This window comes from Martes martes (assembly GCF_963455335.1).
Source record: "Martes martes genome assembly, chromosome: 13".
Taxonomy (NCBI): Eukaryota; Metazoa; Chordata; class Mammalia; order Carnivora; family Mustelidae; genus Martes; species Martes martes.
In genome coordinates, this window is record NC_137901.1 from 20,727,145 (window position 1) to 20,871,323 (window position 144,179).

Genomic DNA, 144,179 nt, shown 5'->3' on the forward strand with positions numbered 1-144,179 from the left:
TGTTTTAAGATGCAAAACTTGTGGTAATTTGTTATCCCACAATAGAAAACAAATGCAGATGCTTTAATCCCAGGCAAATAAATACTATGAATATTTCAGAGCTATCATTTGGTATAAACATTCTTCAAGCTCCGAAGTATAGTTGAGAGTAATCTCTGTCAGCTCGGAAAACTCAGATCAACTAAAAAAAAAAATCAATATGAAGAGGCATTCAAAATTGTATGGTAGGAACCTGAGGGAACTAGTAAGCAATGTTCTGAGCTCTGTGCAAAATAAGCTAAGCCACCAAGTTGAAATGGCCTCCAATGAATTAAAAGTTGTTTTGAAACATATTCAAATGTATTTTTTTTTAGTTTTTTAATTTTTTATTAACATATAATGTATTATTAGCCCCAGGGGTACAGGTCTGTGATTCGCCAGGTTTACACATTTCACAGCACTCACCATAGCACATACCCTCCCCAATGTCCATAACCCAACCACTCTCTCCCTAACTACCCTCCCCCCCCTCCCCCCCCCCCCCCCCCGCCCCCTGCAACCCTCAGTTTGTTTTGTGAGATTAAGAATCTCTTTTGGTTTGTCTCTCTACTGTCAAATGTGTTTTATTATCATTTTTAAAAGTTTAATTTACATACTTAAATATGTATAAATTACAGGGGCGCCTGGGTGGCTCAGTGGGTTAAGCCTCTGCCTTCGGCTCAGGTCATGATCTCAGGGGCCTGGGATCGAGCCCCACATCAGGTTCTCTGCTCAACAGGGAGCCTGCTTCCCCCCCACCCCCGCCACCTGCCTCTCTGCCTACTTGTGATCTCTCTCTCTCTCTCTCTGTCAAATAAATAAATAAAATCTTTAAAAAAAAATGTATAAATTACAAAGGTTGAAAAATGTAACTTCATGGTGAAGGAGATTTCCAGATGCCACCTTAGTCAAGTGATCAAAGTGAATATCCACCAGTAATGGGACAAAAAGAAATCCTGTGTCAGCTGATAAGTTGTAAGGAGAAGAAAGAACACAGTGTCATTTCTGTGACGCTCCTACCAAAGATGCACATTCCCTGAGTTTAATCATGAAGAAACATCAGACAAACCCAAACTGAAGGACATTCTACAAAATAACCAACCTGAAATCTTCAAATGCTTCAAGATCAAGAAAGTCGATTAAAGACTGGAGAATTGTTGCACAGTTGAAGGAAACCAAAAAGACTTGACAACCAAATGTGCTGTATGACTCTGGACTAGATCCTTCTGCTGTAGAGGACATTATTGGAACAGGTGGCAGAACTTGAATGCTGTCTGAGGATCGTGGTTGTCTGTTAATGTTAATTTCTTGATTTGATGGTTTTATTGTGGTTATCATAAAGGAGAATGTCCTTGTTTATTAGAATTACACATTAAAATATTTGGGGTTATAGAACATTATGTTAGCAATTTATTTCCAAATCGTGAGGAAACAAATGTTCTTACAATTTTTCTGGTCATTTGAGATTGTTTTAAAATAAAAGGTACACAGACAACTATATACTTGGACCTTTAAGAAAGTATGCATTTGGGGAATCCTTGTGCTTCTCATGGAGTTCTGATTTTAAAAATCTGTCATTTTTTTTGTCCAAAATGGATGCAATATTAACTAAAACTATCACTAAACTACGTGGCAACCATACATTTTTTCCTATTTATTATAAAAAGTGAAAAATTTGTCAATTTTCTCTTCTGTTGTTTTGCTAATTGCTTAATATTTCCCCCCTTTTTTAATAGATCATGATTTGTATCATCATAAGCTTTGAAAAATTTGCAGGAGGTCTTTGCTGGAATGAAAACAAATTTCTCTTGGGGCACTTGGGTGGCTCTGTCAGTTAAGTGCCCGACTCCTGATTTTGGCTCAGGTCATGATCTCAGCATTGTGAGATTGAGGCCCGAGTTGGGCTCCGCACTCAGCATGGAGTCTGCCTAAAATTCTCTCTCTCCCTCTTCCTTTGCCCCCTCCCTTTCTTTTTCTTTCTACAATAAATAAATCTTAAAAAAAAAAAAATTCTTATTATGTTTCCATGCACTAGTTCTCCACTTCTCTGTAAAATGTAATGTAGTTTGGGATTTTTTCCTTATGTATCTTCCAGCACTATTTATTATTCAGGGCCAGTTATTTATAGAATTCTGCAAGTTGTGGCTAATAGCAACTCTATTGTACATATTCCAATGTTATTTTAGTGTAAACCACAAAAAATATACAGTTGGAAAACCGTTTCCTTCTGACATAGGTGTAGATGCAAAAAAATCAATACATAATTCCTTTTATTCTTAATTAGATTCCAAGAAATACCTTTTTCATATATAATTACTAGAGACAAGTTACATGTGCAGAAAAGCTTATAAACATTTTCATGTTTATACATCTTTCAGAGAAAAATATTTCCCATTAATTTTTTAACATTTCTTTAATACTTTCATGCATTTTTACTCTAATGATACCCTCCACGCTGGAATAATTATTCCCTGATTAAGAGATAGAGATGACTAAGGGAAAGAAATGACATCAAGAGAGCAAGCTTTACTCTTTCTCCTAAGGCTGCCACTATAATATTTGATCCATTTGACAGGGAGCCTACAGAAACTCTGATTTTCAAGACACACCTCACCTTCAACTAATGCTTTACCAAGCAGTTATATTGGAAAACTGACACTGAGCAGTTTGGGACTATCATTCTGTCCTAAAAATGTTTTTAAGCTCAGAGTTAGAGCTGAGAGTAATCTCTGAAACTCAGGTCAGCTAACAAAGAAACATATGAAGAGTTATTCAAAATTATACAATAGGAGCATAAGGAAGGTAAGTAAGCTACATGCTGAACATGTCAACTTAAAGAGTGACAGTATAATGGACAACACTGACCCGCACATGCATAAAGCCCTCACCAGGAATCATTAATCACCATGCGAAAAACTTAAAATTATATGTTCACAAAGGTGAAGCTGTAGTTCACCACAATGTGTAACCGAAAGAGTCCAGGTTTTAAAACTGCTCTATTATTTACCTGTTAGGTAAACTCTGATGGGTAATTTATCCTTTCAGTGGCTTAGTTTCTTCATCTATAAATGCAGGGAAAAATGGTAAATTATCCAGGAAAAAAATGGTCATAATCCTTAATATCAATGAGGTTATGAGTGAGGTACTAAAAAGCAGCCACAATATGATTTTTAAAAATGGTTATATTTTTACAAAATCATATAAGCACATGGCTCAAAAAATTAAATACTAAGAAGTATGAAAAGAAAATATGCACGACTACTCTCATCTCTCTCTGTTCCTCAGTCCCACTCCTCAGAGGCAACAATTTTCTGCTTTCTTAGCTGCTTCCTCTTATACAGTTCATCTCCCCAATTGGTGGTTAAATCAACAAAAAAAGTTGCTATAACTTACATAGTATCATAATATTATAGCGATGATTCTATTCCTTTTCTTCTCTGTATTCTGTGTAATTTCCAGTGAATTTCCCCCCAGTCTCCAAGAGATTTTTAATATAATTTCTGCCTAGGCAACAGCATAACCAATCCTCTCTCCGTGCCCTCTCCCCCCCCACCCCAACCAGAGATGTGCCTCCTTATAACCTCTGTCTTCTTCCTCCAACCTGGGATATTGCTCTCTGGGAACTTGCACAGTTCTTAGGAGCTCCTTTCCCAACATCCTGGAGATTCTTTGGCTTCTCTCCTGTTTCACTGAAATCCTTCCCTGGATCATCTTTCTCAGTCTTGTTTTTCTTTCTTATTCTGGTAGAGTGCATCCTTCAGTGGCTTCCTGGGAAAGACCCCTTAGGAAATTCATGTTTTGATACCCATATTGCAGTTCTTAAAAATGGTTTTTGACTGGATATAGAATTCTAGTTTGAATTTTTTTTAATTTAAATTCAATTTGCCAATGTATAGTCCACCATTAGTTGCAGATGTAGAGTTCAGTAATTCATTAGTTGCGTATAACACCCAGTGCTCATCACATTCCTTGCCCTCCCTAATGCCTATCAGCCAATTACCCCATCCCTCCACCCACCTCCCCTCCAGGAACCCTCAGTTAGTTTCCTATAGCTGAATCTCTCATGGTTTGTCTCCCTCTCTGATTACTTCCCATTCATTACTTCCCTTCCCCACTGATCCTCTGTACTGTTTCTTATATTCCACATATGAATGAAACCATATGATAACTGTCTTTCTTTGCTTGACTGTTTCATTAGGCATAATACCCTCCAGTTCTATCCACATCGATGTAAATGATAAGTATCCATCCTTTCTGATACTGAGTCATATTCCATTGTGTGTATGTATGTATGTGTGTGTATATATATGTGTATATGTATATACACATATATATGTGTATAGGTGCATGTGCATATATATACATATGTGTATATATGTATATATATACACACATACATGTATATATATATAAAGAAGATGTGATTACAATCACATCTTCTTTATCCATTCATCTGTTGATGGACATCTTGACTCTCTCCACATTTGAAAATAATTTTAAAAAAATTTAAGGCCTTTTTTTTCCTTGTAGCTTTCAGTGTTATTGAGAATTTCAATGGTATTCTTATTCTCAGTGCTTTGTATGTGAATTTGCTATTCTCTGGAAGTTTTTAGGACCTCTCTTTTACCTATGGTGTTCTGAAATTTCATGATGCTCTATGTAGAGATGAATTTATGTTTTTCTTTATTGTACTGGGGCCTATCAGTCTGGAGACTCACAACCAAGGAATGTTCTTAAATGTATATATTTTGATTATTTGCACCTCTTTGCTTTTCTTAAATCTTCATTTCTAAAATTCTTATTGGTCAGATGTTGGACCTCCTAGTTTGATTTTTTTCAATATTTTTCTGGAAGAGTTTCTTAACTTAATTTTTCAGAACTTCTATTGAGTTTTTAAAACATTCTGCAATCACAGTCACATTCTTAAGAGCTCATTCTTGTTCTCTGATTTTTTCTCCTTAATATCATCTTGTTTATCCTCAAACATCTGAGTACATTAATTAGATTTTTTTTAAAAAAAAAGTTTTTTCAATTCATTTCATTGCCTGTTTCTTCCAAAATTACTTTTCTCTACTTTTTTTTTCTCTGTTTTTCTATGTTAAGGGCTTTCTTCAAGTGTCTAGAGATTCTAGGCTGCCCGTATTAAAGAGTAAAACATAAGAAGGCTATTCGGAAGTTCTGTGCTCGTGGACAGGAAAGATTTTAAGACTGTCCTGATAGAATAGAGAAATAGTATAATACACAGAAAGCAGGACATTTACATACCTGGAAGAAGACTTGGGAATACGCGCTGAACAGTTAAAGAATATCTTTTGAGAAGAAATAGGATAGGCAGAAAACAGGTTGGGGCTTAGAGCCACCTCACAGAACAGTTGAAATGTAATCAGTTGAAGGGTTTTACCTGATTAGATGCAGTGAGAAAGAACCATAAGAACCTAAGAATGGGGTGGTCTGGTGGAAATGATACTGAGAGAAAAAACATTTGGAAGTGAGTTAAGGATATGTTGTTATGCTGAAGAATCCAGTGATAATATTATAACCTTAGTGCAAGAAAGAAAAGTTAGTAGTCTGGTCGTTGTACTGCTTCTACAGGGGTGGAAATGACATATGACATGGTCTGCCTCTGGTTAGGAAGACAAGACTAACACCAAAGTGGGAATAGAGTGAAAGGAATATTAACATTTGGTATTCTGATTATATCTCTATATTCAGTAATCCGATTATTTCAACAAGGGACGTGCAAAAATTCTACCCGCAACTCCTCCTATTCCCCACCCCCATTCATGCACACCTTTGAATGATTAAATAGCATATACTCCAAAATGATATTTCTCTGGCAAAGAAAATTCACATTCTCATGCTGGCCACGAGAGGCTTACATTTCAAAGTATGTTCAGAGATTATTACCCTATCTCATCCATTCCACGATAAAGCAAGACTAGGCAAAAACGAGACCTGAATAAAATTACATTTCTTTCCTTGCATTCCCCCTACCCCTGCAATACATACCCCAGCGAAATACCACAACTTGCTTCCCTTTACAGAAATATTACGGCAGTATTTTGTCCTTCTATCTTATTAGACCATTCAGACGTTGTAATGTAGCTATGCTAAGTTTAGGGTTAACTCATTTGAATATTTTCCAAACTTCTCAGAAAAAAAAAGTATGATTTTGACGTGTAACACTGAAAGGGACAATTTTCAGCATTTACAAATGATACTACTGTTAGAAGGAAATGCCTCTTTAGTTTTTAAACAGAGAGATGTTTTTGTTTTGTTTTTCCTAAGCACTCTGGTCTCTTGCTTTAATTCTCTGAAGAGACAGAATGAATGAGGAATGTGGGAAGGAATCGAATCTTTGCAGCTCGGCTCCTTCTCTCTCTTCCTCTCTGGCATTTTGTTGTCTGCCCAGCCCATTTGTTCTTGATTATTCCTGGTCACGTTATAAAGATGAACAGTAAAGCCTGGACCCCTAGAGAGTAGATGGAGAGACCACATAGTCTGGTCCTAAGCTCACAGGTTAGTCTACTGAATTTTGGGTTCAGTAACAAGCCCATTCACTTCTCAGACGATGATGTGTCCGCGAACCTAACCTTTCTCAGTGAGAAAGGAGTTTTTTTGGAGGGGGTGCATCGCCTTTCTTATTCCCTTCTTTCTTTTTTTTTTTTTTTTTTAAGATTTTATTTATTTATCTGACAGACAGAGATCACAAGCAGGCAGAGAGGCGGGCAGAGAGAGAGGAGGAAGCAGGCCCCCTGCTGAGCAGAGAGCCTGATGCCGGGCTCAATCCCAGGACCCTGGTTATTCCCTTATTTCTTGATTAGATTCTCTACTTACGAATGATTGATGGGGTGCCAAGTTTGGATCCTTTCAGACCTCAAAGGTAGCCAATAAGTGTGATTCTCTTTTTCATCTCAAGAACTACATAGTGGGATGATCTTGCCGGTGCTGCCTAAGCCATGCTAGGCATCAAGCGTAGGGCTCAATTCCTGTGGCTAAATCTGTCGAGTAGATGCCATTGCCAGGGGAGAGCATGTTGAATGAGAAGACAAGAAAAATTAGAGCTGAGGTGGAGGTGGTCCCTTAGAATGCTTTTCCTTCCAGCAGGGTATGAAAGAGAGATTGTTCTTGATTTGCTACTGCCAGGGGCCCGACTGACCAATTCTTCTCCTTTGTGCTTTTGCTCTCTTCCCTTCTCTCTGACTCTCTCCTTCACTCTTTGCAATCTCTTACCCAGGGGTTTTAAGCTTGGGAGCTGCCTGATTTTTCAGCAAGATATACCCATTGAGGGGAGGAATTCTTTACTGTATCTCAGTAAAGAATGTTTTCTGCTGCAGTTATCTAAGAACCCAACAGGGGCTTAATCCAAAAATGGTCTAGTTTCTCATGTAATACAGTAGCTTGGAGATAAATAGTTGCAAGACTTGGTTCAGCTGCTCGGGAAGTTTCTTCAAGTTCTCTATCCTTTGGCTATCCTATTCTCATGGTGCTTTTCTTTTATCTTTGTGTTCCTTGCTTTTTTTTTTTTTTTTTAGAGATTCTAGGCTGCCTGTATTAAAGAGTAAAACATGATAATTTTGGAAATTAATGGAAAATTTTGATTTTCCATTAGTCAAAAGTTGTAGTTGTAGGATGGCTGTCATGGCTCAAGAAATCAAGTCCATATTTAAGGCAGGAACAAAGGAAAGAGGATAGGGCCAACTCTATCAACCCTATCTCCTATTTTGTCTTGTTTTAATAGAGAAATAAAAACTTTCTTCAGAATCACTCCCCACTCGCCCCTATTCTCACCTAAGACAGCCTGGGAGGGTGAGTATTTAGATCTCCCTATAGTGAGGTTGGTAGTGGGTGCTGGACTAGACTAAGCAATATGTCTCTCCCAGATGGTGACAGAGAAAGTTGCCTGCTCACTGCTCTTCCCATCTTCCACCTCAGCAGAGGGACTTCCAAGCTATGAAGATGAATACGTGACATAAATAATAATAGATGCCTGGAAATAAGCAATATGATATATTATATAATATATATCATGTATATTATATAATAACTGTACAATTGTGATGAACTTGTTAGGAAGTCTTGAGGTAGATGAAGGGTTGGGATGTAAAGTCTGAAAGTAATTCAGAATGAGATCGTTAGGCCAAATCATGGGTTATCTATTAGTTTTTTTTTTTTTTAAGCTATGCTAAAAACATAGACTAGGGGTAAATTAGAAATTAGCAAAGCCAAAATGAAAATACTCAGAGGAAAACTTTGTAAAAGATTCTACAATAAACAAAAGACATCGAAATAGATGTGTGTGTACATTATTTTAGAGAATATTAAGAATCAACTTATTCGTAGTCAAAGAGCAGAAACATAAATGTAGAGAAATACACAAATTCAGAAATGGTTGTTTAGAAGTAAATTCTCATTTTGTGATTAAATCTTTTATGGTACACATCCCACAAACTTTTTGAGGAACTGATGAATAAAATTACTTTCAATTCATGTAGAAGAGACTACTGTAAAGAAAATGATATAACTATCTTCTCATCAAACATGTTTGTAAAGTGAATTTAACCTTCACCTTTAATTAAGTCAAATTTATTGTTAAATATCTCTTGGGACGTGGAAACCCAATCGTATTTTCTGACTAGAAGAGCTGTTATTACTCTGCACGGGGATGCCACGGTGAACATGAGGAACAGCTTTCTAGGTTGGCAAGGGGAAAGACAATGAAACTACTAATTATAATAAATGGATGGGGGATATACCTAATGGGAGTACACAGCCCAGAGGTGCAGGAGTGGAGGTCCTATGGAAAGGCTCTCTGGATGAAGTGATGTCTCGGGTGAAACCTCAGGGATAAGTCGGAGTCAGCAAAAGAAAGGCACTGAGGTGTATGTGCGTGTGCGTGTGCGTGTGCATGTGTGTGTGTGTGTGTGTGTGTGTGTGTATGGTGGAAACAAAGGAGCGAATTCCAGGGTGAAGAAGCCAGAGATAATATGGCTGTTTGAAAGCAGCTAAGCACACAAGACTGAACTTGAGGTCAAGAGACTTGGGTTCTAGTCCTAGCTCTGCTACTTCCAGAGACACAGGTGAACGCCACTTACAGCATGAAATCTACTGGCAAGATGCATTTATGTATTTACTGGGTTGCTGCCCCTCTCCCTCTCCTGAATACCAGCCGCATTCAGCCCTCATTTTTCATGGATCATGTGTCCTAGCATTCCGGTGTTTTGCAGCCAGAATTAAGGATAAAAACCACTGTTTATCACTTTAAGTGGTACCATGGGGCTCTGAAACCTAAAGAGCATTTTCTTTTTACTGGTAGTACTGTGTTTTCTATTTTTAGGAAGTTAAATCAAATAAGCATCTCTCCATCCCTTAATCCTGAACACTTAATACCAGCCACTTACCTATAGTTAACGTAATAGCGAGCAGGACAATTTTAAAGTACTGGACGCCGTCTTCTGAAATAAATTTCCTTGGTTTAAAATTTACCTCTCCTTGTTTTCTCTTGCCTTTCAAATAATTAACTCTTCTCTTTTTAGTTGGAACTCTGCAGGGTAAGATTCCTCTGTAGTCATTCCAAGTGGAAAGCAATTAAAAAAATCTTTATTTATCCTGTATGTACTTGAAAGTGTCAGTCGGCTTCCTGACATGCCAGGCCAGCAACATTTCATTTTGCTTGGGAATTAGGTGAACAGTAGTTGGGCCAACTCGGTGAATCATAAAACCTGCTAATTGGAGCTGGAGAATGTTTTTTTGGCCATGCCCTCGCTTGTATTTAATATCTTGATAAATTCTGACCATGCTTCTTGAACTCTGTAAAAGAGGAAAGTGACACCCCTGCTGTCACTTGATCCAAATATGCTCCTGGAAAAAAAGTAGGGTTTTTCATTGCTTAAATCTGTCTTTTACTGAGCATCTTATTACACTCATACATTTAAATGTAGGTTATATATTTATCAATAAAATACACAGATCTCAAAACAAGCACCACCTTCCAACAGGCCTTTTTAGTTTCATTCACTGAATTTGTTCTATTTTTCTTAATAAAAACACAAACTAACATGTATGGCGTTTTTCTTGGGAACTGCTTTTTCTTTAAGGGCTTAACCTCAGTTTTTTGAGGTAAACAATAAAGGAGAAAACACGTTAAAGAATGGATAGTTTTCCAGAGGTGACAGCTGGTGTTTCAGCACCTGCTTTTACACCTGGGAAGCAGAGATCAGAGGTGGTTAAATCTCTATTGTTTGTTTAATGGACCAGATTTCATAATTCTCCCTAGTTGTTGTTTTTCACTTTTGCCATAAAATAAGGCTAGCAAGACCCTTTGCACTGTAAGAGAGATAAAACTGAAAAATTTGGTCACAACTCTACTGCTTGAGAAAAACAACATTCCTGTTTGTCAAGGAGTGATATAAAGTGCATTTTTCCATAACTGTTAAGTGGTATATTATTTGTCCAATTTTTAAGAAAAACAAAATGATCTATCTTTTAAGTATTTAGCACCTTTTCTCAATATTTTCAGGATCTCAATCCAGACTCTGTAAGAATTTAATGTTTCCTTAATTAGATTTCTTTCTTCTTTTAGTGGGAGAATAAAAAACAAACAAACAAAATTTATACTTTGCATTATGGTATCACAGCGGAAAAATTCAAATTGTGACCCAAAAAAGCTTCTGAAAAACCTATTTGAGATTTTTCTTAACTGAGGGAACATTAAACTATGATTTAGTAAATGGAATCTGGTAGTAGAAGTCAAAGTAATTACTTTGAACTCATATTAATTTATTCCTTTAAACATGCCTTTTATATCCATTATGTCACTTGATCTCTTTATCCTTTCCATGACAAAGCATGGAATAATAAAAACTTCCAAAAGTATATCTTTTCCCATGCATTGTCTCAACTACCATTTTTACTAAGATTTTTGCTTTGTTCATCCTTTAAGTTTAATTAGGTGTGAAAATCAAAATCCTTTTTTACAGAGTGTTTGTCATCCAGACTTTGATCTCATTTTTCTCTGACTTTAACTCCTTCACCTGAGCCAAACTGTAGGTGTTCCTTAAGATTTAATTCTTGGTCCACTTTTAATTTTTATTATTTTAAAATTACTATTACTACTATTTTAACCATGTATGTTCTTCCTCGGAGATCTTATTTGCTTGCAGAGTTACCTTCATTTACCACTTTCACAAGATGACTTCTAAAAGCACATCAGAACTGACCACTCTCCTGAGAATTTGACTTGAATTTCCAACTCTTTGCTAGACACATTTTTAGAATGTCTTCCGGGAGGAAGCTGTAACTTGGTGTTTCTCAAATCAAAGACATCAAAAGAGATCTAAGGTTAAGTTCAGATTCAGATTTGTGTGTATGATTTAGTGTTTGCATATATTGCAAATGTGTCAAATAAATTTTGATTTTCCATTAATCAATTTTTTCTTTTTTTTTTAAGATTTTATTTATTTATTTGACAGAGAGATCATAAGTAGTCAGAGAGGCAGGCAGAGAAAGAGGCGGGGTGGGGGGGGGGGAAGCAGGCTCCCAGCTGAGCAGGGAGCCCAACACGGGGCTCTTACCCCGGGACCCTGAGACCATGACCCAAGCTGAAGGCAGAGGCTTAACCCACAGAACCATCCAGGCGCCCCTAATCAATTTTTTTCTATACAATAAACTCAGCCCTCAACTCTTAAGTCCTATGTGTACAAAAACTGAAATTTATCATCAATCTGATAAAATGTGCATTACATTTTTCAGTCTTCCAAACAGTTCTTCACATATCATCTTGAATTTTGATAGTACATTTCTGTAAGTATTAAGCATCACATAGAAAACGTGCTTCTCTGGAATTTAAATCAGTTTTCTTAATCACTTTGGCACTGTTCTTTAAACTCAATTCTGAAAGATGAGTTGTCAGATCCAAATGAATTCCACCCAGATTCCTAAAGGGTTGTCATAATGGGTTAAGTTAGTCTTTCAACACAAGGGAGTATTTACCGAGCCAAAGGCCACTGATAATTGTCAAATGCCTTTATACAATGAAGTCTAAACTAAGAAAAAATCCTCCAAAATATGATAAATTCTAGGTGGATTCAGGGGTTCTGGTCATTTTAAGAATTTAAGGGTAAACCCCGTAGAAGTGGTGGGAATGTTCCAAGTTGCCATTTTTCTCGTTATAGCTTTACAAAGTTTCTGGACGATAATCAATCCAGGGATCTAAATCCAGAATCCAGACTTTGGAGCATAGTGATATTCATCTAATGGGACACTTTGACCCACTTCTTTAATCTGAGCTCCTTGGCAAATTTTGGTAGAGGCGGGAAAGGGAGTATAGGGTTATCTATCACCTCCTTAAATGAACTGTCGAGTTAATGAATATAAAATGAGATATTTTGTTACGCATTAATTGGGAAGCAAACGTAGGTAAAATCATATAGAGAGGGAAGTTAACCCTACAGGAAATAAAGTAACCGCAGTCTTCTGACATTCCTCCACAAATGACTCCAGGGCCCGACCCGCCTTCCGGGCTCTGCGCACGCCGTGGCGGTGGGGGCCGGGGGCCGGAAGGGCGCGGCCGGGGACGGAGCGGGTGGGGCCGGGGGCGTGTCCTCGAGGAGGCGGAGACAATATGGCCGCCCAGAGCGCTTGGAGGACCTAAGAGGCGGTGGCCGGGGCCACGCCCCGAGCGGGAGGGCCGCTCTGTGCGCGTCCGCTCTATGATGCTTGCGCGCGTCCCCCGCGCGCCGCGCTGCGGGCGGGGCGGGTCTCCGGGATTCCAAGGGCTCGGTTACGGAAGAAGCGCAGCGCCGGCTGGGGAGGGGGCTGGATGCGCGCGCACCCGGGGGGAGGCCGCTGCTGCCCGGAGCAGGAGGAGGGGGAGAGCGCGGCGGGCGGCAGCGGCGCTGGCGGCGACTCCGCCATAGAGCAGGGGGGCCAGGGCAGCGCGCTCGCCCCGTCCCCGGTGAGCGGCGTGCGCAGGGAAGGCGCTCGGGGCGGCGGCCGTGGCCGGGGGCGGTGGAAGCAGGCGGGCCGGGGCGGCGGCGTCTGTGGCCGTGGCCGGGGCCGGGGCCGTGGCCGGGGACGGGGCCGGGGCCGGGGCCGGGGCCGCGGCCGTCCCCCGAGTGGCGGCGGCGGCCTTGGCGGCGACGGCGGCGGCTGCGGCGGCAGCAGCGGTGGCGGCGGCGCCCCCCGGCGGGAGCCGGTCCCTTTCCCGTCGGGGAGCGCGGGGCCGGGGCCCAGGGGACCCCGGGCCACGGAGAGCGGGAAGAGGATGGACTGCCCGGCCCTCCCCCCCGGATGGAAGAAGGAGGAAGTGATCCGAAAATCTGGGCTCAGTGCCGGCAAGAGCGATGTCTACTACTTCAGGTACCGCCCTGGGGGCGGGGAGGGGTCAGCGGGGTCAGGTCGGGGTCAAGGGTCAGCAGCTGACCTGGGCAGGGGATGTCTTGATGAGAGCGGGGCCCGAGGGAAGTGGCAGAGACAGGCTGGCCTGGTAGTTGAAGGTCCCTGAGCTCTTGGGTGAGAGTTGACCCCAGTACAGTGACAGGACAGGCACGGTGTCTGAATGGTGAGAACCCGGAGGGCGTCTTAATGTTGGCGGTGCTGGGGAAAATGTTTGCTGGAAAAAAGGGTACTCTCTCGCAAGTCCATGGAAGGGTTAAAAGAAGGTGTAATTCATCGAAACTATAAAACCCAGTCACTGTTGGCTCCTGTCCCAGCCTTTCCCAGATTCATCATCACAAGAGTGTTTAATCATGCACATGTGGAAGAATTCGCTATCTGCAGTAATAAGGTTTCAGTTACTTTGTGAGATCCAGGAAAGTTTGGTATAAAGTAGCTACTTGGAATGCCTGAAGTTTCCTGGAACTGTCTTGGTGTCGCAGAACTTACTCACTTTTGAAAACTGAAACACTGTAATATGTTGCTAGACTCCTAGACCAAAATTTGTCCCCCAGGGGATGTTTGGCAATGTCTGGGGACATTTTTGGTTCTCATACCTTGGGAGGGTATGATCCCGGCATCTAGCGGTTAGAGGCCAGGGATGTTGTGAGATGTTCTATAACACACATGATGGTCCCCACACAAAGAATTATCTGGCCCAATGTCACCAGTTTGAGAAATCTTGGTCTGCATGATTCAGGTTTTCACCCTGATGTGATCTTGCAGTCCTGTGGTCATGCTGTTCATATCATTGGATGATCCACTAAGCTGGGAAAAGTGCCTGTGGCTATTGATACCAGTGGAATTTTCTTATCAAAAATTTTACTAACTTTTAAAAACAAACCATCCTATTTATAGAAGAGAGTACAGACATGTTATATGCAGTGGTGTGGAGGGCAGTTTTTTTGGGCTGATTGAATCATTTTTCAGGGAATAAATTAGCGTGTTGGAACCCGTTATTGCCAGCCATTTAGCCATTGGAATAATGTTTTAAAGGATTTACTTCATCAAGTAGGTTAATACATTGGCCCTGAGGGGGGAGAGGGGAATACACATACATAGGCTCTACGATGTTTATGAATTGAGAGTACTTTTAAATAGACTTGAAAGGTTAAAAAAATAATACAAACGTTTGTGTGTATGTGTTTATACACACAAGAATGTGATCACCAGGGCACCTGGGTGACTCAGTGGATTAAGCCTCTGCCTTCAGCTCAGGTCATGATCTCCGGCTCCTGGGATCAAGCCCCGCATCAGGCTGTCTGCTCAGAAGGGAGCCTGCTTCCCCACCTCCCCAACCTCCCCCACCTCCGCTTGCCTCTACCTACTCGTGATCTCTCTCTGTCAAAAAAAAAAAAAAATGTGATCACCACTGGAAAATATGTAAATATGAACATATTCCTGATGGTTGTTCAAATATATGGAAGAATAGTTTCTGTAAATTTATTTCACCTTTTCAAGAAAAAGAAATGAAAGTGGTGTTGCGTTAGAACTTATTTTGTCACTTGATCAGAGACCACTTGTTTTGAAATCTTAAATGATAAAATGGCAAACTTATTCTAAACATTCAGAAGTGATTATCTTATATTTCCCCATTATTAAATACTAAATTTACTTCAGTAATACTGAAAAGGTTATTGTGGAACAATTGTTACTCCTCTCAAGTTCACTTGTTTCATTTAGTGCTATTCACAATTGCTCACTTTTGCACATTCTTTCATTAACAACTTATGTTTTCTTTCTAAGGGGATAATATGCTACTTTCTTTCTGTGAACTATGTATTGACTTGTAGCCAATTATATTTTACAAGAATATTCTGTGTCTGGGATTGAACTCCTTGAGGAATAGGTGACTAGTCTATTCTCAGTAGAGCGTCTTAGACTTTGAATTTCACTCTCTATGGCATTTCTCCTGGGATATAGTTTGTTTGGTTTGGGATGACGTATTTGTTCAGACTAACTTTGGGTTATTGCAAAGTGTTTTTTGTTGTTTTCCTTGCAGTAGCTGGAAAAGTTATTTAAAAAGGCGTCTTGCTGTAGTGCTAATTTTGATTTGTGGTCACTTAATATTTTTTTAAATGTGTTGTAAATTTTTACAACTGTATTTAATACAAATGTATTTAACTTTTTAAATACAAACTCAATAAATATTTTATGGTAGAAAAGCTGATATAATTAATTTAAAAAGAACTTTCCAAACAAATTCATCTTACAGTAAATGAGAAACCAGTATAGTGATACTTTCAGAATTAAAATCTTTTTATTAGACAGTGCAGCATGATTTGCTTTTTAGTTATTTATACAAAATGAAGAGACACTTTGAATAGAGTTGTGCTGCATGTGTTTAGTTCAGGGTTGGAAGGAATGTTGTCTAATTGTTTACTGACTACCTGCAACATGTTAGTTACTTTTCAGGATTGTAGCACTCACTCTTGATAACCTTCTGAGAGGTTATATTCAGAGGTAGTGTGACCCAGGGTAGCATGATGTGGTATTTGTAATACAGCAGTTTTTCTGACTTTGTCTTCCTTTTGCTGTGATGAATGGTGGAGGGCACCTACTCATAGTGAAGGTGAATACATTCTTTTCCAACCAAACTGTCACACTTTGCATATCAGCATCCCCATATATGCCTCACTCTTTAAAAAACCAGTAGCTTGGGGCGTCTGGGTGGCTCATTCGTTAAGTTTCTGTCTTCCGCTAAGGTCATGATCCCAGGGTCCTGGGATTGAACTCCCTGCTCCTTGGGGAGCCTGCTTCTCCCTCTCCCACTCCCGCTGCTTGTGTTCCCTCTATCGCTGATTCTCTCTCTGTCAAATAAATAAATAAAATATTAAAAAAAAAAAAAACACCCAAAACCAGTAGCTGACAAACACCAGGCATCTCTGTTAATAGGTGGGTTAAGAGTTAACGCTCCCATTGGTAATGTGAACACCTGCACCCATTTGTTCACACAGATTCTAATAATGCTAACTCCTGAATTAGCCTGCCCCTGGGGAGATTAATTTAAACAAATCTGTGCCTGTTAACGTAGGGTGTGGCTTACACTTATTAATTGGTCTGAAATTAAGCTCAGTCGTGAAAGCCTCAAATTTTGGTAAAATGGTGTTTTGGCTGTTTCCTGAGACTGCTCGGTTCTAATAGGAAGGCGTGCCTTGAGTTGCCAGTTAAGCAGTATAATTATGCTTCCTGTCAGGATTACTGATAGTGTGTGGCAGTTCATACATTATCATATAAAGTTGTGTTTTTAAAAAAAGGTGTGGTTAGATAAAGTGCTGGATCCATTGGTAATAGTTTCTGAAAGTTTGTTGCCGTCACATAAACCCATTATGTGAACAATAATATTCTAATTGGTCTACTTGACTCCTGTCATTTCTAATTTTTGGTTCCCTGCAGTTGCTGACTGGTATTTTTGAAATTATTTTCCTCTGCATAGGACCCTATAGGAGCCAACTCATGCCTGATAAAAGACTTGTTGGTTTCTAGACTTTTAGTTATCATTAGGGTTTAAGATCTGGGAATCATGGCAAACTGTTAAGCTGCTGTCATAAAATATGTGATTGGATTTTGGAAACAATAGTAAACATTTGTGTTTCTTGTGTCAAAATTATGATGCATTTGTACCTGATCTCTTCCCTGAAAAAAGGATACAGGGGAACCAGAGAACAATTAAAATTATCATAGGGTACAGGTGCATGAAGAGAGACTAAAGTTATTTCACTTTGATCTGGAAAGAAGAGGACTCAGAGGCAGTAAAGCCGAGGTCTATAAAATCATGAATGAATGATAAAAGTAGAAGTCTCTAGGGAAGGCAGCAGCACACAGGGATGAAGAGGTCAGGAGTTGGTCTTCTAACTCTGCACAAAACCATTTGGTGCAACCTTGAGCTTGTCACTTACACTTCCTGGTCCTGTGGTTTGTCAGTTTGTAAAGTGCACATGATTTTTACCTGTACCTCATTGTGTTACAAGGATTCAATTTCAGATCACTGAAATAAATATGTAGATCTCTTAAAGCTTCAGATATGTTTAAGGACTAATTAAGGAAAACAATTCATTAACTAAAGTTGTATGGGCTGAACATAGACATAGGTTTAAAAAAATGTATAGGTATATCTGACTTGATACCAGAGATTGGTATGCTGCTTTGAGGGCATGAATTCTGAGTCACTAAGCATGTCAGAGTTCAACCAGGCCTTTCCCTCTTTTTTTTTTGGTCTTTTATCTTAAAACAAACAAACAAAAAAACCCCCAACAACAACAAAAACCTCTGCCTTACAGTCTTTGTTGGGAAAAACTAGCTGAATGGACCAGGGGAGAAATTCATCATCACAGTTCTTAAATATTAAAGTCTCTTTGACTTTCAGTAAATTGTCTTTTCCCCTAATAATCGGGTTTCTGGTCATCACTATGTAGGTTAGCCTAGTGCCCCATCTATTACTGTACTTTTTATTTACGAAGAACCTATGGCTCTCTCACATAACTGTCTTTCCTCCTAGTACAGTGCTGAACACATAGATGCTAAATAAGTGTTTACCAATTGACATGACTCTTAAAAATTTATGAAACAAGTCTTAAATGACCTGTTAGCCTTTGCTTTATATTTTCTGGTGGTGTGCTGGAGTGAAATTGGTTGAGATAGGAAGTCCAAACATTTTCTAGTTCCTTATTTTCATCATTAATATTGAGGATACTATGGAAGGCCAGAAAGCATTTTAGAGATATAGGTACAATGGTAAGTAAAATGCTCATAGTGCAAAGATACAAGTGAGAAATCAACATTTGAATTTCATTGAGTCTAAGTTTTTTTTTAAGCATAGGATCTTATGGCCTTAATTCTTTGTGTGTTTTGTGTCACAGCTCTCATAGTTTTGGCAGCCATTAGTATTATTTTTTTTAAATATTTTACATATATTATCTTACTGGGTTCTTATAAACTGTTATCTATAGGTACAATTCTCTATTTTACTGATGAGGATTTAGGACAGGGAAGTTAAGTAATATGCTTGAGGTTGTACTGTTGATAAGGGCAGAGTTAGATTCATGATGCAGGGGATTTAACCCCAGAACTTTTAACCACCCTGTTTCCCTGCCTCCCATAGAGATCCCTATGTGTAATCCTCAAATATTGCGACATTTCATGCCTAATTTACTTTATTGAGCTTGGCAAGCTACTAAAACCATGCAATTAGTTACTATTATATTTGTACCTTAAGTTGACAAAGGGTAAATTTTAAATCCTCTTTGGTACTGAAGCTGTTGTACCGAAAGATGATCTTCCAGCTCTGTGTAATATTGGAGAGGAAAAAAAAAAGGAAAAATTGTAAATTAACATAATTTAAAGCAGTTTTATTCTGGATAATAGAAGTGGTCATTTTGTTCAGAAATGTTTCCCACCTTATTTCTTACTCTCTCTCTCCATATATATTTAATTTAGGATTGACCCTATTATTTCTCAGCATGTTCCCTAAGGAGCAAGCTATAGGTCATCTTCATTTTTAAAAGTTTTCACTTAGGGGTGCCTGGGTGGCTCAGTGGGTTAAGCCTCTTCCTTCAGCTCGGGTCGTGATCTCAGGGTCCTGGGATTGAGCCCCGCATCGGGCTCTCTGCTCGGCGGGGGGCCTGCTTCCCCCTCTCTCTCTGCCTACCTCTGCCTACTTGTGATCTCTCTCTCTGTCAAATAAATAAATAAAATCTTTAAAAACAAAAAAAAATGAAGGAAGAATAAAATCAACATTTAAAAAAAAAAAAGTTTTCACTTAAATTAGGAGGAATCACGTTGTAACTTGAGGGTTGAATGTAGTTTATGAGATAGTTTTGTATGTTTCCTGCAAAAAGCTCCTGTGCTTCTTTCAGAGTTGAGGTACAATTGAAATGTGCCCTACAGACCAATTAAAAAAAAAAATCTTTAGTTGGAGGGAGGAACTAAGTGTAATGTTTATTATTAAGTGCTTACTGCATAATTGCAAGTTTGACTTGCTTTTAGTCTTTTTTCTTCCTTTTTTTTTTAAGACTTTATTTATTTGAGAGAGAGAGAGAGAAAGAAAGAACAAGCACACACACAAGTAGGGGGAGGGGCAGAGGGAGAAGGAAACTCCCCGCTAAGCTTGGAGCTGAACAATGGGCTTGATCCAGGGACCTTGGGATCACGACTTGAACTGAAGGCAGATGCTTAACTGACTGAGTCACCCAGGAGCGCTTTTAGGTTTTTTTCCTTGATATTGCCTGATTGAACCCTGGATCTGGAAATAAAAGATAAACAGCTATGGTGAAAATTGTGCTCTGGTAATTCTTTCTCAGCTGTACCATCACAGCTGTTTGTGTTGTGCTAGAGGAAATTTTGTTAGGGTGCAACATTGCCATCTGTCCTACATTTGATTTTTAAAAGCTGACATGCAAAGTCTCACCTGCCAGAACCCCCACAATACCTGTAAGAGAGGAAATACATAGCTCAAAAGGAACCGATACACATACATTCTAAAAATAATCTCAAACAAATTGATGATTTTTTTCAAATTGCTTTTAAAAAGTTTCATTTGTGAGATATAAACTCAAAATTTAATTTTTCATAATTTTAATTAATGGGATAGAAGCTGGTCATTTGCAAAGGCGGTGATACTTTGTTGATATTTTGACATACTGCCTTCCATTCTGTGCATATATGTGTTTCCGCTCTTTTATTGTTCTTTTTATACTGGAAGAATCCATAGATAAGATCAAGGATGAGTGTCCTTAAAATGATTTCTAGCATGTATGCATGTCTTTAAAAGGCCTTTTTCAGAGGCCCCTAGCTCTTTTTTCAAAATACAGTCTTTGGATATACTTACCTGCCTATTTTTTATTGTGGAAAAATTCAAATACCTGCAAAAGCAGAAGTAGTTAGACAAGTATGCTGAATCTCCCATGAGCTCATCAATCAGTTTGAACAGTTATCAACTCCTGGCCAAGCTTGTTTCATCAATATTCAGCCCCCTTTTCCCCATTATAGTTTGAAATAACTCCCAGATGTTTTTAATTTCTGACATTTCCACAAGTGTCCAGTCCCCAATTCAACCAGAATAACCAGTGTTTTTCCTTTTTCCTTTCTCAAAAAGTGAGCACCTTAAGGCAGTGGGCTGAGATTAGGTATAATTCTACATTCAGTCATTTTTTATTTTTTAGTGGATCACCCTGGCTTTCATTTTTTCTCAACTATGATAATAGAGGTAATAGAATTTGCTATCAGTAGTATACTGTTTGCATGTAATATTTGTTACATAAGCTAGTTTATGGAATGAGAATGATTGGCACATAATTTGGATTATATTTAAGGTCTTTTATACCATTTAAATTGTGTTGGTGATGCCTTAAACATATATGCTAAGGAAAAAGGTGGAATGCTGTCACATTTTACCAGCAGTCAAATTGTATATAATTTTTTTCTTTAATGATGCTTTAAAAATATTCTCTACTCCAGCCCCAACTGCTAAGGAAATTCTTTAATGCGCAGTTTTGCCCAAACTTCATATTAAAAAAACAAACAAACTACTTTCCACTTTTCAGGGAATATATTCAGTTTGTATATTTTAATGTTTATGTTCTAAACATTTCAGTATAGAAATTTTCAAATGGATGTATAAAAGTAGAGAAAATCATATAAGAAATTACCAAGTACCCAGTTCAGCAGTTGTTAATCTTATTTCTTCCATATCCCAATCCACTACCCCTGACTCAAACTTCATTATTTTGAAGCAAATCTGACATCAAATAATTTCATTCATAAATGACTACTTCAGTATGCTCTTTGTGAAGATAAAACTTAAACTTGTAGAAGTTTTATAACCATGCAGAATTCAGTATTTCAAAACTAGAATACAAGAGATGCCAATAAGCAGTTCATGATTATTTACCTGTTACTGGCAGCAATTGCTAACATTCCACTACTTCATTCTGGGAAAGTTTTATGGAAGAAGCATAGTGTGAGTTGGTATTTCTGGGCTCTTGGGGATCAGGGTTGGAGTCATGCATTATAGATCAGGTAAAGGGTAAAAGATATTCAGCAAAGGACTGGAGGGAAACCGTTTGGCCTGTTCAGAATAAATAAACCAATATAGTTGGAGCAAAGGTCACTGGGTTAAGAAGAGTGGAAAGTAGGTTTTAAAGGTTCTAAGGAGGTAGAGGAAAAAGAATGTTACATGCAGGGCTAAGATGTTTGGCTTCCATTTGCTAATGGGTTAAAGTCATTGAAGGCTTTTAAATTGGAACTCTGGTCAGAGTGGTGTTTTAGGAAGAGTAGTTTGGATAGTTGAGAATGCAGAGACAAGCAAATAGAGCCACTTATCTTGTCCTCGTGATTTAGACCCAAGGTGATAAAGACTTGATTAGACAACAACAAAGGAAAGGAAGGATGGATTCAAAGGTGAAAATGAAGGAGCTGGATTTAGCAACTGACAGGAGATGGGAGAATATAAGTAAGGCAAGAGCAGATAAAATCTGCAGAGGAGGGGAGGGCTAGGATGGGTCACTTTAGGAAAGGCCTGCATGTAAGGATTGGGAGGAAAGGAATTAGAGACAGGGGATGACTTGTAGGTAGATTTCTTTGTGTATATGGCATTCAGCTTTGAGACAATGGCATGTATTATTTAAATTAATTGACTTGGCAGTTTTCTGATTACATGTTTTTGTACTGAAGTACAAAAAGTTAATTTTAATTTCAGATCTTAGTCTCAGCCAAAACTTGACTTGTGGAGACAATTGTTATATAAAGTTAGAGAAATCTTTTTCTTTCAATATGTACTCTGTAGCTAACAAGTAAGCTTTAACAGTTAAAGAAGGTAGAAAACAGGGGCGCCTCGGTGGCTCAGTGGGTTAAGCCTCTGCCTTCAGCTCTGGTCAAGATCCCAGGGTCCTGGGATAAAGACCCGCTTCAGGCTCTCTGCTCAGCGGGGAGCCGGTTTCCTTCTCTCTCTCTCTCTGCCTGCCTCTCTGCCTACTTGTGATCTCTCTGTCAAATAAATAAATAAAATCTAAAAAAAAAAAAAGAAGGTAGAAAACAATAGAAAGTTGATGTTTCTTTATTCTCAAAACGTTTCTAGTGCTGTAGTTTAGAGAATTTTTAGTGTGGAGGTTTTTATTCTTCCTCACAAAGTACTGTTGGCAAGTGATGCATTTCTGAACGTGATCTTTGGTCGTATAGCCACCATCTGCTGTCCGCAGTGCTCCTTGACACTCATAGGCCAGTTTCACTGTGTTGCACTCTGATTATTGCCATCAGTTCATCCTGTTAGAAACTGGTTTAAAGATATATTTGTGTTTGCTCAGAGTCTGGTCTCCTCATAATGTTTGACTGAACGTCATGATGATCCGTGTTACCCAAGTAACATGAAAAAAGAGGTTCTGCTGTGTTAGGGGAGTATTTTCAGAGTGCAGTTGCACAGGCAAGCAACAGGTTTTCAGAAGAATGAGTTTTTATATGGAAACTGGCAAGGCACGTGACAGTTGCTAGCTCAGGGAATGATGGTTGCACGTGAATTTATAGAGTGATAAAATGAGAATATTACTAAATTAAGATGACCACAATTTAAGTAGTTTCTGTATCTCAGTGAAGTTTTTTTTTTAAAGTTGAAAGTCAGATACCATATGAAATTTCTTTCTTTTTGATAATCTGTAGTTAGAAACCTCTAAGGGTGGAGTTAGGCTTAAGAAGTGCTTTAAACAGTTTAGGGGCTCCTGGGAGGCTTAGTGGGTTAAAGCCTCTGCCTTCAGCTCAGGTGGTGATCCCGGGGTCCTGGGATCGAGCCCAGCCCGCATTGAGCTCTCTGCTTGGCAGGGAGCCTGCTTCCCCCCCTTCTCTCTCTGCCTGCCTCTCTGCCTACTTGTGATCTCTGTCTGTCAAATAAATAAATAAAAATCTTAAAAAAAAATGAAAACGAAGACAGTTCAAATGATGAAATGGTCTTACATAAAAAAAAATCATGTCTTTATTTTAATTTAATCATTAGGGTATTTGAAAGAGAAGTTAAAGGTGAAATCACAAGTTGGTTCAGGGCTGGCATATCTGGGGGCAGTTGGTAGGGAATTTTTTTTTGTGGTTGAAAGTGAAATATTAGTATTTCATTACTGGGATTAGAAGTAATCACTTTGGTTAGAAACTGAAAATGACTAATATCCTTCACTAGTCTTCTAGAATTTTTTTTAAAAAAGTAATTTTCCTAAGTTGTAGTTTGCTGCTTTTAGAATAAAAGCTTAGTCACGTTAAGTTCTGGTGTGTGGGGGACTGCAATTTACCGCAGCCATCTTAGAGGGCAGACTGATAACTTAGTCTGGGTTAAGACCAGAGTTTAAGTGACAGGCAGTTTTTTTGTTAATCTAGCATTATTTCATCTGCCACTGCCAGGTTCGTTTTGGTGCTGTGCACATATTTTATATCTGATGGGCAGAATTCTTATTTAACCATTCCCTTGGGCCTTGCCTTTCTATATATGCTTGTCTTCATCCTGCACGGAGGAGGGTCCCTTGTTTAAAAATCTCCTGGGGCAGGCAGGTTGACATTCCTTTTCTTTTTTCTTTTTCTTTTTTTTTTTTTTTAAGATTTTATTTATTTGAGAGGGAGAGAGCACAGGCAGAGGGAGAAGCAGATTCGTTGCTGAGCAGAGAGCCCGATGCAGAGCTCAATCCCAGGACTCTGGGACCATGACCCAAGTTGAAGTCAGCGGCTTAACCAACTGAGCCACCCAGGCACCTCCAGGTTGACTTTCCTTAAAGCACCAAGCATAAACTATAGCAGTTACAGAGAAGAAAATGGCTTGTACCACTGTTCTGAAGGCAACAGTGTGTATGACAAGTACTTGTAGCTATCCAGTACGGATGCTTCATAGAATTCCATCTTATGACGGGGCACAGTGAATTTAGTATGAATACCAGACTGGTTACCAGTTGATATTCCACCTTTTTTGGGGTATGTTAATGGTTAAAACTTGATTTCCACTTTCTTACTTCATTGCTAATTTAGTTATCAGTGGAGTGTCTTAGACCTTTCAGTTTCCATTTGGTTTTTAAAATTAATAAACATAGGAACAGTTTAAGCCATATTAAATTGCTAATCTAGATCATAAACTAGGCAATCACATTTCATGAGTATGGCTTTTTTTTTTTTTAGATTTATTTATTTGACAGACACAAGTAGGCAGAGAGGCAGGCAGAGAGAAAGGAGGAAGCAGGCTCCCTGCTGAGCAGAGAGCCCGATGAGGGGCTTGATCCCAGGACTCTGGGATCATGACCTGAGCCAAAGGCAGAGGCTTTAACCCACGGAGCCACCCAGGCGCCCCGTGAGTATGGCCGTGAGTATGGCCTTTTAACTGAGTTCTTAAGTATTTAGATTTTCTTAATTTGGGGAGGAGTGTCTAAAACTGATCTCTAATGAGCTTTGTTCTGTGGAAGAATGTTGTAGTGAGGCTCTAGTATGCTTTCAGCTGCAGTAGGTAACTAGCATTTCAACTGTTCATAAGGAATGACTCATTGCAGGGCTCACTGGAGAAATTAGTCAATTGATTTCTTAAAGAATGACTTTCTAGTTGTCTCTTAGCCAGATCCTTAAAAATAATAGTGCTTATCTTTTTGGGAGAAGTTGCTGCCTTAGTATTTTCATCTTCTGGAACACTAGTCTTTCGAAACTAAGTCCACTCTTAAGCTCAGCTTTTATTGCACTAATGAGGTGTCTCATCAGAGTGATATCTAATTGGGAATGTCGGTTGTGACCTCCTTCTGTAGGTTGCATTTTAGAACTTGAATTGTGTTTCAGGAATACTTATATTATGTGATTGTGGGGAAAAAAATGCTGTGATGATCATCTTTTGTCTTGAAGTCATTGGTGGCAGAATACCATAGAGTTTGTGACAAAGTGCAATGTGTTGGTTTGGATTTGACCCAAAGAGAAGTTTTGCTCTTCCAGGGCAGTTTTTTATTGCTTGGTTTCCCAGCCAAAATACTCTGTTGTCTTCCTCTTCAATTATTTTTCATTTATTGTGGTCAGTTCGTACAAGGTTAAGTTCAGAATAGGACATGTTGGCTTTTTGGAGAAATATTTGAGAATTCTTACAGTTTTCTTCTGGTAACATATCTATGCTGACATTAACGTTGATTTTAGCAAATTTGGCTCCGAAAATTTATTAGATGAGATGGGGCATTCTTCCTATTAAAAATTTCTTATAGATGAATGCTATCTAGCAAAAAAAGTTTTAGGAAAGACTAGTTTTCTGTATGATTCTGGCACTTTTATAATTTTTCGGTTTCGACAATATTTCTTACAACAAGTAAGTTATTCCTGATAAGCTTCTCACGTAGGAGTTTGGCTAATAAAACTCATGTCAGCTATGTACAAACACATTTGCAAATGTTTGCCTTAGTTTCCTGCTTTGAGTAGTTACATTAGGGAGCATTTAAATATTGTCAGAATTCAGTATTTTTTCTTTTGTAAATGTGAGTTCAGCTTGGTAGCCCAGAGAATATATGGATTCCAAGTGTTTTTATGTGCGTGTTTTTAATAAGGATTGTTGACTTCAGAAGAATTTTTTCTGAAGTTCTGATCACTGCTAACATTGTGTGTATGTAATACTTACCAAAAAAAAAAAAGCACTTCAGAAGTCAGTTTAGAAATAAGTTTGTAATATTGAAGACATTTGCAGTGTGTGTATTGTGCTGTGCATGCAGTTTGTACTGGGATTCTGTCCGTGGCTGCTGAGTGACTGGTGGGCTAATCTGCAGTAACATCTGTTATGTACTCCGTTGGTCTACCTAGTGGAGTGTAATATTCTGTGATGCATTATGTCTTCTTATAGGGAAGCTATGAAATTCCTTTAAAACTTTGCCATTTTTTTGAGGAACAAAGATGTAAAACATGTAAAATTCTGGTGTGGTAACAATCAGAATAGGAAGAAAGATGTGAAAAAAGGTTTATGTAGAGATCTAGGGGAAACATTGTTATCTTTTGTACAATGAATGTTCTCTTTCTTCTAGTCCGAGTGGTAAGAAGTTCAGAAGCAAACCTCAGTTGGCAAGGTACCTGGGAAATACTGTTGACCTCAGCAGTTTTGACTTCAGAACTGGAAAGATGATGCCTAGTAAATTACAGAAGAACAAACAGAGACTGCGGAATGATCCTCTCAATCAAAATAAGGTTGGTGAATTTACTTAGAGCATATGGTTGCTATTTCAGAAGCTCTCCACAAAGTATCTTACACTGTAATTATGTCACTAGAATTTTGGCTGCCTGAACCTCCCAATCTCTTCTCCCCCACTCCCCCCCACCCAAAGTATTTGGACTTACAGATCTGATTAATTTTCTGGTAGTTGGCAGTACTTTATGTAAGTAAATTGTGCATAGTTGAAAATAGTATTTCAGTATCTGTCTAGGCCAACATAACATTTTTGGCCCACTGGGACTGTTTACAAAAGATTTCTGTGTTGATGTTAATTGTGTCTCTCTTTTTTTTTTTCTTAAAATAGTTCCTATTTCCCAAAAAGAGGCAAAATTTTAATGTGGCAAGTATGCTTACCACATAGTTTATGCTTACCTATCAGTTTTCAGACTTAGGATTTGAAAAAGGGCAATTTTTATTTTGACTTTTGATGATGTTGAGGTTAATTGACTTCTAGCAGTAATATTCACATCCTAATATTGTGATTGGAGATTTTTCCATTAGCTCTTAATTTTATTGAGCTGCTTGGTTGGTGGTTTATTGTATAAGAATTTAAACAGTAGCATTTGGATTATTATGCTAATTTAATTGTATCAGAGCACCCAATATCTTTACCAAGAAAGGCCCTCCCTCCCCCCCAGGGCAACTAATCTTATATAACCATTTTGATTCAGTTTTTCTTCCTCTAAATTTCAGAGATCTGTGTGTATTTCCACCACTGTCATTTCACAGACTATGTGAAAAATAGTGGAGGGAAAAGCAAGGGCTTTTCTTTCCAGGGTGTATATAACCTTAATACAACCTCTCATGCTGCTTGGGAGTACTGTGTTCATTTTAGGAACCGCGAGGCAGTGTGTAGGTGGGATGGGCTTTGGAACCAGGCAGGCGTGGTTTGATGTACTGGCTCTGTCACTTATTAGCTCAGGCAGTCATGGGTAACTCTTTTTAACCTCTGATGGCCTCAGATCTCTCATTTGTAAAACTAAGGTAATGAACTCTTTCCCTTTGCATTATTGCAAGGAGTAAATAGGAATTTATATGAATATATCTAATAAAGTATTTGGCCCATGTGAGTTCCTCTCCTTTCTCCACTGCACCTTCCTAAGCACCGAGCTTCCTCGGTGAACATTGCTTGGTGGCCAGTGTACATGGAAATTTTTTGACCCAAGATTTCTTCCTCTGTATCTTTTTACTCTTCCTGAAGATGATACAGGTCTCTGCTTTATGTCTCTCTTTATTCAGAATTCAGGTTAATAGTTGGCCTAATTTCCAAAAATTGGTATGGGGGACCGAGTACATTGTTTCTTCATCTGTTGCATTGGTTACCATGCATCGATTTACTGTAGGGACATTGTCAGGTACCTTGTTTGTAGGTGGAATGGGAAGGGAAGGCTGAAATTGCTTTCTCTGTTGCTTAACTGTGGGGCTTACTTTGGGTTGATAGCTATGAAGGTGTTAAGGGTAAAAGGTGGTGGTGGTAGAGGAAGCATAAAAGAAAGCGAGAAACTGTAGTGTGTATAGCTCTGTGATTCAGCTTAAGAAAACCCTTATTTTAGGTTGATTTTTCTCCTTAAATATATAGAGCAAAATTAACATTTAGTTTTCTAAAACTGCCTTTAAAAAAAAACTCTAACCACAATGCTGGGTACCTATCAAAAGGGGTCAGATATTTATGAAATGAATGGGATGCTTTCAAGCCACCCTATTGTTTTCAGAATCATAGTTAAACTACACTAAGTATATGAAGATGTGTTCTTGATAGTTATGATTCTCTAAAAACCAGAAACTAATTCGTCTCTTTAGTTTGTGTGCACCTTTATGCTCTAGCTGCACTGGACCGCTCATCGTCCTGCACCATGGCATGTGCTTTCAAGATTCTGCTTGCTCATGTGCTGTTTCCTCTGCTTGGAATGCGCTTCCCCCCTTCCCCTCCATCTGGTGAACTCCTCCTCATCCAAGGCCCAGCTCCATTGTCTCCACCTCTGTGAAGCCTGCCCCTGCATTCTCCAGGCAGAACCAGTCCCTTCTTCCATAATGCCTCCCTGGTGCTTTGCCATTGTATTTGTGATTGTTTGTCTGCTTCGACTAGACTGTGAGCTCCATGAGGGCAAGGACTGTCTTTCTTTTTTTTCTTTTTTTTTTTTTTTTTTTTGCATAGGTAGTCCAAAGCCTAGCACATGGTAGGTACTTAGTAAATGTTTGCTTCACGTTTGTTTGAGTTAATATTCACCTCATTCCAGAAGTTTATAGTGGTCATAAATATTGAATAAATTAATATACCATACATTATTTTGAAAGTGCCTTTCGTTGTCATTGTTTTCTGAAGTTTCTGTCTGAATGGGGGGGCATAGTCTTATTTTTGCACCTGATTTTAATTAAGCAATCACAAAAATGGAGTTTTGAAGTTTTAAAAATAAGCTCTCTTTTGAAGTAATGCCAATATTGACTATCTCCAAAAAAAGCAGAAAATGTCTTTGTGGCTAATTCTGTATTATATCTTTTTAAAAAATAATACAGTATGGAGAACACTGGGAGATATAAATTGGTAAATGGGAGTGTTAGCTAGTTTTGCTATATAGTTGTAAACTTGGCTAAAGTGCATAATTGTGTTGTTTTTGAGGTTTTTAAAAACCCTCGAAAGAGGGATGCTTGGGTGGCTCCATTGGTTAAGCGACTGTCTTCAGCTCAGGTCATGATCCCAGGGTCCTGGGATCGAGTCCCCAGAGGGCTCCCTGCTCAGCGGGAAGCCTGCTTCTCCCTCTGCCTCTTTTTGCCACTGCCCTGCTTGTGCTCTCTCTCTCTCTCTCTGACAAATAAATAAATAAAACTTAAGCAAAAAAACCCTTGAAAGAATTTGAAATGTTATTAAAATAAACTTCGAAGTAGGTTAAATTGTAGTTTATAATGACTGATTATAAACTGAGATCTTAGTATATGTTCCATATCAGAAGTAAGCTTACTGGATACATAATACTTCAGGTATGGTAGAAAAAATATCTTTTGAAGATCTTGCAAAGTGGCAGTTATTTTAGGATGAAAGGGTACAGTGGAATGGGCATTATCTTTTGATTAATATTTACTGTTTTTGCAGTACCTATTCCTTCTTCTCTCAGTTTCAGTCTTAACCTTACTCTGAAAATCTGTTCCATTCTTGATCATATTGTGCCTTACTGATTTGCCACTACCATAGTTATTTCTAGTTGCCACCTCCATCTTTTTGGTGGATAAAGTGTATCTATCAATTAGGTTGCTGGAGCTATTCCATTAGGTTAATGGAAAAAGACTAGACAAAGATTTGGAAGTTCTCAATATGGAGTTTGAAGTGATGAGCAGCTTTCTCCAAAGCTTACTCTGAGGAAGAAATTATAGTTATGTGGTGAGGGAAATGTAGCCACCAGCCATGTGTGGCTGGCTAGTGAGTAGTTGGAATGTGGCTAGTGAGACTGAATAACAAATTTTTAGTTTTGTTTAAGTTTAAATAGCCACATATTTCTGGTGGCTACTGTATTAGACAATATTGAGAGCTATGCCTCTCAGTATGTAAATAAGACAACAAAACCTTTGCTTAGAAAGCTAAATATTTAGGCATTTATCCAGGCTTTGATCTTTTAAAGAGGGATATTTAAGGTTTCAGAGATATGACCCTCAATTTTAAAAAGGAAGCTAATTTCTTTGAAGGGTAAGTTTCCTTAAAAATGTAATTGGAAAGACCGGGATTGGATAAAAAAAAGAATAGAGTGATTCTGGGTGCAAAATATGTTTTGGGAAATCCAGTAGTTTGGTTTTGTTGTTAGCAATTCCTTTTGTTTCAGTGTTTCAGATGTGTAAACATTAAAATGAAATTCTTATTTTTCTAGTTCTTAACAGCACTGAAATGTGTATAAATTAAAGCTACAAAGCTAATACTGTCCAGGTTCCCTAACGTTAATGTGACATATGTATATTTTATAAAATGCTTATAATATGTTTTGGTATGCAACAAGTTATTTTTTTAGATTGGCTTATCAGTGCTACTAATATCTTGGAAAGACTCAGTTCTTTCATCACATTTCTCTATTCACACAGATTTGATACATTGGGAAATAAAGAGCATCATGTTGTCTTGCCATTATTGATTTCTCATGTTATCTGCCATTATTGATTTCTCATAAATTACTTTGGTTTATGGTAGTAGCCTATTGTGATTTTATAAATACAGTCTTGGGTTCTATATGGCTGTGTCCTAGGTATGTAACCAAGTGATGTAGAATGTGCTTATTTGAGTTATTCTCAACAAAATAATAAAAATTCTTGTAGTGAGCTAATATATCTTGGGGGCAGTATCTGCAGTTTGAGAAACTAAGTTACGCATTTTTCTGAGGAGAGAGTCTTATCTTTATCAAATTCTCAAAGGAAAATAGAGCTAAGGAAGTTAATAATGACTGTTTTAGAAGCAGGAGAGGAAGCAAGGTCTTGGCAAAAGATATGAGGGACAAACTCACTTGTATCTCAACTTAGGCCTTTGTCGAACAGGGATTTTTTCAGTTATTCCAGTAGAACCTTAGGGAGCTGACTTATTTGTATCCTTTGGACCCCATGGTCAATTAACTAGTACTGACGAGCTCTGTGGTAGGGTCAGTTCTAATTACCAGCTCCTGATAGAGCACACTGTGTGGTAAGAACTGCCCCTTGGATTCTTCCTAGAATCTTTCCATCCACACTGGAAACAGTGACCTCATTCCTTCTACCAACAGTCCTGACCTTTAGAGAAAGTAATTAAAATCTTTTCCGAAGTTGCTGGTGTCCTCTTGATCAGTGTATTAAGCATTTGTTGAATGGAGTGTCTTCTGGTATCTCTCTAGTGGATAGAGTTGGGGGTGAAAAGAGGGAGTGAGCAGATCACAGGTGATAAATTAGCGTTTGTAGGCCTTGAAGTCCTTACAAGGGATTATTGGCCTCTCCCTTAAGTATGGGCCACTGTTCAGTTTCTGTTAATTTGAAATGTAATAGACAAAGTAGAAGTGAGCAGCAAGTAGCTATTATAGTAGTCTGCTGATAAATGATGATAGCCTGGACATGTGGTGGTGGAAAGAAGCAGTTTCTAGATCTGTTTTGAATATAGAATTTACAGGATTTGCTAATGATTGGGTGGGGAAGAAGACAAAGAAAATACTCAAGTGTGAGACCTTAGTTTTTAGATGAGTGGGAAGATTGGGTTACTATTCACTGAGGTCACCTTAGGAGAATTTATATGGACGGATAAAACACATTTTAAACATGCATAGTTTGAGTTGCTTATTAAACATCCAAATGGAAGTGTCATGTATGCAGGTGGTATGCTGATTGAGAGGTCTCAGTTGGAAGGTCATCAGCACATAGGTAGTATTCTAAGTGATGGGATTTAAGGAGATTTCCCAGACATAAGGATCCCAAACCAACCTCTGAGAAAATCCAATAATTAGAACTTGATTAGAGTAGAAGGAATCAGCAAAGTGGGTTGAGAAAGAATGTCTAGTAAGATAGAGACATGGGAGAGGAGAAAGCTTCAAAAAGAAGAGTGGTCAGTTACATTGATGCCATTGAAGGGTTGAGTGGAGGAAGACTGAGAAAATTCCATTGAATTTGGCAGCATGAAACTAATTAATAACCTTGGTTTTCAGTGGCAACAGAAGCCAGATTTTAGAGGGTTGAAAATGAGTAAGAGAGAAAATTAGCATGGGCAAATCTGTCAGTAAATTTTGTTTGGATAGAGAAGAGATTGACCAGATGGTAGATAAAGAGATGCTCATTTGGTTAAACTCCCAACTTAAAGGACTTTGAAAAGTTTAAGAAGAATGGGGTCTGTAGCACAAGTGGAGAAACTGCAGAGGTCAAGAAAGTTAGGCACATTTGCAGTATGATGATGATGGACCATAGAACCTGTGCTGTGTAGGGTGGAATGTGAAAGTGGTTAAGGCTGAGTGAGAAAATAGGGCAGTCAATGGATAGGAGATATTGCTGGAGTGAAAGAAATGCAGAGGGCGGTTCTGAGAAAGGGAGCTGCAATGATAGGAAGTAGGAATTGGAGAGTTGGATGCTTGATTGAGATACTGGAGATGGTGTAGTTACTAGTATTGACAAGCCTGTGGCTATAATTTTAGTTGAGTGAGGGTGGGCAGAGGAAGAGATCGAAGGACTCAGGATGTTGGGTGAATTATCCACATGGATAATGAGGTCTCCCAGAAGGAGGATAAGACTTGGGATGGAGAGAAAGACTAAAGTGGAAACTAAGTCTAGCGACGTAAGGAGAAAGGGAGGAGAGGAAAATGTAGTACAGCCAGATATGCGTTTCAAAGAACTGGTATTTTTAAAGGATCGAAAATGGAGAAATTATTTGAGAAAAATAGGAGAGAGTTATGATAAAACTTATACCACCTCTTGGCCCTTGGATATGCAGTTGAGAGTGAGAAGGAAAAAGGGAGAAAGGAGTTGGGGGAGGGAGAAAAAGAGAAAAGTTTCATTTGAGAGAACCCAAGGGGCAATAGTATCTTCAAGGGATGGCCAAGTCAGTAAGTGCAGGAGCTGGACAGAATGTTTAGAGAAAATATTGAGGACATAGGAAAGCCTAGTCGGTCATTCAGGAGTGTACAGTGTAAGATTGGGAGTGGGATGGGTCAAAAAAGTTTAAAAGCCACTGAACAATGGGATAGATGAGTGGATGTACAGAATATTTGGGGATGAGTGATGGGTGATAATGTATGATCAGAGGGAATTGACTATTTGGTTACTCCTGAGATAGGAATGTGACGTGCAGTGGTATTAATTTTGATAAATGTTAGAGTATACAGTTGAAATATGGTCCTGACTGTGGGCTGTGTGACTCAGACAAAGACACTGGCCAGATACCTCTAAGTATATGTGTTAAATAGTAATAGATGGAGGAAGTCTTGGAACTGTTTCTCTTGCATTGATAATCTCAAGGCAGATAATACAGATGACTATTCTTTACATAATAAAATTGAGATGGATATTGTAGACTGCATTAAATTATATTTTCCACCTATTTAGCACCCGTAAGTTTAAAGCAGAAAATGAGACTTGAAGAGTAAGATCTGCATAACCAAAGTTTTACGTATAATAGACATTTTATGCAATCATTTATCCCACAGAAAATTTTTTTAGCATATTCTATGCTTAGGCATTATTGCAGACTCTGAAGATAGAGCAAGGGAAGTCCCTGTCATTATAGACTTAGAGGTCAGGAAGAGAATTAAACCCTACAGAAAATAATTTGTGTGACTATTTCCACAGTTCTCCCAAGGATGTGTACTCAGCTAGTGCCAGGCTGGATGTAAAGGAGACAGGTTCACAGAGTAGCTGCCTTAAGTTTGAATAGAGCTGCTCTGTAAGTATTGGGTTGAAACTCATTCCCATCTTTTGCATAAGTCCTTTAATGACCTGCTGTTCGCTAAAGCTGCAAGAAGTTATTTTTCAAGTAGAACTCTTCAAAACTTGTTTTCAGTGATGAATTTCAATCCTCCAGCTTTTCAATTAACTACAAGTCCTTTTTTTTTTTTACTTTTTTTTTTTTACAAGTCCTTTTTAATGAGCTCAGAGTGTAGTCCACCTAATTTTTTTTTTGTGTGTGTGTATGTATATTCCCATTGATCTCCTTAAAAAATCTTGTTCCTCACTTGGGATTTTACACTAAGTGGGTTTTTCAGTACAAAAATCATAGATCCCAGATATTCTTTACTTTTTTGCAAAAGCTTATGGAGTTTCCACAACTTTGTGAATATACTAAAAAAACACTGAGTTGTAAACTTTAAAATGGCGAATTTTATGGTATGTGAATTGTATCTCAATTTTTAAAAAATTTGAAAGATAGTAAAGTGCACTGTTCTTGATTTTGTGAAAAGGCATTAACTATAGGCTACTGTACATATTCTGGAATAAATCTGAAATTATTTTTTGGTGATAATATTGGTTTGGTCTAAAGATACCACTCAGGCTCCCCTCTTGTGAAGCAGGAGACGGCTTTCCTCCCTGGAGAAGCTTAATAGGTTTAAGTTCCTAAATTTCTTTCTTTCTTTTTTTTTTTTTTAAATCAGATAGAGATCGCAAGTAGGCGGAGAGGTAGGCAGAGAGAGAGTGGGGGGAAGCAGGCTCCCTGCTGAGCAGAGAGGCCATTGGTGTGGGGCTCGGTGCTGCGGGGCTGGATCCCAGGACGCTGGTATTTGACAGAGATCACAAATAGGCAGAGAGGCAGGCAAAGAGAGAGAGGGGAAGCAGGCTCCCTGCTGAGCAGAGAGCCTGATGCGGGCTCTATCCCAGGACCCTGGAATCATGACCTGAGCTGAAGGCAGAGGCTTTAACCCACTGAGCCACCCAGGCACCCCAAGTTCCTAAATTTCATTAGCATGGTCAAAAGCATGTTAATGCTGATAATAGAAATAGCAACTATTTTTTTGTTAAAGATTTTATTTATTTGACAGATCACAAGTAGGCCGAGAGGCAGGCAGAGAGAGAGGGGGAAGCAGGCTCACCGCTGAGCAGAGAGCCCCATGCGGGGCTCCATCGCAGGATCATGACCTGAGCTGAAGGCAGAGGCTTAACCCACTGAGCCACCCAGGCGCTCCAGAAATAGCAACTATTTATTCAGAATTTACAAGCCAACATGACTATAAAATACATGCCTATTTTGTTAATTATTGTCTTTCCCTAACCTCCAGAATGTTAGCTCTGAAGCAGGGACTTTTTGTTTTGATGATGATCTTATACCCAGCATGTGGCTGGCACACAGTAGGCAAATTTGTTCAGGATATTTGTTCAGTGACTGAATGAAAGCTGCATTGCAGCAGCATCATACATGCATTACCTTGTTTGATCTTTGTAAGGATCTTATGAGTGGTTATTTACAGATGAGAAAAGTGACCTTAGAAAAAATAGTCGCTTTTCAAATTGGGGTATGACTATCTCTTGGGGGGTATGTACTATATGGGAAGCCATAGAATTAGAATGATACTTGAATGATACTTGGACGTATCAGTTTTACTTGATCATTTTGGGTAGGTAGAACAGCGTTTTTACATTAAAACAAACATGGCTTGGGGCACCTCAGTTGGTTAAGCGTCTGCCTTCAGCTCAGGTCATGATCCTGGATCCTGGTATGGAGCCTTGAGCCCTGCTTCTGGCTCCCTGATGAGTGGGGAGTCTGCTTTCCCCTCTGCCCCTCCCCCTGCTCACGCTTGCTCTCTCTCTCAAGTAAATAAATAAAATCTTTAAAAAAATTTAAGGTGCACCTGGATCGCTCAGTTGTTAAGGGTCTGCCTTCAGCTCAGGTTGTGACCCCAAGGTCCTGGGATGGAGCCCTGCATGAGCCCCACATCGGGGGGGGGGGTCGGGGGGAAGCCTGCTTCTTCCTCTTGCACTCCTCCTGCTCGTGTTCCCTCTCTCACTGTCTCCTTCTCTGTCAAATGAATAAATAAAATCTTTAAAAAAAATACAAAAAACCTTAAACATGGCTAATTTTTAAAATAAAGTACAAAATTTTCAGGATTTAAGATAAAAATGAGCCCTTTTGGCTCTAGTCATAGAATATGTACAGTTCCAAACTGTCATTCAGCTTTAATTCAAAGCCAGGCTGGGAAAAGTGATTATTTAGAATAAAAAATTAAATTCCTGCTGTTCGGACTATGCTGTGTGACGTCTTACGTGGTATACACAACAGGGATGATTTTAAAAGTATTTCTGTATCCTTAACTTCTGTGTGTACTCTTTCCTGTAGTTGATCTAAGCATGCACCTGAGATGGAAGTACAGGCTCTTTTTTCTCCCGTTCGCCTTTCGTGGTCTACCTTCTCTCATTTTATAGGAGGGCACACTTTACTTGTCCGCAGTATTACCATGGTGCAGAATGTGTGATCTCTAGTAAAGGAGTAATTTGAGATACTGGTGTTGATGCCAAGAAAATGAATTACTTGGTAACAGTTAAGTCTTTGTGCCAGTATAATTTTTTTGTCTGAAATTTATAGAGAACTTAATGTAGACGTTAATTATTAAAAATTTTTGATGATTCACAATGCAATATTTTGACATATAACTCAAAAGAAGTTCAGAGATTGACAATAAAACTCATTCTGTTTACTCATTTATGCGAACAAGTTTTCTTGGTGTTCATCTTTAAAAAATGAAAAGTAGGAACAGAATTGGTTCGAAATCTTGGCCCATTCTAGCAGCTAGTAATACTCACCCAAGCCCATGAAGTTAGTTCTAAATTAAAAAAAAAAAACCTCTTCTTTAATACATCTAATTTTTATTTCACTTACTAATGTGTAATTTACTGTTTGGGGCAGTTATATGGTACTGAGGTAGTAAACCAGAAATTTATTAATTTTTTTTTTAAATCACTAAGTACTTTATGATCACAAGAAGTTTAAAAAAATAATCTCATGATGTATGAATGATCAGTGAAAAGTTTTCAAGTTGAAAATAGGAAATAACTTTGGGAATGGAATTACTCAAAGAGAAAAAGGAGTGAAATAAAATGTTTAACCATTGAAGAGTTTGTTCATGTGTAAGTGGTTGGTGGGTATATTTAGATAGTGTTAGATACATCTTAAAGTGATACGTTTATTATCAAAATGTCAACATTTAAAATACTGTAGTACATTCTTTGCAATTACTTACATTAAAGTTTCAAATAGTCTTGATGTCAGCTTTGAAATGTAGGTGAGGTATTTTCAAATATTTTTTAGCCGGTAGGAATGTAGAAATGTTTGAGAAATCACTGGTTGATGATGACACATGCTCTTCATCCACCTCTTTAATTACCCTCTTTTCTAGCCTAAGTCAAGCTAGGTCAACTGAAAGGCTACATGATAATTAGACCACACTGGTATTTAGTCCCTTTAAGAATCACCGTCTCCAACTTTCCTTTAAATTTTATGTTCTTGGTTTTTAAGGGAGGACACTGAAAAAGAAAAAGCATTTGAAATTTGCTTAATAGTTGTTGTGATATTAGTGCCTTTAATTTTTTTCTAGAATTAATACCAGAACAGCTTTGTTTTCCTTATTTGGTATGTTTCCTCCTCTCTGACCTGATATCTATATGATTTAATGTTTCTCTTTTCACCCAGACTTCTAAAAATTTGAGATCCACTTTGGATGCTCAGTGCTAGTATTGATCACTATTAGTCTTTTCAAAAGGAAATTTGTTTTCCCCTGTCACCGATTCTATATTTTTAAAAATTAATTTTTATTGAATATTTGTTCTTTCTGAGTGTACGAAGATCCACCTCAGGTATTTATTGGAAAAAGATAAAGTAAACTTTTGAAAAGAATTCATAGATTTATTTTTGTATTCCTCCCAGCACCTAAGGGGATAGAATAGAGTCTCAAAAATTATTTGAGTAATTTGAGTGCTTCCAGCCTAATACACACATTATTATAAAATACATTAAATTTTGATTTGAGGGCTAGCTTATATACCGAGGTTTAGCAAGGTGGGAAACTTTTCTTTCTAATATTAGAATGTGCGTGTTTGCTAATTTTTTTTAAAAGATTTTATTTATTTGACAGAGAAATCACAACTAGGCAGACAGGCAGAGAGAGAAGGGAAGCGGGCTCCTCAATGAGCAGAGAGCCCAATGCGGGACTCGATCCCAGGACCCTGAGACTGTGACCTGAGTCAAAGGCAGAGATTTAACCCACTGAGGCACCCCGGCGCCCCATGCGTGTTTGGTATTTTAATTTTGTGATATAAGAAACTTATGCTTTACTTTTTCTTATACTGAAAAGAAAGATTACAACTATTAAAAAAGTGTTTGCTTTATAACTCCTAAGTTTATGACGGATTAGTCGCTATTTAGAAGGATTCAGAAGAAGGATTCAGACGGGGGCGCCTAGGTAGCTCAGTGGGTTGGGCCTCTGCCTTCGGCTCAGGTCATGATCTCAGGGTCCTGGGATCGAGTCCCGCATCGGGCTCTCTGCTCAGCGGGGAGCTTGTTTCCCCCTCTCTGCCTGCCTCTACCTACTTGTGATCTCTGTCAAATAAATAAATAAAATCTTTGAAAAAAAAAAAAAAGGATTCAGACATACAACTGGTCATGAACATGACTCTTTGGCATTCCTCAGGTGAGAGTCCTAATAAAATTTAGTGTTTTTGTGACAGTTTGTGGGAAAACCAGTTGGTCCAGTTTTTCAGATCACATGCCACTGTTTTGGAATACAAAATTAATTAGTACAAAAATTCTGTCTTCAGAGCTTTCAAGCCAGTTAAAGGGAGAAAACACAATAAAAATCAAAATAAGATCAAGAGAAAAGTAACACAGTAGCTTCTTGAATAATTTCTTACTCCATCCCACTGAGGAATGCACTCTTTATCAGACAGTGGAGTTGTGTATTTTGAATACTTTTAGCCAGATTTTTCTAATTTTTACTTACTGCATCAAAAACATAAGTTAATGAAAAAAGTAACAATCTTACCATTGTAGCACCAATAATTTTATATGTTTCATGCTTCCTTCCAGTCTTTGTGAATTCAGGATTCATTTAGAATAGACCCTGCTGTCTCTAGTCATTTTTGTAACAATGAGAATCTTAAGAGGCTCCACTGTTTCCTCATACAAAAAGTTGCAATATACTTCTGTGTCTGCTGATGCCGTCTTGTTCTAATACCAGCAGAGTATATTCTTTAATAAAGAGTGGAAACATTAAAAACCAAACAAGATATTATTTAGTGATATATACTAATTTTAACTAGTGACAGGAAAAGTTCTCTATAAGTTTAAGATTGAATATTAACTATTTTAGAGTTTGGGTAGCTTCACCTAGGGCCTCAGAATGCTCTACATGTCATAAGCGAGGGGTATCCAAACCTGTGCATCACAGAATTACCGGGAGAGTTTTCTTTTTTTTTTAATATTCGTTTACTCATTTGAGAGAGAACGAGAGAGTGTGTGGCTGTGTGTGCGTGTGCAGGTGAATGGGGAGGGGGGCCAAGGGAGATAGAAGCAGAGCAGCAGACTCCCTGCTGAGCACAGAGCCCCATGGGAGGCTCAATTCCAGGACCCTGAGATCATGACCTGAGCCAAAATCAAGAGTTGAATGCTTAGCGGACTGAGCCAGGTAGGTGCCCCATCCAGAAGAGCTTTAAAAAATACACATTCCTGGGCTTCACACTTTTAAAGATGGCATTCTAAGTGATTATTTTGCAGCTTGTCAGTCAAATTGGCTTACTTCTAAGTAATTTTTTGAAAATCTATAAAAATAGGAAGCTAAATGCCTAAGAGACATTGTTAGTCTTATTTAAGATGAATATATCTTGGGGCCCCTGGCCAACTCAGTCGGAAGAGCAGGTGATTCTTCATCTTGGGGTTGTGGGTTTGAGCCCCATGTTGGGTGTAGAGATTACTAAAAAAAGTAGTTTAAAAAAAAAAGGGATGAATATGCCTCATAAAGGTAAGCATATTCATTGGAAAAGGACTGAGACAGAGGAAGGACAAGCATGCCCAGTACATACAGAGAAGAGGGGGTGGGGGCAAGGGGGTTGGGGAGAGGATGGTAATGGAGACATATTTAGTAGTGGGTCCAAGTAATACCATAATTGTGCTAATTGTCAGTTTAATATATTCTGATGCTTACCTTTCTAAACATTGGTAACTTTTTTTTTTTTTTTTAGAATATTCTAGATAGGTCTTTGGGTTCTTCAGATTAATTTCCCCAAAATGAGGTTAATCCCAAGCAATATTCTTTTTTTTTTTTTTTTAAGATTTTATTTATTTGAGAGAGAGAGAAAGCATGAGAGGAGAGAGGTCAGCGGGAGAAGCAAACTCCCTGCTGAGCAGGGAGCCCGATGTGGGACTCGATCCCAGGACTCCAGATCATGACCTGAGCCGAAGGAAGTTGCTTAACCAAGTGAGCCATCCAGGCACCCCCAAGACATTGGTAACATTCTTAAAGCAGAGGTCACAAACTCAGCACCTAGGGTTCAGACAGGTAATGCAAACACGAGTTGTTGAGAAATTTTGCTAGAAGAGAACCCTTGACACCTCTTGTGAGCAGCCATTATTAATTAGTTATGGCCTGCTGTGGCCTAATCAAGTCCAGTATTTCTAGATCTTTGAGTTTTTAAGAGAAGCTAGAATCTAGATTTTATGTGAAATCTCCAGATTTGTAGATGTTCGTTCATTTTATTAAACACTAAAAACTGAGCAAAATACATCTATAGGTTAAACTTGGTCTCCTGCCACCAATTTGCAATCTTTGTTTCAGAGTAGCATTTCTCCAAGTGGTCCCTGGATCAGCAGCAGCAGCATCATCTGAGACCTTAATAGAAATGCGAGTTCCCAGGCCCCACCTCCGATCTCTACTGAATCAATCTCTAGTAGGAATGAGGCCCAGGATTCTGTTTTAAGAGACCCTCTGGGTGGTTCTGATGTGTGTTGAAGTTTAAGAACCATTGTGCAGCCTGGAAGTTGATAGCACAATTTTTTTTTTTAATGATTTTGTTTATTTGATACAGAGAGATTACAAGTAGGCAGAGAGGCAGGCAGAGAGAGAGAGAGAGGGAAGCAGGCTCCCTGCTGAGCAGAGAGCCCGATGCGGGACTCGATCCCAGGACCCTGAGATCATGACCTGAGCCGAAGGCAGCGGCTTAACCCACTGAGACACCCAGGTGCCCTGATAGCACAATTTTTATCTGAGGATAGTTGTAAAGACAAAAATTCATTGACTATCCTATAGATTTATCAAGTATATTTCTATGTCAAAAATACCAGAGGTATATTTTTTTCAGATACGGATGACCATATATGTATGTGTGTGTGTATATATAGCCAGAATACACACACGTGTGTGTGTATATATATATATCCAGAATCAGAATATACAATGATTAAATCACATTTTGCTTTTTGTCTCCTTCCTTGCCCCCCTGCCCATCTGTCTACCTCCCGTGGTTGTTAGAGCATTCATTGCAAATGAACTTAATAGCAGCTCTGCCACATTTTGACTTCACTAGAACACATCTTAGATTTTATTTACTAGTTGATTACAATTTGTTAAGTTTGTTGCCAAATTGAGTTCTGTTTGCTAGAATTAGAACTTCCATTTCTAATTATCTTTTTATATGGGAGTGAAATTTAACTTATGTGGTTTTATGTAAGCCTGGCCTGATAGCTGACCAGTTCACATTTCAGTGGCCAAGTATGCCATTATTTTCCTCCATTCTCAAGTGTTGAGATGATTGCTGTACTAATTATTGTTCTGAAAACTCTCCTTTTTGTGTTACCCGTAAATGCATTTGTCCATTAAAAATCCCAGTATCATGCTAATCAAATTAATTATGAATTTCATAATTTTCTTATATTTTAAAGTACACAGAAAGCTTTTAAAGAGAAAACTTCATGTATATCTTGGATAATGAAGTGCTAAAGAAGTGAGCTTGAGTATTTATAATGCTGAGATTGAGAAGTTTGGAATAATCTGATTTAAAGTAATGGATAATGGTATTTGTCTTTCTCTGATTGACTGACTTTGCTTAGCATAATCTCCAGCTCCATCCATATGATTTCACTCGTGTGGAACTTAAGAAACAAAACAGGGGTGCTTGGCTGGCTCAGTCAGAGGAGCATGTGACTCCTGATCTTAGAGTCATGAGTTTGAGCCCCATACTGGGTGTAGAGATTACTTAAGTAAGTAAAAAAAAACTTAAAAAAAAGAAAAAAAAAGAGACAAACCAAGAAACAGACTCTTAATTATAGAAAACTGTTGGTTACTGGAGAGGAAGTCGGTGGGGGGATGAGGGCAATAGGTTATGGGGATCAAGGAGGGCACTTGTGATGAGCACTGGGTGATGTATGGAAGTGTTGAATCATTATTTGTACATCTGAAACCAATATTACACCATATATTAACTAACTGAAATTTAAGTAAAAACTTGAAAGTAATGGATAACAAATTAATTCATCAAATTATATTTATATGTAATATTTACTAATGAAAACATGCTTATATCCACAGGGTAAACCAGACTTGAATACAACATTGCCAATTAGACAAACTGCATCAATTTTCAAACAACCAGTAACCAAAGTCACAAATCATCCTAGTAATAAAGTGAAATCAGACCCACAACGAATGAATGAGCAGCCACGGCAGGTAAGGATCTAATTGACTCTCCAATCTTATTTGTCAGAAAATTCTGGTATTTTTACCAGACATAGTTCAAGTAAACTGGTTAAAATGGAAAATATTTGGAAAGAAAACTGTTTTATGTCCTAGGCTATTGCATGAATGCTGGAGAATAATATTTAGGTAAAATGTTTTAGGAAAAAAGTTAATTAAAAATGAATCTAAATTAATATGGACTACATTTTTATGCTTTTGTGTGGAAATGTACATCAGATTTGCTTCTGCTAATCTTAGTTTTTTCCTAAAGATTATCTTTCCAGGGGATAATATTTCCCGAGGGGATGAACCATGCAGTTTGTGTTGCTTAGCTAAAAATATTTTCTATTTATAGAGACTACTTTTTGTTCTGATTTCTTATTATATAAAAGCTGTCCCTCCCCTTTTGAAAAACAGAATTAAATAAGCTTTGTCAATATGGTATATTGTCCTGTGACTTCCATTTTTGCAGAAATTGAGTTTATATTTCTCTCTCTTTATTGCTTCAAGCTGTATTGCACCAGAATCTGTTCTTAGAAAAAAAGTATTATCTGAGAGGCCTCCCTGCTGCTTAATAATGTCACACAGACAGGGGAGGAAGACTTGACAAAAATACTTAGCTTTCCAAATAACCTTGCTTATTCACTCCCTAATTATGGTCAAAAAGCTTAGGTACTTAGGGAATTTTTAGTAGCAATTGGGGTGAGGGAGTGGAGGGAGAAACACCTGTGCGTATTTTTTCTCTCCTTTCTCTGCCTCCTCCCACTTACAGATTAGAAATGCTGATTTACCTACAACGATTATCTTTTGCTCTCATATTCCCCGTTTAGATGCCTCACTCCACCTTTTCATTTGAATTTTGTTTTTCGCTAGTCCCTCAAGTGTCTCACCTCCAGACTTCATAAAGGATTGGGCCAAAACTTTCAGACAGTTGCTCTAGAAGAAACTACATAAAGAAATTCAGTTCCCACATCCTCTGTAGTGTTTTTTCCTCTTCAGGTGAGCCAGGAAAACAGAAGATATTTGGAGCCACATTGGATCAGCATCTTGCTATAGATGTCTCAAGATTTGAAGTTCTAAACTTGCTTTACTGTTGGTCCCCAAGAGATTCAACAGGGGCCATGTAAGTGTATCACATCCAATATAAAAGATGCGTACCTGCATGTGCCTTTAGGCTCTTGTCACCACTTAGGTTTTCTTTGGGCCATTCGGCATTCTGTACCAGGCTTTTCCCTTCTGTTTTACTATTGCACCCAGTGATAGTCACCAAACCACCGGTAGTTTTAGTATATTCATGACAACAGGGAAGGAATTCTGCCATTCTGAACTTTGCCCACCTTGATAAAGCCATTCCCTGATTGTATTCTTTCTTAGAGACTGTCTAAAGTCTTGAACATCTTGTCCTTTGGCTTTTTGGTGATTTTAAAATCATTTCCTTGTAAAGATTTTTATCAATTGAAATTTTTCAAAGTATGTAATTGGGTAAGACAGTTTGCTTCAAAAAGCCCAAAAGATAAAGACAGTGGAATAACTAGTAATAATAGTTCCATATTGGAAATTTGAGTTGTCTTACTGAGAATAGGTAGTAGATGGATTTTAGTCTCATCTTTTCCTTGTCAAATAATTCTCAGTATAGTCTATAAACCCAAATATTTTACAGACAAATTGAGTAGCAAATTATAGTGACTTAAACAATAATTTAATTGTTCTCTATACCTAAGTTCAGTCACAGATTTGAACAACTGTAGTAATTATATTCACCGGGTGTTTACCTGGCTGTAGAGACACTGGTAATGGAGATTTTTAAAGCTGAAGTAGTCAGATCAGTTGCTCCTTATTCACTGATACAGTGGGTAGTTTTACATTTTCCTTCTTTTATTAAAGTTTATGACATTGTTTTCAAATGAAAAGAATATATCAAAAAAGCTAAATCCCATCCCCCCCATCTTATGTCATTTTAACTCAGATCTTTTGAGGGTTTTATCTTCCTTTTAGCTTGCACAGACAGGAAGTGTTAAAATTATTTAGGAGGTTACTTCTCCAAAAGTTTGAACTGTTTTTCCCTTTATCCTCATGTCACCTGACAGTTTTTGCTGTTTTTGATTATACCAAGACATTAGTTGACTTTCCCCTGTCTTTATCTTCAGCATTAGAGTTGAGGCAATATTTGACTATTGTTGCACTAATAGGATTTCTGAATAAAGGACTGGGCATTGGGCAACTCTAGGAAAATAGCAGAGACAACTTTTATATTAATGTTTTGAAAATCATAATGTCATTCTGACTATTGCAGTATAGATCCTGGTTTTTAAGTAAAGGAAAGATGTTGATTTAAATTATATTTTGACATATATATGTCAGATACATGCTAATCAGCTCTCATTGTTGAGGAGATAGTTGACAAAAAAAATAGGCAAAAATAATTCTTCCAACTGTGCTTTTCCACAGCCTCGCTGAACCAGATTGGCAGTATAAATTGCCAGATAGTCCATTTGGAGAAGTTATTTTGATCATCCAGTAAAAAAAACTAGACAAAGAGGTTTCTATTTTTGAGGTTCCTGTGGATATAAATGTTTTTATTCCTTAACTATGTCACAGTCTTTTAATAAGGTATTCAAGCCATTGGTATTGTAATTCTTTTTAGAGGGTTGAATTTTGAGACCTAGAACTAGGATTAGATTTTTGGATCTTAACTAGGTTCCACTTTGAATAGGTTGAAGTGATTAGATGTGAGGCAATCATATAAATTAATAATTCTGTCTTATATAACATCCTATGCCTGCATCACCATATGACAGTCTGATTTGAATTCAGTAAAATATATGAATTATAAATTTCTAGTGTATTGATTCCTTGAAACTGCCTTAGCTTTAAAATTACAAATTAGGGCATGTGAACAAAAATGCATTAAACAGAATTCAGCAGGGATTTCTGCCTATAATTAAAACTACATGGTAGAGATGGAATCTGTAAAACCTGGTTATGATAGGGTGAATATATTTATATATATACTATCAGCATATTTGATAAGTGCTTGTCCTTTCATTAAATTAAAAAGATATCTGGAGTGGGGTGAAGGGTACTCTACCAACTATAAGACTATTATCACAAACAGTAAGATCACTGAAATGTCCTTTTCTGGTCAAATATGTAAAGCATGTCCAGAAATCTTTTTAACCTAATTGAATTATGATTTTGCTGTTAAGGGTATGTTTCCCAGCTTTCTTCCTTCAATATATGAAGAAATCACATTTCTGTTTCTTATCTCTTTGATGCTGTCATCTTTGACACTTTCTGGTCTCCTGCTTTTTCTTTTATCCTCAACTCAAAGAAACTTCATTGTTGAACCATTTCTGCTTCTTTTTAATTATTATAGGGTGCTCAGAGGCTATGGATGTTTTTGATAGTCTTTGAATATTAATTACATATCTTACAGAATATTCACTTTTTTTAACCAAAATATAAATATTTAAAAATCAGCAAAGAAGTGAATTTAAATATTATATTTGATCCTGGATTTTTTCCTTGACTTTGCTAATTCTTCTCTTAAAAGATAAGAAACTTTACTCTCTTCAAGAAGTCAGACTTTTTTTTTTTAAATGATTTTTTCCCCCCAGCTTTATTGAGATATAACTGACATATAATGTTGTGTAAATTGGAGGTCTACAATGTGATGGTGGTTTGATACACATATACACTGCAAAATGATAACCACAATAAGGTTAGGTAACGCAGCCATCATTTCACACAGTTGCCATTCTTTTGTTGTGGTGGTGGTGGTCTTGGTGAGAATAGCTCAGATCTCTCTTAGCAACTTTCAAGTATACAATACAGTATTGTTATCTATGTTCACCATGCTGTACATGAGGAACCCAGAACTTACTCATCTTATAACTGGAAGTTTATGCCCTTTGACCATTTCCTCTCCATCCACCCCCACCCCTGGCCACCATGAGTCTTCTCTTTGTTTCTATGAGTTCAGCTTTTTTAGATTCCACATGTAAGTAAGATCATATAGTATTTGTCATTCTCTCTCGGACTTATTTCACTTAGCATAATGCCCTCAGGGTTCATCCATGTTGTTATAAATGGCAGGATTTCCTTCCTTTTGATGGGTGATAATATTTCTTTAAGTATTCATCTGTTGATGGACACTTAGGTTGTTTCCATGTCCTGGCTATTGTGAATAATATTACTGTGACATGAGGTTGTAGATACTTCTTAAAGGCAGTGACTTCAATTCCTTTGGATATGTACTCAGAAATGGGATTGCTGGATCAAATGAGAGTTCTATTTTTAATTTCTTGAGGAACCCCCGCATTGTTTTCCATAACAGCTGTACCAATTTACATTCCTACCAACAGTGCACGAGGGTTCCCTTTTCTCCACATCCTTGCTAGCACTGAATAGCCCTTGTTTTTGTGTTTGTTTGTTTGTTTGTTTTTTAAGAATTTTTAATTTATTTATTTGACAGAGAAATCACAAGTAGGCAGAGAGGCAGACAGAGAGAGACGGGGAAGCAGGCTCCCTGCTGAGCAGAGAGCCTGATGCGGGGCTCGATCCCAGGACTCTGGAATCATGAACTGAGCCAAAGGCAGAGGCTTTAAACCACTGAGCCACCCAGGTGCCCTCTTGTCTTTTTGATAGTAACCAAGAGTGAATATTTTAAAATATGTTAGAAGAAACTTTTAAGATGAAATTAAATTTTAAAAATATGTGCACTCTAAAGACATTGTGTATGAAAAGCTTGTAAAATATTTCAGTATTTAGTTATTATAACCCATAAAATTACTCTTCATTCTACTTCTTCCTAACCTCAGAAGGTTACTTCTAGTATAGTCCTATATTAGTGGTTTTATGATTGAGAAATAGACAAGCTAAAGCATGGAGTTCCATAGAGGATATTATATTCCTTTTCTCTAGATAGAAACATTGGCTGCCTGGGCAGAGGAACTAGACGACATGTTGTCTGGTACTACTTAAAAGCATTATTCTGGGTGATGTAGGAAAGATCCCCTGTACAAAGGTTCAAATAAATAGTATAGACACGTGCTATAGGTGTTCCAGAAGGATGATTTTACTGTGGCTAGGAGGGTTGGTGAAGTCTTTGGAAAAGATGCAGGACACATGCTGGTCTTTGCAGACTGAGTGGATTTAGAAAAGCAGATGGGAGGGTGAAGACATTCCAATTAAGGAGAGTAGTGTTAGCAAAGCTCTTAAAATGGGAATGGGCAAGGAATGAGAAGATAAATTGTTTGGGTATCAGAGTTTCCATGGGAAGTAGTGGGAGTTGAGAATGTTGTAATGGGCTTCCTTAAATGTCAGTCTTTACAATTTTAAACATGTTATCATTTGCTATATTTATAAGAGAAAAAATTTGGGATAGACAAAATTTCTCATAATTCTTTTTTTATAATATAATTACAATAGTATTTTAGCATTTTTTATATTCTTTCAATATTTTTTATTTTTTAAATTTTTTTTTAAAAGATTTTATTTATTTAACAGACAGAGAGCACAAGTAGGCAGAGAGTCAGGCAGAGAAAGCGGAGAAACAGGCTCCCTGCTGAGCAGAGAGCCGGATGCGGGGCTCCATCCCAGGACCTTGAGACCATGAACTGAGCCGAAGGCAGAGGCTTAACCCACTGAGTCACCCAGGTGCCCCCGATACTTTTTTAAGAAGATATTATTTATTAGAGAGAAAGAGAGTGAGCACGAGTGAGGAGAAGGAAGGGAAGAAGCAGATTCCCCACTGAGCAGGGAGCCTGATGCGGGGCTCAATCCAATGACCCAAGCTGAAGGCAGACACCCAACTGACTGAGCCACGTAGGTGCCCCTATTCTTTCAATATTTTAATGCATCTTTTGATAGTATCTTTGATCATCTTTTGAGAGTCACAGTATATATACATATATAGACATACTTTAATATGTATACATACATTATACACGTTATCCATGTTTTATATAATTAATGTGCTATGATTTTATGATTAATTTATATTGCTCCAACAACTGTGTATTATGCTAGCATGATTTACTTGACCATTTTGATAGTGTTATTTCCAATTTTTCACTATCATAAGTAGTTCTCCAGGGAGTTTTATATATGTACGTTCCTTCCTATATTTTACATTGTTTCATCAGACTAGATTCCCAGAAAACAATTAGTGTGAATATATATGATTTTTGATAGATACTGGCAAATAAATTGCCAAAGGGTTACACCAATTTATTTATTTGTTTATTTATTTAAAGATTTTATTTACTTATGACAGAGAGATAGCGAGAGAGGGAACACAAATGCAGGGGAACTGGAGAGGGAGAAGCAGGCGCCCCGCTGAGCAGGGAGCCCAATATGGGGCTCCATCTGCAGGGATCCTGACCTGAACCAAAGGCAAATGCTTTATGACTGAGCCACCCAGGTGCCCCAGGGTTGCACCAATTTAAAAGTCTGTGGATAAGTTATGTGCATACCAGTTTTAGCTTACCTTCATTGCCGTAGAGCATTATCGGTACTTTTTCTTATTGGTAACTCAATATATAAAAAAACGGTATTTCCTTGTAAATTTGCATTTATTTGAATACTCATGTAGTTGAACAAACTAAAGCATTTGTGTTTAACTTTGCAAATGAGCAGTGTTTAGAGGATTTTAAATAAGGGAGTGGCTTTTTTATTACCCCTCTGAACTGAATGTAAATGTATCTCCTTGTGGCCTAAGGCTAATTCCAACATCTGTGCTCCCCAAATGCATTCCCTCCTACCTTGTCAGAGATCTCACTCAATAGATTATGTCAACTACAATTCACCATCAACTTCTTTCTCTAAATAGCTTTCTCTAAATAGCTTCTTCCCCAAAGCTTTTAAATATACACAAATCTTCCCTATCTTAAAAAAATTATTCATTTTACTCTGTGTCCCTTTTAAGATTTGTTTTCTTTCTTTTCCTTTGATAGTCAAGTTTCTTGGAATTGTGTGTATTTAATACCTACCTTATCTCTTAGTATTTATATCTCAGAAATACCACTTTTGTTCCTGCTCAGCCATTTGAATGGCTCTCATATAGATTGCTGATGATTCTTATTAAATTGGATGGACAAATTTCAGTCCTTTTTTTAAATTAAAAAAAAATTTGTTTTTTTTTCCTAAATAAATTTCAGTCCTTAAATTGCACTACTTGACCTGCTTTAGCATTAAGCACTATGAGTACCCCTGGCTCCTGAAATACTTTTTTATTCTGTGACTCTGTACTCTTGGTTTTCCTCCTTCCTTGTTTTTTCTCACTCCCCTTCTTTGGTTCCTTTTTCTCTATCCATCTTTTAAAATCATGGGGTTTCCCAGGGAATACTGTGCATTCTCTCGATATAAGGCCTGCATGGATGATTTCATTCATTCTCATGGCTTCAGTTATCATCTATATGTTAATGATTTCCAAATTTATGTCTTTACTCTGAGCTTCAGTTGTTTGTATCAAACCACTATTAACATTGTTTGCTTGGAAGTCTCACCAGCGCTTCTAATTCATCTTGTAATCTCAATCGTCCTATCAAACCGGCCCTTTCTTCTGTGTGCTGTATCTCAGTGAAAGTACCACTGTCTACCTGGCTGCCTAAACTGGAACCCTGAGCATCATCCTCAACTTTTCCCATTGTTTACCGCAAACATCTAATTAGCCAGCAAGTCCCATTGACTTTGTCTCTGTAAATACTCACTTGCTCCATCTCTGTGCCAGGTAAATGGCATTTCATCTCCTCTCTCTGCTTCTTGTCTTATTCTCTTCGGTTCATTCTTCATACTCTGCATTCAGAAGCTCCATCTGACATGAAGATCTGATAGCGCTATTCTTCTGAAGACGTTTCAATGATTCCTGTTAAATTTTAAGGAAAAAGCCACTAAATATGATGTATAAAGTCAAAACACCTGACATGACTCACAAAGTACTTCAATTTGGCTTTTGCTTATCTCCTTGCCCTCTCTTTCTTTTCTTGTTCTACACGTGAATCACATGAAACTTTTCGCAGAGTTTTGAATGCGCTATTCATCCCCCCACCCCATGCCCACATGCTGCCCTTGCATTCTCTGGTCATATCTCACGCTGTTTTCTTTCCTACATTTAATTACCCATTTTCTACTCCTCACTCAAGACTGAACTTAGATATCCCTTTACCTGTTCAGAGAACCTCTTATCAAGTCTGGAGTTAGAGTTCCGCCTTAGCATCTCTCCCTTCTCCTCTTCTGCTCTAACTCTATTAATTATTCATTGCTCTATCCACAGTATCTCCATTATGTTAGTGTTTAATATGCGTTTGTTGAGTTACGAATTAATGAACTTTTTAAATTAAAAATACTTTAACTGAGTCTTTAACCTGTGCCAGCACTTAGCTAAGTAGTGGGGATACTGCAGTGAACAGAATAGCTCCTGATCTCACAGATCTTATCTCCAACTGTGATAGGGAGAGAAACAAATACGTATATATTTATCATGGTATGATAATGTGCAATGAAAAAAAGAGCAAAGGAGAGAATATGTGGTCTTCAACAGTGGAGAAGTATTGGGAGAACATTCTAGACAGAAGTCTTAATCTGGTTATTGTATGTAGTATGAGAAATGACTTAGGGCTAGGAGAACACTGAAGAAACTACAGGAAATTGAGGCATAAATGATAAGGTCTGTTTCATGCTAGTCATAAAGTAATTGACAAAATTTGTTGACTTATCAGCCGGGCCCGTGAAGAGTCTCAGAATTTAGGTAATGGGGAGAATGATACCATTGATAGGAATATGGAAATATTGAGGGGTAGCTCAGTTTTTTAAAAATAATAAGATATGAATATGAGTACTAGAAAATTTGTACCCTTAAAGCAATCATGGGATCTCCAGGTAGTAAAAGATTATGGATTAGAGCCCAGGAGAGAAAAGTGGTTTGAAGACTTGTCAGTTTTTATGGAGGTAGTAGTTATGGTGAGACGTTAGATGTAAATTTTTTTTTTTTTTAAGATTTTATTTATTCACTTGACAGACAAGAGATCACAAGTAGGCAGAGAGGCAGGCAGAGAGAGAGAGAGAGGAGGAAGCAGGCTTCCTGCCGAGCAGAGAGCCCGATGCGGGGCTCGATCCCAGGACCCTGGGATCATGACCCGAGCCGAAGGCAGAGGCTTTAACCCACTGAGCCACCCAGGCGCCCCTAAATTTTTAAAAAATTAATGAATCCATGGGTTATTCATTCATAGTAACCTTTAATCATCATGTATTTTTGTAGTCCATCTAAAAAATATTTCAGCTATCATGTAGGGAGATCCATGACATTTTTCAAAGTTTTAATATTTATCTAGGTAACATAGGAATATAGATGAAAAAAATACTAAAAAATTTGTTTCAAAAGAGTAGTTTCCTACTTTTTATGTCTTTTAGTCTCATTTCCAGAAGGATTTATTCTTAATTCTGGCTGTTTTCCTTTATAATTGCCTATGTGTTTCTGAATAATATACTTAGTCTGCTATTTTTTTGTTGTTGTTAATTTTTTTTGTTGTTGTTGTTGTTAATTTTTGACATTATTTCTTGATTTCTCACAATGGTAAATGAGTACATAGTTCTCTGCTCTCATGTTCCCAACATAGTTGTATCATGTTTTTGGTTTAATAGGGTCTACATTATTATGACTGAAAATATTCATGGGTAGGTCAAATAATGCCCAATCATCATCATCAGAATAGCTTTCATAATTTGTTGTTGTTGTTAATCTTAAGAATTGTATGCTAGTTTTCTCTATAGTTAATCTTCCCTAAGGCCTTATTATTTCTGCCACAGGCCTATCAGTAATATTTTTCTCATGCTGAAATCCGTGGTGTTCCATCTTGTGTTTTTCCTGGAGTCACCTCGATTCCCCTTAGGCTGGATTCGTCCGCTAGTCCTGCTGGGTAGCTGTGGCTCTAGGGATTTCCTGTGGTACAGTTCTGCCCTGGACTTGCCTGGATTTCTGTCTTCTTCTGTCTTGGTATACACCCTTAATTGTAGCTAATCCTCCAGGACCTTTCTCGTAAAATATAGCAGGAAGTAAAGTTTTTGAGAACCTGTCCATTAGAAATAACTTTATTCCTCTTGGACATAGTCAGGTTTGACCCAGCATCATTTACCAAAGAGAGCATTCTTTTTCATTGCTCTGCGTTGTCACATCTGTCATAAATGAAATGGGAAAGGGCGGAAGTTTTATGAAGGTCAGTTTTTGGGCTTTCAGTTCTATTTTTGGTATATCTGTACATGTGAATCAGTTTCTACACTCAGGCCTATTTCATGAGTCTGTTTGTCTCTTCTTTCCTCATAACTCACTGTCTTCATTACTGTAGTTTTATAAAAAGTCTTGATATCTGGTAGTATACATTTCCAGCTTTGTTATTCTTTGTTCAAGATTATCTTGGTTAGTTTTGACTTTTTTGCAGTTCCATATAAATTTTAGACTCACCTTGTCCACTATTCTCTAGAGCTGCTAGGATTGTAATCTACAGGACAATTTGGGGGAGAATTATCATTTTTACAATGTTGAGTCTTACAATTCACAAATCTTATATATACCTCCATTAAAACATAACATTATATTAAAATTTTAGTTTTTAGTCTAATGATCTTATATATCTTTAATTGATTTCTAGATATTTGATGTATTTTGATGCTACTCTAAGTAATTACATTAAGTTATTTTTGTTTTCTAGTTGTCTGTTGCTAATATATAGAAAATATATAGAAAAATTTGATTTTATAGATTGTACTCATTTATCTTTCTAAATTCACTTATTAAAGTAGTCAGTGAGCCTCTTCAACTTTATACATGAACAAACAAACCTGTCATTTGCAATTGAGAATTTTATTTCTTCCCTGCTGACCCTTAAACCTTTTTTTTTCTAGTCTTACTTCACTAGCTAGAACTTGTAATACAGTCTTGAATAGGAGAGATAGCAGACATCGCTCTCTCATTCATGTTACCAGGGAGTGATTTTAGTGTTTCTCCATTAAATATGATACTTGATGTAGGGTTTTTTTTGTAAATATCTTTTTTAAGATTAAGGAAATGAAATTCACTTCTATTCCTCATCTGCTAAGAATATTTTTTGTGAATGGGTATTGAATTTTATCAAATTCTTTTTCTCTACCTAGTTAAATGGTGAAATGGTTTTTATTCTTTATTCTGTTAATATATTGAATTACAGTGATTAGTTTATGTGGTGGATTGTACTGCTTGATTTTTTTTTTTGAATGTTACATAAGCCCTGAATTCCTAGATTAAGCCAAACGTGGTCATGATGTATCATCATCATTGCTGTTGTTTAGATTTGCTGTTATGTGGTTTAGGATTTTTTGCATTTATATTCACTAAGAGATTGATTTGCATTTTTCTTTTCTAGTAATTTTCTTCTCAATCTTTAGTATGGAGGTTTTGCTGGCTTTGTATAATAAGCTGGGAGGTGATCCTTCTTTTATGTTCCCTGAAGAGTTTGTATAAAATTGGTACTTTTCTTTATGTGTTTGGAGCATTCATTGTGAGGCATCTCCTTCCTCTGCCCCCCCCCCCAACTTTTTTTAAATGAGAAAGCTTGAAATTAGGTTCAGTTTATTTGATAGGTATGTAGATGAATATTCATATTTTCTATTTTTTCTTCTTTTAAAAAATGTATGTATGTATGTAGGTAGGTAGGTAGGTATGTGATGGGGAAAGAGAGAGAGAGAGAGAGCACAAGCAGCAGAGCAGCAGGCAGAGGGAGAGGGAGAAGGAGATTCCATGCTGAGCAGAAAGCCCAGTGTGGAATTTGATCCTGGGACCCTGGGATCATGACCTGAGCGAAGGCAGACGCTTAACTGACCGAGCCACCCAGGCCCCCCTCTATTTATTCTTGTATCAAATTTGAGAATATGTTTTTCTAGTATTTGTAGATTTCATAATTTTCAAATTTAGTGGTTTCAGATTGTTCCTAACATTTCGACAAGTATGACATGCCCGCTCTGTGTAGGCTCGTTCGATAGCGCTCGTGACACTCCTCAGACAAGTGGATGGTACTGCCCATCCATCCCCCTCAACTCTGAGTCTTGCTGTTTGCGTCATTCTTCCAGCCTCTTTAGCCCAAAATGTTATCTTTTGCCTTAACAAGAGATCTCACTGTAGTTTGCACAGCCACATGAGTGAAGCTTTTCCTTGATTTACATAGTAATTTTCTTGTCATGATCTTGCCCTTTCTTCCTGGGCCACTCTCACAAAATGAGGAGGCAGCTAGGATTTGACTTTGATGTTTACAGACTGTGGTATTTAAGTTAAGCTGTTTCTGCTGACCAGAACTAGACAACTCAGATGTCATACGGGGTTGATTTGAAATAGAGCACTTTATAAACTAGACAGTGAATTCCTTCTGGGCGGAAACATCATTCCTCTGTGTAGCCCTAACCCAGGGTCTTGCATATTTAGCTTTTCATGAGTCAGTGAATATAAAGTGCACATTTTCTGGGTTTTGCTTTAGTCTACAAATACATGACAAGGCCCTTTGTTCTTTGATGAGATTAGAAAAAGCCTTAGAAAAGTGAATCAAATATTCATTGAATTTATGAAATTCTAACATTAGAAAATGAGAAATTCATTAAAAATTGTATATTTTCAAAGAATTTCCTCATTTTTTTAAATCAGTGTTTTGATGACTTGAGATGGATAAGACAGTGATTAGTATTTCTATTTTACTAGTGAAAACACAACCAAAGAGATTAAGTGACTTAGGTAAGTAAGGCAGCACATCTATTTAGTAGTTTAGTCCAGGATCAAAACATTCAGCTCCCAAACCAGTGTCTTTCTGTTACCCTGTACTCCTTCTACATAGCCGTGGGTTCATCTCTAAAACATGTGAATGCCAATGCTATGTCTAACATCATGGTCTTCACAGAGATGAAGACTGTGCTGAGTAAAACTCTTAAAATTGTGAGATTTTAAAGGTGACTTTAAGTTATTCTATTTTACAAATTATTAACAGATTCTTTAAAAGGTATATCCCATTCATGCATCGTAAACATTTGTTTTTGTTAGAAAAAAATTTTCATAGTCTTATTTCCTTGACTCCTACCATTAGTTTTAATTTGTTTTTTTTAACAGTAATAGAAAATACAGAAGCATACAGAGAACCTTCATAAAAGAGACTTTCCTAAGTCTTCTGACAGCAGGTGATTTCAACAGTGAGGTAGGGCTTGAGTCAGGAACTGGATTTGGTAATTACGAGGTTACTGTGACCTTGGGCAGGTCAGTGTTAACATACTACACTTGATCTTAGCCAAAAGGCTGAGAAGCGATCAGTGTTAATATACTAACAGGAGTAGAGTAGAGTTTGGGAGGAAGAGAATGAATGGAAGGTCCAGGAAATAGAGGGAAAGTTTCTCTTCTAGTAGAAAGAGGAAGATAGAGCTGGTTTGAGGGAGAAGTTGTGTGTGTGCATAGGGACGTTTTTTAGGTTATCAGTGTTGGAGTACATTAGTCTCTTCAGGGAAAGAAGCCCAAGGAGAGAAGAAGGAAGATGGAAAATGTAGGAAGAGAAGTTGGGCAAATTGTTGGGGCAAGATCAGGAGGAGGCCGAAGATATGACCAAGAGCCAAGTGTAGAGATAATCTGAGAAAAGCAGCAGGTTACTTATTCCTCTGAGACAAAAGATAAGTAAAGAAAGGGTAAATGACTTGGAGGGGTCTACTGTAGAAGGGATATTTGAAGAGGCTCAGGGCCCTTGCGCTTGAGCTCCTGGCTTTCCGGTCAGCACAGAGTCTGGTTACAGCTTCTTTGCATAGGAGCTAACTAACGTTCAGCTTGTGGTACATATTCACAATAAACAGTGAGAAATAGTTCAGATATATAGGAGTTTTAGGTGAAATGGTTTCATTATCAAATTTCAGTTCATTTCTGCATATAATCAGTTTATTCTTTTCGTGGAGATTATAATTTCAAAAGGTAAGGGAGGATGTATTTTCAAACAGTATATGAGGGCTAAAATCAGTTTTAAGGTTTTCTGTGGCTCAGTTTGGTGAGATGCTTTTTCTCTGGCCTTTTAATTTAGAATTGCTCGGGTCTTACCTATAGGTAGGATGTTAAGATCTTATGGAAATTAACATGTTCAAGGTGTTTGGTTCTGTTTTGTTGCTCTACCTAGACATGAATACCTAAAATCGTTCTGAATGGAGATGCGCCTTTCTTGGTAGTCGGTGGCAGATTTGAACATGCATGTGGTCTCTGACCCTTTGGGAATAACAAAGAACTCTTTCTAAAATCTGTACATATAGATTCTTTCTAACTTATGGGTTGGGATATAAAATGTCATGTTTCAGTTATTTGAAACTCTACAGCTTCCAGTAGAGATGGTTTTATAAATGGTTCTAGAATCCCAGACTGGCCTCTAAAAGACCATTTACTCTTAGGTGTGTCTGAATTATTAAAAATGATTACTGTTTATAACCATGTTTCTATCTGGGAGTGCCTTAAATTTCAACTCTTAAGGTAAGAAATATTTCTCCCACTTCATCTTTGTCTTACACCCTTGCCTGGCAGTGACAGAAGATGTGCCCAGCTCCAACCTCCTTGGGATGGTTCTTACAAGGCTCAGGAGTGATGATCTCTGATCGAGACTCTTGAAAGTTGGGAAAGGAGCTGGCGGCAGTCATGGCATCTACCAGTGGGGGGCTCTTCTTTCTGTTTCAGCAATGAGATTTGGGCCCCTAGCATTGTAAACCTCCCACCTGTCCTCTTTGTCTTTCTCTGAACCAGGGGTTCTCAACCAGACCTGTTTTGTACCGTCTTCCCCCATATACCCAGGGAAATTTGGCAATGTCTAGAGCCATTTTCGGTTGTCACAATGGGGGTAGTGCTGATGGCAGATAGTGGGTATAGGCCAGGGATGCCACTAAACAGCCGCAACAAAGAATTGTCCAACCCAGAATGTTAATGATGCCAAGATTGGGAAACTTCTTTAGGCCGTTGTTCCTGGTTCAAGTTTTTTTGTTTGTTTGTTTGTTTGTTTTGTTTTGTTTTGTTTTTCTTTCTCTTCCTGCTTCACTGCATAATGGAAATGTAGTTTGCATTCCCTGATTCTCTCCTACCTTCTGTCCTTGAAATAAGCTCAGAGCCCCTTTGAGGTTTTTCTAAGGGCTTTACTATCATCACAACATGGAAATAGATGGAGTAAAAATAACAAGAAAATTACAGTTTCAGGAAATCTTAATTAAAAGCTACCCATGTTATCCACTGGACTTTAAATAGAACAAAATTCTGATCCTTCTCTGGGCTTCCCACTGTTCTTCCCCATTATGGTTTCCTCATTCCTTGGGTTCCCTCCTTCCTCACTCATACTACTCAACTGTGGGGGCCTTGGCGATGATCCTTTCACAGTCTTCCAAATGAGCAGTGGCAGGAGGGATGAAAAATCCTTGTATTATTGGGGCACCTCCGTGGCTCAGTGGATTAAGCCTCTGCCTTTGGCTCAGGTCATGGTCTCAGGGTTCTGGGATCGAGCCCCGTATCAGGCTCTCTGATCAGCAGGGAGCCTGCTTCCCCCTCTCTCTCTGCCTGCCTCTCTCTGCCAATTTGTGTTTTCTCTATCAAATAAATAAATAAAATTAAAAGAAAAATCCTTGCATTATTTTAACAGGGAATTACAGGAAGATTCCTTTGTGCATAGGCCCAGCCAGAACTATTTTCCGTCATCTTCCTTCTTTTATGAAATTCACAGAATGAGATGATATCACAGCATTTTCCTATATCCTGCTGCATGGCACAGGGGTCTCCTTTCCCTGCTAGTTTCTCTTTTCCCCCAGCACTGTGTTTCCCACCTTGGATGTCGTGGGTGTGCAGGTGCAAAGGCCCCGTGCTTAGGACAGCCCATGCCTATTGCTATTGTGAAATTCTTTTTTTTTTTAAAAGATTTTATTTATTATTTATTTGACAGACAGAGATCACAAGTAGGCAGAGAAGCAGGCAGAGAGAGAGGAGGAAGCAGACTCCCTGCCAAGCAGAGAGCCCGATGCGGGGCTTGATCCCAGGACCCTGGGATCATGACCTGAGCCGAAAGCAGAGGCTTTAACCCACTGAGCCACCCAGGTGCCCCGCTATTGTGAAATTCTTAATACTTTTTGAACAAGGGACTTCATGCTTTCATTTTCATTTCACTGAGTCCTGCAAATTATGTGGCTGGTCCTGCTCACCAGAGTTCTCCTGACCAACTTTGGTCTAGGTGAGAGGCAGTCTGGCTTGGATGAGAGGAGGAAGAGAAGGAGTTTTAAGATATTTGTAGAAAGAAAACCCCAGCTGAAAATCTGGGAGGGAAGGGCAGATTCAAATGCATGTACTCAGTCTTCATGTATGAATAGTTATCTTTCAGAGTCGATAATTTGTTGATTTGTTTATATTTATTAATTTTAATAAGACGTCCATTTACTTATTGAATGCTATTATATGATCAGTATGCTGAAAAATGTAGTAAAATGATAATTGCTCTGTACTGGGCATGTTCAAGTGTTTGTAAAACCCCCTCATTTAGTTTCTGAAACTCTTTAAGATTGTTTTTATTTTCGCTTTCCCTAGAGTTGGAAAATGATATTGAGATAGGTTAAGTCGTTTAACTTTATAAAACTAGTAAGTGACAAAGCAAGAATTTGAACTCAAGCCCACTACCAGTCACTCTGCTACTCAGAAGTTAACCTTTCTACCCTTCCTGCCCTTGACAATTTACTGTCAAGTTGATGTTATGAGTATAAACAGAAGGTCAGTTTCTCTTCATCAGTGAATTTTTTTGAACAATACACAGGCACAGCAGTGCTTTTCAAATTAAATATAAGAGTTGATGAAAATAATACTGGTATATTTGCTCAACATGCTTTTTAATATTTCATGAGAAATAGATACTAATATAATTAACCTAAAGTAGTATTCTTATAGAAAAAATTCCAAAGTCTTCAGTTTTGTATGCTCACTAAATCACTCCCCCTTCCTGTTTCATGAAATGCCTGCTACCACTCTGTTGTTAGTGGGACTCATCTGAAAGCATTTTCTTGGATTAGGGGGTCTCAGACTTTAATTTCCATCCACCAAATAAAAATTTGATGTTCAATGGGGTCGGTACTTGCAATTAATTCTAAGAAAGCTAATTTGTAGAGAATACATATAACATCAGTTCTTTGGGTTTTATCATGTAATCTACCCCAAATTATGGTTTGGTATCTTAAAGCTCCATGCTAGCTTTAGCCTAAACATTACAAGCCTGGATCTCTTAATTCTGCCCAAGGAGGAGACAGGTATCAGCACAAATTGCCTACTTGCACTAAGTAAGACGACTTGCACAGTCTTACTTAGTAGGCAAATGGATTAAGAGTAACTCGACAATTTTCTTGGCATTTTTTTAAACTTTTGTCAGCCTTTGATTTCATGAGTGGAAGTGTCTGAGGCCTGTTACCTTCTGATCTAACATAGAGCCAAATATGTAAATGCTCTTGCAGAGCTGTTATTGTTAAGATCAAGACCGTTTAATCACACTGACCTGAGTTTTAATTCCAGCTGCACCACTGACTAGTTATGCAACCCTTGGTAAGTGACTGTACATGGGACTAATAATGTCTTCTTCAAAATGCTGTAGGAAAGATTCCCTGGATTTCTGTACATAAAGCACTGAGCACAGGGACGGGCCTCTGGATGGGGCTTGGTGGTGGGTAAGTGGTAGGTTGTCCTCTTCCTCCTCCTCTTTTCCACCAAGAGATTGTGACTGGGCATCAGCAGAACTTTGGGTCAGCCCTTTCTCTAGTTATGCCTAAACAATTTGGTATGCTCTTAATATACTTTGACACATGTCTTCCTGCAGTGAGAAAGAGAAAGGCAAATATCTTCCTCCAGTTCTCTGCAAGGACAGAATAGAATAATATACTTTTTTACTTTTCTGGTGTAATCAGGAATAAAACTTGGAGATCTTGGTGATCGGTATAATATAATGCACTACCATTCTTTCAACACAAACCAAACCAGTCGTTCTCAAACTGAGATCCCTGGGCCTGCATCTGACTCACCTAAGACATATACATATGTCTGTATATAATAAATCTAGCCCCATAACCCAGACCTACTGGACAGAATCCCTAGGGCTGAGACCTTGGGATATACATTTAAAATAAGCCTCTGTGGTTATTCCTCTGTGTGAGAACACATAGAAATACTGACTGGTACTCTCATCTCCCATCCTTGCCTGCTTAAGCTATTTCCTTGGCTTACTTTGCTGCTTTGTAGAACTCTTGCACGTTTCTTTCAAGAGCTGCCTCTTCCTGAAAGCCTTCCAAGATTCTCCCAAATTGAAGTTAAGTTTGTATCTGCATTGTTGCGGTTGTCATAGTCTACCTTGTAGCGTTTTGCTAGTTTCCCACCAAACAGCTCTGAGAGGGCAGTGATTGCCAGTTATCCTAGTAACTATCTCCAGGGCCTAGCAAAATACTTCACACATAATGGGTACTAAAAGAATATTTGTTGAATTTGGATTGATCTTCTGATTACTTTTTTCTAGTAAACCATCTTGTCCTGACTTCCACAGAAAAGCAGATTCCTTCATAGTACATACTATCAGGCTCAGGGTTTTGGAGGGCAGTACTAATCAACATAACTAGCCCAAGTTCCCAGTGCATCAGAATAGGGATGTGTGTTTGTGTGTGATTTGAGCAGTTGCTTTGCAATCCCTGTTTCTTCCTCATCCTCTTCTTTGGATATCCTCTGGAAGCCCAGTTGAACAAATCCTCCAAAGTCCCAGTTAAATCCACAGCAATTAAGAAAAGAAAATGCTACTATAGTTGTATCTGGGGTGGTCTTATTTTCAGAAAACAGATTGATCCTCTCACTAAAGAAGTAGCTTTCATCACACACTATCCTGTTTGTCCCCGAGGACTCTGAGATAGACGAAGTGCACCCATCTGTACTTCCGCTGGTGGGGTAGAGGTACTTCCTCCGTCCATGTGAGGAGCAAAGGTGTGGAGATGAGCTCCAGCGTCCAGAAGGGTGGTTCCTTCAAAGCCATGCAGCCCCTGTCACTGATATTTTAGACACTGTTGTGGTTTGGGATGACCTTTAATCCCAGCTTCTGCTTCTCCATCAGCTAGTCAGCTGGATAGGGCATTGCCCAGATTTTTGGCAATGTAATTTGATGCTCCGAAATTGGAGCTCTCCAGTTTTCTTACATGCTGGAGGGTGACAAAAACAAACAAACGAACAAAAAACACACCAAGGTATAGAGGCATCTGGAGAGTCTGATTAGTGGGGGTTAGGAAGAGAGATAATAACTGAGGTTGATAGCAAATTTTGGGATTTTCTCTAAATATTAAATCACCGTTCCTTTAAAACGTTAAATTGATTATTTGGCCGCACATCAGACAACAGGGTTACACTGAGAATATCAATGGATTTGGCAGGTGAAATCAGATTTTCAGTGGGTAGGTCAGGATTTATGAAAGCCACAGTGCTTCTGGAGGTGTGACGGAAGAGACTGGATAGCTATGGTGGAGGGAGGCTTCTTACAAATTTAGGGAGATTCATCTTTCTTTCTTTCTGTCAGTCTGTCTTTGGACTTTTAGTGGCTGGAGAAGGAATGTAGTAAGAACTCCAGATGGCCACAATTTGTCACCTAGTAAAAACAAGGAATTCACAAATGAGCAGGTCAGGAAATTTTAAATTTAGGAAGAAGAAGACTTCTCCCCTCCCTGTACCTCTCCACAGCATGCAGGGTTATAAAATGATCAGAGGTAAAGAGAAAAGGTCATTGAATTTGGTAAGAGGAGCTGACTACCTCCTAAAGTAAATGTGGTGAAATGAGGGAAGGGATGGGGTAATAATGTGGAAATGGGCCTGGAGGATGGAGTCAGTGCATATTGGTCATTCCTTAAGGAACTGGCTTGGAAAATAAAGAAAATGGTAATTCTAGCAGCTGGAGAAAGTTCATAAATATTAAAAAACAGAGAACAATTGCACCACCCTCAAAGGATTCCCTTGTGCTGGTCTTTGTAGTCAGACCCTCCCTCCACTCCTAATCCCTGGCAACTTTCCCTATAGTTTTTTTCTTCCTCAGAATATCATATAAATGGAATCATACAGTGTGTAAAAGACTAACTTCTTTCACTGGGCATAATGCCTATGTCAATTTAAAAAAATATTTTAAAATACAAAGAGGCCCCCAGCCCCAAAACAAAACAGGTAATGGCCTGAGGAAATGAATGGAGGGAAGGTGAGTTAGGAAGATACGGATTTGTAGAGCCATCTATGTCGTGAAGACTGTTCCAGTTCTCACGAAAATTAGGTGAGCTGATCAGTGTTGGAGGAGTGGTGGAAAGGACGGCGAGTGGGGCACTGGTGACCTGTACCCACCACGCGTCCTCTTTGATCAAACTAGCCTTTTCTTCCTTCTCTGGCCTTTCCCACATCTCCCGCCTCCTCTGGGGAGCGCGAGTGGGGGTAGAAATACACGTTCAACATACACACATACGCACACGTAAATCCATGTATCTCCATTTCCATGGCATAAGCATTTCATTTATAGAGAGGTTTTCGGTGCATATCTGATTCAACTCCAGGCTCAGTGGGGGGCTGTCAGATGGCATGTGAGGATACCAGGACTTGTAATCTAGAGCCATACACGCGTTTCTCAGTTCAAGGTTTATTCTGCAAAATAATCCTTTCTAAGTTTTGTATCATTATCCTTTCAATTAATAGGAATTTAGAAATTGAGAGTGAAAAATTGTAGAATGTAAAAAATTAAACTTTTGATATCTAAAATTGGAATTTTATGTGAAATATTAGTGATCATATCTGTACATAACTTCCATACTTCGGGTAGTGTTGATTTATTTTGCAAATTAAGTTATAATTTCATTATAAAAGCACTTACTAATCTCATACTCACTGATTCTTCCAGATACTTTTTCCTTTTTCATTAGGAATTAACTGGCATTTGTTTTGTTTTTTTCCATAGTTGTGATAATCAGTACATAGATGATATTATTTCCCACAAAAAGTAAATAACAGGTGGGGTTTCTTGGGACATTTATCACATTTATCAACTATTACCTTCACCTAACTATTGTTCATCCATGATGATTAATGCATTCATGTCCTCATATATGTTGACCATGTTTTCTGATGATGACATAATTTATAGGGAGATGTAAGGAGTCGTTACCATATAGAAGAGAGTGAAGCATTCCATTGCAGGTCACTCTTGGTGCTTGCAGGGGGTTATTAGAGATCCAACATACTACTCTTCTGCCATAAGGAGATTTTATTGTATCTTGCATTTATCTGGAGGGCAATTACCTGGTACTTTTCATATATCTCAGGGTCAGAATATAAGCCCTCAGAGTGGTCAAAATTTGCAAAAAGTAAATATGATAAACCTTGCGCCTACTCCATGCCAGGTTCTTTTCGGATATGGCCTTGTTAGACTCCTCGTTAATCTTATGCGGTCCTCATTGCTGTCACATTTTACAAAAGAGGCAATGGAAGGTTTAGACATCTAGAGCTGGGGTTTCAGTGTAGGTTTGTGTGTCCCTCAAGATTCTCACTGAGTCCTGTTACTCTGTATTTGGGCATTCAGTATTTTTTTCAGTACCCATATTTTTTCTGTACCTACTTGTGACAGGCCCCAGGTGTCCAGGGTTAAAAACAGGTACATGGAGTCCTATGGAATTCCTATATCTGTCTTTGGGGCTGCAGTAAAGAAGAGAGAGCCTAGGAAAGAGATAAGGCTTGAGGACAAAGACAGAGTGTATTTCATCTAGTGCTGTGTCCACAGCGCAGCTCCTAGTTGGACCTCAGTAAATACCTGCAGAACAGGTGAATGACATTACTGAGAAGTAATAACTAACTAGGAGAGAAAATGAAGGACAGGAAGGTTATAAAAGCAACCAGCAGAGCTGTCTTGGACCATTTAGTGTTTGACTGAACAATTGCATTCCGCAGTGGCCCCGTGGAGTGTGAGGAGCCTTCAGTGTGCTGACTCGGGCCCAGAATGAGGATGTAGGGCCACTGAGCGACTAAGGTGACCTGGGCTCCACACGACAGGGGGAAAGTCGCCCATGAATGGGACACCCTTTTTAAAGAGCAAGGGAGTATGCAAAATATTTTAGAGACGTTTCCATTAAAACTGGCTCTTTACCCCTTAAAAGTATGCCAAAGGGCTAACCTTCAGTGTTGTAGAGGAATCACACAGGTGGAGGAGCTTTTTCCCTAATGATATTGGATGAAGGGGTATTATAATGTGTTTTCTTTTCCCTCATGAATTATAACATTAAATTTTCATACCAAATGAATCTCTAAAGCTTCAAGTTATAGTCTTTGGAAGAGACCTTATGAAGTACTATATGTAGTAGTGTATGGCATATAAAAATCTGTAGTACTGTAACAATTGAGTAGATTGCATAAAATAAAACATCTTTTGATTAATATCATTGAAAGAATTGTGATGTGTTGAAATAATTCATATTTGGAATGTCATTTAGTATCTATAAGGAAAAAAATGGGGAAATTAGGAAACTATTGAAATGATTTCAATTTCATCATTCAGCAGCATCGATGCGCTACTTTCTTGTCCCAAGAATGTGTATTAACAAGTGATGTTTTGCCTTACAGCTTTTCTGGGAGAAGAGGCTACAAGGACTTAGTGCATCAGATGTAACAGAACAAATTATAAAAACCATGGAACTACCTAAAGGTCTTCAAGGTATTATCCAAATCCAGTTGGGCAGTACCTGCTGTGTGCCAGGCTCTGTGTTAGCTGCTGTGGAATCAGAAATGATGAAGACCGGGGTCTTTACATTGGGGGATTGGATGCCTTGCTGGATGATGTTCCTTTTGTGTTTCAGTAAACCCAGGGAAAATGGATCTGAAAAGCTTGTGTGTTGCAGGGATGTTTCAGATTTTTTTCTGTTTAAAAATTTTGGCTTTAGGGTAGGTTCATCATATAAATTAACCCTGCTGCTTTTAGAACCAAATGCAGCTGAATGGCAGAATTTCTCAAGGTTCCTGCTCAAAGCAGCATCTGGCTCCAGCACTTGCCCTTTCACTCTTCCTCTTACTTAAAGAACAGCTAACAACTCTTTTGCCTCTCCCTGCACCAACTCCTGCTGCCTGTAGCCGTGGGAACAGGTGCACCTTGGTCTAGTAACAGCAGCAAGTGGGGTCTGGGTTGTAGAACTCAGTTACCTAGTGTGCCTGTCATTTCCCATGTTAATTCCAATTATAGAGAAGCATTGCTTCTCAAGCATTAGAACTTTGGCTTCTAAATGTTGATAGTGTGGATTGCTCAAAATTTCTCCTCATTCATGGTTATGACATTGCGTCATCCCTCTGTGTTCTTGAAAATTATTGCTTTAACTGGTTTAATAAGTTTAGGACTTTAAACAATGCGTTTAAATGTGGTCATGTTGCCTACCAGTAGTCTCCTAGAAGTAGTCAAGGTATGCAATTATTCTATTAATTTGGATATTTTGTTTGGCATTTGAAAAAGATGTGAAAGCTGCAGGTAGAACATGCTTGCATTGGCTTTTCCTTTGAAGTCCCAAAACAAAGAAAATTGTGGAGATATTGCTAGAAATTAATGTTAAAACTGTAAGAGAAACTATTCTAGGACTTTAGGGATAAATTAATAGGGAGACTTGGGTATAATATGACTTTAGAATGCATTTAGATCACTAAAATAGTTGACCCTGCTTGAGGAAATGTAGCCAACTTTAAAAAGTTGGCTTGGAAAATGGATTTTGAAGTTGTGTTAAAGTTTTATTGAAATGCTCAGCCATTTTGTTACTATTTTTTTCTTTAAGGTTTAGTTATTTATTTTGGGGGGCTGGGGCAGAGGGAGAGAGAGTGAAGCAGACTCTGTGCTGGGTTTGGAGCCCACATGGGGCTCAATCCCACAACCCTGAGATCCGTTACCTGAGCCGAAACTAAGAGTCAGATCCTTAACTGACTGTGCCACCCAGGAGTCTGTTGTTACTGTTTTCTTTTAATGTGAATTCTTTGGTATACGGTAACTATGAGTAGATACGATATTATCCTTTACTTCTTTGGCTTGTGTCAGTTTTAAATATATGATTCCAGACAAACATAAAAATATCAGTTGTTTTAGGTTACATAAGATTTGCTTAGTGCATCTAGAAATTTCCCAAAATTTAACCGGTATATATTTCTAATTGCAGGAGTTGGTCCAGGTAGTAATGATGAGACCCTCTTATCTGCTGTTGCCAGCGCTCTGCACACCAGCTCTGCACCAATCACAGGGCAGGTCTCTTCTGCTGCTGTGGAAAAGAACCCCGCTGTTTGGCTGAACACATCTCAACCCCTCTGCAAGGCTTTCATTGTCACAGATGAAGACATTAGGTAAGGCCGTTTAACATAGCTTCAAAAACTTGTTCTTTACACTGGATACATTTTAACAGATCTTTTGTGAAATTAACAGAAGGTGATATAGAACATTTCAAACAAATACGTGCTTGGAAAAAGGTGGAAGTGTCACGGTGGTATCCGAAGGACCCATCATTTGTACTCTCTCCACGTTGTTACTGAGTGTCTTCTGCACTGGGGAGTTCTGGCTTTCTGCTCTGAAGTATCCCTCACATTCAGTGATGCCTTTTGTGATTGCTTCCTGCATTGGTTTGTCTGCAAACCAATCTCTCTTTAAAGCAGATCACAACCATGCTGCTTTAAGCAGAGTTGTGTTTTTAGAGTTCAGTTTGCTTATTTTGATTATGTTTACTCTCTTAAGCTCAGTTTAGGGATTTATTTATCTCCGCTTCAACTTGTTTCAAGTAAAGATTTCAGGTGGCTTCAAGGACACGCACGCACACAATAAAGCCAGATGAGAAGCCAAATGGCAAATATCAGGCAAAGGGTAAAGCATAAAGCAGTAAAGCAGAGTCAGGAGAAAGGCAAGTATACAAGCTACATCTCTTAACATCTTCTGCTTCCTGAGACGGGGCCACAAGTTAGGTTTTTGTTTTTGTTTTTTGTTTTTTTTTTAAATATTGTATTTATTTATTTGACACAGAGAGAGAGAGAGATCACAAGTAGGCAGAGAGGCAGGCAGAGAGAGAGGGGGAAGCAGGCTCCCTGCTGAGCAGAGAGCCCAATGCTGGGCTCCATCCCAGGACCCTGAGATCATGGCCTGAGCCAAAGGCAGAGGCTTAACCCACTGAGCTACCCAGGCGCCCTGCACAAATTAGGTTTTTAGCAGCAAATAGTGAAAAGAAAACATACAATCCAGATTGGTAATGCCTAGAAAAATGTGCTCAAAAGAAGCAAACTATTTCAGATATTAAGACCAGAAAGAAATTCTTATATGGGATTTATGAATTTGAGTATCATTACCTTATAATGAGACTGTAGTGTATTGTATTTTCTTTAAAAATAGGGCAGTGTGTCTACTTAACTATTTCTACCCTCTGAATGTTAAATCAGGTTTTATTGGAGTATTATTCCTAGACAAAACCAGCAGGTGGCACTTTTGAATCATATAATTTTAAAATATGTTTTGTATTTGTATTTTTTTTTCTAAATCCATAAAAAGTTGGCATGAAAATGTTTTTAAATGAATGAGTCTAGCTACATTTGTAATTGGAAAGCCTTTCCTGGGTTTTAAAGTAGTTCCTTTTGCAAAGATGTAACATAGCTCAAAGTTGCATTCATGTTTACTGATTGCATGGAATTTATGATCAGCTTTATTTTTAAAGAAAACCAAAATGTAAAATCACAGGGAGGAATCACATTGCTTCTTTGGCTTATTCTTACCCTTGAGGAAGGAAATTCCTCTGGAGACAAGTTCTTACCTGTCTTGGAATGAATACCCAGTTAATCAGCAGGGGTTCTGCCAGGTCATCACGGGTGTTGACTGAGGGCCCCTGAGTGATGTCATGGGAATGCTGATGGCTTCAACAGCAGATCTTTTGATGGTAGAGGAAATCTCAAAGCCAGATCTGCATGATTTCCTTTTAGGGTAAACTTGTTTAACAAATTTTCCATCTGATTTAATTGTAGTAACAGAAATTATTAAGCAAACATTTCTTATTGAATTAATATAGTTTCTAAATAAATTACTGCACATGGAACTTTTACCCTTTCTGTAATTGTGCAGCCAATATTCTGTTTATATTAAACCTTTAAAGACTATTAAATACATATATATGTGCATATATATATATATATATATATTAGCATATTTGATAATGTTTTCATCCATGGATGTATTTAGGGTTTTTTTGTTTTGTTTTTGGGGCTTGGACTCATGACCCTGAGATCAAGATCTGAGCTGAGATTGAGTTAGACTCTTTTTTTTTTTTTAAAGATTTTATTTATTTATTTGACAGACAGAGATCACAAGTAGCCAGAGAGGCAGGCAGAGAGTGAGGAAAGAAAGCAGGCTCCCTGCTGGGCAGAGAGCCCGATGTGGGGCTCGATCCCAGGACCCTGGGATCATGACCTGAGCCGAAGGCAGAGGCTTTAACCCACTGAGCCACCGAGGTGCCCTTGAGTTAGATTCTTAACCAAATGAGCCACATAGGCACCTTCTGTATTTGTTTTTGTTTTTTTTGTTTTTTGTTTTTTGTTTTCTAGATTTACTCACTAGAGAGAGAGAGAGAGTGTGTGCTCAAGCAAATGGGGGAGGGGGAGAGGGAGAGAATCCCAAGCAGACTCACCACAGCTCAGAGCAGGAGGTAGGGCTTGATCTCACAACCCAAGATCAAGATCTGAGCTGAAATCAAGAATCCCTCGCTTAAGCGACTGAGTCACCCAGGTGCCCCTGTATTTGTTTTTAAATATAAGTAACAAGTTCTCACAAACTTAACAGCCTAAAGCAACACCCAACCACTCACAGTTCCATAGACCAGAAGCCTGGGCTGGACACAAGTGGATTCTTTGCCCAGGGTCTTCCAAGGCTGAAACCAAAGTGGCGGTTGGACTGCATTCCCTTCTGGAGTGTTGAGTCCTCTTTCAGGTTCCTGTGATTGTTTCAGAATTCGTTTCCTTTTAGTTGCAGGACTGGGGCCTCTGAGTATCTTGCTGGATGTGGGATAGGGCTGTTCCCAGGCTTTTAGAGTTAGATGGCAGTTCCTTGTCCTGAAGTCCCCTCCACATTCCCTCTCCAGGTTTTTTCCAGGAAGGGCATGGCCCCTTTCAAGAGTTTCTCTTATTAGGCTGGGCCCTCTGGGATAATCTCTTTTGATTAACTAAAGGTCCATCGATTAGTAACCTCGTCACAGAGGGATAGCCCAGCCTATTTACAAGTTCTGCCTATCCTTAAGGGGAGGGAATTATACTAAGGAGTCTATCCAGGGCCAGGGGCTATGTTAGAATTCTTCCTGCCACAATGGGCAAATGCTTTAATTTCAGCTTCCATAAGTATGGGAAGTAATGCTCAAGACAAAAGAGAATCAAGCAAACATTAGAGTGTAAGATATACTTCTCTAGCCAGAAGCACCATTTGCTCTATTTTCTTCCTAACAGGATTACTCTAGGGCACTTGTGCAGATTCTCATACTCTCTTATTAGGAGTGAGAGATTGCTAATGCGACTGAAATGCCATTTGTCATAAACCTTGAGTCACAAGGCCAGAGGCAAGACTGACTAACTATGTAAGAAATAAACAATGTGTTCTTCTTGACCCAGCTCCAACTATATAAAAATCTGTTCAACTCCAGTTCCTTTTGAGATGACAGAGGCTAGAGAGCTCAGATTAACTCAGTGACAGTCTCCTTCTTTGTGAAAATTCAGTGAAAAGTGGAAGCCTATACCTTTTAACGCCTTGTGCTGTTTTTGGACTTGGGTACAGAGGACATTAAAGTTTTTGTGCCTATGCGATTTCTGTTAGCTTCTCACCTTGGATAGAGTCTCATGAAATAAACAGATCAGATGGAATCTAGTAAATGTAACTTTACAAATGGTTGAGGACACAAGAAGTGCACATACTCAGTGAATCTTAGCACCAACTTCCAGAACGTTCCCCTCCTACCCTTGTGTGTTCCCAGGTTCAAGCAGTGCTGTGCTTTGCTTTCCTCAATATCAATAGAGAATATCACCCCCACCCCCACCCCGTGGAACCCTCAGTATTCCTTGTTGTCTCTCTTACTTGTTACTGTTCCATTTCCCATTTGACATCCATCCTAACTGCCTTTCCCCTGGTCTCAAGAAGTGCTTTGTCCCACTAGAAAGTCAGGGCTAATGCTTCTACCCGTACCTTTGCTTCTTTCCCTTTCTTGTTTTTTCTCTAAGACTCTTAACTTTCCAGTGTTTTCCCTTCTCTTGTGTTTCTTCTTGGCCTCCTCTCTTGGCTCTGGATGTGAATTGCTATTTACTGGCTTGGCTCATTAGAACTATTTTAGGGGAGCGCCTGGGTGGCTCAGTGGGTTAAGCCTCTGCCTTCGGCTCAGGTCATGATCTCCGGATCCTGGAATGGTGCCCTGCATTGGGCTCTCTGCTTAGTGTGGAGCCTGCTTCCTCCTCTCTCTGCCTGCTGCTCTGCCTACTTGTGATTTCTGTCTGTCAAAAAAAAAAAAAGAACTATTTTAGGAATCCCTCTCTTGTACTATCAGGGAACGACTGAATTTTTTTCTGATTTTTAAGCATTAAGTACATAACAATAGACTTTCTTCCTGTGCTTTGTTTCCCATCCAATGGTTCAGAATCTTTTTTTTTTTTTTCATTTATGACTTGGTATTAGTAACTTTCACTTTTGAGGTTCCACTGCAGTCCCCCAAACACAGAGAAACTTGTGGCATGTTCTTAACCACTCTACTCATCTCAAGGAGGTGCTGTTCAGTTTCTCTCCGTGGTACATAGGGTCCTGTGGTCTTGGCTTCTTCACGATGCTGCTGTCAGCAGGACTGGGAACCCGGGAGAGAGTTCCGTCTGTCTTTCCCCTAACATAGCCGCAGAACGCCAAACTCAGTCATGTCCTCACTTCCTCCATCTCTCTGCTTCGTTGAAAAAAAAAAATCTCTTCTTTATTTTCCATATAACTTCTTTCTTTTATTCCTGCTTTCAAGTTATTTCTAATATCCTTTAGAACAATAACCCCAAATCTTGAAGTTTTTGGAGTTGAAAAAGTCACTGAGCTAAGTCTACTCCTACCAGAATTCTCTGTGGGGTGTGAACTACCTGCTTATCTAAATATTCCTCTTTTTGGCAAGGCTCACCTTCTGTGCAGCTTGGTTTTGTGGGCATAGGAGAAAGGCTTGCAAAGTCTGGGGAGAAGGAAGTGTATTCTTCTCAGGAATTTTCATGATTTTGAACTAAAGATAACCTGTAGGACCAGTTGCATATTCCCATTACCTGCCAGACGATCAGTGTATTTTTACTGTATTTTGTAAAAGGAAACAGGAAGAGCGGGTACAACAAGTACGCAAAAAATTGGAAGAAGCCCTGATGGCGGACATCTTGTCCCGAGCTGCTGATACGGAAGAGATGGATATTGAAATGGACAGTGGAGATGAAGCCTAAGAAGATGATCAGGTAAACTGGGAGCCGAGAGAGAGAGACTTGAAGGTGTTTTCTTTTCTCGCTTTTGGCCTTTGTAGCCTGCCTCAGCCAAATCTAAAAAAGCTTCTCCGCCGCAGAGGTAGGAGGTACTGTTTTTGGCTTCCTCCCTAGGAATCCTGTCCTTTCATCCACTTGATATGCAGACATTCATGGCCCTGCAGCCACTTGCCAGGGATCTAACCTCCTTCTTTAATGCCAGGTGGAAAACCTGCACGGTGTCCTTAGAAACAAGCAGGGGAAGGGACAGAGGACTCTTCCAGGTAGGGGGCAGTGGCTGCAGGAGATGAAGGTGGCTGTTGTCCCCACCACGCTCTTTCTGGGATCTGTTGTGCCCTCTTTAAAATTACGGCTGTGAGGTAGGCAAAGTCCCTCTTTTTTTCTAGGTTCTCTCTAGCGCAGGCTTGATACAGGAAGAATGGGAAGTTCATTTTATAAGAGAATAAATAATTTACCTTACAGCATACAAACTTGGACCCTATTGTGAGCTCACGTGAGTGTCACAGGCTGTGTCCTGATGGCTGTATTTTCTCATTAGGTTGTTGTGGTCAAGTCCCCAAGGGCTCGTGTGGCACCTTGCTTTCCAACTGCCATCCTGCTTTGCTTTGGTGGGTCTTGTCTTATTTTGGGCCCCCCATAACCCAATTATTTATTTGTGTCCTTTGAAGCCAAAACTGAAGGGTATCAGGGAGAGAAAGAGAGAGGGAGAAGGAGCAGAGTGAGAGTCCTCACCCCAGTTGTTCTGGGACCTGTCCTGCTTGTCCCTTTCAGTCTGGGGACCTGCCCCTCATCCCGCTAGTCATTCTTACCTTCCGTGCTAGTTCTGGGGACACAGTGGTGGCCATGACCACACAGTCCCTGTGCTCACAGAACTTATTGTATAGCTGTATTGAACAAATGCTGACGTAGCTCCGTAATTACCAGCTGTGATAAGTGCTCCAAAGGAAAAGCAAACGGAGAGCCGGTGGCAGGGGGGCTGGTATGATGTGAAGGGTCACCAAAGCCTCTCTGAGGTGGTGACATTGATGTTGAGTCTCAAGGACGAGCAGCGGTAGGCCAAGGTCTGGGTAGAAAGGGTTCCCCTCAAAAGAAACAAGGAGAAGTTGCTGCCTTTAGGGGACAAAAAAGAGATCTTCACAGTTAGAATGTAATCTGGGGAGGGGTGGGAGAATGTGAAAAGGTAAATTGAATCATACTTAGCCTTATGGGTTACTGGTTAACAGTAACCCATAACAGTAACAGTGGGAATCCACTGAAGCCTGAGGAAGGTGATGAGATGTGCTTATTTATAAGATCCCTGTGGGGGCCCCTGGGTGGCTCAGTCATTAAGCATTTGCCTCTGGCTCAGGTTCTGATCCCGGGGCCCTGGGATTGAGCCCTGCATCAGGCTCCTTGCTCAGCAGGAGACCTGCTTCTCCCTCCCCCACTCCCCCTACTCCTGTTCCCTCTCTCACTGTGTCTCTCTCTGTCAAATTTTAAAAAAAGAAATCTTAAAAAAAAAATGGTTGTGAGATCCTTGCGGCTGCTCTCTGAAAAAGAGGAGGGGAGCAGGAGAGCCTGGAAGCAGGGTGACCAGTGGGGAGGCGGTTGTAGTCTGGCAGTGAGAGAGACAGTGGCTTCACAGGGGTGTTGGCAGTGGGTGCAGAGAAAAAGAGTTAAGCAAAGGTCCATTTGAGATGTATTTGGAGACAGAATCAAGTGGATCAGGTGAGTGAGTGGAAGTGACGGGGGAGAGTGGCGTGGATGGCGCCAGATTTTCCCCTGGAACCACTGTGGGGAGGGCCAGGGGCCTGTTTGGTACAGACACAGACAGCGTACTGTGTGCGGGGAGGCTGAGTTCATGGTTCACACAACCATCCCATCCCATCTGTGCCTTTGTGGGAATTCAGGGAGCGCAGCTCATGCCACAGGGATAAGAAATCAGGTAATAATTGTAATGCCTTCCTTTACATATTCAGTGACAGTGTCACCCTTTGGTGATCGTTTTCTGAACACACAGAACTGTTGCAATCCAGTATTTTAAGTTTTTTTCTTCCCCCTTATTGAGGACAGGGAGATGCCATGTTGATCTTAATTCTTATTTTCTACTCTGGCAAGGGTTTTATGGGCTCTGATGAGTGTGGTTGGTATTTGTCAAATCCTTCGGAGGGAGGCCAGAAGCGTGTTTCTTTCGTCTGAGGGCTTCTGCCACACTGTCTCTGGAATGCGGGGTGGCCATTGGGACGGTGTCTGTGCTTTCTCTGAACCGACTCTAGAAAAGCCCTCCTCTTCTTCAGAGCTTTCCAGCTTTTTGTTGTCTCTCGGGCTCTTCTAAAAACAGTTTAAGACAACTGAGGATCATCCAACTGAGGTTTCACTAGACCCTTGCTGGCTTCGCAGATTACTTTGCAGGTGCATATCCAGGCAGCACCCTAAGTTATGTGAGCAAGCATGAGTGTCAGGAGCGAGGCACTTTGCTCATATAAAAGCTGGCATTGCTCACTGCCTGGCACAGATGTGGTTAATGGTGGGAACAAACTAATTAATACTGAGTGATTAGAGTTTTAATATATACTTACATATACTTACCGTTATCTTGGCATGTTGGGTAGAGAGAGTTTCATAGTGTGTGTATCACACTACAAACTTGAGAATGGTATTATTAGACCAGGCTAGTGGACTTGAAGGTTGTGGAAGAATTAGAAGCATTCCTTAATTAGCAAAATTAAATTTGCCTAACTGACTCATTTAGCTTCCTGTACACTTAGAGTGTTTCATAAACCAGAGCACTGCCGCTGGATTTCATTATGTGTTCATGATAACCTGCAGAATAGGTAGGACTGGGCTTGACCAAAGGGTAGGCCATGGCCCTCGTCACGTGGCTGTAAGAGATGGAACCAGCATCACCTAGTTCCATTTGGGTCTGTCAGCCTCATCGTGACACGGCTCCCTCACGCTCCTTATTAGCAACGTGGGCCTTGATTTATTTGTTTTATGTATGTCCTCAATAACAGGTTGAGATTTACTGTGTTAGTTAAAATTTTACAGTCATAACGGGGTACCCGGGTTATCAAAATTTTAGGAGTGCTTGCAAGAAGAAGAAAACTGTAAAAACCAAAGATGTCAAAATATTTAGCTACAAATGGGATACAGGATCAGATCTATAAATAGTTCTATCTGCAATTGCACCGTACCAGATCAGCCAGGTTAAATAATGAGAAGGCTTCAGTGCTTGTCAGCCATAAATGCTCCGAAGTAAAATAAATCATGGTTAGTTGACGTTTTTCTAAATTCAAAAATTTTGTGTTTGGTGGGAGGGATGGGGTGGCGGGGTGATGGACATTGGGGAGGGTATGTGCTATGGTGAGTGCTGTGAAATGTGTAAGCCTGATGATTCACAGACCTGTACCCCTGGGGCAAATAATACATTCTATGTTAATAAGAAAAAATAAGAAGGGCAAAAAAACCTGTTTGGATTTAGCTGTCTATGATGGTTTTCTTTTTTTTTATTTGTATGATTTCTCTTTTTGTATAGGTTTAATTATAGATAGAAAATATTTGTGTCAGCATACAAAGCTGTACATTTGATTTCTCTGAAAATGACATGAGTATAAATTTATTATTAAAGCACTTGAAATAATGAGGGGATATGTTGAAACTTTTTTTATGTGCAAAGTGCTGTAACTAAATGTTAAGGCTTTAAAGATGTGGTTCTAAGTGAAATTAAGCTTCTAAGTACTTTTTTAAAGTTCTGCTGACCTCACCTGAGAAATCACCGCAGTACTTAAGTTTGTTTGTTTTTCCTTACAGGTAACTTTCGACCAACTTTCCCCAAGAGCAAATTTCTAGAATTGAACAAAAGCGTTTCCACTGGGTTTTGCTTGTAAGAAAAAACGTACCCGAGCACATAGAGCTTTTTAATAGCGCTAACCAATGCCTTTTTAGATGTATTTTTGATGTATATATCTATTATTCAAAAAATGATGTTTATTTTGAGTCCTAGGACTTAAAATTAGACTTTTGTAATTTCAAGCAGGACCCTTAAGATGAAGCTGAGCTTTTGATGCCAGGTGCAATCTACTGGAAATGTAGCACTTAACGTGAAATATTTGTTTTCCCCCCTGTTTTAATATGAACCGATCAGGAGTACCAAATAAATCTCCCAATTAAAGATTATTGTGACTTCACTGTATATAAACAGATTTTTATACTTTATTGAAAGAGGACACCTGTACATTCTTCCATCATCACTGTAAAGACAAATAAATGATTATATTCACAGACTGATTGGAATTCTTTCTGTTAAAGAGCACACATAATAAATAGCCTCCCCCCTTAGGATTCCTGATTTACAGTCAGCTGTGATCCCTGGGCCTTAGGTTTCAAATGGAGGTAGAGAATAGCTCATCCATTTGCAATTCACCTCCGGAAAGCGTGGAAACATGCCGCTTTCCCCTGAATTCTAAGTTACCATCTAGTATGTGTGATGTTTTTTTTCTCCCATGACTAGTACTTTTGTTAGTTCTATAAAAATAAAGCATTTTGTTCCCTTGGGCATGAGTGAGTACACAGGTACCCTCCAGATAGTACTGCCAGGTCCATGTCTGTCGTTTTTTTTTCTAGGACACTTTGGATCTTCTAATGTCCACTGGCCCTATGAGTTAGCAGGTGCAGGTTAGACCCTTTGCTACAGAGAGAGGCAGCTTTCTAGACAGAGGTGCTTCGTGAACCAGATCGTAGCACTTTTCTAATCAGTACCTGGCTTCCACAGTATTAGCATCTTGTTGTTGAAACTCCTCAGTGTAACTTCATTCCTGCTTGAATTCCTTGATACCTAAATTACTAGAACTGGCACAACGTCATTAAGTGAGTTTTAAAATCAAAACATGTTTAAGTTAATCTGATGCCAAGGAAAGGAGGGGAGTGTTCATAAGCAAATTTAAACACATTTTGAGAAATAATACCTTTCTGTGGGAAGGGTATATGTACTTCTTCACTCTGAGTTCTTCTAACATTAGACCCAGAAATGATGTGGTCGCCAGTGTGACCAAGTCCATGTAACTGTCACATGTACATTCTATTACGGCTACCTCCAGCACCCTTCCCGTTCCTAAGGAAGGGAGAGAAAATAGTGAAAGCAATACATCTGGCTAGGTGGGGGCTGTTGTCTCTCTGGACCTTATGCCAAACTACATAAATAACACCTTTTTGGAATTCCTGATTTATGTTCAACTTGGATCTCTGGGCCTTAGACCACTAGTATCCTCAGAGCAGTCTCGCTGGCAAATGAGAGGGATGCTTGCAGACTCTGGGCAGACCATTGGTCAAGGAGGCATGTTCTGGGCCCATCAAACTGCCCCAGCGGGGCTGGCAATAGGAAGTTAATACTGATTTCTTTTTAACACCTGTTGTAACTACTTAGAATGGGTGTCCAAAGGCTTTTTTTAGACTTCCCCAAGTCCATGAGTTCTCTTTTGTTATCAAGCTTGGGGTAACGTCACCTTGGGGGTCACATGTTCTTTTTACAAAGTTATCCAACCAAGATAGACATGCTTTTATGAACAGCTTTTGTAAAAGCAAAAGCATAATGTACACACATACACAACTTTGATTTTTGTTCTTCTTTACTTTGCTCAGGTAGAGAACAAGGTATGAAAGCCATTACATGGTGTCCAGCTAGGACCATCTCATAAATCCAGGTGTTCCTAAGATACCCACAGGACAACTTGTCCAGAATTAAATTCATTATCTTATCCCCCAAGTCTACCGCCATCTTGCATTCCCTGACTAGGGTAAAAGCAAGTCCTCTGATGCAGTTGCTCAAGGCGGACGACCATGAGTGGTCCTAGATGCCGCTCTTTCCCTTGCCTCCACTGTCGCCTCAGTCCTGTTAGAACTGCTAGATGCACTTGTCACACCCATACCTCTTCTCCACTCCCGCAAGCACCGCCTCCCTACAACCTCCCTTCCTCTCTGGACTTTCGGTCCCTTCTCCCTCCCTCCCTCCTTCCTTCCCCTCTCCTTCTCTCTCCATTGCTCCCTTTTCTCCTCCATGCAGTCATCAGAATGGTCCTCAAAACCAATGTGACCGTATCGTTTCCACACTCAAAATTTCGCACCTCTCTGTGTAGTTTTTAAGAATGATTTTAAGAATAACTTTTTAAGAGTGAGCACTTTGCAGTGAAGAGAACCTGTGTTTGAACCCTGATTTTGCCATGTGTGTGACTTGTCAGGTTACTTAATCTCTTTGAGCCCGTTCCTCCTCAGTGAAATAGGAATAATAATACCTACCTCATAGAGTCGTCGTGAGGACTAAGTGAGATACTGTTTATAAAGTGTTTAGCACAGTGCCTGGTGCATAGTGAGCGCTCCGCTGGGGCTTGCTCTCGTTATAACCCCTGCAGATGTCTGTTTTATGTCACTTCCAAGAGGCATTTTCTAATAACTGTAACTACTCTCCACCCCCCGTAAGACTCATTTTCTGCCTCAGCACTCTGTTTATTTTCTTTGTAGAATTCTTCTACATCTGTATTTATTTGTTAACTTTTTGTCTATCTCTTACTAGAATGTAAGCTCCATGAGAGCGAGGATGTGTCTGTCTTGTTCCCTGTTTCAACCCCAGCACTTAGCCTAGTGCCTGGCACATAGTAAGCACTTAATAAATGTTTGTTGAATAAATGGATGAATGATCAAAAGGCTCTTCATGATCTGATATCCGCCCATTTGTCTGGCTCATCCTGCCACTCTCCCCATTGCACCTTCAGCGCAAGAAAATCCGCATTACTCAGTCCTTTGAAGTGCCCCTTGGGCCTCTGTGTCTTTGCAACCTGTCATTCCCTTTGCCTGCCTGTCTACATGGCAACTTCCCAGTTATTGGTCAAGTCTCAGCTCAGTGGCTACCTCCTCTCTGAAGCTGTTCCTGATTTCTCCAGGCAGATGTTCTTCCCTCTTCCAGGTTCCCACTGCATTTTGTAAATACCTCCATGGAAGCACTTTACTGTATTGTATTGTAAATTTGTTCGCATGTCTGTTTCTACTTTTAGACTGTAAGCACCGTGAAAGCAGAGATTGCATCTTTTCATCTTAATGTCCCCAGAGCCTAGCACAGTGCCCAGCACATAACAGTTTTGTCAATAAATATTTGTGGAATGAATTTGTAAATGAACAACGAGTCTTGCACTGGGACAGGTATTGCGAGACGTATGTATTATCGAGGGAAGGAATGCCCCCGGTGGCTTCCACTGTATTTCTTGGTCCTAGAAAAGAGATCTAGAAAGCATTATGTAATCTCTCTGAATATAAGATTACTTGTTTGAATTTTAAAGATAAGTTGAATAAAATAGATCTTCATAAATGATTGCAAAAGATATCAAAAAGCTTTGTGATCTCTCAAATGCTACAAAGTCCAAAATAAATATTTGCACTATTAGTATTTCCATAGTAAATGCTATGCGAAAATGTACAGCAATAAATTTTGAAGCTTTAAAAATGCTTGTGTAAGTCTGGCCCATGCTTCCTGGACACAAGGTGCTTTAGGTTGGGGTGTAGGTTCCCAAAGCATCCGGAGCTCATTCAGTGACCTTTCATTTGCTGAGACAGTTGCTCCATCATAGGCGGGGATGTCTACGGAGCAGAAAGGATGGAAAGCTTCTCCACAGAAGCAGAGGGAGGCTGCACTAAACCTTGTGGGGCTGTAGCCCCTGCCTGGGCTGTCACAGCTTCCCGACCCCGCTTGCCTTCGCTGCGGGGATGCACACGTGACCTCCATACAAAATACACTCCGACGGCCCCCATGGAAGGTGCAGGTTCACGACGACGGTTCCATCAGACACTTCCAACAGGATTCGCTGGAAATGGCTTTGGGATTGGGAACTGGAACAGGGAGCTATCATCCGCATGTCTCAAAGGGTCTGGAGTGGACTCCAAAAATTTAAGTTACACACTGATTTCTCTAGAAGGGCATATATATGTAAGTTACTTTGTCCATCACTCAGCTTTTGTTTTTATAGCAGGAAGACACGTTTTTATTTCATTTTTATAGCATCTCATAATTTATAGAACACTTTCACCCCCGTTAATGTCATGTTTGAATTTTAACTTATGCTTAAGCTATGTCATAGGCACGTTATCTCCATTTAAGGGTTGAGGAATCTAAGAAGCAGGCAAGTTAAAGGACTTACTCCGGCCAGAAATGTGCAGAGGTCTTCTGTTTCTAGAATGCCCTGCAACCTTTCAATGCTCTTCCTCACTTGGGTTTCGAGCTGCATTTCTTTCTGTGAGTTCAGAGAACAACACAGTTTGGTTTATTAAGTGCAGTGTGACTCTCTCCTGAAAGCTTATATAGGGCAGGGTGCTTTTTATTTTTTTTTCTTAATAGGAAACCTGCTTCTTTTATGTGGGAATGGTCAAAGCTTTTCCATTGATCTCTTCTGCTAAGCAGTGTTTACTGGGATTACTTCTCTTTTATAAGAGGTGGGAACAGATGCAGTTTCTTACTTAGTCACAGAATGTTGGGAGTTATTTTTCTCTGGGAGGGGGGTTTAGCATTTTCTTTCTGCTGTAGTACATTCAGCTTTTTGCTTCGTGAGCTTGATGCTGTAGGAAGTCCAGCGGCAAGATGCAACTGGACCATAGGCGCTGGGGAAAGAGGCTTTAAAGTGGGGGGTGTCTACACATGCATCTAGGGCATGAATAAAAGCATTCACCAGGGGTGGGAAAAATACCTGCCCTTTTGATATTTGTTTGCTTCTCATCCTTTTGAGATCTAAGTTTTTGAGTGTTTTATTATACACATATTAGTAGAGTAGCACATGCATGTAATTTATAAGTAAATATCCCCAAATCATTGGGATATATGCTTTTATTTTTGAAAGCTTTTTTAAAGGTTGATTTATTTTGGAGAGAGAGAGAGATTGTGTGGGGGAAGGGGCAGAGGGAGAGAACCTCAAGCAGACTCCCCACTGAGGCGGGGACCCTACACGGGGCTCGATCCCATAACCCATGAGATCATCACCCATGAGATCATGACCTGAGCTGAAACCAACAGTCAGATGCTTAACCGACTGAGCCACCCAGGCACCCCAGAAAGGGTTTATTATTAAAAAGGGTTTGAAGACCACTACCTCAGTGCAGGACTCCTTATCTGGGGTTCATGGCCCCTGGAGTCAAGGAGCCTGTTCTTGCCATTGGATGCAAAGGTTTGTGATAACCTGCTCTTCTGAGATAGCCGCAGCCTCCACAAAATTCTCGATGGAGAATATGTATGCCAGCGGCTGGTGTGTGGCACGCATTTCACAAATAGTAGCAGGCCCTTCCCTCCAAACAAGCCGAGTGACTTTTGTGGGGATTAGGATCTGCTTTTTGAGGAGCTACCCTGAATTTTTCTGACTGGGCAAGCGTTCCTTGGACGAAGAGAGAACCCAAGCAGGGAAAATTTTGGGGAGGGGGGAAGTGGAGGATGAGCTGTCCCAGTGCCGTGATAGCAGTGTGATTTACACCGAACTGCCTGGGACCCAACAACAGCTAGTTGTGTGAAAATAGAAACATTCGGAAACTTAAGGAGATAGATACAAATGACAGCATGGTAGAAAATGCTGTTTATGGCGGCATGAATGCCTTCTTTGAAAATCTTTCTCTTTCCCTCCCCTGTGTCCCCCAAAACATAGAGTCACTCAGTATAATGTTATAAATGAGGAGACCACAGCTGTATAGCTGTAACAGTTATTTTTAAAAACTGTGGTGCTGCCTCGGAGCAAACCAGATTTGAGTGTTCCCGAAGCTGCTGTGAGATGGGATAGGTTAGTCACCTCACGCTCGGCCCCGGGGAAACACAGTGACTCAGTGAACAAAACACATTCTGCTTTCCTGGAACTTTAAACTCATTCAGGGAACAGTCACAATCTTTGTTCTTCTGGGTTTTTGTTTTTTTTTTTAAATGAAATCCAATGGGCTCCACTGCCATATCCCTGAAGACGAGTGGAGAGGCAAGAGGTAATGATGGGAGATCCCTACCTGATACGGAGGGGAAGAGATAAATGTGACAAGGAAGAAACCTATACTCTCACAAACATGTCCACTTAGTGCTTAATTCAGATGTCTACACCTAAATTTAGATCATATCCTCAAATAGAAAAGGAAACCTCTTATCTTTTCCATTTCCTTATTTAACCATCTGTGGCAGGCACAGAGGGTTGGTTAACCCACTAGCCATTCACAGATGTTCTGGTGCCAACCCTCACGCTCCTGATTAAGATCTGGGGCTTAGATCTTCAGCAACTGTCATGTGACCTCAAAGAGACAAATATGAAGATGAAAAACCAGCACTGCAAGGAAGATGGACTGGAAACCCAGCAAGAGGCCAGATTCTCAATGGCGATGTTGAATTCTTGGACCAGTTCTGATCATACCTCCCCTGGGTTTTTTGTTAAATCAGTAATATCAACATGAAATGAATGAATCTCTCTCTCTCTCTCTCTCTCTCTCTCTCTAAGCTATTGCTAACCGGTACATGCCCAAATTTAGACTTTGCTTTGTGTGCTAATGTTCAGTAAGTCACCCAGCGTTCTGTCAAGTTTTCCTTCTCATTATCATTTTTCTTAGGTTACTCATATCAGGCTTTTGTTAACCCTATCTGGGTTACTATAGTGACTTCTGTCTGCTCTCCCTGCCACTAACTCTTCCAGCCCCATGCCTTTTTAAATATTGTTGCCAGGTCTCGCTCACGTGCCTTTAGATTATCTGATGTTCTAAGTCACATTTCTGGTGGGTTTCTATCCTTTTGCACCAGGTCTGAATTCCTCATACGACCTTCTTTTCCTTGGTCTACACAGCTTACCTACTGACACTCCCAGCTAACCCCCCCCCTTTTTTTAACATCTTAATTTTATTTTTTTCAGTGTTCCAAGATTCATTGTTTATGCACCACACCCAGTGCTCCATGCAATATGTGCCCTTCTTAATACCCACCACCAGGCTCACTCATCCCCCCACTTCCTCCCCTCCAAAACCCTCAGTTTGTTTCTCGGAGTTCACAGTCCCTCCTGCTTCGTTTCCCCCTCCGATTTCCCCAAATTTACTTTTCCTTTCCTTCTCCTAATGTCCTCCGTGTTATTCCTTATGCTCCACAAGTGAAACCATATGATAATGGATTCCCTCTGCTTGGCTTATTTCACTCAGCATAATCTCCTCCAGTCCCGTCCATGTTGCTACAAAAGTTGGGTATTCATCCTTTCTGATGGAGGCGTAATACTTCATTGTATATACAGACCATATCTTCTTTATCCATTCGTCTGTTGAAGGGTATCTAGGCTCTTTCCACAGTTTGGCGACCGTGGCCATTGCTGCTATGAACACTGGGGTACAGATGGCCCTTCTTTTCCCTACATCTGTATCTTTGGGGTAAATACCCAGTAGTGCAATTGCAGGGTCATAGGGTAGCTCTATTTTTAATTTTTGGAGGAATCGCCACACTGTTTTCCAAAGTGGCTGCACCAACTTGCATTCCCACCAACAGTGTAAGAGGATTCCCCTTTCTCCACATCCTCTCCAACACTTGTTGTTTCCTGTTCTGTTGATTTTGACCATTCTAACTGGTGTAAGGTATATCAATGTGGTTTTGATTTGTATTTCGCTGATGGCTAGTGATAATGAACATTTTTTCATGTGTCTGTTGGCAGGTGTATGTCTTCTTTGGAGAAGTGTGTGTTCATGTCTTCTACTCATTTTTTGACATGACTATCTGTTTTTTGGGTGTTGACTTTGAGTTCTTTATAGATCTTGGATATCAGCCCTTTGTCTCTAGTGTCATGAGTGAATGTCTTCTCCCATTCCATGCGTTGCCTCTGTTTTGTTGACTGAAACAGTTTTTTTGGTTTCTTTGCTGTGCAGAATCTTTTGATCTTGATGAAGTCCCAAAAGTTCATTTTCACTTTTGTTTCCTTTGCCTTTGGAGACTTGTCTTGAAAGAATTTGCTGTGGCCGATGTCGAAGAGGTTACTGCCTATGTTCTCCTCTAGGATTTTGGTAGATTCCTGCCTCACATTCACCCATTTCAAGTTTGTCTTTGTGTATGGTGTGAGAGAATGGTTGAGTTTAATTCTTCTATACATACCAGCTAAAACCATTAATTAAGATAGAGACACTCCTATCAAGTATGGCATATACTACCTCTCACAAACTGAAGACCATGGTTAGTCCTTCTTTTTTTAAAATAAGAATTCTTTTAAAGATTTTATTATGTACTTAATTGAGAGAGAGAGAGACAAAGGGAGAGAGAGAGAGAGTGGGGTGAGGGGCAGAAGGAAAGGGAGAGGGGGAGAATCCCAAGCAGACTCTGCATTGAGCACAAAGCCAGACTGGGGCGGGGGGGCACGTGGGATGGGGAAGGGAGCTTGACCTCACGACCCTGAGATCATGACCTGAGCCAAAACCAAGAGTTGAACACTTAACCAACTGAGCCACCCAGGTGCCCCTTGTCCTTTTTGACCAAGGCCAAATTCTTTACCATACACTTTGTGATAAATATTTTGGTAGCATATACTAACTTGGTTATTACCAGGATCTTGAGCAAAGTTCTGTTGATAATCAAATTAGTATTTAGGTATTCTAGAATGATCATACTTAAAGAGCAATTAGCATTTAGTGCCATCCCACTAAAGCCTCATTTTTCAACTTTTATTACTACACAGGAATACTTCCTTGTACTTATCACATAAAATAAGCAAGAGGATCTCTCTGCTGCTCTTTCTTCACAAATTATATAAGATAATTAAGACATAATTGCTTTCTTTTTTCTTAATCTGGAGCAAATAAATGGTGTAAGAATAAACAACAAGGCCACAGACTGAGTAATCTTGCAAACACTTTGCCTCCTGGAAAGAAAAAGCAATAATCTCCACTAAACTTGAGCGATAATAATTATTTCAGCAATTACAAAGTCATAGGTCTTTCCTACCTTTAATTTAATACTTTTCAGACCTTTTAAAAAAAGTCCATCCTTTTAAATAATCCATCTCTATCGTATTTGAGTTTTTTTGGTTCTAAATTTATGACTCTAGTAAAAGTGGTAAATCAACTCAAAATAGAGTTATCATATCCGGGGAGTCCTGAGGTTCCAAAGTCATCAAAGAAAGTGAAAATATATATATATAGTCAAAATTACCCTCAAAAACTCTAAATCTCCTATATGATACACCATACATAGTTTGACATATACGACTCTGTAAAGTAATTCTAAACATTAGTCTGAAGCAGTGATTCTCAGTCTGGAGTACTTCTGCCTGCCTCTTCCCAGCTCCTTCCACCAGGAATATGGTGATGTTGAGACATCTGTGGGTCTCCCAAAGAAGGGAGAGGCTGCAGTCGCTACTGACATCAAATGAGCAGAGGACAGGGATGCTGTTACAAATCCTACAAGGCACAGAATGGCACCCACAAATGTCCATGGTGCCAAAATCTTGGCAGGAAGACAGAGACTTAAAAAAAAAAAAAGTCTTTATGGAGATACCTGTGCATCTTATGTTCCTTTCAGGTAAATGTTACTCACCAGAAGTGAATGGGGGTGGGTGGGTGGAGAATTCTAAAACAATCCCTCATGCCTGAAGGATTACATACCATTCTGTTTTTTAAAAAAATATTTGTTTTTAAAATCATATGCATTAAAATTCAGGCTTTTTGAGTATTTGAGTACTTGAGTATTGAGGCCTATGAGTAGTGATTGATGAATAGCCATATATCCTCCTCCGTAACAGAGAGAGGAAAGTTCTCTCACAACCACCTTCCCAAATTCCCTTGTGCCACCCCTTAGCCGGCAACCCCTTCCCTACCATAAACCCTTGTCAGCCACTTGTCTACTCTATATTCCCCATAGTCCTTGTCTTTTGTAGAATGTCATGTGAATGGAATCATACAGTATATAGCTTTATGGGACTAGCTTCCTTCACTTAGCCTAACGCATTTGAGAATGTCATGGTTCATTCTTTTATTGCATGGATGTTTGTTTATCTGTTATTATCCATTCATCTGGGCATTGCATTACTCCGCTGTTTCAATAACAAAACTTGATGACATATCTTTTTTTTTCTTAGATTTTATTTATTTATTTATCTGACAGAGAGACAGAGACAGAGACAGAGAGAGAGAGAACACGCACACGCAGGGGGAGCAACAGAGGGAGAGAGAGAAGCAGACTCTCCGCTGAGCAGGGAGCCTGATGCAGGGCTGGATCCCAGGACCCCGGGGATCATGACTCGAGCTGAAAGCAGACACTTAACCGACTGAGCCACCCAGCTGCCCCAACATAGATTTTTTTTAAATTTTTTTAAATTTATTTATTTGTTAGAGAGAGAGAGCGAGCGAGCACAGGCAGAGAGAGTGGTAGGCAGAGGCAGAGGGAGAAGCAGGCTCCCCACCAAGCAAGGAGCCCGATGTGGGACTCGATCCCAGGACGCTGGGACCACGACCCGAGTCGAAGGCAGCCGCTTAACCAACTGAGCCACCCAGGTGTCCCCCAACATAGCTTTTTTAATCTTAACACATCTTAAAGGGTTTTGTTTATTATTGAGAGGATCGAACAAAAGAGTAGCCTCATATTCTGTGCATAGGGAAGTTCTAAATTCAATGGAAGTCAGATACACTTATGAGTCAATTGCTCTGTTTTTTCCTCATTCTGTATTTTGCTTCGGAGAGTTGCATCCATTCACCTTGATATCTATGCTCAGGATTGTGCTGGATACAATAATGCAAATACAATCTACTCTCCAAATGCAACCCACGCATTAGACATCACCTTTGTCCTCTGGTCTAATCCATTGTAATGTGGAGATGCTGTTTGTGTGGTAATCACAATCTTTGTGGAAGAGGAAAATGCTATCATATAATCTTAACGATATTCTTATGGATTCATAACAACCTGATATTCATTTTAACATTTTTTAAGTATTTTGAATGATCTCTTTCTTGTCTTTTGAGAAAGACACTGAGCTATTTCATTCTTAATGATGAGAATTTCTTTGGCTATCCTAGCATTAAACAAATATGGATAGGAAGGATTTCTGGCCGTGACATAAACCATATGGCTGATGCACAGAATAGATCCAGCCAATCTGTCTGGAAAAGGGCATGTTGCCTTTCTCATTTATCAGTGTGTGAGCCTCCTGATGTTTTGCCAAGAGGCGGACTTTCTGGGTAGATCTTGGTCCGTGTCGGTCCAATGACTGTAGCATCTTCCTTATTGTAAATTTCAGTTTTCAATTTCTTTCCTTCCTTGGTGGCCGACTCATTTCTTTGTTTTGTCAGACAGTATTGGTGACAGGTTTTGGTTAATTCCTGAAGCAAATAATGCTGGCATCTGACTTGGTCTTCTATGGTGATGTTAAAGAATAGAAAATCGGCTAGCTGGATTAGTGTCCTTAGTAAATAGCCAACAGTTTGACCCAGTGATGCTCTTTCAAACGATCTAGCTACTTTACGAACTGTGTGTAAAGATACAGATGACAAGGGGAAAGGATCCATGGGGCATAAGCCCAGGGTCACTCCTGTGGTCACATTACTTAAGGTGCCACACTAGAAAAGGGTTTGAGCTCTGCAATGACTGGCCCTCCCCGCCTTAAACTTTCTATTAGTGCGGAGAGAAGTAACACAGATCAAACACTTCCAGGATAGATCCTTTATTTCCTATTATAGCCCATTTTTATTCCCATGGAAAAAGCATAGCAGTTCTACCTCCTATGCTCATAGCAGAACTTCCAGAGCTATCTCATGACATAATAAACAATCCCAGACATACACCTCCTCACATTCCAGACTCACCATACCCCCACAAGAGAAGGGTTACTATCCCCATTTTGCAGATGAGAAGAAGGAGTCCTAGGGGACCTTCGGCAAGACCCCTCAGCTAGTGGACACCAGATCCAGGACAGAGCCCAGGGCCAGGGAAGTTGCAGGACATCTTCCACACCTGTCCATTCTGGCTGTGGGGGCAAAAAGAACGTTCACAGGAAGAAGAGCATGAGGGACCGCCACGATTCTAGAAAGGAATGCATCGTGTGAAAATGGGACAACTACCTTTCTGGCCATATCCTTGTGAAAACCCCAGAAGTGAGAGAAATAACGTGACTTCTACTAAGTGGCAAGGGGGAGTCTGAGGGGAGCAGAGGGTCTGGGAATGAGAGGAGACTAAGAAAGTAAGAAAATACGTCTTGTAATAGAAATACATATGTTTTAAAACGGAATGCTAAAGAAAAATGTAAAGGAAGGGCTTATGTCAAAGTCTGAAAGGAAACAGGCACACGAGTCCCATGTTGAAAGAAGCCACATTTAGATATTTTAGCAAATATTGCTTCTTCAGCATTTCGCATCTTCGCTGAAATGGCATGCTTTATTTCTCTAATGCTTCACTTTCCCTAGCCTTTGGTTGGAGAGGCAGCCTCATTACCTTCATTTTTTACTGGCTGTCAGGATAGCTCAGGTTCAGATGGGCCACGCTGAGGTAATGACCCAGGCCGGGTAAATGAGAAACTTTCTGTACTCTTGGGAACAAGTCATCAATTTCGTGTATTTCCCGAGCGCTACATTCTTTCTAAAAATAGCATAAAAAATGTATGCAAGCTAGTTTCTGAATTGTTTTTATTCAAGAAAATTTTAGATGGGCCGTGCCAGCTCATTCATCAACGTCCGCGAAATACTTAAATGAAATGCGCTTCATGAAGCAGGTGCTGAGAGTCAGTCCTGAGTTTCTAAAACAACTCTTTGGAGGTTGTATTTGCCAGGCTTTCTCAGAATCTCGTCCTGGTTCTTTCCCAGCGCTTTGGTGTAATCCTAGCCGGGGCTAGATCAAAGGGAAATGTTTCCATGATGAGGCAGCTTTCCCTTCACCTTCCCTCTTCCTTCTTGTCGGTCATTCCCACAGCGTGCAGAGCTGTACTTCAGGACCTGCACTAAGAGAGGAAAAAACAAGCAGGGTTGACTCACAGAACGGGGCTATTATTTTCCTAGAACCATCGTTCGGTGTTAACATTCATGTCCCATCCGCCCGCAGACGCGGCCTTGCCTTTACCCTCAATTATGAATGGCGACAGCATAAGTATCGTGGGAGATACCATCTCAGCTCTCTGGCCAAAGCTGGCTGGTGTGTTTGACACAGGACAGCCACAGCCTCCCCCCCCCCCCCCCCCCGCCCCGCCACTCCCCGCCCCACCCCCAACACTGACATCTACATCATCTGTGCTTGTACGCACTTGCCCCCAAGTCTTTCTCTCTCACCACATAATTAAATCCATCTGGATCTGAAAGCTTTGTATTTATTGCTGGCTCGTTTGGACACTCTCTTTCGGTCTCACATTGTGACAGTTGAAGAATTTCAAAAGAGGTAGGATTTTGAAACAAGGCCTCCGGAGAATTCTTAACAGCAACTGTTTCTCTTCACTTCTTTTCAAGATTCCCACATCAAAGTGTCAAGACATAAGTGTTCTTCCTCTTTTTTGCAACTCTTTCAGCTCTTTGGTGTGGCCTGGGCCATTGTTCTCGCTGCTTCTATGACCCTGTGTGTTGGTTTGCCAGGGCTGCTGAAAGACCGTGCCCCGGACCCCAGGGGCCTTACGCAACAGTTTGTTTTCCCACAGTTCTGGAGGCTGGAATCCAAGATCAAGAGGGTGGCAGGTCTGATTTCTCCTGAGGCCCCTCTCATTGGCCTGTACATGGTTGTTTTCCTCTCAACATGTCTGAATCCAGATTTCTTCTTCTTACGAGGACACCGGTCAGCTTAGATGAGGGTCTACCCAAAGAGCTCATTTTAACTCAATTACCTCTTTAAAGACCCTCTCTCTAAATAAGTCACGTTCTGAGGTACCAGGGTTTAGAACGCAACATAGGAATTTGAGGGGGATGTAATTTGGTTCTTTGCACGCTAAATACCTGATTTCAGTTTAATGCAGGACTCCTTGTCTGGAGCCTGTGGACTACTTTGGGTCCAGAAACGTGCTGAAATTGTACGCCAAAGCTTACTGTCATGCTTTAGGAACATGCTCCTATCAGACTCTTAAAGGGTTCACATTGAAAAAAAAAAAAAAAAGAAGTTAGGATCTAATGGCTGACGGAAAAGGCGTCGTTGTTTGTCTCAGAATATTTTTCCCATAAATAACAAGGACGCTTCACCATCGTGTTTGTATTCCACACACACATACAGAGCAGTGCACAGCCCTTACTGCGTACCAAGCGGTGTCATGAGCGGTCCATGAATACGAACTCTGTTAACCCTCACAGGGAAGTTACGAGGACGGTGATATTGACAGATGAGGAAACGGAGGCACACAAAGGTTAAGTAACTTAGATCATAACGTGAGTTACCAGCAGAGCCAGGATTCAAATCCCAGTAGCCTGGTTTAAGAACGCTAACTTCCCACTAACTCTCTTTTTCCGTCTTGTGATGCACGAGGACCCCAAACCATGGTATTTGCATCCGGAGAGTCAGTTATCTTCACAGCCCTTGCTATAACTTACATTTTCACCCCAAATCTATATTGGAAGGATTTCAAAGGGACCAACAGCCTTTGTGGGGCACGCCTGCCGCTTTTGGCAACTTTCAGTTCTAACACCCACTGCCTCCATTTAGCTGATGGTTCTGTGTTTCTACAATCACACCTTTAGGCAACTGCCAGCCCTCCTTGAAGTTAAACTGTTTGACTCAGCTATAGGGGCAGTGGTGATGCCTCCCAAATCGAATAACACTCAGTTAGCACTTTCATAATACAAATAATAGTCTTAAAACCCTACCAGGCTTTCTGCCCTATTGTAATCATTCTATATGGACCCGACATTTGGAAGGAAAAAGGAAGACATTCTCGATAGAATTTTTGGTTTTCTGTAGACTTTGGAGGAACAATAGTGTTGTCACTGGGTCGTTGAGAGGACCTAACCCCTGGCTGACCCTCCAGCCGCCCCCCCCCACCCTGGGGCAATGAGAGGCGCCCCGCCCTCTCCGCTGTCTTTGGGCTGTACATTCCATGAGCAGTCATTTCCAGGAGGCAGCCTTGAGAGAGTAAGGTGTAGCCGAGACCCTCTGGACGCTATACATGGTGACTGAACCCTAGCGAGGCCTCTGTGTCAACTTTGAGGATTCTAAGGGACGGTGCAGAGATCTGCTGGTCTTGGGGAGCCCAAGATGTGCCTCCTATAGTAAGTTCCCTTGCTCGTCGAAACTGCCCCCTTCCGACCTGGAGGGACGTGCCTATGCTCGGCAAATGGGGCCGAGTTTGAATTTCACCCCGGAAGTTCCTGAGGTTGAGAACCAACAGCAACATTCTCTCATTTCCAGGCCAAAAGAGGCAATGAAAGGAGCAGTTGCCTCTCTGGGCTGAGTTGGGGGCAGGCGTTAGCCGGCAGCGTTCACTTTCACGCCTGTTCTTGGCTGTCTTGCTTCTGCTGTCTTCTGCCTTCCAGCCCCGTGGGACGAGGGGAAATGCCTCCTTCCCTTGGATGAAAGGTGCCCAAGGAACAGAACGGGAAAGGAGAGTAAGTACAAATCCCGTCCTTTCGTCATTTGGTAGGATTTGTATTCTCCCAGTTTTTCAGAGATTATAGATGTCACTGTGAAGCCTTAGAACTTGGTAGCAGCGTGTGCTCTGATGCTTTTTTGAAACTCAGATGTGTGTGTGGAAAAAGATATATTTTGAAGGTACAAGTGGTCCTATGTGTGTTAGGACTGACTGTGTCAGGATTCCCTGTGAAGGAGAGTGGAAGCCGTAGACTGACTGTTGCCAATGGTAAGGTGGATATATGTGGTAAATGGTTACATGTTTATGTAGTTCTCATGCTTAGCTTCTTGGCATACTTTCCGAGTCACAACTACAGTGCAAGCTGGAAAATTTTGTGAATAATTATGATGCTCTTGAATCTATTGAAGGAAATGCATGAGATCCTAATGGGCGAAAGGAGCTGTGTGACTTCCTCAGCTGTGGAAATTGTCAATCCAATTATTTCAGCTAAGTCACCCGTCAAATCAGATCACTGCCCAATCAATTACTGAATTATCAGTAGTAAAGGCAGCCTGAAATGCCAGATGAATAGTGTCCGGACAGTGTCAAAGGCACAACTCTCATCTTCATGGAACTGGCAACTGGTTTAGCCACAGGATGTGGGTTGCTTAATGACATTTCATGTTTTTATTTTTGGTATCACAGCAAGTGTTTAGACCGGAAATCATGCCTCCCCCACCTCATTGCTCCTAACCCCTGTAGGGACTCATTTTTTAAAAAGATAAAACATTCACCCATGTAGATCCAGGCTTAAAATCCTTCTTCAAGAGTTCATAGGGATAAAGAGATTTATCTGAGATTGTGTTTCTCAGGCTCACCACTTTTCAATAAATTCAGCCTCTTCCCAGGTGCGTGCTCTGGAGAGGCTGGTTTTGTTTGAGGTGTTAATGATCATCACTGCTGAGGAGAGGAGCTTAGGGGTAGCCTTCTTGTAGGTGAGACCATTACTGCCCAGAGAAATATTGATTGGGAGCCTCATTTGAACTCTTACGTGCCTGGACCAGGACAGTCAGGGAAGGAGGAGCCCGGCACAGTGCGGCTTCACCCATGAACCCCAGTGACCATTCCCTCTGAGGGGCACGGGTCCCCAGGGAGCCCTGAGCCTCGATGGACGGCCAGCTGCAGACAAAGCCACTTTAAACCCAGAGATGGCTTGGAAGGGCAGGGTAGGTCTGAGCTGCCTCAAGGATAAAAAGGTCCTACATGGTGTTTTGGAGTGGGATTGAGCCGTGGTTTTAGAACTATTGTTTCCAAAGACCCTCACGTTTCTCCTTTGTCCCTATTTGTGACACTATGTAGATTTCCTGACCGAAACGGTGGATCATTTGAATTTTAGAGCCCATATCCCAGTCCCTCTGGGACCGATCGACTTGGCCTGTCTACCCTGAGTGGGGCTGACCCCTCCCTGCGACCCGGGGGGGTGCACCCTCAGAATCAACCGCCCCCCAAAGTCAGGCTTGCGGACTGGGAATCGCAGCTCCCCCGTTGTTCCACGCGCGTGATTTCTTTTCTTCTTCCTCGGTGTGGGGACAGATCCCCGAGTGGCCTGCGTGTTAAACATCCACGTTTCAGTTGCCGGAAGTACGTCGTGTAAGATCCTTGGGAGAGCTCGCCGCGCCCCGGTTTGTGCACCCTGCGGCCGCGAGGCGCCGGGCATCCCCGTGACGGCGCCGGCGATCGCAGGGCCGGACCCCGCCTCCTCTTTCGGAGGGGAAGGAGGCAGAGGGAGAAGCGAGGCTGGTGGCGCAGACAGGACACCCGGGCCCCCTGGGTCCTCGGAGCAGGAGCCCGACTTCCCTCCGCCGTACGCGCGGGGAGCGGGGACCGGACTGGCTGGCGGCTGGCCTCGGGTCTCGGGGGCCACGTGGGGCAGGGAGTCGGAGGCACGTTTAGTTTTATTTATTTATTTTTAAAAAGATTTTATTTATTTATTTGACAGAGAGAGATCACAAGCAGGCAGGGAGGCAGGCAGAGAGATGGGGGTGGGGTGGGGGGGGGGAAGCAGGCTCCCTGCCGAGCAGAGAGCCCGACGCGGGGCTCGACCCCAGGACCCTGAGACCATGACCTGAGCCCAAGGCAGAGGCCCAACCCACCGAGCCACCCAGGCGCCCCGAGGCACGTTTAAAGTGCACGCGCTTGTTGCCAATCGGTCTAATACCTGGGCGAGCTGAACTGCCGACCCCGGACGGAGCTGGCTTCTATTAAGGCGGTTTTAACGGGTGGCACTTGGCAGTGAGTTCCCGTTTTCCTCTTGTGCCTGCTCTCCACACCCCTTTCGATTTTAAGAAAGTAGAGCCGCATTTCCCCTTTATTTATTTATTTATCCCCCCTCCCCGGGCCGGACTATCCCCCCCTGCACATTCCGAATGAAAGGAATAACCTCTAGGGGTCAGTGCGGCGTAAAAAATGGCCGGAGCTCGGCGGGCCGCGCAAGCCTTGGGGTTTCCATCACAGCTCTGTCCCTTATTCATTCTAATGAGGGAACGGTCCCATTACTTCATGCTGAGCCCGGCTCCAGAAGCAATCCCCTTGATGGCCGTTTTCCTTTAATATAAGTTTAAACATTTGCAATCAAAGGCAGCTCTAATTTGAAATTTAGGGCTGTGTTCAAATTTGTTGCCTTGCACCTATTTTCCTGGAACCCGGTGGGCTGCTCCCCTCCCACTTGCCCTTTCAAAGCTCCATCCCGGGGTGGGCAGAGGCCTGCTGCCTTTTCACCTTATTTCCTTCCCTTTTATTTCTTTATTTTCTTACTGAAAAAGCGCCTGCCAGGTCCCAGGCCCCTGTCCTTTTGTATACAGGTGTTCTTTTGGCTTTTGTCTTTCAAATTTGAAAAGTCCTAATTTATTTCATAATGTTATCAAAGGATAGTTAAGCTTTCTGGCCTGGTGTGGGGGTGTGTGGGGGAGAGAGTGAGAGAAGGCAGCACTCATTAAAATGGTGGGTGGGGATGGTGCTGCCTCTGTTGCTTCCCTGGGCACACATTGCAGGGGTGGGAAGAAAGACCCTGGGGTTTCTTGAGGTACAGGTTCCTCAACTCCTCCCTTTTACTCCTCAAGCCTCTCCATCACTGAGACAGTCCAGCTTCCACCTCTCTCCTCCAGCCCTTGATTCTGTGTGATCTCCTGAGGCCCTTGGCCCTGTTGAACATTTCTTTCTGATGTGCTTTTTGTTGTTCATTTGCACCATTGTGTCTCACAACCTCCTAAATCTGGTATGGTATTGGCACCGCTATGTCTAGACCTTCTCTTTCTTCACTAACAACCTTGTGAGTCCATCTTGGCACCCTGAATGTGGGCCCTAGAATCTTTCTTGGTGGTTCTAAGGAGGCACGGCCAACAGATCAAAGTTGACATGATGGGTGTCCCCCCCCCCCCAGCTTGCCTTAATTATATCTCTCCTACAAAGAAAAGAATTTCATTTTGATATGCATCCTTTCCCTGGATGACATCTTCCTCCCACAGTTCCAACAGCACCCCAGTCTTTAGCTCCAGAACAAGTCTTTCCCTGATCTCCAACACAGGTAATTCTATAACCTATTAGATTCCTCTATCTGGAACACCTACCAATACTTCTAATGTCACATGTCTAAAACCAAGCTCATCATTATACCTCCCCAAAATCTGGGTCTCCTGTATTCTCCAACTTTGTTAGTAGCATCACTATCCATCCAGTAGCTCTCTTCCTTTCTTGCAATCTCCTCCTACCCTTACCTCCTGTATCATCATTGTTTTTCCCTCAAAATTCAACCAGTAACAGAGAGTGGGTATGAGGAGCACCAGATGAGTGGAATGAGTATTTGGCAGAGAAGACTTTAGCATCTTCGTAATCTCCATTGAACTACCACTCATATCCAGCCATCCCATGTAAACATACACTAAGTGTAAATGGCATATTTACTCTACAAACACAGCTTTCCCATTCAACCTCTCCTTACAGGAAAGCAGGTTCTAACACCCTGCATGTGAATTTTGGTGCTTTCTACAAGAGCAAGCTTACTAAAGCATAAATCTAGTCACACCATTCTCTAACAAACCTTTGCTGGTTTCTCTTTGCCTATGAAATTAAGGCCCAAACTCTAAGCGTGTTATCTGATGTTCTGTCTGGCTCCAGTCCAAGTTTCCAGCCATATTTACTGTCCGTTCCCCCTCCACATCCAGATCCCTTGCCTGACATGTTTTTTGCATACATAATTAGTTCCTGTTTTCAGGGCACATTTCTTGCAATTATCTTCCAGGTGTACCTTTTATTTCTAATTCTTTATTTGGTCACTCAGCTCAAATGTCACTTCTGTGAAGCCTCCCCCAACTTATGCAAGTAGACCAGTTCAAATTAGATAATCTCTGTTGTGTGCTCCCTTAGCACATGATGTGTTTCTTAATAGCGTCTGTTATACAGTGTCCTGTTTGTTGCCTTTCTTTGCCACCAAATTCCAAGTTCTTACTGGGAAGGACTATCTGCTTGCTTTTTGTGTCCCTAGCACCTTGCATGGTATCTAGGACATGGCTAATGCTCATTAATTGTTTTGTGAATGACGGAGGTAGTGGATGTGCTAAAGGAAGACAGGAGCATCATTGATGACAAACTGTTACAATTTTGCTGCAGAACAGTCCCTAGTAAGAGCATTTAAAATCCAGTAGTGTGGTTCTGGGCTCTACAAGGCACAAGGGAGCCCTACTCCCTACTCCTGGCCCCACCCATCTGCAATGAGGAGCTCAAGAAAGATGGTGCTTGTGGAAGAGTATGAATGAGTACCCTGACCAGACTCTGTGTGTGTGTGTGTGTGTGTGTGTGTGTGTGTGTGTGTGTAGGGGAGGGAGGGAGGTGGAGAGCAGGATAGGTAGTTCCCCATAGAACTATCATTGGGTAGACTGTTTATAAGCAAGATAAGCATATCCCATGCTTGCCCATTGTCAAAGATAATAAAACCAGTTGATTTTCAAATGCTATTTGAGCTGCTACTGGGAGCAAATGTGCAGATGGGTATGGAGGAGTGAGCTAGAGTCTCCATCATTGAGTCATTTACTGTCAGCTAAGGAGGTGAGATTTTTGCAAGGGTGGATGAGTGATCTCACTTTATTATCCAGACTGGGGTGTTTCTGAGTGGGAAAGGGGACACTATTAAGTATTTCACCAGGAATATAGGTACAAACCGGGACAGTACCATGGAAACCCAGACAGATGGTCATACTAATGGAGACTTTCAGGTGTGTCTTGTGGACTACAGGTGTCCTAGTTTCAGGGAAGAAAGTCATCACTATGAAGTTGGGGATTCACAGAAAGAGTCCCTGAAGAGGGGCACCTTGATGTAGGCCTCAAAGGAGGAGGAGGATTTGGTGTGGTGAGAGGAGGTAGGAGAGAGTGTTCAGTGAGGAAAAGGGAGTGAGCATGAATATGATGGTGGCACATTGAACAATTTGTATAGTGGAACATGAACAGACCCCTTTGTTGGGTGTTGGGTCAAAACCCAAATGACACACGGAGATGGTTTGCATTTGAGAGGCAATAAATAGGGACAGGGGGAATCCAGGAAAATTTGAGGCTTTGACACTGGATGATTGAAAAGATGGTCGCCCTAAAAAAGTAGATGGAAATAGTTTGATAATTAAGAAAGATAATTAAGTAGGGGAAATAGAAAGATAATCAAGTGGGGGAAATTTGAAATATTTTTGCCTTTTGATTTTGATGTCAAAAGTGGTACATCTTATTTTAGAAAACTCGGATAATGTAGGAATTATGGGTGAGGATTTAGGCATCTTGTGATTCTGATATCCCATTCCTGGAATATTCCCAATGTTATATTCATTCTAAAGGAAGACATGGAAACAGCAGGAGGAGTGAAGGTGAAGTCTGGTGTCCGTGTGAGTTTTTCAAATGGTTTGTCTTCTGTGCTTTAGACAATATTTCACTGATAAAAATGTATTTGCTTAAGACTTTTTGGTCCCTTACTCAGTGCCAGACACTGTGGAGAAAATGTTTTTTTTTTTTGGTTTTTTTTTTGAGAGAGAAAGAGAGAGAGAGAGGTTGCACATGGGCATGGAGGGAGGGAATGGTAGAGGGGGAGGGAGGGAGAGAGAGAGGACAGAATCTCAAGCAGATTCCTCACTGACCACAGAGCCTGATGCAGAGGTCTATCTCATGACCCTGAGATCGGAGCTGAAACCAAGAGTCCGACGCTCAACCGACTGAGCCACCCCTGTAGGGCCCTGTGGCCTCGTGTGTATGCACCCATACTGCCGAAGCCATCCGATGGCCGCTCCCTTCCCGTGATGACTTGGAAAACAAGGTGACGTCTTTTCCCCAGCTTTGCGTCACTTGGTTCCAAGGCACTGCTACCTTCTGCCTCTGAAATAACAATGAAGATAGATGTTTCAGTTTTTGCAAGTGGCCCTCGACTTCCTGAAACCCTGCCATGAGACCGGAACTCCTTGGGCCAGAGGACGGTGTGAAGGAAGGATCCCGGCATTACTGGAAATGCTTCCTCCCCTGAGATTCTGGGACATGGTCATGGGACCAGGAGTTGGGGCTTGTCAGCTTCCTGTAGGCTGACCTCTTAGGTAGGCCTTCTCCAAGTCTCATATAACTGTGTCTCTGCAGAAGTGACTCAGCTACCCTGAAGACATCCCTGGTGTGTGTGTGTGTGTGTGTATCTTTTAAAGATTTTATTTATTTATTTCACAGACAGAGATCACAAGTAGGCAGAGAGGCAGGCAGAGAGAGAGGGGGAAGCAGGCTCCCCGCTGAGCAGAGAGCCTGATGCGGGACTCAATCCCAGGACCCTGAGATCATGACCTGAACCGAAGGCAGAGGCTTTTACCCACTGAGCCACCCAGGTGCCCCCCACCCCCAGTGTGTCTTTTTAACACCGTCAGGATGGCATCATAGTCTTCTGCCCTTTCGATAAAGATGCTACTTTAGGTCCACAATTTCTGCTGTGGGAAGCATAACAGTAAAGCCTGAAGTGATCGTCCCATCCCTCCAGCAGAGGGCAGATATGTCCTATGTCTTGAAACACTCTCAAGTTATGTTTTACAATAAAGACTGCGTTAATAAAAAAGGTGACATAAAAATTATGTTCCCGTGTCCTTCTCTGTATATCTTTAATATTTACAAGCATCTACAGGGTGTATTAGCATATAGAATATTAATATCTATCCTACGTGAGTATGTATATTGTTAGAGTGGTTTAACTTAGACTTCCACTGATAGTAGTTTTATGGACATGGGAAAGGTAGTTAGCGATAGAAATTGTTTCGTGTTATGCCAGATTTCCTTTGAAGCAGAAGGCATACATCACAAAGGCGATTTTAAGAAGAAATGAATGGAGAATTAATTGGCACGGCATGCCATTTTGCCAGACTCTTTGCTGTCATATCCTACTTTTATTTAAAGTATCTTTGAAACAACAGTCCTGATTTACTGATTTATTTCTACGTCAAGTTTTTTTTTTTTTTTTTAGCTTGGAGAAGAGCTGTCTGCAGTTTTTAGGTGGCACTATTTTGATTTTGAGTCTCCTTTTTGTTAATTTACTCCAACTGAATGGGAAGTTAAGTCCTCTTGAATGTTATGGCTGATTTGTGGTTTTAGGGAGTTCTCTAAACCACATAGAAATGGAGCCTGATAGTGGCAATGTGAGGTACAGCCCATTATGGATTTCTCTTTGTTGAGAAAACCAACATGTAGACATTATCCGAAGGCCCTGATGAAGAGAAGTTCTTTATATACCTTTATTTAGGCCATGGCTTTAAAAAAAAATTGGTGCAATGGCATATCTATTATTTTTTAGTACACATGTGTTTCTAAAAATATCAAACCATTGTCTCACAGTTAGTTTCAAAGTTGATACAACGTTCAGAGCCCAAAGGTGTTCTGGGGCTTAGGTACTCCCTTTGCCTTAGTTCAAAGGAAAAACTTTACATATCCTGCACTATTCTAGGGACATCTCAAGAGAGGAAGAGAGCCAGGGTAAAGGCCCTGCATTAATTTTGTTGAAAGAGTGAGCGTAGGGTGGCTCAGTGGAACGATATTGCCTGAGATCAAAGTTACAACCTTTGACCATCTCCAGTATGTCCTGCCTTTTCCGTGCTGTTAGGAAATACAAAGACTGATGAAAATGTTATGGTAGCTGATTCCTGTGCCAAACAGCCCCCCCATCCCTCTGTCCCACCCCCACAGTGGATGGGATTGTTGCAATGTAAGGAAACATGAGGAACAGGAAATATTGTCTCAGGGAGTTTCCTTTTTCTTTGTCTTTTCCTCACTGTTATGGTTTGGATACCTCAAAGATGTTGTGCCTGGATGTTCAAGTTGCTGGCAAACTACATAGGACGAGTTATGCTTCTAAGCCTCTATTTCAAGAACTTAGCTTAGATTCTTGCCATGTAAATATGGTTTGTGGATCAGCAGCATTGGTATCACCCAGGGACTTGCTAGACGTGCAGAATTCTGTGCCTCACCCAGATCTCCTGAATCAGAATCTGGATTAAAAAAAAAAAAAAAATCCAAGTGCCTCACATGTGCATTAAACTTTGAGAAGTGCTGGCTTAGATTTCTTCTTCTCTCTCTATCTAAACCAGGGTGTTCTAGAGTAGGCTTTCCCCTTTCTTACGCTGCCTTTTTGCTGGAATACTGGTCTACCCAGTGCAAGTTATCCAAAAGTAGAACCCTGGATCTCATGAACCTAATGACTAGATTTCCTATGGACAAAAAGTTTGCCAGTTTCTGGCCATTTCCTCTGTATGTCTTTTTCTCTTCAAGCATCAAGTATGAGATGCAGTTCGACATGCATTAGGCAGCTTTGACAAAACGCCACTGACAAGACATGAAATAAGGGAGTGATTATTCACATTGTAAAATAGTCTCTGCTTTACAAGGAAATTTACTAAATTATTTTTTTAAATTGCCCCAGGATACATTTGCAATAGAATTTGACTCAAATGTTGAGTTGCAGTCCCATTTTTGAGATAGCATATCATACATAGACGGAGACATGATTGCACAGTTAGTGGTTTTGGCATATTATTAATAAATTTCTGAAAGAGCTCTCGACCACCCTCCTCATTTCTTTTTCCCATTTCATTCTAATTTCTCCAAGTCTACAGTGTGGAATGACTTCTTTTTATTCATCTACCTTTTATTCATCTAGCTCTTATATAACTCAATTGCTTCACACCCCTATGAAGCCAGACTCCACGGAGCTTGAATTAGGAGAGAAGACACCTAGAGATGAATCCAAGAAAAATGACCCTTTAGCCTGATGAATAGTAATAGTGGTATTATGCTTGATCTGAGCCTGTAAAATCCTCTCTGGTAGTAAAACCCTGACAAGGGAAAGTAGATCCATTCTCTCAGAGCACTGAGTGACACCATAGGAATATTCTTCAGGTCCCAAAGTATTATCGACAACTGGTAAACCACATTGGAACAACCACCCAAATCACCAAGTCCTTCATGTTCTCATGGCCTTTGTTCATATCTGTATAATGGTACTTAGGTTTCAATAGTGCAATCTTATATTTTATTTTTCCTCTAGGAGTTTTTTGGGGGCAGGAACTTTGCTTTTTTCAACTTTAGACATCCAGTGCCTAGCACATAATAGTATTTCACAAACGTGTATTGGGTGAAAGATTTCCTAATGTACAGCATAATTACTGATACCTTCAGAAAGAGCAAGAATTTGACATTTGAACAAAGCATCTATAGAGTGAGGGAAACACCAATCAGTTGCCTCTTTTCAGAAAGGCAGCAGTTACATGGTTCATCTGAAACAGTAGATAATAAACACTAGTATTTGGCTTAGAAATCATAGCTGTATTGGGGCGCCTGGGTGGCTCAGTGGGTTAAGCCTCTGCCTTCGGCTCAGGTCATGATCCCAGGGTCCTGGGATCAAGCCCCGCATCGGGCTCTCTGCTCAGTAGGGAGCCTGCTTCCTCCTCTCCCTCTCTGCCTGCCTCTCCACCTACTTGTGATCTCTCTCTCTGCCAAATAAATAAATAAAATCTTTAAAAAAAAAAAAAAAAGAAATCATAGCTGTATTTAAATAATAGTAACTACGAAACGTTGGAAGCACTAAAAGACAACAAGAAGCAGAAGCAGCAAGAGGAGGAGGAAGAAGAGGAGAAAGAGAAGGAAAGGGAGAGCAGGAAGGAGGGGGAAACGATGCCTATTTCTGTGAAAAGTTTTGACTAGCCTGTTACACCTCAGGCAAATCATGCTTGTGAACTGAGGCATTTTTCAGGTCAGTACGAAGAAGTCAACTCTGCTCGAAACCTTGCTTGTTAATATAAGCAGATAATGTTTTAAAAAGTAGGACTCCTTTTTTCTTGCTTAGAAAGAGGAATCAGAATCACGTATTTGTCACCTAAAATGTAGAGAGTACTCCCAGACACATTAGAAATCTGATAAGGTAGGTGACATTCCAGGGTACCACTCTTTATGTAGTCTGTGCCTCCCCAGCCAGGTGCTTGAATCCTGCCTGCTGTGGTCATTTGGGTCCACCATATTCAGAGATCTCCTTCCCATGCTATCTGGAGGTGGTCTTCAATTCAGAAATTTGTGAAGATATATTAGTTCATGATGATGGAACTCATGCTTTGGGATGAAAGTTACACATGTTTTCTGTACACTTAAAAATAATTATGTACAACAAATTTAAAGTGACATAATTGGGTTCCGATATAATTTTCCTGTTAAGGAAATAGTGAGTTAATGTAAACAGAAGGAGCCCTGTTTCTGTCCAGTTGGACACCTCTCCTACCATTGCATAAACTGTGGCTATCCTCTGAAGTATTTTTCATGGAGCTAGTTTTCCTTATGGGTGTATCCAGAGATTACAATTGCTTCTATCATGACCCAGTTGGCTGAAAATGCTGTTTTTGTTTTTAAGAAGGGGCAAAAAATTATTTTACTTATAGTATTCTACCATATTCATCGGGTAGCCTATTACCTCCAGCAAAACTGTTATTATTATTATTATTATTATTCCAAGAATGGGATAAAAGTTGTTTGTTCCCACAGCTTTCTCATCTCCTACTCCAATTGCTCTCAAGGCTTTGGCCATCTGCCCTTGTGTTTTCCATGATCGACCCTTTAGTGCTTGGAGGAAGATGATTTCCCATTGTTGACAGGAAAAATAACTCTTTGATCAGAGTGAGAGCTGAAAATGGATCCGCTGTTGGAGAGAAATATAGGCACCCAGGTGCTTCCCATGTGACATTAAATGCGTCCCTCTCCTAATTGCAACAGCTAAGTAGTGATCCTCTTTAAAAATACCATACTCAATATCCCATAGAGTTTCAAAAATGGAGTTGGTGGCAAGAACGTGGATGGACAGAATGCAGAAAAAGACAAATATAATGGGAGTAAATCTTTGAAGACGATAGAGCTGGCATTAGCATTAGTCAAGAAGCACCAGATTTCTCATGAATGAGACAGAGTGGAAAGTTAAGGTTTCTTCACTAGTGATTTTTGGAATCACATGACAAGTAGTCCTTTTCCTTCTTGGGAAAGAGCTAACCCTCGGAGATGTGACACTTGCTGGGATCATTCACTTTACTCAAGCCTACTTGGTTGTTGTTTTTTTAACTTTGAGGACTTACAGCCACATTTAATTGAGCATTTCAGAAGTGAAACTGAATATACACTTGATTGATTTCCAGACATGTCCATCTCCTGTTGGTTAGGGTGATGCATGGATAGTTTATGAGAGTGTGTGCTGTAGCCTGAGACCTGGGAGGGAAGAGGAGTGTTTGAGGCATGACTGGGTCCTCAGCATTTTCTCACTCTGGGGCTTTACAGGCTGCTTGATCCCATGGACTTATGGATACTGTAATGTGTCTAGGGAACTTTTTTTGTGGCTATCAGGGGTATGACCGCAATCGTTATGAAATGTGGCTCAAGCAGTTGACAAGTGATAAAACAGTTGATCTCTCATCTTCCAGGGGCTGTTTTAATGCTGTAAGCACTCTTTTGAAGAAGATGGAAAGCAAAGCTATTGACTTTTGCTCCATTTTTGGGTGGGTTAGGTTTAAGTTGTGTTGACAGATGCTTGTCTCCAGAGAACTTGTTGGGAGGAATAAATACATCTGTGGACCATACAGGTCCTTTTTCCAGAATGTTCTAAGAGTGAATATGGAAGGATTCCTCAGACTCATGTTTTATACCACAAAGAATTACCACTAATTATTTGGGAATGTTGGTTGTTATTGTTTCTTTTGCATACGAGGATTTAGAATTTTGGGGATTATCCAGTAGCTCAGGGTTATCAATCCCAATTATCCAAAGATCAGATCCTCCTGACATTGGCTAGAGTAATTGGAAGAAATTGTCTAATGATGGTTCCAGCCTTCTCAACACCTGTCAGCTCATTTAGAATTGTTACATTAGCCTAGAACTGTCATTTCCAACATCCAAATTGTTTCTGGCCAGGAAACTGTTTGGAGTGCATGATGTACTTCTTGGAAATATTTATAAGAGAAAAATAAAACTTTAGCATGTGGTAGGAAGTATACAGACAGGTCTGATCTATGAAAAAGCAGAGAGGAGCACAAAATTTAACTTCAGCACTTTGGATATTTCCTTTGAGTGTTAATTTCCCTTTTCTGTATTCCCCAGCTGGCTTAGGGATGCCTACTTTCCTTTTTGTCTTTATAATAAATTATCCCTGTTTTTCCATGTTAATAAAATATATGTATCCACCAACAATTTTAATGGGTGCTTATTATTTCGTTGTGTATGTTTTCACCAAGCCCTAACTGATGGACATTTATATACTTATATAAATTCATGTATTTATATGTTTATACTTCCAGTTTTCTGCTCTTCTTTGCAATGCTTTCTAAGAATTTTCACATATACAACTGTGTATCTTTATCAGATATCTTAAAAAGATAATTTCTTTTGAGTGGAATTAATGAGTCAAGCTGTATATGCGGTCTAACATTGATTCATGTTACCAAACTGCTTTCCAGAAGGTGCAAATTTACATAATCATCAAAATACATCAGGGTACCTTTTCTTCCAAACCTACCCTGAACCGGCCTTCGGAATATCTTCCATCAATTAGGGAGATGAAAAATTGTTTCTAATTATTTCAATTTTTATTTTTTGATTATTAGTGATTTTAAATATCTTCCCATGATTTCTTAGAGTCCTATAGTTTTAGTTCTTACATTTAAGACCGTTCTAATTTGAGTTAATTTTCATATGAGGTGTGAGGGAGCGGTTTGACTTCATTCTTCGGGGCATGAATATCCAGTTGTCGAAGCACCATTTATAGGGAGGGCTCTTCTTTCCTCACTGAGTTTTCTTAGCCTCCTTGTTGAAAGTCAATTGACTGTAAGTGTATGGGCTTATTTCAGGACAATCAATCCTATTCCATCTTATGCGAGTACCATACTGTCTTTTTTTTTTTTTGTATAATCTCTATAATTATAATCTCTATAATCTCTATACCCAAAGTGGGGCTTAACCTCATGACCCCGAGATCAAGATTCACATGCTCTACCAACTGAGCCAGCCAGGCGCCCCTACTGTGTTTTGATTATAGTAGCTTTGTAGTCAGTTTTGAAGCTGGAGAATATGAGTCCTTCAACTTTGTTCTTTTTCAAGATTGTTTTGGCTGTTCCTTTCATAATTTCATGGAATATTTCTATTTCTTTTTTGAAGTGCCTATTAATATCTGCAACTAATGACTTACTTGGTTTGTGAAAGGACAAGTTTTTTCATCTCTTCTGGCTTTGGGGAATGGCATGAAATGAGATTGTGATGTGAGACTCAGCCTAGCACTTTGGGTATTATCATTCTTTTTTTGAATATCATGTGAAAAAAATCTAGATCAGGCAAATTTTGAAAAGGAAAAAAGTTAAACTTCAGTTACTATCACAAGCAAGTCTCCCTTAAGACAAAGATGACTTGAATCAAACAGAAGGCGGCACCTTGGAAGGCCTGGGTGGCTCAGTTGGTTAAGTGTCCGACTCTTAATTGCTCAGGTCATGATCTCACCACACTCATTGTGAGCTCCACACTCATTGGAGAATCTGCTTGAGGATTCTCTCTTCCTCTGTCTCTGCCCCTCCGCCTGCTCATGTGCTCTCTCCCTCTAAAATAAGTAAATAAATCTAAAGAAGAAGAAGAGAAGACTCAGTAAGTAGAAACATAGGCTGCCTCAGTCAGCTGACCAAACAGGAGCATGAGTGTCATCTAGGATGTGAGATGATCCACTGGTGGGTGGAACAGGAATATTAACATTTTTTTTAAAATTTATTTATTTGACAGAAAGAAAGAGAGACAAGTAGGCAGAGACACAGGCAGAGGGAGAGGGAGAAGCAGGCTCCCTGCTGAGCAGAGAGCCCGATGCGGGGCTCGATCCCATATCTTGGAGACCAATGACCTGAGCCAAAGGCAGAGGCTTTAACCCACTGAGCCACCCAGGCACCCCAACATTTATTTTTAAATTAATTTTATGTCATTAAAAACATCTATTTTTTGGCATATGGTTTATAATGTTTATGGTATATGAATACAGTGATACCTGTGTATATGCTGTGAGAAAATTACCTCTATTAGCCGTAGATGTTAAATTGTTAAAAATAATGGCTTTCCTGGTAATGGTGAAAAATAAAGAAAAATAGGGGCCACTGGTCTCATTCTGTCTCAGGCCATCTGGTGTTGAGCACTCTCATGCATTTCCTTTGCTTCAGTGCATATGTAACTTGAACCCAGTTACTTGGCCATCTAATTTTAGTTCCTCTTGGTTAGGTGGGTCATGGAAAGCTGAACATTTTGGGTGGGTGTCAATCTCTGCCTTTGAAAGTTGCCCTTAGCTTCTTACTCACGGGCTGTGCAAGCTTAAGACTCTGCTTAGGGCGATCAGCTCTTAGAAACAGAACAACATACACTTCTCCCACTCTTTCCTACTCTCTTCATTACTCTAGCCTTTCCCAGGTCTTGGCCGTGTTTTTGGTCACTGCGTAATCTCAAAGCACTAGACCTTATTTTTAACTTTGATACCCATCAGAATGTATCTGGGCCACATTCTCAAGAGCCCTAACCTGTTTACTCGTGAATCTTATACTAAGAAAAAGCAACGTAATGGGAAGAATATTGGGTCCGGAGTCAGAAGGATGTACTCTAGTGTCAGCTGATATATCTGATCTTCCTAGTCCTTTTAGGCAAGAAAATGGAAAAGCATTTTCACATCATTTAAATTTGTTAACACAATATTCCCATTATAAATAATCTTGAAAAATGGCTTCTACATACAAATGGCTGTTGGGAGAGTGAGTTTTGACTATAGGGGAGGATACCTTTACTTTTATAAGACAGAACACATTATAACATTGTAACATATAATATTATAATTATGATATTTTGTTATAATATTGTATCTAATGTGCATTTAGCAAATTATGGGCAACTACACACTTATCCATCACCACTGAGCAGGGAAGGCTATTCCTGCCTTTTTTATGTGAGTAGAATGCTCTGTCATAACAATTCCAAGCTCAGACTGCATATTTTTAAGATCATATCCATTACTCCAGTAATTACATTCATAGAAATTTATCAGAGATTTTGAAACACTCCAAAATGTTAACAGTGATTATCTGTCAATTAGTGGGATGCAATTTTTTACTTTCTGTTATATCTTCAGAACTTAGTTCTATGAGAAGAACTTTCAGATAAGAAAAACCCAAATGTTATTAAAAATGTTGTGTTCTGAAAAACATGGCATGTAGAAATAAATGACAGCAGGTCACCACTAAATAACACTATGAGCCATTACCTATGTATTGTAAACTCATTTGACATCATCTAGGCTTTGCCACTTTATACCTGTTTGACCTCGGACAAGAAACCTTTCTATGTCTCACTTTTCTCAACTGTATAATGGGGATTTCCAGCCGCAATAACTGAGCATCAACTATATGCCATAAACTATTTAAAATAATGGAAATAAAGCAGTGAAGCCCAAGTAGACAAAAATCTTTGCCTCCTTAGAACTTATATTCATCTCCTTTATCAGAACAATGACACAAATAAAGTATTAAGTATTAATTATAATTACAATGATTATTATTAACACTGTACTGTTTTTTTTTTTAAGATTTTATTTATTTATTTATTTGACAGACAGAGATTACAAGTAGACAGAGAGGCAGACAGAGAGAGAGGGAAGCAGGCTCCCTGCTGAGCAGAGAGCCCAATGCGGGGCTCGATCCCAGGACCCTGGGATCATGACCTGAGCCGAAGGCAGCAGCTTAACCCACTGAGCCACCCAGGCGCCCCTGTTTTGTTTTTTTTTTTTAATGAGAAAATGAGATCCTAGTAGCAAGTAACGGAATTAAAAAGAAAACATGTGAAAGACAAATGTTGGTAAGTCAGGACCTGCCTTTCATGGAGCTGGGTCAGAGCCTAATGGATGATTTATACAAAATCATTCTATTAAGTAACCCAATTGCTCAGTGGGCCCCCAAACTGGTACAGGATAGACACTGAGGTGGACAGTTCTTTTTCCTCTGGATGTAACATGAACTCAGAGGACTAGGGCGTTTCAATGGAAAGTCTCCCCATCACTCATGCCCGTGCCATGGGCTCCTATTAAATCTATTCTCTCCACATTCTCTCTTACATATATTTTGAATTGCCTCTGTTTCATTTTATTATTATAGTATATATGTGAAACACCTCAGGGAGAGAAGCCTTTCAAGAGAAATGATGGTTCACAAAGTTGCCCTGCGGGAAAAAACAAAAACAAAAATAAAAGTTGTCTTTGAAACACCTGTCTGCATGTATTTACCTACATGCCAGTTAGTGTTTTAGAGAATTCTTTTCAGAAACATGAGCATAAATATATGTATGTATATATTTTTGCAGGCTCAGAGTTCGTTCTAAGTAGCTTGAAGTTCCTTGCATAATTATTTGTAAGATTGAAAGAAGAAGAAAAAGATACAGAAACGAAGAAAACTCATGTCCATTTTCTTCCTTTTTACCAACTTTTCCACTATGGAGATTAATTGAAATGGTGTGTTTTCAGTAATTTTTTTTTCCTGACCCAAATCCCTTGAGAGTATGCTGTGCAATTTAAAGCATTATAAACCTTGAGGATCACATTGTTATTATTTATAACAAGCTCCTATTGGCTGGGGGCGGGGGTAAGGTCACTACTGCAGCTGAAGTAATCTTTTTCTTCTTCCCGAAAAAAATACCTAAGATCTGCTGACAAGAAAATTAGATCATAAAGGAGAAAATGGGACAGTATGGTTTATTTTATAAGCCGTACCTGTTTAAAAGATACATTGTTTAATAGGAATTTTACAGTGCTTCTGGCTATATTCCCTTCTGTCATATTTAGTGAGGAAGTTTACAAGATAAAAAATTAAACACCTTTGGGTTTTGCCTCAGGCTCCATTTCTGTCTGGTATAGATCTCAGCAAAGGGCAACATTATTATTTTGTTTAGAGTTTTGTTTAAGACAATGAACAGAGAGTTATGGAAAATATATCTTTGAACAAGTCTTCACATCAGGAATGTGTATTTTAAAAGGTGGAAATGAGATGTAATTTTGTCTGTGAACAAAATCAATTAGCTTAGTGCCAGGAGCACCGACCAAGGATTCAGGATTGCTAGAGTCTGAGTATAGCTTTGGCACTCATTAGCTGTGTGTCTTTGGGCAAGTTGGTTTACTTCCCTGGACTTCAATATACGCATACATACAATGGAGGCATTAGGCTGCATCACTAGCTTTTAAATATTTCCAGTTACATTTGATATTATTATTATTATTATTATTATTTTATTTATTTGACAGAGATCACAAGTAGGCAGAGAGGCAGGCAGAGAGAGAGAGAGGAAAGGAAGCAGGCTCCCTGCTGAGCAGAGAGCCTGATGCGGGGCTCGATCCCAGGACCCTGAGATCATGACCTGAGCCGAAGGCAGTGGCCCCAACCCACTGAGCCACCCAGGCGCCCCTACATTTGATATTATTATCCCATGTAAGTATATGTGTATATGAATAGATATATAAACATAAAAATTTAGTAAAAGAATTATTCTTGCTCCATATCTGATGCCCTGATATTTTCTAATCTATTCCATTCCAGTCTCTTTCAGTTAGAGAAAAATGTTGGTTGAAACTTACTGAATTGATTTCACTCATAGGTGGCTGCAGTCAAACTTCCATAAACCCTGGGCTAGATAGTGTTTAAGATTTTTGTTACGTTGAAAGACTTTTAAGTAGAATAATGAGGGATTATGGAATTGCTCTTAAGTAAGAAAATACCCCTTTCCAGGGAATGAATAGCTCTTTCCTTTAATGGGACCCATCAACATATTTGGAATAATCAACTAGATTTTTGCATATGAGGTTATTTTCTTCATCTTAGGTGTGGCAGGATGTTTGTTAGCTTCTGGAATCTTGTGTATTAGTGGCTGCCTCCGTGGCCACCAGGGCAGATTCAGCGGAAGTCATGAAGTAGGTGACATTTACAGAATCCCTGTCCTCCTTGGCAAGCCTCCTCTTTCAAATTCCTGCTTCACTACAGGTCCAAGAGATGGACATGGTCACTCTACAATGCAGGTGATCTTGGGTCAAGCATGTGAGGAGCCAGCTAAGTTCCAAGCATGTTGGTATTAGAATATTTAGGAAACCAGAGACCAAAACTCGTCTCTCTCTTTTTCTCTTTTTCTAAGGATTTTATTGATTTTTTTTGAGAGCAGGAGAGAGAGAGAGAGAGAGAAAGAGAGAGAGATCATAAGTAGGAGAGGCAGAGGGAGACAGAGAAGCAGGCTATCCACTAAGCAGAGAGGCTGGGGTTGGATGTGGGGCTAGATCCAAGGACCCTGGGATCATGACCTGAGTGGAATGCAGATGCTTAACAGACTGGGCCACACAGGCGCCCCTCTTTTATTTTTATTTATTTATTTATTTATTTGCTAAGTAGGCCTTGTGCTCATCGTAGAGCCCAATATGGGGTTTGAACTCAAAACCCTGAGATTAAGACCTGAGCTGAGATCAAAAGTCAGATGCTAACCCACTGAACCACCCAGGGGCCCCCAAAACTCATCTTTAATGCGTGAGGGCAAACTTGCCTGAAAACGAGAACCGACTTCTCCAGGCAAATCTCATTTCCTCTAAGCCTTTCTGACTATTACTGTCTTTACTGTTCTCTACTGTTCTTGGTGCTATTTTAACTTAAATCACTGCTTCTCAGGGTTCTAGAAGAATTAATGGGTATGCCATGATAAAAGTATCCAATGAGATTGAGACATGATGGTAAAAGAGAGTGAATGGGTTTATTCATTCCTGTTGAACATTGTGAAACACTGATGAAAGAATTTAGATGCAATTTACCATCCTTACCTGACTGTGAAACTGTTCACAGTCTCCTCTAGAAGGAGGAAGTTCAGTGAGGGTAGGGAGCTTACCGTTTTTTTGTTGGGTGTTGAGTTGATAAGTTCTTCATAGATTTTGGATACCAGGCCTTTATCTATTATGTCATTTGCAAATATTTTCTCTCATTTTGTAGGTTGCCTTCTGGTTTTGTTGACTGTTTCCTTTGCCACTCAGAAGATTTTTTATCTTGATGAAGTCCCCAAAGTTCATTTTTTAAAAAAAGTTTTATTTTATTTTTTTCAGTGAGCCAATAGTTCATTTTTGGCCTTGCTTCCCTTGCCTTTGGTTATGTTTCTAGGAAGAAGATGCTGCCTGCGTTCTCCTCAAGGATTTTGATGGATTCCTGTCTCACATTGAGGTCTTTCATCCATTTTGAGTCTATTTTTGTGTGTGGTGTAAGGAAATGGTCCAGTTTCATTTTTCTGCTTGCGGCTGTCCAATTTTCCCAACACCATTTATTGAAGAGACTGTCTTTTCCATTGGACATTCTTTCCTGCTTTGTTGACGATTAGTTGACCGTAGAGTTGAGGGTTGATATCTGGACTCTCTATTCTGTTCCATTGATCTATGTGTCTGTTTTTGTGCCAGTACCATGTTGTCTTGATGATTACAGCTTTGCAATAGAGCTTGAAGTCCAGAATTGTGATGCCACAAGCTTTAGTTTTCTTTTTCAACGTTCCCTGATTATTCAAGGTCTTTTCTGATTCCATACACATTTCAGGATTGTTTGTTCCAGCTTTGTGAAAAATGTCAATAGTATTTTGATAGGGATTGCATTGAAAGTGTAGATTGCTCTGGACATTTTAACAATGTTTATTCTTCTAATCTATGAGCATGGAATGTTTTTCCATCTCTTTGTGTCTTCCTCAATTTCTTTCATGAGTGTTTTGTGGTTTCTAGAGTACAGATCCTTTACCTCTTTGGTTAGGTTTATTCCTAGGTGTCTTATGGCTTTTGGTGCAATTGTAAATGGGATTGATTCCTTAATTTCTCTTTTTTCAGTCTCATTGTTAGTGATAGAAATGAAACTGCTTTCTGTGCATTGATTTTGTATCCTGCCACATCGCTGAATAGCTGTATGAATTCTAGCAATTTGGGGGTGGAATCTTTTGGGTTTCCCACATAAAGTATCATGTCATCTGTGAACAGTGAGTTTGAGTTCTTCTTTGTCAATTTGAATGCCTTTTATTCCTTTTTGTTGTCTGATTGCTGAGGCTAGGACTTCTGGTACTATGTTGAACAGTAATGATGAGAGTGGGTATCCTTGTCGTGTTCCTGACCTTAAGGGAAAAGCTCTCAGTTTTTCCCCTTTGAGAATGATATTTGCTGTGGGCTATTTGTAGATGGCTTTTATGATATTGAGGTATGTTCCCTCTATCCCTACACTTGGAGGAGTTTTAATCAAGAAAGGATGCTTATTTTATTATTTTATTATGCTTATTTTATTTTTCTGCATCAATTGAGGGAATCACATGGTTCTTGTCTTTTCTTTTATTAATATGAACTATCATGTTGATTGATTTGAGAATGTTGAACCACCCTTGCATCCCAGGAATAAATCCAAATAGGAATTAAAAATGAAATCAGAAAAAAAAATGAAATCAGCATGTTGACTTCTCTGCTTAGGCTTTGTCAAGGGGAGAGGTGTGCATCATTGTTGGAAGTGAGAATTGTGTAATAATTAAAATCATAATAGTAACAATGCCTAATTTGCATAGCAAGTTACAAACGGACAGATTGTGTGTGTATGGACATTATTTATATATTTAAATATACATACATATATGTTTTTATATATGTATAATTATTTAACCCGTCTATGAAATTGATATTATTCTTACTTTACGACTGAGCAAATCAAGGTTCCTTTAATATGACTTGCCCAGCAAATGCATCTAGGAGGTGGAAAAGTTGGGATATGATCAGTTTTAGTTAAATCGCTGGCTGATGTTACACCCAAGTACGAATTACTTTTTTTCCCTTAGTTTTTGGCAAACACTTTAGGGAAGTGTAACATGTAGAAATAAAATACTCATATGTTGGATTTTCACAAAGTGACCACAGGCAGGGAAGCTGCACCTAGAACATCTTTAGTTCCTCAGAGTCCCTCCCATGCTCCATCCCAGGCATTGGGTCTCCCCACCTTGACCACTAAACAAAACCACTGTCCTGCCTTTTGACACCAAAAGACACATTTTTGTCTTTTCAAACATTATATAATTGAAATCATAAACTAGGTACTTCCTTATATGTATTTTTTAAGATTTATTTATTTATTTCAGAAGGGGGGAAGGGGGGCAGCGGGAAAGGGAAGAGAGAGAATCCTCAAGCAGACTCCCTGCTGAGTGTAGAGTCCCAAGCAGGACTCCATCCCAGGACCCTGAGATCGTGACCTCAGCTGAAACCAAGAGTGAGTCGCTTAACTGACTGCACCACCTGTGAGCCCCCGTTGTATTTTTTAAAAAAGGAAGTATTAGGAACTTATAAATATTTCTTTAGTGGAACGTACGTATTATTTCAGATGATTTTAATTGATTCTTTTTGATGAGCTGTTTTGTTCTCCCCTGATGAGTTGAGAAGGCTGGCTTTGAGATGAAGATGAATGCACTTCTGCCAAAGGGAAGTTACGCTTGATTTGGAGCTCTGTTTGAACAGGTCAATTAATCAGATCGCGGTGTTAAAATATTGCCACTTTCAGGAATCATTGCAGGTGGTATTAAATTATAGAGTCTAGTCTTGATGTTTATGAATAACTCATAATAAATAAATAGACTTTGCATTTTTACAGAGTGACTAATAGAGTTTGACTTACTTCTGTGGGCTGATTTAATGCGTTCAATCAACTGCCAGGAATGAGTGCCAGGGAGGCATTGCCAGCGAACAAAGTCAAGAGGAGGCATTGCTCTTAAGGGAGGATAAGGCCTTGTTCTTAACAGATCACGTCTTCAGACCTTTTACATAAGCCATGTGGGTCTTACCAACTTGGAGACTGTCTTCATCTGCTGGTTAGGTGGCTGTGTCAACTAGACAATTTGGTTTTCTAATGTACCTAAAGAGCTACCTTTAATGTTTGACAGGAAACTACAATAGAGTGGCTCTCAGTGCCTTAGTTTTTACATCTGTGAAATGGGGATGATGATTTTACCTGCTTCTTAGCATTTTGTGAGGATTAAATGAGATATTACAAGTAAAGTCTTCATAATAATATCTGGTGAATGGTAAGCACTCAGTCAGTGTTAGCTAGCAGAGATGGGCTAATGTATAAGTGGGGTAGTTGGCAACCTACATGGCATTTTTTGAGTGGCTCTAAGAGATTTCCATCTATAAAAAAAGTCTGGTTTTGTGAAATGTCAGGACCACACATCAGAGGCAACAATGTCAGACCAGCCCATTGCCGATCACTCAATCTCTTCCAGTATGTCTAGTACTTCCTGCTAGGTCTCCTGCTAGGCCCCCCTCATAATTCTGTTCCCTTGTAGAGGCTGCTAGTGCAGACTGTCTATTTGCAGTCTTGATACATGACCTTGAGCTCCCCAACACATATCCAATTGCCAGTGAGGTAATTTCAACTGAATATCCTACAGGCACCTTAATCTGGACGTGTTCAAATGTGACTTCACCATCTTCTCCCCTCCATCTGGACAATTTAATTAATTAAATGACTCACTCAGACGCTCATCATGATTATACTAAATGCTGGTACTATGCCAACACTGGGAATACCATGACAGGCACCATGGAGTTGGTCCCTATCCTCATGGAGCGTTCAGACAGGGAAAGAGACTGGTCACACCATATGGTCAGTGCTGGGAGGGGCAGTGCATGGTGCTATGGGAGTATACAGAGGAGGATTAATTAATCCAGACCTGAGCAGTCAGGAGGACTTCTGAGAGGAAGTCACATCTAAGAAAAGACCTGAATGAAGTTCACTTCAAATTGAAGTAGGGCAGGTAAGCCCCAGTGCCTAGGCTGACACGTAGCATTGTGTTAGTGTTATTCTCTAGCCCTCATTTTCCACATATATCACATTTTCCATATATCACAAAAGCCTGTTGACTCATATACATATGGTGTGTGCGTGTGTGCGTGTGTATGTGTGTGAATAAGAACAGTAACATTTACAGATGTGTAATTCATGCCGCACAATTTCTTAACTTATAAAAAAATTTATTTTATTTATTTATTTGAGAAATAGAGAGAGAGCATGAACAGGGGCAGGAGCAGAGGGACAGAGACAAGCATACTCCCCACTGGGCCAGAGCCTGACACAGGGCTTGATCCCATGACCCCAAGATCATGACCTGAGCAGAAATCAAGAGCTCGATGCTCAACCAACTGAGGCACCCAGGTGCCCCCTATTTAGAATTCATCACAACCCAAGGAGGTAAATCTTACATTGTTCTTCTTTTAGGGGTTTAAAAACAGAGGCACAAAGATGTTGAATACTGCTCCATTGAGCACTGCAGGTAAATGGCAGGCCTAGGATCCACTCCTGGGGTGCACTCTAGTGCTCCCTTTTCTCAACCAGCGTGTTGGTGATGCTTCTCCGGCGCACCCCTCAACCCTTCCCGCCTCGACCCTAGTGGTTTCCTACAGGCCTTTCTTCCTCACGCCTGGTCTTCCAGTGAATCCATCTGTCTTCATCCTTACTCTTTGCAGACAGCCTCCCACGTCTTTCCTAGGGTCATCTTTCTAAACTGGGACTCTGATCCTATAACCCTTCCCTGCTAACCTTCTGGACTCTTCCCTCCCAGCATGCAGAGTCGAGTTCAGAGTTTTTATCTTACCATGTCTGACCCTCTGGGGGCCCTGGGGCCCTGGCTCCCACTCTTGCAGCGTGGCTCACCAATGCCCACTTGAACCCCAATATTTCTCCAAGGTGACCATGGGTCTCTCCCACTTCTGAATCAGTGCAGCATTGCTTCTTCCTTCGTTGGCCAAGCCCCCCTCCTCTTTTGGTTGGACTGGGTCTTCCATGTGCTTCACCTTCCCTCGTCCCCACCCCCTTCTGAGTCTAGGTGAGGGGGCTGAACTCCGTGTTCTCACACCACACATCTCCCCTCACCCCTGCAAGCCTCTCCATATTGGTTTTTTTTTTTTTTTAAGATTTTATTTATTTAATTGACAGACAGAGATCACAAGTAGGCAGAGAGGCAGGCAGAGAGAGAGGAAGGGAAGCAGGCTCCCCGCTGAGCAGAGAGCCCGACGCGGGACTCGATCCCAGGACCCTGGGATCATGACCTGAGCCGAAGGCAGAGGCTTTGACCCACTGAGCCATCCAGCTGCCCCAAGCCTCTCCATATTGTGACAGCACCTCCACTGCAGTGAACTTTCTATTTCCTGTCTTTCTGCTCTAGACTCTGAACTGTGTGGGCAAGGGCTGTTCTTATTTATTTTTACACCTCCTGTCCATTGCCAGGCCCAGAGTCATGTCCAATAAATGATTGATGAATGAATAAGTAAAAGGATGTCAGACACAGGGAAGAGCCCTGGGGCAAAGGATCTGAGGATGGATAGGGCTTGCTTGATGGAGGAACAGGGCATGGAAATAACAAGTCAGGGGGCAGGTTGCTAGCAGTTGGAGGAATTTAAGAGGGGCTAAGACACAATTATGTACCAGGGGAGGGAGTGATGGAGGGACATAAAGAGAGAGACTGTGCTGCTGACATCTCAGTGTTCCTGTGGACAGTCATCACTTCTCTTACTCTTTTATCCAGTATGCACCCTGGCAGCATCAAGGTGGTTAACAATGACAAAAATCAGTCCCACTATTGTCTGTCCGTCCTTCTGTCCATCCATCCTTCCTTCCTTCCCTCCTTCTTTTTCATTACTTCCTTCTTTCTTAAAATGGCCTTTTCAAATGACAAAATTAATACATATGTTTTGTCGAGAGTAAAAACATCAGGTTAAGCAAAAGTTTGACCAGTCTTACTGTATTTGTTTCCTGGGGCTGCCGAAACAGAGCACCACACACCGGGTGGCTCAAAACACTAGAAATTTATTTTCTCACCACTCTGGAGGCTACAGGTCCAAAATCCAGGTGGGGGCAAGATGTCCCTCTGAAACCAGGAGGGGAGAATCTTTTTTTTCTTCCAGTTTCTGGTGGTTGTAGCTGGTCCGTGGCGTCCACCGGCCTGCAGCCACCCCCTCTGATTTCTGCTGCCATCTTTTTATGACGTTTTTCCTGTGTGTTTGTGTCTTCATGGGGCCATCTCTCCTCTGTGCCTCTCTCTTTTGTAAAGACAGCAGCATTTTGGGTTAAGGACCCACCTGCTCCAGTATGACTTCGTAACTAATTACATCTTCAATGACCTATTTCCAAATATGATCCAAAAAGTACCAGGGGGTGAGGACTTCAACATGTCTTTCCAGGGAACACCATGATTCAACTTATAACAACTATACTCCTACTTCAGAGGTAACCACGGATAACACTTTTTATTTTCTGCATCTTTAAAAAAATGCGTCTGTATATTTATATGCAGTTTTTAACCAAAATGAGATGTTATTATATATACGCTCTTTTGTACCTGCCTTTTTTTTAAGTTAATGATTAACTGATTGACTTTTTAAAATTACTATATATATGCTCTTCTGTACCCGCCTTTTTTTTTTTAAGTTAACGATGAACTGATTACCTTTCAGTATCTGATTTCTTTTGTTTCACTTTGCATCTCTTGTCTTTAGGCTTATTTACTGTGATTTTTTTAGCCATTATATCTGAAATGTGATCCTATAATGCTTTTTTGAATTCTCAGCATATTTTCTGATTATTATGGAAACTTGCCGTGTTCCCTTTGGGGATAAAGAAGAAAAAAGAAACAGATTTAAAGGCCCCATTTCATTATGCATAATCCAGGTAAGTATGTCTTCTGGATGTTTCTGCTCTAATTGACATTCAGAAATTGAAGGCCAAACTGAGTCCCCACCCTCCACCCCAGTGGAGGAGGGCTGAGGTCAAGTGTGACCCTCGTTTGAATCTCTCCGATTAGATTCAATGAGCTGTGTGCCTAATGAAAAGTTTCATCTAAAGCCTCATTTGTTCGGAAGAACTTTTTCTTAACCTCTCTTTCCTCTACGTAATGCAAAAGTCTGCAAGGAAAATGCAAAAGAAGGAGGCTTTGCTGCTTAAGCATAATCCAGATAATCCTGCCAGTTGACTAAAATAAAATGAGACATACTAGGGAAGAGGATAGAATCTAATCTTTATTTTCCATCTCTCTCTCTCTTTTCTCCTTTCCCTTTTGCAACTGGCCCTGGTGCTTTTTAGAAATAAGAACTTGTTTTCTGCCTAAATAGAAAGAACACATGTTTGTGATGGCACTAATGATTGAAAGACAGCTGTCCAGCAGGGCTCAGAGAAAATTGACCCCCCAGTGATCAGGTGTGGAATCCCTCTGAGACAAGTTCAGCTCCAAATATTTTATAGAGAGAAGGGGGCCATCACCATTGTGGGAGGTTTTATGGAATATTAGGAATACACTTCCTGCCCACAAATATTTTTTCCTACTGACCCACCAAGATGCCTGACATTATGACATTGTGCACTTCTTGTGACAAGGTCACCGAAGGACAAGCTTAAAGCATGAAAGTTACATGAGCTCGGTATATACTACCTGTGAACCTGGGGCCATTAGAGACAGCTAATGCAGAACAGAATGCAGGAGTGTTGAGCTTTGTTGGAGGATGGAAACCAAGAGCATGTGGGTGTTTATACCTGCCAGTGGTACAGAAGTGAGGGTGTCATAAGGGAGGCAGGAGTAGAGTGGCTTAGGATGGAAGTAAGAGAGAGGATGTGGCTACCGGAAGTATAGCTACCGATGACAAAGGACAGCCCACCTTTTGGAGTCAGACTACTTGGGTTCAAATCTGAGTTCTGCCACTTATAAAATGGAGACTTGCGTCAATTTATGGTCTCAGTTTCTTTATCTGTAAAGTGGGGATGTAAGAGCTGAATTATCTCAGAGCGTTGATGTGAGGATTCAATAAAACACGGAGCTTGGGACATAGTAAATGTCTGATAAATATTAACTCCTATTATTAGTTATATTAATTTATTAGAGGAAATGTGTTCAACACTAGCCAAGGAATTTTTAAAGGACTGACTTTAGCAACATGATAACTTTCCATTCTCACAATTTTATACTAGTATCCCCTTGTAGAGATGAAGAAATTGAAGCTTACAAAGATTAAATAATTGGGCCAGTTTTAGGTAGCTAGTAAATCCCAGAATGGATTTGAATCTAAATTGCTCCCAAGCTTACTCCATGAAGGGTGGACCCTGCAGGCTGCTAATTTGCAAGCCCAGATATCTTCAGTGGGGATCCATAGATGCGTGATCCAAGGTGGGATTTGGATACAAGTGATTTAATGAAGGGAGAACCTTCAGGAAAGAACCTGTAGCAGAAGGGGGAGAGCAAGACAGGAAGGAGAAGGGCCACCAGTGAAGATGTGTCTAAGGCAAAATCTGGTCTTGGCGTGGTCGTGTTGAATGGCATAAATTAAGTTGAACACCACAGTTGTTCCCTCTTGAGGTCTATAGGTGGCTTTATTTACTCTCTGAATCAGTAGTCACTGGCTTTGGACTGCCCCCCTCTCCTTTCCCTTTCACCTCTTAGGTGAATGGGACTTTTACTCCTATGTAGTTACCAAGAGGAAGGAACAACTGTGAGCTATTAGTTTCTAATAATGCCAGCGGCTAGGATGAGTCTATCAGCCCAGTACAGGTATATCGGATGAAATCAGGTATACCTGGGTGCCCATACTCAGGTGACTTGGTGGTATGCCAGCAAAAAATACTACCAGGAAAATCAAGGGGACAAGCCCAGAACAGGGTCAGTTTGGGAGTAGTATTGACTTGCGATGACGTGGAGAGATCTACTGTCATGTGGAATGACAGCCTAATCAGGAAAAGTATTCCTAGTCATTGAATCCAAGAGTCAAGATGAAGATAATGAAAGAAAAATTTGGGAAGGAAGGTATTGCTAAATCATAAAGTTGTGAAAATCTGGTGAGGCCAGGTCAGGAATGGGGGCTGAAATCGAAAATACTCCTTCATCTCTCAGCGTATAGGCACTGATCTACAGTCTTAAGGAACTGTGACTGTAGAACATGGAAAGAGGGGGTGACCTGATAACGTGATTTTTAGGATATGCTGAAGGGTAGGCTGAAGTTGCTTAAAAGACAGACTGACATCTCACCCAACCAGTGGCTGATCTAACCTGAGAACAGGTGGAGTCAGCTTGAAATGACGGCAGGGATTTAGGGGTGAGGGGTGCGTAAACCCAATTTCTGGTGTGACTTCGACAGCACACACCGTGTCTGCTTCTTTTTGTCCCCGTGGAACATGAGCTTCTCACCCATAAAAATGAGGACGTTCTCTCCAGCTCTAAAACTTGATTCCATTTTGTTAGTACTCAACCCAGATACCACTGAAGTGTGGCTTTCACCCAGATTAGATGTGACACCGTTGATATGTATCACCTTTGTGAAAGGATGGGTTTATTGCTTATTTTGTGTGTGTGTGTGTTTCACCTTGAAAAATCAATGAAAAGCTTTGGAAAATTGGTTTTAGTATTATTTTTTAAAGTTAGCTTAATTTTTTTTTTTTTTTTTTAAAGTAGGCTTCATGCCCAGCATGGAGCCCAACACAGGGTTTGAACTCACAACCTTGAGATGAAGACCAGGACATTCAACTGATGGAGCCACCCAGGCACCCCTAAGTTAACTTACATTTGTTAAAAAAGTAAACTCTATACCCCACGTGGGGCTTGAACTCCTCACTTAAGAGTTGTATATTCTACCGACTGAGCCAGTCAGGCGCTCCTGGAAGATTGGTTTTAAATCACACTTAGCACATGTTTCGGTGGAGATGGATGGTTATGGCATGGAAGCATTCTAGGCCGGAAAGTGTGAAACCCATGAGGCCGACTTGTTGATTGTCTTTGGAGCGGGCCTGGTTATCACCACTCCAGACTGGCAAGATCCACATCCCCCCACAAGGTGTAGGTAGAGAGGGCCACTTGACGGGCTTCTTGTGGGTTTGGAGCAAAAGGGTGACCCCAAGTGGTAACTGCTGGTCTAGCAACATGGTTCTGGAAGCGGTAGTCTGGTACCTTAGTGGACATTCATCCAGTAGCTGCGCTGATCTGCAGGATCTCTAGTGTTGCCTCGCTCATTTAAAATTTTACTTTTAAGGGGGATGATGTCTCCTTGGTTCTCTCTGTTCACATATCTCTCCCCCTCTGCCCTGCTTTTCTACCCACATGACTCCAGTTGGCTTAGCCTCCCCTATGGTAGTCGAAAAGTAGCACCTGGATATCATGGTCTAAGTGATATGCTGATACTTTCCAAGTAGCTATTCAGAGTGACCCAGGGAGACTCAAAAAGAGACATTCAGAGGACAACCTTGAGCTGACGCCCACTGGTATTCCTGGACGAAAATGTTTTCTTTGAGCTTACAGCAGTAAATATAGTCACATATAGGTTAGAGTATTTTCTTAATCCCCTACTGTACCTGAACTCTTCTTCAGGCATGGGCTTAGTACCATGCACATGTCATTTAAAAAAAAATTATCTGTCATAGCTATATGTTTGGAAAATATCTGTAACTCACTGAGCATATGGATTTCTTGATTGAGTTGACCTTGGAGGGTTAAGAGAATTCTTCCCTGAGAGTGCTGGGTGTAAGCACATGTGAGTCTGGTCTCACTAGCTCCAGCAGAAACAGATCTTTTCTTTTCCAGTTCCTATTGCAAAAAGTTTCCGGGCCTGAGTCCTAGGGCTGGGTGAGCTGTTCATTCCATGAAAATGTCCTGAGAGTCTATTATCCCTTGCTTAAATGGGAGGACGTCAGTCAAGGTCCACTTACACAAGATGTATAATTTAGATTAGAATTTTAAGGAAGAAAAACTGAGATCACTGTGCAAATTGGGTTGTTTTACACTACCCAGTATATAGCCTGTCTGTATCTGAGTGAAAACGATGACCTATTTATCCCCACGCTCTATGAGTTCTTCCACGCTCTGACACTTACTCTGATGTGAGGCTAATCTATTAAATCACCTTCTCTATCTCATTAAAAGCACGGCTTTCAGTTCTTTTTTTGCTCCAAGACTGACCTTCTAAAAAAGACCTCTGTCTTCCAAACCACCATGAACTTCTTCTTAGCTCTTAGGTTTTACGTTTGGGATAGCAAACACAATTGAGGCTTGGCCTTCCAGTGTGCTTTGTTTCATGCACCCCAGAGCCTGGGTGGGGGGGGGCACCCCTGCTTTCAAAGCAACCTCCTCCACAGTGAAGGTGCTGCTGCTTCTTAGCTCAGTCATTAATAGAACATTCATAAAAATCAGCTGAGCTTAATTTTTTGGTCATCCTAATGAAGGGGAAGTAGAATTTATAGAGAAGAAGATAAACTAGGGATGGTTTTCTTTATAAAATAATTGAATGCAGGATTCCTTTTAATCACAACCACGAATGTGTGTCTTTGGTTGGTACATCAGCTAGACTTTTCCAAAAATGCTGTACAACCCCGCCAGTAAAAGGATCCCATTAGAACTCAGAACAGAATTTCTGTTGTCACTGTTTAATAAAAGCAGAAAGGGTCACAAATGAAATCATCAAGTGATTTGTTAATTACTAGTGGGAGACCAACGACTTACTATTGTCTCCCATGGAAAGCTGAAAACAACCCCCAGAAGAAAAGCTCAACACAGGAGGTATTTTTAGCTACTTAAACAGCCTATGGTAAAATGTCAGTGTCCTTGTTAAACAACTGTCAGAAGCCTGACTACATATATTGACTTGAATTGAGGGAAAAAGAAACTAAGAAACTTAATTTAATTCTAAGGCCACACCAAAGTTGATCATGTTTTGACACCTGGATTAGTGCCTCACACTCCAAAAGGGTCTGGTCCGTGATGATGATGTGAACATTGCTGACTGTTCATTACTCATTTCTGATGGTTTTGAACATGAATTCTGGTGGATTTGTGGACTACAGCAGAACCCAAATTAGAAGACGAAACAGGCTATTTTATTCGTGGCTTAGAGCATTAGAATTTCCCATTTCATGTGAAAACCTGCTCATGTAGAGAGCCTGGCTCTGAGAGTATGTTAGAACTGGAAAGTTTCCAATACTCAGAGAAGAAAATGGAGACCTGGAGAGTAACCAGTTCACTGAAAAGTCCGATTTAGGAAGGGGATGGGAATGACATTGTTCTATTTTTCTTCAGTCATTGCCTTTAACTGTACTCAGCGGAATCTCCTTTTTCCAGCCCTCTATGATGTTTCTGGCTCATCCCGTAGCTTTCCAGCCACTTTCAGTTATTAGCAACGTTGGTCCAGTCTAGGCCAATTTAAAGTGATCTTAACACAATTTGCTGGTCTTGTCCCCTCCTGGCATGGGCCAGCCTTGATTCCGAAGGACTTGAGAAGGGGAGGGAGAGCACTGTCAACCATTGCACAGTTTCTCTCTGCTCTTCCTCTCTGCTCACTCTGCTGTGGGCCTAGCTCCCCCGAGGTTAGAGATGGCAGGAGGGAATAGGGAACAAATTGTTTTGTTTACTTAACCAGTTAGGGGAGTGCAGTCTTGTGTTGCGTGTTGGCCCAGTACGGTCCCTGTGGCTGTTGTCCAAACGCCGGCTCCGTCAGGGCAAACATGTGAGTTCTTTGCAGGATTTAGTGAGATTTTGTGAATCAGGCTGTGGATCGTCCAGCACCTAAGGCTGGTGGACTACTCTATGGGTGTTTTTGTAGAGTTCTGCCTAAAAGAACATGGGTAGAGTACTGATAAGATTGCTTTAAGTTGATGCAAAGGCACCCCTTTGCCCACAGTGCCCAAGGACACTCATCATCCTCGTCCTAGATCTTGAGAGTGCTGGTTTCTCTGTTGCAAATTTGTCCCTGTTCTGCTATCTAAAATGCTGGGCTTATCAACCAGTCTGTTGCCTAAGCAGATGTCCAACCAGGGAAGCAGTGCCAGACTCCCTTTCTGGAAACTCCTGCCTGCCTCTCCCTGCTCTAGCACTCCTTACGAGGCCAGTAATGCATGACTCTCTGGATTTTCCTCTGCTCACCTCCCACCCTGTTGGGAAGTAGGCTGGAGGTGGAGGACTAACCCAAACCCATGGGAGACAATCACAGGACCTGTAAGGAACAAAAGGATGGAAAGGAAATCAAAGCGTACTGTTGCCAAAGTGAGTTACAGTTTCTAAGCTGTGGAGACTGTCTTGATTAAAGCTTGTGCTGGATCTTACCGCTGTATCTGTTTCAGAGGCCAGATTTTCCTGTTCTTCTCCGTGATTTATTACTCTTGGTAATAAATGCACTGTGGTAATGAACAAAATGTAATGAACTGTGTTGGCAAATGGCATGGCTTGTGACTGTCCCACTTAGAGTTTTCTCCATTCGATGCGACGCTGTTCTAATCACTTGTGAAGTTTTGCTCTTGCTTAGAAAGAGAAATTGTAATATCTCGTCGAATTTGTACATGTAAAACCGTACCAGACAGCACATTTTCTCAAGCGCTTTTTAATCATTTGCCAAGAACACAAAATTTAAAGTAGTCTCGAGCTTCCAGGCAAAAAAAAAGGAGCTGTTATTTGGGTTAGGTTTACCATTGTTTTCATGAATCCTTGTTAAGAGTTTTGCAAATAACATGATGTATTTACAATCAACAGAAATGTTCAGTAGCTTGATCTGTTGATCAAGTATTATTAAAGAATAGCTGTGAAACATCTTGAAATGTAGAGCTTCTGGTTGGAATGTATACAAAATTTCATGGTCTTTCAAACTCATTTTCAATTTTAAAGCAGGCTTTTCTTTTTCCTTGAAATAATTTTCACTAAAACCCAAAGTGAAAAAAAAAAAAGTATTGGTGTCATATAGGTCATTGTTTAAATTAGGCTCTGCCACTTACTGCTACATCATCAACCCGGCTACATAACTTAGCCTCTCCAGGCTTAGACTAGGGCCCGGCACACGGCAAATGCTCAGACATTCCATCATCGTCATCATTGACTCTTGTGGCGGATTGATCCCACCACTGGCTCAGTTCCTCCCTTCCTTGTATCTTTGCCCTTTGCTACATGATTTTTCAGACCCTTCACCACAGAGGTAAAGTCCATTTCCCCACCTTCCACCTGAGCTCAGTCCTTTGACTGACTTTGGCAAATGGAATGTTCACAGAAGCTTGAAAATGCACATACTGTGTTTTTGTGGTCTCTCTTGATTCTCTGGGCCCAGGCCCTGCACCATCCATGAGGATTGCTGGAGGACATGAAGGGGGTTCAGGGGGCTCCAGTTAGTCCAAAGGAGCCATCGTGGAATGGCGCAATGGCAGCTGACGGTCAGACATGGGAGTTAATCCAGCTGGGACAGGTTGACATCACTGGCCAGCACACTGGTCAGCTAGACCAATGTTGATTGTTGTAAGTCACTGTGTTTCAGGGTGGTTCATGCAGCATCATTATTGTGGCAACAGGTGATGGAGACAGTCATTAATAATTATTTGTTTGAATTTGTGGAGCAGTCTCCTTTGAGTGTATGAGTTATCTCCTCAACTAGATTTATACTTCTTTGTTTTCTCTACAAGGAGATGCTTTTTCATACAATACTTTGTTATGACAGTAAGTACTCAGCCTATTTCCCAGCATATTATAATCCCCAGCAAAATTAGGGAGGCCATGTGTTTTCTCATTAGTGGAATGAATGATGGCCCTGTAACACACATTTGGGTTTAATTCTCAGCTCTGTTTTTTTTCTGACTGGGTAATGGTAGACTTACTTAACCTGCCTGATCTTGTTTCCTCACCTAAAAGTGGAAATAACAATATCTCTTCTTTTAGTAAGTGAGTTAATATACACAAAGCACAGATTAGGCATTCATGAAAGCAAACACTTAATGGCTTCTATAGAGTTCCTTACGTAGGTTCAAAGGCTTATTTGAGAGTCTTAGCAATGGATTACCCTTCTCATACCTTTGGTCAAAGAATGATATTCCTACATTGTAAAATTAGTTTGTACAGCCTTGATGAGGACATGCATGAAGGTAAGTGAGGAAAGGACTTTAGGCAGGTCAACTGAATCAACCTTGGGCATCAATGGAGTGATTGATAGAGACCTCAGCCCGTTCAACCCTTGTCTCCTAGCCATTTCCCTTCATCCTCCCTTTTGTTCTTTTCACTTTCTCATGCCCAACACACCCAGTGCCCTCCTGTGGCCTGCTGGATGCCCAGAACCCTCCGTGGGGCTTTCCTTCTGGTTAGAAAGTGGCCCATGCTTCCATCCCTCTGCCTCTCTCTCCTACTTAGGCCCTTTCATTTCAAATGCAAGCTTCCTACTCTGCTTTCTCTAAAACATGCCAAAGGATGCTCTGCATTTACCTTGAAGAAATGTTTCTAATGATGAACAGGAACTTAATTCATAATGAGTGGATCCTGGGCTTGTTTGGTTGGTTGGAAGGGCCTTGCCTCACCTCCTCTCAGCTCTACTTTACAGATGGTTACTGGCTCTAACTTTAGAGTCAGCAGCCTCCGCTTAGAAAAGTTAGAAGATTGATCAACTGTACTTTCCTCAACCACCTGAAAAATAACCCATGTCTAAGACTTTGCTTTGAATGAGAAGTTTCCAAGACTGAGGTTGCTCATACTGAAGGTAATTTGGCAAAGTGGTTTTGAATCCAGGCAGGGAACAGGACTGAGTGCTTTGCTTTGCCTTTTTCTTCTTCTCGCATGTTGTCCTTGATGCTTTTTCTCTCTTGCAGGTGGGGATATTCTCTTTTCACCTTTGTAGTTGCTCAAACTTGTTGCTTTCTCACCCAGACTCTAAATGCCAGTTCTCTGCTCTCCTTAGCATCAGTAAAACTAGAAATAGTTAACATTTATCAAGTATTTAATGCATGTCAAGTACCGTGCTGGGCATGCATTTAGTGCATTTAATTATCAATAAGTCAATGAAACTGGCATGACCGTTATTCTGTTTTTTTAAGATAAGGAAATAAAGCACCAAGAAATGTATTACATAATTTTTGTAAAGTTTGCTTCCAAATTTGGATTCGATACTTTGGGAAATGATTTATCTAAAACTTAGAATGTGATCACTGTCTACAGAAGCTCTTCACCAAAGACTGGAACCCCAGTCCTGTGAGATGCTCTGTGAAGGGTCAGATCATCAACAGAGTGTGCCAAGCATACAGTGAGTATGCACAAATGTGCATATGAAAGACCAGGAAATTAGTCCCAGGAAAAAGGCCTTTTTTAATTCATTATTTTCTGAACTAATAAACCACAGGAACATTTTGCTCAACATCACTGGACCTTATTATATTCTACAGTGTGCATGCTGGAGAAACGTACTTATGCATGGTAATGGGACTGGTTTTTAAGCAAGCACAATGAAATGTGAATCCAAATATATTCTTTCTCCTTTGGAAGAAGTCACCTTAGGAGACTGTTCATTTATTCCTGTGATGTTGTTTTAAATCTTAAAATGCTTCAATGATTTTTGGAAACTTTTCTTTCGGTGTTCCCTTTAGAGCCAAAGCCACAGAGGAAAATCAATCTCATTACTTTGTAATCACACCTTGTTTCTCATCCAAGAGAGTGTCTGTGAACTTGGTCACCCAGCTCATTCACCAGACTTGGTACTAGATAAAATTTTTCTAAAAAGTAATAAATAAAACTTTAGAGGATGAAGAGTTTCCATGGGTGAAGATGCTCGTATTGAAGGTAATTTAGCCTCCTGCCTGCTCTGAGGTGAAGGGTTTTTGAGCCAAGATGTCAGGTGGGATTGAGTGCTCTGAGCCACCACCTTAAAAAAGTCTGTTCTTACGTTCTCTGATCCCTCAGCTGTCTCTGGACAAGTCCTTCCATCACTTTCCTGGTTCTTGGCTTGAAACAGTTCATAGCTTTGTCCCCTGCTTGGTGTTGATCTAGGCTATCCTCCCAGGCTGCTGTAATCCCTTGGCTTCTGTCCTTTGCATGCTCTTACTTGCTTTCTTCTTTGGTTTTCTGCCTGGTAAAGTCCTTGACTATGATTTCAGGATGTCTGTTCCTGAGTTGAAACTTCTCGACTGTTATCCCTGGGTGTCTGGCTTCCATTTATTCCTGTGATGTTGTTCTAAATCTTAATCCCGTTGCTACCTTGGTTGAACCTCCCTAGAGTCTCCAACATGGCCACTCTCTATATTCCCAACTGGCACTAGTGTCAGGCTTACAGAAAGGATGCCCCTCACTAAGATTCTCCATTATTGCCATTTTTTCCACTTTGGTTTATCCTTCTTGCTGACACCAATGTGGAGGGTGCAGCCAGCTGGTAGGGAGCTGAGATATGTGGCTATTGTAGAGCTGAAATGATGAGTGTCTGGACCAAATCAGGGCAATGAGGAATAAGGAGGAAGGTCTAGATGAGAAAGCTTTTATGAAGACAGATCAGCAGGAATTAGCCTTCCATGATATGGCCATAGGCAAGGAGGAAGAAAATGTATATGACTTCCACGTTTCTTTATAGACAACTGATTAAAAAGTTTTGCTGAGACTGGGGACACTGGAGGAGCAGAATTTTTTTTTTTTTAAAGATTTTATTTATTTATTTGACAGACAGAAATCACAAGTAGGCAGAGAGGCAGGAAGGGAAGCAGGCTCCCTGCTGAGCAGAGAGCCCCATGCGGGGCTTCATCCCAGGACCCTGAGACCATGACCTGAGCCGAAGGCAGAGGCTTTAACCCACTGAGCCACCCAGGTGCCCCGGAGCAGAATGTTTTAAGGACAGAAGCTTCAGTGAGTGTAAAGATATATATATATAGATATAGATAGTTATAGATATAGATAGATATAGATATATATATAGTTCATTTATTTATTATTCATTTATAAAAATTTATGGTATAAATTTATTTATTATATATTAAGTATATAAATTAAATATATTACATATTAAATATATATAGTATATATTAAAACCATATATATATATAACTTTATAAAAAGATTTTATTTATTTACATGAGAGAGAGAGCACATGGATAAGTGGTGGGGAGGGGAAGAGAGAGAAGGGGAAGGATAAGCAGACTCCTTGTTGAACAGGGAGTCTGAAGTCTGATGCAGGGCTCCATCCCAGGACCCCCGGATCATGACCTAAAGGCAGATGCTTAACCCACTGAGCAGCCCAGCTGCTCCAAGCCTCAGTGTATATTAATTGTTACCAGCTTAAGAATAATAATAAAAAAAATAACAATGACAAAAAGAAATACTCCCTGCTGAGATGCTATTCCAGTGAATTACAATTACATATGTGCATATTTTATTCCTTAGTGCATGCTAGGAATTGAAATTTATAGAAACGTGATCTACAGATAAAAGAGCATAAGAAAGAGGATCTATAAGACAGATTTAAAAAATACCGAAGTCAATTGCATCGGTGGCCCCGTGTGCTAACATCTCTGTGTAGTGACTCCCAAGACAGTGATTTGTGTTTTGCTTGGTGCATAAAGATGTATAGTTGGGCAAGGTTGTAAAAATTTTTTTGAGGAAAGTTACTACATTACAAGTCATAATAAACCTTTATTTTGGCAAGCAAAATGAACAAATTTGTCTACATGATTAGGAGAAAACTCTAGCAAATCATCAAGATATACAGGAGTTGGCAACATGTGCATTTTTTGGGTTGTTTTTCAGAAACATATTTATTTCCGCTCAAAGGGGAAGAAAAATCTTGATGATAACATTGCTAAAAAGGAGAGAAGTCTAGGTGCTTTCTCTGCCCACAGGGAAAATGACTTTTCCATCTGTATTTAGTGTGTTTCATATTTCATATTCTGCTACAGAATTAAATTGTTAATAAATGGAAAATGTGTGAAAGAAATTTTTTTTTCCAAATTATGATTCATATTTGGAAAGGAAAAGCATCTAAATGTTAATGACAATAATACCATTACTGTTCTGCCTGAAAATAAATCTAGGTAGGAAGAGATCTATTGTGATTAAAAAGAAATCAAGTTTATGTAACATTGTGTGTCAACTATACTCAAAGGAAAAAATTTAAAAAAAGAAATGAAAAAAGTTAAAAGAAAAATGCATAAAACAACAACAACACAAAAGGAATTAGGTTTGCATCAGGATCCTGCTTAAAATTCACACTTCCTGTGAAATGTCAAGGTCACACACCAACTCTCTCTTGTCCTTTAAAGTGGCTTCCTGCACAATCTGGTTAAGAGTAGGACCATCTAACTTAGAGTGAACTGGAGGTTGACATTTTGAATCATATCAATTTTATGGGCCGTTTTAATTAAAAAAAAAAAAGTTCAAGAAAGGATGTCCTTCACTAAGATTCTCCACTGTTGCCATTTTTGCCCCTTGGTTTTATCATTCTTGTGCTCTGTCTGTTAGTACCTCTACATATCATTACTACCCTTCTCCTTGAACCACATGAGAATATGCTGCCTGTCACTTCTAAGTACTTGAGGGTGTATTTCCTACAAAGACCGTCTGCAGCACAGACATCAAGATTACAAGTTACATGGATACATTGCTATTATCTAATCCACTAAACCCATTCAAATTTTTCCACTTGTCTTAATGATGTCCAGGATCCAACCTACGGTTACACATTCTATGTAGCTATAAAGCCTCTTTTTTTTCTTTAAGATTTTATTTATTTATCTGACAGAGACACAGTGAGAGAGGGAACACAAGCAGGGGGAGCGGGAGAAGGAGAAGCAGGCTTCCTGCGAAGCAACCCGATGCGGGGCTCGATCCCAGGACCCCAAGATCATGACCTGAACCAAAGGCAGATGCTTAATGACTGAGCCACCCAGGTGCCCTGCTAACTTTACTCTTTACTCTTCAGTTTGGAGCAGCTCCTCGGTCTTTTCTCATCTATCATGGTTTTGACTTTTTTGAAGAGTATTAGTCAATGACATCATAGAATGTTCCTCATTTGCATTTATCTGATATTTCCTCCTGAGTGAGATTATGCGTTTTTGTCAGGAACCCTATAGGTAGGATGTTGTACTCTGTGTCATTTCAGGAGATGGCGTCTTTCGGGTTTCTTCACTGCAAAGTTCATTCGTAAGTTGTACTTGTTAATAAGTGTTATGAGTTTGGATTCTACTGTGAGGAAGAACGATATCGGTATATACTCATGGATTCCTATTTCATTCAAAGAATTATAATCTTACAATAGATAAGAATTATCTATTTTGATGCTCAAATGATCCCAGATGCAGCTAGTGTCGTTCCTTCCAGCTGGATTTCTGTCCCTTTGAAAGGTCCCTGACGTTGTTAGAGCACTTCCTTACTTTCTTCCACAAAAAGATGTTCCAGGAGCATCTTGTACTTTCCCTGCCTCAGTGCTGGAACCAGCTGTTTGTTCAAGGAGTCCTGGTTCGTTTTGGTGGAGAATAGTCTTTAAAACCATGCAGGACTTGCTTACTCCTGGTTGTGTCTCCTTGTGGCCCTCTTGGTGGATAAGTCTTGGAAGTATATGTATGGATATGTAAACACATATGTGTGTGTGGGCATATGCCTATGTGTGTCTGTGTGTTTCCACTTGGTAGTTTTCAAAGTGTGGTTCCTGGACCAGCAGCAGCAGCAGCAGCACCAAGGAACTTGTTAGAAGTGCAAATTACCAGACTCTCCTCCAGATCTACTGAATCCAAAACTCTGGTAGCAGTGCTTAGAAATGTGTGTTTTAACAAGACTCCTGGGTGATTCTGATGATGCACTTGAAGTTTAAAAACTACAGATCCACTGATAAATTCCATGTCAGTGTGTGTGTTGTGTGGATCAGTGGGTCAGTAGTTTTTAACGTAGACATACAACAGAATATGTATATATATTTGTTTCTATATTATTTTTATCTATTTGTGTATATATATATAGATTATATTTATAGATATCTCTATCTATCCATCTATCTGTCTATCTATCTACAGAAAACCACGAGTTTGCTTTGATACTTCCAATTCCAGTTCCAGCCCAACAATGGAGGGTATATTCTGGATTGTTCTTTTCTATATTTATAGCTCCCCTCATTGACGGGGAGAAACTTTACTCCCTATTTTCTCAATATATAGTCACTGTTTGTGTCCATTCCTCTGCATGGAAGCAAACTCTCAACCCTGGCAGGGATATCACCTTTCCTGGCTACCTTCTTCCCTTGGCCCCAAACCCTGTTGGCCACCTCCAAAAATATTAGAGAAAGGAAAGGAGGGAGCCATAGTGATTTTTCGAGAATGAAACACTATGAAAATAATTTTAAATTAATGTATGGAGGGCCAATATCAGTCGATTAATAGTAATTGGACGTTTACTCTTGATTACCAGGTGATAAATATCATTAAGTTTTTCCAACCTTACCTGGATACTGTTCTTTTCTTAAAATCCAGTCTCTTTTTTAGTCCTTCATTTTCACTTTACCTCACCTCCGTCATTTTTATTGTCAGTTTATTGCTTTCAGTAAATCGAGATGTGTATACATTATTCGATGTAGTCTACACCCTCTCTGTACACAGAGATCTACTGCTTTAGCAGTTGATTCTTGCAGAAACTTGCCTTTATCTTCTTTTTAAATTTTGATTTATTATTATTATTATTATTTTGAGAAAGAGAGAGCTTGAGAGTGGGTGGTGGGAAGGGGCAGAGGGAGAGGGAGAGAGAGAATCCTAAGTAGTTTCCATGCCCAACTCAATCTCACAAGCCTGAAATCATGACCTGAGGAAATCAAGAGACAACTGCTTTCCTGACCCAGCCACACAGGTGCCCTCTTTCTCCTCCAGGCTCAGTTCACCTGCGTGGATAGAATTCTGCACAGGTATTCCCATTTTTGAGCATTCATTCAACAAATATTGTTGAGAATGTACGACCTTCGTTTTGAAAAAGTTGAGTCTGAGGTGCTTTTGAGACACTCAAGTGTAGGTATCCGGTTGGCAACTGAACAGACAGAATGGGATTCAGAGTAGACTTTTTTGGAGGTGGAAAGAAATAAAACAGCGACTCATCGGTATGCATACAGGTGGTACTTTAGGCTGTGTAGACGAATGAGATCCCCTAGAGATAAAAAATGTAGAGTGACAGGGGAGGGCCTGAGACCTATCCTTTGGGAACTCTGATATATTTTTTGGTCAGGGAGAGGTGTGTGCATCGAGAAAGAAGATGGAAAAGGCTGGTTGGAGCATTAGGAGGAAAGCTGTGAGAGACTGTGTCATATTAGTCAAAGGAGAAATGTTTCAATAAAGAGGAAGTTTAATAACACTTGGAAACCTGGGAAATAAAAAACATGCATGTATTTGGACTTTGTGTGGTCTTATTAAAGGATCAAGTGAAGAGTCATATGCAGAGTTGTTTCTGCGGTGTAATGGGACTAGGAGCTCGATGGGTAGATGGAGTAGTGAGTGGGAGATGACAAAAGATAGACTGTGAATACTTAATTATTTTGAGAGTTTGGCTTTGAAGAGGGACACAAAGATAAAAGCTGGGGCTGGGGAGGATGATAAGCCAAGGGGGTTTTCTTTAATGGGAGAGAATACACAGTATGGAGGAGTTCACTGGGGAGCAAGAGGTTGAGTAACAACGAAGTCAAGGGGTCTTCCATATGGATGATGAAATCACTCAGAATGATGGCTGGGTGCGAGTTAAATACTTTAGTAAGGTATCAAAGTCTTTAATAAATGAGGAAGAATGGCCAGAGTTCTCCATTTCAGGATGCACACACTTAAGTTCACATTTTAATGTTTGTAGCTTTTTTTGTTTTAATGCAGCTTTTAGTCGTTGATGAGTTTATTTATTGGGGTCATTTTGTTGTCCTTCCCCTCTTCCTCCCAACCACTCCAAGGGCTTGTGAAACTTGCAGCTATTTGCTTCCCTAAACTGAGAATGCATGATTTTATATCTCTAACTCTATCTCTATGTCTGTAGTTGTGTGCCTGACCAGGTTTGCTTAAATTTCCAGAGGCTCAGTATCCTCCTATGGAAAAAGAAGGTAATTGTACCTTCTTTCTTTTAGAGATGTTGTAAAGATTAGGTTAGTTAGATCCTATTAAGCTCGTAGTGCTTCACTTGGCTAATAGTAAGTGCTTGATAACTAATAGATGTTTTAATTTTTGCATTCAAAACTTCAACACTGCCCATAACAAAGGACATGTTAATAGATATAATTAAAATTATAATTATAATAGATATTATTGCTGTGGCTTGATAAATACTGGATAACTAAATGGATAAATAATGGAGCAGCCCCTTCCTGTGTTTAGTTTCTAGACGCACCTGTTTCAGGACCCACTCATCTCTGATAGAAGGAAACCATACAGGAATTCCTGAATTGGCTCTTTGAGATTCTATTTTTTTTTTTTTAAGATTTTATTTATTTATTTGACAGAGAGAGATCACAAGTAGGCAGAGAGGCAGGCAGAGAGAGAGAGGGGAGGAAGCAGGCTCCCTGCCAAGCAGAGAGCCCAATGCAGGACCCGATCCCAGGACCCCGAGATCATGACCTGAGCTGAAGGTAGAGGCTTAACCCACTAAGCCACCCAGGCGCCTGGGTCTTTGAGATTCTTACTGTGCTTTGATTTTAGTATTTTTGGTTAAGTAAGTTGCTAGACTACAGAGGCACTGTGTTATTGTAATACTTAAAAGTATTTAATTAATAAAGAAACTTTAAAAATAACCCCCTTCCTTTATAAAATTATCTATGAAATACAACGGCTGAGAATTCAACCTTCGTTGTCAGGAAGTTCAGATTTACAGTCCTTGCTTTCTACCAGCCTAGGCTTCCCCTGAATTTATGCTTTACTTTGGCAATCATTCACAATTACCTGCAGAAGATATATGGTATCTCTCTGTGTACAGAGCACAGATATTTCTAAAACCACCCAGAGAAGGGACGAAATATTTGAGTTCCAGGTGTCGAGGCTATTGTCTGATCTTGAATTTCTTAACTCATTTACACTTTGCTTTTCACCAATAACTTTACATTAATATAGGGTTTCATGCGGGATGCTCTTCTGGTCATTTTTATTAGGTATAAAACATGAGTAGTGCTTTAAATATTGTCGTGTTTGGAGGACAATAAGTTAGGCAGATTTGGCCTCTTCCATAAACAAATCTTACCTGCTCACTGTCTTGGCCACAATTTTGGTCCCTATGTTAATCCACATTTTTCTTCATAAATAAGAAGCCTTCTTGGGATTCTAGAACATATTTAGTGCTAAACTCTAATTTAAAGAGCCAAACTATTATAAATTCTGGAGTTTTATTTGCAGAGCTTTATATTTGGGTGCCAGATTGTTTGACATTTAAGATGTTCTGGTTTTTAAATTTGAAATGAAGGGTGTGGTGTGATACATGTGGGGGATCAGACAAGATGGCGGGGAACTAGGTGGAGGCGCCGTTTCAACCTGTACCTGAAAGTGAGCTGATTACCTACCAAAGACCTCCGATCACCCATGAAATCAGCCCGAGATCAGAAGGGTGTGGTGTGGGAAGGAGTATCGGAGACTTCGGGGTCAGCCTCTTGGAATTTTGACATGTTCTCCATTTGTGGGTATAGTCATCACTAGGCAACCTTATGAAACAGGTGAAATTCGTCTTACTCTTCCAGACTCTGAATTCTGAATTGTTTTCCGGTCTTACTGGTTTGATTTCTCCCCTCTCTGTAGGAACGCAGAGGCTCTGTGCTCACTCTACTCCCCCGCCCCCCATCAAGACTATCAAAAATGAATCCATATCTCAATTATACTATGTCTTGTTTCTCAAAATGCAATCCATAGCATTCTAAATTAGAGTTATTTGAGAGGCTTGTTGAAAACATAGATTTCCATCCTTACTCTATCAGGATATCTTGGAAATCTACAGGTTATCAAATTTCCCAAGTATATATAAGGCATGATAAATTTTGAAAGCACTAATTCAAAAAATTCTCTCTCCAAAGACATTTGTCTTTTAGGAATTTCTTAAGCTGAAGAATACAACCAGAGTCATGCAGTCGTAGATATTTTTGTGTTGATGTTTTTTCCCTAGTACCTTAGAAATCAGACTATGGTAGATTGTATGGGTGTTTCTGCATAAAGAATTCTGGGAAAAAAATTGATATTTTTAGGGTCTGATGAAGTCAGCCTAAGTGGAATATTATGCCTGTTATAAGTAAAAAGAAAATTAATCAATCAGCTACTTCCTTAGAAATCTGATATTGTATAAAAAGCGATCCTTCCTGTGAAAGATTTTGGAAATAACGTTTCCTTGTTTTCCTCCAGAGAGGATAAAATGGACAGATGACAACAGGATGAATTCAAGCTGGAAGTTAGGATGAACTTCTCTATGTTTTTGAAAACCAAAATGCATTTTTGAACCAGTTGTCTTGATAATCTAAGCTTAAAAATCATTTGTTTGAAATATCCAGAGAGTCATGTCAATAATTTCTAGGAAACTCACCTTATTTGGACAAACCACTTTGTGACTTTATGGGGATTGATGTACGCTTAGTGAAACAAGGATGTGGAATATATTCTTTTAAGGCATTTATAGGATTTTGATTCCCTTCCTTGAAGTTCCCAGATAAGTTGACCAAGAGCACTTCTACATACAAAATTGCTGTGTCCAATTAATTCATTAGAAGGTAGTTGAATTCAGTTGAAGGATTGTTTATTTTAGGTGGCAGGTGTGTCCTTTAGTATGCAAAAAAAAAAAAAATCAATTTGATCAATTTTGTGTTTTAGTTTTTAGTGAGCTGCTTTGGCATCGTGGCCGGCAGTCCAGGCTTATGGTTTCATTTGAGGAGAATAATTTTTCTGGACATCACTCAGAACACTTCTTCCTAATGCTAAATGGCTAGCTAGGGGGTCTGTATGCTGATGCATCTGCTTCCTGATGAAACTTTTACTTTGGCAAGGTGAGAAATGTCACCTTGGGTCAGCCCCAAGTTTTTTCTAACACAGATTCTGCCTCAGGCAATAGAAATAATGAATTGATTTAGAGAGAGCATGGGAAATTTTTTCACAGACTGTTGTGTTTTAACCAGACAATTAACCTTAAATTTTCTAAATAAAGTATCAGGTCCTGGTGAAGATGTTAAATGCCCACATCAGCAACAATAAAAGGAAACTAGCAAGAAATTATGTTGTCAGTTTCATTTCAAAAATTGACTTTATTTTTCAGAGCAGTTATAGGTTCACAGCAAAACTGAGCAAAAGGTACAGACATTTTCCATATACTGTTGTCCCACACATGCATGGCCTTCTCCATTATCAAAATCGCCCACCAGAATGGTACATTTGTTACAACTGATAAACCTACACTGACATATCATTATCACCCGGGTCCATAGTTTATATTAGAATCCATTCTTGGTGTTGTACATGGGATGGGTTTGAATGAATATATAGTGTCATGTATCCTCATCACAGTATCATACAAAATAGTTTCACTGCCCTAAGAATTCTCTTCTGTCACCTATTTATCTATCCCTCCTTCCAGACCATGGGAACCACTGATCTTTGTACTGTCTCCATAGTTTAATCTTTGACAGATGTCATATAATTGGAATTGTATACTATGTAGCCTTTTCAGTTTGGGTTCTTTCACTTAATAATATGCATTTCGGTTTCTTCCATGTTTTTTTCCTGGCTTCCTAGCTCATTTCTTTTTAGCATGTTGCATTTTTTAAAAAGAAATTTGAACCAAACAGGAAACTTCTGGACTCTTCCTTCTTTTTGCCTCAATTTTTATCCTTAAATTTTCACATTCAATTACCATTACCTTAAAGCCAACTCATGTTCTAAATTAATGTCTTTGTTTTTTCTCTTTTTCCACCTATTTTTTTCCTGGAATTTATTTCATGCCAATTGTGGTCTTTCTTGGCATTTTCCAGGTTCTAGAGGGCTACTTAATAAAGCTTAAGCCTGGGGTGTCTGGGTGGCTCAGTTGGTTAAGCGTCTGACTCTTGGTTTTGGCTCAGGTCATGATCTCAGGGTTGTGAGATTGAGCCGGGCATTGGGCTCATGGTGGGCATGGAGCCTTCTTAAGTTTCTCTTTCCCTCTCTATCTGCCCCACTTGAAAAAATAAAAGCTCAAGATTTTTTAAAGAAGACTAAAATACAATCATTGTTTTAACTTACTGTAAAGTTGATGAAACAGAATAAATGAAAATACTATTGGAAGACATTAGTTATTAAGTATTACAATATATCAGACCTTTAGCTAGACAGTTTATACACATTAACTTCTGTCATCCTTGGAACGACTTTGGAAGTTTGGGATTATTTTTCTTGTTTTACATTACGACAATTTGGGTTAGAAAGAATTGAAATTTGGGGCACTTGGGTGGCTCAGTCAGTTATGTGTCTGCCTTCCACTCAGGTCATGATCCCGGGGTCCTGGGATAAAGCCCCAGGTTGGGCTCCCTGCTCAGTGGGAAGTCTGCTTCTCCCTCTCCCTCTGTTGCTCCCCCTGCTGTGCTCTCTCTCAAATAAATTAACAAATAAAATCTTAAAAAAAAAAAAAGAATTGAAATTCAAACTCAGTCTGGCTGACTCTGCAGTTTTCCTTTTATTACACCAAAACTGAATAAAGAGATGGCACAGAGAAATATCCTAATGGTTGTTGAAGAGTAGATAACTATACGACTATCACCTTAAGCTTCTCAAGTAATAGGATTTTATAATTTCCTGTGCTGTGTAATACAATTTTTACATTGCATGATGGTTTCCTCTTGATTAAGCATTTAACTCCTACTGGCTTTAATCAAACATTGGTGAATTAGATCAGATATTACCATTTTACAGATGATAGGCTAAATAACTTGTCAGAGTCATATAGCTAGGGAACTGGAATTCATTTATGATGTGTTTAGAGTGAGCTCGACACAAAATCTTTAAAAAAGTGAAATTTTGAGCAGTAAGTGTAACCATTCCTTAGATCCCCTACCCTGAATGGAAAGTGGATGCTCTGTGTCTCTGGGATTCATCCTACAGATTATTGCTTTCCTATTCAGAGGCTGCATGCAATAACATCAAACAAAATGCTTGTGGAAGAATTTGGGCCTCTGAGGGGAAGGAAAAGTACAAAGGAATGCCAAAAATGGGGGAAAGAGTTTAGAAAGATGAGTTTAAAAAATGTTGCCTTGGCTGGCCCTGTTGCCGTCTGTCACAATGCTGTTTGCATAATGGTCCTTTCAGCTTTAGAGAGACTAAGAAATATTTAACAATACTAAGGAGTAGAGCATATGAATCAGTATCAGAACTCCAGTCTTTACTTATTTTTAATCACCTTCATTCACATGTCTGAAAGTAATTATACAAGAAGAAAAAAATTGTTAAATTTACATAATAACAAACCTGGGGAGGGCTGGTTACATTAATTTTATGGTTAAGCTAATTGTCTCTCATAATTAGTTCGATGATATTGATTTTTTAACAAATCATATAAAATAAATGGAGTTGAATGGTACATTATTCCAAATTAAGAATAAGATATAATCTGTTAGTATAAAGCAGTGGTGATTGTGTCTTAGATTCTGGAAAGAAGGTAGGGAAGGTGATTTAGAAGATGTTTTATGTTGAGGCTCCTATTCAGATAGTGATGATATTTAGAAGTTGCTGAAAAATAACAGGTTTTGTACTAAGAAATAAAAGCCAGGGGAAGTTTAAGCACACCCCCCCCCCCCGCCTTTTTTCATAATACGGTTGTGAGAGGCTATATCTGTGTGAAATCAGTAGAGGCTTTTTACAGACAAGGTCACTGCCCCTGCCTAAGCAATGAGTAGACTACATCTTTTAGTTTTATTTATGTTTTCTTCCTGTAAAGGCTTAGTCTTTTACTCGTATGATAAGCTATGGAAACTTTGGTATCAAAACCTCATAGAAGCTGGGAGACCTTATCGGTAACTGTATACATAGTTAAGCTTTCAGTAGACTAATCAAACAGTAGACTATGTAAAATGGATTTGTAGATTTCTTGCTTTAGTTTTGTTAAATTTATTTTATTATTATTTGATGCATATATATTTAGGAGTGATGTCTTGATGAAGCGATTCCCTTATGATTATGAAAGTCTGTGTTAGTACTCCTTGTCTTGAAGTCTACTTTGTTTGATCTCAATGGAGCCACAGCAGATTTCTTGTTCAGTGTTTACATGATGTGTTTTTCTACTGTTTTGTTTTCAATCTGTTTGTGTCTTTCCATTTAAAGTGCGTATTTGTGAACAGTACATAGTTGAGTGTTACTTAAAAAAAATCCAGTCCCATATTACCTGCCTTTTAATTAGAGCATCTAATGCATTTATATTTAATATTATTAAGGACATATTTGAACTTGTCCTGTTTTCTATTTGGTCCATGTACTCTTTCCTTCCTGTTATGGGTGATTTTAGTATTTTTTAGTGTTTTATTCTATCATTCAATTTACGTTTTTACTAACCCCATTAAGGTTATGTTTTGGTGATTAGGAATTACAATAAGTGTCCTTAACTTATGATAGTTTATCCTGAATAGATATATTTTCCTGCTTGTATGAGAAATTTTGATAGTATAATTCAAGTTATCCCCTTTAGAACTCATATATTTTATGTGCTTATATATTATAAATCTCACCTTATGATGTCATTATTTTCACTTTAAAAAGTTCTTTGTCTTTCAAAAAGTTAGGAAAATGGATTTAGCAAAGATTATTACAATTTTCAGTTCTGAATTATTCTATCCTGAAATTGCCATATTATTTCACTTTGGCCTCAAGTACTTGTTTTGCATTTCTTATAGAGTATATCTGCTAGTAATGAATCCTTTTTGCTTTCAACTGATCTGAAACTATTGTTATTTAACCTTCAGTTTTGAAGGATTTTGTTGTTGTTGTTGGATACAGAGTTCTTGGTTGACAGTGTTTTTTTCTTCCAACAGTTGAAAAATATCATACTATTGCCTTCTAGCTTCTATTATTTCTAGTGAGAAGTAGTAATGTATATTGTAATTTCTCTATAGGTATGCAGTGTGTCTTTTTTCTCTGACTTCTTTTAGGATTTTTTCCTTTATCTTTGTTTTCACTAGTTGGACTATGATATGCCTAGTGTGAGTTTTTCTGTGTGTGTTTTCCTTGCTTTGAGTTTATTGAGATTATTATACATATGCAATGGTATTTTCATTAAAATTTGTGAAAAACTAAATCCACATTACTTGAGATATTTATTTTTTGTTCAATTCTCTCTCTTCTCTCTCTCTTTGGAACTTCAATTATACATATATTAGTCTGTTTTATTTCATTCCGCAGACTCTTGATGCTCTGTTCATTATTTTAAAATCTTTTTTCCTTTGTGTTTACCTTTTCTTTTTCATTTTTATTATTTTTTTATTAATTATTTCATTAACATATAATGTATTATTTGCCCCAGGGGTACAGGTCTGTGAAACATCAGGCTTACACACTTCACAGCACTCACCATATCACTTGTGTTTCACTTTTGATAATTTCTATTGTGCATTTATTAACTTCATTGACCCTTCCTCTTGTAGTGTGCATTCTTCTCTTACTTCCATGCAGTGAAAATATTATATTTCAGATTTTTTTTTTTAGCTTTAGGATTTCATTTGGCTCATATTTACTGCTTCTCTATCTATTCATCCTGAAATTATCCATCTTTTTATCTATTATATCTATAATTTTATGTAAATTTGAAAGCATTTTTTTTAATTTTTATTTTTTGAAAGATTTTATTTGTTTATTTGAAAGAGAGAGTGAGTGAGAGAGAATACAAACAGGGTAAAGAGCAGAGAGAGAAGCAAACTCCCCACTGAGCAGAGAGCCTGATGTGGGACTCCGGGATCATGACCTGAGCCAAAGGCAGATGCTTAACTGACTGAGCCACCCAGGCACCCTAAAAGCATTTTAATAATCATATTACAAGTCTTGTCTACTGGGGCTCCTGGGTGGCTCATTTGGTTGGGCAACTGCCTTCGACTCAGGTCATGATCCTGGACTTCTGGGATCGAGTCCCATATGGGGCTCCCAGCTCCTTGGGGAGCCTGCTTCTCCCTCTGATCTTCTCCTCTCTCATGCTCTCTCTCACTCATTCTCTCTCAAATAAATAAATAAAATCTTAAAAAAAAAAGAAATATTTAAAAAAAAAAGTCTTGTCTGCTAATTCAAATATCTTGAATATCTATGAATCTGTTTCTATTGACTAATTTGTATTTTGATTATGAATAGATTTTTCTGCTTTTCCACATGTTTCAATTTTTGGTTGTATACTAGACAATTTAAATGATATAGTATAGAGATTCTGGATTCTGTTTCCCTGAAGAGTGTTGAGTCTTGTTTTAGTATGCAGCTAAATTGTTGGCTGGATCATGTAGATCTCTCTAGTCTTCATTTTAGGGTTTCTGGATATGAATCTATTTTGGTCTTGCCTTTACTCTTAAGACATAGCCTTTAGCCTGGTACATGGTTCTTACTTTTAACGAGGTCTTTCTGGGGTTTCAACGTAAAGCTTGAATGAAAGATGATGCAAAAAATATAATGGAGGCTTCATTGAGGTCATAGAAAGGAGGGAAGAAGTAGATATTTGGCCAGTTTTGCAGGATACTGCTTATGAGGAGTAAAAGCTAGGGAAGTGTGTAAAATAGAAAATTAAAACGTGGCAGCAGTTTTTTTTGGAGAAAAGAGAAAGTCAATTTTGCTTTCAACTTTTTTAAATTTGAAAAAAGAGTTAAAGCTCTATTTTATTAACATTTTACATTGTAAAGGCAAGGTATTATAGGACTTCTTACTAGAGTCATTGAATTTTAGAGCCAATAGGAACTTTAGAGACCATTCAGTTTTTACCTTCAACAATCTTGGTAATTTAGTTCACTTATAACTTGTAATTACTCTTCCTTTTACTCAAATAGAGTTGAGTATTGCTAGAAACTATCTTTTATTTTCAGTAGTGGATATTTTGTGGATTTAAAAAAAAGATTTTATTTATTTAATTAACAAAGAGTACAAATATGGGGAGTAGCAGAGGGAGAGAGATATTATATCTATCTTTTTATGTAAATTTGAAAATATTTTACTTTTTATTTTTTGAAAGATTTTATTTGATTATTTGAGAGAGGGAAAGAGAGTGAACAAGAGAGAACACAAACAGGGTTTATGGGGCAGAGAGAGAAGCAGACTCCCCATTGAGCAAGGAGACTGATGTGGAGCTTGATCCCCGGACCCTGGGATCATGACCTGAGCTGAAGGTTGATGCTTAACCAACTGAACCACCCAGGTACCCAGTATTTTGCAGATTTTTATAGGAGTTTAGTGGGAAGGGAAAGTTGAACTAGGATCCAAATAAGGTTTTTGGCTTCACTGATATTCTTTTTAGTTATATAACATCAGAGCATAACAGTCTTAAGAAGTTATTGAGAACCAGCTGCAAAAGAGTCTCCCCCAAACCACTCTCTCCTTGTTAATCCATACTATTCCATTCGGCTTTTCCATACTATTTCCATACTATTCCATTCACATACAAGTAGAAACGGGACTTTCTCTTTGACACCCATCAGATTTCCAGGATTCTGCTCACTTCTTCTGGAAATTACAAGTGTATTTGACAAGTCAGATGGGCACCAAACAAAATCGTGGAGTGCAGACAGGTGTTGTTTCTTTTGGCTGAAACTGGAGGGGATCTCTGGTTGAACGCCTACTGGAAGGATAATGTGCAGAGACTGGGTGGGGATGGGGGGCTGGTGAAGAATGATGGTTGTTCCCTTGGAGCCCTGAGTATCTGATTCTGCTCCACTTTTCCAGTATCATCTTTGTGGGCTCCACCCACCTCTCCCGCCTGCCTCCAGTCTAGCACCTGTATCAGGATTGGTGGGGGTGAGGGTAGTTGAGGGTGGTTGCGGAGCTTTATCTGTAGATTTTACTAAATGTTTCAGGCTTGCCATGATTTTTTTTTCTTCTTAGCCATAGACTTTCAAAACTCAAAAATCAATAAGAAACACCTTTGCCCCTATGTTTTCTGTCTTTAAATTCCTTCCC

The 144,179-nt window shown here is 39.9% G+C and overlaps 1 protein-coding gene across 2 annotated transcripts; it reads left to right on the forward strand.

The window, feature by feature from the left end:
• Positions 1-12,804: 12,804 nt before the first annotated feature.
• Positions 12,805-76,554, forward strand: MBD2 (methyl-CpG binding domain protein 2). 2 transcript variants are annotated; one of them, XR_013967848.1, is made up of 8 exons: positions 12,805-13,377; positions 26,445-26,604; positions 42,607-42,744; positions 43,753-43,876; positions 65,399-65,489; positions 66,964-67,144; positions 72,130-72,268; positions 76,082-76,554. XR_013967848.1 is itself a non-coding variant. In XM_080821445.1 (7 exons), the coding sequence occupies exons 1-6, from the start codon at positions 12,839-12,841 to the stop codon at positions 72,254-72,256; spliced, it is 1,236 nt and encodes a 411-aa protein (XP_080677571.1). In that variant the 5' UTR covers positions 12,805-12,838; the 3' UTR covers positions 72,257-72,268; positions 76,082-76,554. The 2 variants fall into 2 exon arrangements, 1 of the variants encoding a protein (XP_080677571.1); XM_080821445.1 differs by lacking the exon at positions 43,753-43,876.
• The last annotated feature ends 67,625 nt before the right edge of the window (positions 76,555-144,179 follow it).

Bases quoted from the DNA above. Each gene is read 5' to 3' on its own strand.
- MBD2 (XM_080821445.1), top strand. From the start codon at position 12,839: ATGCGCGCGCACCCGGGGGGAGGCCGCTGCTGCCCGGAGCAGGAGGAG. The intron at 26,605-42,606 runs GTTGGTGAATTT...TTATATCCACAG, and splicing joins ATCCTCTCAATCAAAATAAG to GGTAAACCAGACTTGAATAC. The intron at 65,490-66,963 runs GTATTATCCAAA...TTCTAATTGCAG, and splicing joins ACTACCTAAAGGTCTTCAAG to GAGTTGGTCCAGGTAGTAAT.